This window comes from Panthera leo, chromosome A1 (assembly GCF_018350215.1).
Source record: "Panthera leo isolate Ple1 chromosome A1, P.leo_Ple1_pat1.1, whole genome shotgun sequence".
NCBI classification, from domain to species: Eukaryota; Metazoa; Chordata; class Mammalia; order Carnivora; family Felidae; genus Panthera; species Panthera leo.
In genome coordinates this window covers 197,629,915-197,755,282 of record NC_056679.1, presented here as the reverse complement: position 1 = coordinate 197,755,282, position 125,368 = coordinate 197,629,915, and the positions used below count along the sequence as shown (strand labels likewise).

The window sequence follows — 125,368 nt, the reverse complement described above, 5'->3', positions numbered from 1 at the left end:
ATATGGAGTGCTGAATATGGCCTGGTGACATTTAATAAATAAATTCTCATTATTATGATCCCCTTCCTAGTCTCAGGTCCTTTTTATTGTACTCTATTCTTGCTCCAGAAGAGCAGGTAGAGCATCACCTTTCTTGTTGAGTGAGTCTAAACTGATCATTAGTTCAACTCAAAGCACTGATGGGAACCCCATGTCAGCTGGCACAGATGAAGAACCAAAGCAAAAATCAGATTTCTCCCTGACCAAAACTGGTTTTGATCAAAGAAAATGGTCATTTCACAACATGGGATGTAAAATTACTACTTTTATGTAATTTCAAAATTGGGATGAATTTTTATGACAAAATTAAAAGCTCTACTATACATCTTTTAATGTGTTAAAGATATGATTTAGAATCACCTATGTAGAATCACCAGGGATAAATCTGATATGCCACACCGTTTTTGTTTTTTTTTTATGTACCTGAGTATTTACCCAATTAAGTGTCTAAGATTTAAAGAATTTTAGATTCAAACCAGTATTAAATGGAGTAAATGGAGCATCATGTCCAAGTGCACTGGCTTCAGAGTCGGAGAGAATTCTGTTAGTTCCCACCTTTGTTGCTATGTGACTAAGACACATCACTTCAATTTTTTGGACCTGTTTACTCATTTATACGATGAGGACAATTATTATACCTACCTCATTGAATGACTATGTTCTTAAGGGCCATAGTTTTTGCAAAGGGCTACACACAGGCCTTTATACATAGTAAGAATTCCAGGGCGTTTAGCTAGTAGTATTATAAAATGTCATATGTCTTCACTTATTCATCAGGGAATGAAGAATATGATCTAACCTTTTCATTTTGATTCAGTGTGAAAATTATTAATAGTCTTTAGAGAATTCTCATACATGGTAATAAAAACTTTCAGCTAATGGGCAGGCAATGCAAATGACACTCTAAATTCTCTTTGAGGATGTGCCTTGTAAGAAAAAGAGAAGAATAAATTAGCATAGAAGTGAAGAATGCGTACTTTGAGGTCACAGACTAGGGTTCTAGTAATATGCTCATCAATTACTAGCTATGAGTTTGGAAAACGTACTTAACGTTTCTCTGTTTGGGTTTCCTTTTTTTAAAGGAAATGTTAATAGCATGTTCCTGAAAAGACTGCAAGAGTTAAAAGGTAAACCACATTAAGGGATCTCAGAGGATTTCTGGCAATTAGTCAGGAGTTCCAAAAATCTCACCTATGGCTATTGTGCCTTCCGAGGATGTATGTAGGCTGACATGACACAAAAGGGATGACAGAAGAGTGTGAGAGGAATAGGTGAACCTGTCTTGTGAAACAAATAGGATTTTTCTGAGCAAATAGTGAGAGACAGTGGAGTACATGACATAGGCATCAAAATACATTACCCTTGGACTGAGAGCCAAAAGACGGATTAAGGACTGACTGTACTATGAACTTTGGGCCACTCACTTCAGCTTTATGAGTCAGAAGTCCTCACCAGCTTGCACAAATGGGAATAGAAGTAACCACACTTCACTGAGTTGAAGGGAGGGTCCTGTTAGGACATATGTGATAGGAAATGCAGTGTGGTGAGATGGGCACTGGCACTCACGTCAAAGAGTGCTGGCCTCAAATCCACTTCAGCCTCTGATCATAAACCAGGCACTTGTTATCTCAGAATGACTACCATATTTTTTAAATGGTAGTAATAGCCAGGCCCAGGTATAATACTTGGGGGCTCAGGGCAAGAATTAAGATGGAAGTCCATGTACTATATGTCTACAATTTACTTAGCTCAGATATTTAAAATTTACAGCTAACATACATTTAAATAAAATTCTATCCTCCTACCTTGGCAAATATAATTTCACTGCAATGTGAAAGTCTAGGCTGAAATTTAAAATTCTCAGCTCCTCGCTGGAATGTAGCGGCATGAGAGAAGGGCATTGGTCTCTCTCTTAGCCTATAATAGGTCTCCTCTTCTCCCACCTCAGTTTTGAAGAGCCTTCTGCACAAGGCCCTGCACACCAAAGCCTGCATGTTCAATCTTTACCTGAACTCTGGCAGTTACCCCTAGGTCACATCCTGGGGTGAAGGCTGTGCATACTAGGGAGGATGGACCTAAAGAAGAAATTTACATGGGCCCTATAAGCAGGATCAAGTCTGTTTGTAAAGAAAGTTTAGGAGTTCAGGGATCCAAGGTATAGTCTAGAAGGGGATTACAAGCGTTTGCAGGGCTCTTAGCCTTGTGAGGAGAGGCATGGCTGCAGAAGATCCAGAGGGAAGCCCCCTAAAACTTGGAGGTCCAGGGCAAAGGAGCCCTTCTTGCATATATTGAAAGATGGAACCAGTAATACTTACTTCTCAAAGTGATTACAATCAGCTATTACCTCATACCTATCAGAATGGCTAAAATCAACAACACAAGAAACAGCAGATACTGGCGAGGATGTGGAGAAAGGGGAAACCTCTTGCACTGTTGGTAGGAGTGAACTAACCTACGATCCAGCAATTGCACTCCTAGGTATTTAGCCCAAAGATTACAAAAATACTAATTCAAAGAGATACATACGCCCTGATGTTTATAGAAGCATTATCTATAATAGCTAAATTATGGAAACAGCCCAAGTGTCCATTGACTGATGAGTGGATAAAAAAGATGTGGGTGTGTATATAAATCATTATATATATATATTATATATATATATATATATTTATATATATATATATAATTTGTCCATTAAAAAGAATGAAATATGCCATTTGCAATGACATAGTTGGAGCTAGAGAGTATTATGCTAAGTGAAATAAGCCAGAGAAAGACAAATACCATATGATTTCACTCATACGTGGAATTTAAGAAACAAAACAAACAAGTAAAGGGAAGAAGAAGAGAGAGAGGCAAACCAAGAAACAGACTGTTAACTGTAGAGAACAAATTTATGGTAGCCAGAGGGAAGGTAGGTGGGGGGTGGGTTAAATAGGTGACAGGGATTAAAGAGGGCACTTGTGATGAGCACAGGGTGTTGTATGGAAGCGGGTTGAATAACTATATTGCACACCTGATACTGTGCTATATTGCAACTAATACTACGCTATATGTTAGCTAACTGGAATTTAAATAAAAACTTTAAGGATTAACAGAGAGCACATGGAAGGGAAGGGAAGTACCCAGAACATGTAACGATGTTAACAATGTTAAATTATATGTTATTGTGGCTGCTGTTATTATTGTTACCATCATCATCATCATCATCTTTATTATTAGAATATGCTTGGAAAACCACCGGGAGCTATAGGAACACGGGCAGTATTTTGGTAATCCTGACTCCTTTTGCTCCTATAAAACACTGAAAGTCTTTGTCATCAATTATTATATCAAGAACATAACATTTGTCACGCCGTGAGTTTAAATAAGCTTTTCTGGGCTTAAATATTTTAAAATCCATACTAGCAGCCTAAGCAGCCTAAACTTTCTTTTCCTAAATGAAGCCTTCTCACAGCTCAGCAAATATTTCTAGCATGCTTTTACCATCTCGAATTGCTGAGACAATTTAGTAATCAAGATGAATTCTCTTGATTGAATACAATGCAAGTATAGGAGGCCTGGCTAGCCCTACTAGACCATCTGTCTTCATTCCATCCCACTGTCCTTGGTCACTTCAGCCCCACGAGCACAGCACTTGCCTCTTCTTTTCCTTTGTCCTTGCCTTTACACCGGATATCCCTTTCTCCCACGTTCTCTCCCTTGCCCCAGGCAACCGCAGTCCCATGACTATCTTCTGCCCAGAGGATTCTGAGATGGTCACCTAACAGATGGATGGATATATTTTTCTCCTGAAAGACATTGGGACAACACATTTTTAGGACTATTGGGAAATCACAGAGTCATAGAATCTCAGCTCCTGAAAAAGACAAGTCTTATCGTTCAACTTTCTGTTCAGAGAGGAATGTTATTCCATATCCCTGAGAGATTGTCATTCAACTCTTGCTTCTGACTGGATGGCCCTGAAGATGAGAAAGTCAGACCATTAAAAGGCAGCCTTTCCCACTGACACCTTGAATGTTCAGAAAATTGTTTGCTCACAATCTCTCAGCCAGCACTTGTTGAGGCATCAGGTGCTGGGCACTGGGTTAGGGGCCCAGGATGCAATGATAAGTAAGATCATTCTTGTCCTCAATGCACCCTTTATGTGAGCCAAAATGCTAAATAATACAGTGGTTAGGTTGGTGAGCTCTGAAGTCAGTTTTCCCAGATTTAAATTCCGCCGGTAATACTAACAAAATTTCAGCTAAAAGATGTTGAGACTCTAAGGTAAGTTCTGAGGTTCTAATGTAAAACATGATGACTATAGTTGAAAACAGTGTATTGTATAATTGAAATTTGCTAAGAGAGTAGAACTTAAATGTTCTCTCTCTCACACACACACACACCAAAGATAAATATATGATGGATGTGTTAATTAACTAGATGGGGAAAATCCTTTCACAATGTACAGGTACATCAAATCATCACAATGTACACTTTAAATATCTTACAATTTTATTTTGTTTATTATTATTATTTTTTTATTCTGGAGAGAGAGACAGAGAGAGCAAGTGGGGGAGAGAGGTAGAGGAAGAGACAGAATCCCAAGCAGGCTCCATGCTCCATGAGGAGCCTGACATGGGGCTTGATCCCAAGACCCTGGGTTCATGACCTGAGCCAAAATCAAGAGTTGAATGCTCAACTGACTGAATCACCCAGGTGTCCCTCAATATCTTACAATTTTAAAATAAAATCTTTTTTAAAAGTCCTGGCAAATATTTTACAATTTTGTTTTCTAGTTAATTAGTTTATAAATAATTGTATTTGTATAATACAATTGTGGTTAAACTGAGCAGGATTCTTGCAGAAACTAAGTTTGACAAGGAACTGCACACATGGCCTTGGGAGAAAGTTAAGGAGTCTTAATAAAGTTTAGTCAAGCAAAGAATCTTTGTCACAATGTAGAAAGAATTATCTGTTCTAAAATAGTCCACCTTTATTATTCAAAGCACAAGTGCTTAAGAGAACTTGGTGTTCCTGGGAAATCAGAGAACTTACCATACTTTTAGAATAACACGCCCTTCCTTAAGAGGTAAGCCTCCTGTCTTTATTTTAGTAACACTATGAACTAAGCCCCATTTCACCTGGTCATAACACAATGTTCAATATGGAATTCTTGATTTTTCATGATCTCTGGGTCCCTACCTTGTTATGCAATCCAAGTAGTATAATTGAAATCACATGATAGACTTGAGTCTCCATGTATAATCCTGATTATTTCTTTAACATGCTTTGTGTTAAATATGATAGTAGGTGCCATGACCAGGGATGTAGGAATGGATATGGCAATAAAAAAGGATAACCACAACAGATGAACACAGGGAAAGGGAAGGAAAAATAAAAACAGAGGGAGGCAAACCATAAGAGACTCTTAAATACAGAAAACAAATTGAGGGTTGCTAAAGGGGAGGTGGGGGGGGGATTGGCTAAATGGGTGATGGGATGAAGGACACTTATTAGGAGGAGCACTGGGTGTTATCTGTAAGTAATGAATCACTGGGTTCTACTCCCGAAACCAATACTACACAGTATGTTAACTAACTTGAATTTAAATAAATAAATTTTCAAAAAAGGATAAAGAGATTGTTCTACTGAGACAGAAAAATTGCCATTATTGTTCTATTCTAATCCATCAGTTCTCAACTGAAGAGGTGAATCAGACTCTGTCATGCAATTTAAGTGTGTGTGTGTGTGTGTGTGTGTGTGTGTGTGTGTGTGTGAGATATGTCTGAGTCACACTCTGGATCCACTGAATCAGAATTTTTGGGAGGAAGGGGAGACAGACATGTACATTTCAAAAAAAAAATTTTTTTTTTCCCAGAATTACTCACTCTAAGTTCATCTTTTTCACATTTGTTTCTTCTTGCTAGTTAATAAGTAGAACACACTTCTATGGAACTGAATAATAATTTATCAATCAAACAAATCAGTGGCAAATCATGCTATCATGCCATAGCTGTACAGCCTCTTAGAAATGAAATATTTTGGCCTGCAAAGTGTTCTTGGTCTTTGGTGACCTGGTGACTTTGCCCTTGGTGTCACATGTAAATAGATCATTTGCAAAGTGACTTCATAATGGGCTCTCAGGTTCTCAGAAGGGGGTAGAACTCTCAGTTCATCAAGAGAATTGAGCCTTTGAGGATTTGCTAGGAAGTTCTTGACAGAGGGAACGCCACTAGATGAATCACGTTGTTCCTTTTGGGAGAAGATGAAAACTTTCTTTGTGGCTATTTTGGCTACCGGTTATTTCTCATGTAAGAATTTGTCAAAGAACTTTGGGGAGGGAGTAAACATCTGATCTTCCAAGGAAAGTAACAAGCCAATAATAACTGTTTTCTAGATGTATGGATTTTTGAAACTTGAAATTTCTCTCAGAGATGAATTTATTACCTCAGCTAGAATGAATATCAGTGGTGAATCCATTTTTCAATATTCCAAAAACTCTGCCATAGACAGGCTCAAACTTGAGATAGCTTAAAGAATGATTTATGAGAGGTGTAATCACTATTGGACAAATAATTTGGTCTGTTGAGTTGATAGTCAATTTCATTTCTCTTCTCTTCGTAATGCTTTCCCACTATACTCCCACACACTGGCATTGAGTGTGTCTGTGTGTGTGTGCGTGCATGTGTGTGCGTGCGTGTGCATATTCAAATACCTTCTACACAAAGCAGTATCAGTTTCTAACATGGCTTACTATTAGAGCACAGCCTGATGTTATCAAATCTCAAGAGAGGGCTTAGCTCTTCAAATTAACTCCAGCAAAATTGGAAAGGAAACCCATGCGGCGAAATTAAATCTGCCAGCGGAGATTTGATCTGGTGAAGTAGAAGGGTAGGCAAGGAGGACACTCAGCTGAAAGAAGTCAAGGCTGTTAAGTAGAATATAAAGTATGAAGGTTATAGGAACCATTTGGGTAAGCAGTTGTTGACACAGAGATCCCAAACACAGCAAGAGCCTTCCTTATAAGCACATTGAGTTTAAAAAGAAGATATTTAAGACAGGCAATAGTCAAAAAAGAATGCAGGTATCTAAGATTACTGTCAGCAGGTAGCCAGTCTATCAAGAACTAGGCTTTCTCTAAAATGGGTCTACACAATGTCTGAGCAGCCCAACTGTGGATGATATGCTGAGTCCCAGAGGATGAATCTCTCCTGACTAAAGCCAACATTAAACCTAGGAATGGGTTATGGTTGAATTCTCAGGTGGGACAGTAAGTGTGCTTGCGGAGTGCTTTGGGAACCAGGCACGGCTAGGCAAATCTTACTTGAAGGAGCCACATATTTTTCTATGACTTTCATGGTTATTAATTTAGATGGGATTCCTTAACGGGTTAATTAACTGTTCACATCTAAATACTATGTTTTTTACTTGATCCTTTTTCCTAAACATTTTTGTTTCAGATATTTTTGGTAACGGGCCACACAAGGTAAGTTTTCTACTTCCTACGTGAGAATGATTTTTACAGTCTTAGGCTTCTAGTATTTCTATTAGGTTGAACCATATTAAACCACATGAAATTGCTAATATTTGATCATTTCTGATATATGTGATGGCAATGCATATAGTTCAATCTACCCAACTCTGTCAAAAGAGATCCTAGGGTAAACCAGGACTCATCCCTGTCTTTACTGCACCTCTATGTCCTTATATACCACCAGTAAATTAAAGCTCCTAATTTCTGGGGTTTTTTCCTCCTTCTAAATTCATTGCTGTTGCTTGCATTTAAGTTTTCCTCACTTCTTGCCTATATTATTACAGTGGCCACCTAATTGTCTTTCTGTACTGAGTCTGATCCAGGAGTTGGCAAAAGATGGCCACTTTATTTTTAGAAAAAGAGTTTTACTGGAATGCAGCCATGCTCATTAGTTTATGCATTGGCTCTGGCTGCTTTTAGGCTACGTGAGTTGAGTAGTTGCAACAGAGACCATATGGCTTAAAAATTATAAAATACTTGCTACCTAGCTCTTCATAGGAAAAGTTTGTCAATCCCTATACTAATCTTTCCCACACTGTTAAATATGGGCCTTCTAAAATACAAACCTGATTGAGACATCTCTCTCCTTAGAACGGTGACTTCTAGTACTGATGGGAGATAAACCTTTTTGCATGACTTAGAATACCTTCTTTAATGCAGCATTTCTCCCTGAAAGGAGAATTCCCTTTTCTCACCTTAGGTTCTAGGTGACTTAAATTATTTTGGGCTTCAAGCTATTCCAATTTTGTCTTTGTGTATATAATTCTAATTAAATTATCCTTCTTTTCATACTCATATTCAATTTTAGAAATCATTTTCATCTCTTAAGAGTACACCAAAGAAAAACTTTTTTTGGTAAAGCCTCCCCAAACAAATCATGTAGCCTTACTCATTAAAAAAGGAGATGACAGACATAAACAGTATTTCTCAAAAAGTGACTTGAGTACCCTCTAATAATATTAGTGATCATTTTAGCTAATTTAATATTTTGGTTGTAATCATTATAACTGTTCTTTGATGTGTGTTAGAAAAAAATATAATTACAACTTCAAATCCAAGATATCCTGAATATTAACGTTTAGGACATTTCTAGGGTGAGTAGTCAAGTTTAAAAAGGAAACCCATTCAGTAAAAAATACTTTTAAAGAAAAAATGGCACAGGAATTTGGAAGGAATCGTGACCCAAGGGACTGAAGTTGGCAAACATTGCTGTAGGCAATGAGAGCCACTGAAGTTTTGTAAATATGGTAGCACCCTGATCTACGGATATCTAAATATTATGTGATCTGAGTCAATGGAGTAGGAAATTGTGGCAGCCCATTCCTTTATCTGCTCATTACATGGTGCTTATGAACTTTCCAGGCCCCCCTGTAGACAATTTACTCTGTCACTCAACTTTCTCTGGATCTAGCTTATTCCAACTCTGGGACTATGAAGGTAGAAAAATAAAATGGGGAGATATTGAAGAAATCTTGTCTCACTATTCCAGCCTCCTAATCCCCAGAGGACTGGTCTATAGTGAATACCAGAGTAGGACCATGCAGGGTATTCCAATCTAAGAACCACAGTTAAAGGGGGTTTTGATGAACTAACATGATTCCAGAAGCGCTTCAACAGTGGTTGTAGTCATTTTTTGTCACTTCCCAGAATGTTCTCTCTCCCTTCTACCAGATACATATTACACAGCCAAAGGTCAGGGCTATATGGCCTCAGCTGCCTTTTAAGTGGAAACCCCAAAGGCTCCAGCTGCTGAATTTAAAATAAGGAAGTTCTGATGTTTAAAGTGTGAAAGAAGACATATTTTATCATTATCTCCTGTCTGCACAAAATAAAACTCCCAAGCACTTATATTAGAAGCCATTAAGAGATCATTACAGGATAGAGTTTGACCTGTGGAGTTTTGTTTTAGGACATTCCATGCGGTTACTATCAAAAGAAGACCATACAACAAAAATCTATATGCTCCATAAGAGTCAGCCGACTATGCGCTTCTAATAATGTTACGTATTCTAATTCCTGCGTGTACTGCTTCGCTAACATGTAAGTGAAAACACCAAACCCAAAACAGAAACCTGTTTTGAGAACTTAACATGTAGCTGACCGGTAATATATGGAAATTTTGAATCACTATACTTTACACCTGAAACTAACTCTGTATGTTAACTACACTGGAATTAAAATTAAAAGAAAAAAAAAAAAAAAAGCAACCCTTCTACACATTTTGGAATGTGTGTGCGAAACCCTCAAGATGTGATTCTGGAAACTAAAAGTGTCCTTGGAGTTTCACTCCAGCTGGCTGAACCTCAGGGGGATGGGGGTAACAGGTACTGAGCAACTGAGATTCTGAGTCCTACCTCCAACTCCAGCAGAGAAGTCCCCCTCTCCCTGTTCTGAACATTAGGTTTCAGAGTGAGGTTATATGTGAAAAAAGTTTCTGTTCCTAAAATGTTTGAAAATCAAAGCTGTGAGAAAAATCACCCTTTTCAAGATAAGACTATGGCAATAAGTCTCAGTACTCAGTCAGAAGACCTTGGGTTGAGTCCTGCCCCTGCAGGGCTGTGATCCTGGGAAGTCTTGTAACCCCTCCATAACTCAAGTTCTCAGCTACAAATCTGAGATAATATTTCCTGCTTTAATTGCTAAATACGCTGTGACAACACTGACGCTTCTTTCCTGATACTTTCAAACATACGAAGCTCTCTGCTGCTTCAGGACCTTTGGGCAAAAACCATCCTCTCCTGCAAGAAGAGTGCATGCTTTTCACAGGACTGGTTGTGTCTCATTGTTTCGGCTTCAGTCTAAATATTTCTCCATTACAGATGCCTCCCCTGGCCATCCTGTCTAAAGTAGATTTACTTCTGGTATTTTTCATGTTAGTATGCTTCTGTTTCCTTCATAATTCTTACCAGATATTTTATTTTTATGTTTCTGTTCCTTTGGTTTTGGCCTATCAACAAACATAAGCTCCATGAAGTCAGAGGGCAATACGACCTAGGACAGGTAACTTAACCTAAGCAATTACCCGAGAAGTTGACCGTGAGACCTGAAAAAGCTAAGGCCTAAAAGGAGCTTAGCATAATGCTTGTCATACATCACCAGTGTCCTTGTTGTGTTGCTTCCAACTAGATGACTTACCAACCTGGTTTGCCTGAGACTGAGGGTTTTCCTGGGGGGTGAGACTTTGGGTGCCAAAAGAGAACGGTCTCAGACAAATCAAAATAACCAGTCACCTCACCATCAGCAGGCTTTCCTATCTAGCCCCTTAGTTCTCCATCCATATTTACCAACTTTTTCTTTCCCTCAGAAATATAACCTGTACGATCGTCATCCTCAACTAGTGCAACAGTACCTCCCAGACAACCTCAAAACTGCATCAAATAGACTTCCTCTGTAGTGGTCGCGATAAGCTCATGGCACATGCTGAGATCCCTTAGAAGAAAAAGAAATTGTACAGACTACCCCTTCTCCCAAATTTATTAGTAGCTCTCCACTTCCATCCTTCCTTCAAACTTACCGTTTACCCTCTTCCCTAGGATCCCAAGGTTTCGGGGAAGTGAAAAATAACTTCTTTATTGCTAAGAATTTATTTTTAGGATTTTAATTTAAAAACAGAGTGAATCATAAATTCATAAATGCACTGTTTTAAAGTGTACAATGCAGTGGTCGTTAGCATATTTGCACCACTATCTAATTTCAGAATAAATTTCATCGAAAGTCTGTCTCCCTTCCACCATCCCGCCAGTACCTGGCAATCACTGGTCTACTTTCGTCTTGTTGGGTTTGCTTATTCTGAACAATTAGTATGAATGCGATCATACAATACGTGGCTTTTTGTTTCTGGCTTCTGTCATTCAGCATAAGGTTATCAAAGTGCATCCATGTTGTAGAATATACCACTTCTTCGTGTCTTTTTATGGTGAAGTAATAGTCTATTGTATGGCTATACCACACCGCTTTTATTTGTCCGTTAATGGGCATTGGGTTGTTTACATTTTGGGCTATTGTGAATAATGTTGCTCTGAACATTCATGTACAGGGTTTTGTGTGGACATATGTTTTCATTTCTCTTAGACGTATATCTAGGAGCGGAATTTCTGGGTCATATACTAACTCTGTTTAACAGTTTGATGGACTGCCTGTTTTTCAAAGCAGCTGCGACAGTTTACAATCCCACAAGCCATGCATGAGGCCTCAATTTCTCCACATTCTCACCAACCCTTGTTATTCTTCATCTTTTTTATGATAACCATCCTAATGGGTGTGAAGTGGTGTCTTGTGGCTGTGATTTGCATTTCTCTAGTGACAAATGATGTTTAATATCATCTCATGGACTAATTAACCATTTGTTCAATGCCTATTCAAATCCTTTCCTCACCTCTCAATAATATTATTCACCTTTTTACGGTTGAGTTGTAAGAGTTCTTCATATATTCTGGATACACGTTCCTTATCAGATATTTATTTGCAGTATTTTCTCCCATTCTGTGGGTTGTCTTTTCACTTTATTAATGATGTCCTCTGAAGCACAAAATATTTTCATTTGATGATGTTTAATTTATTGTTGCTATGCTTTCATTGTCATATCTAAGAAACCAGTGCTTTAACCCAAGGTCCCAGAGATTTACTCCTCTGTTTTCTTGTAAGAGGCTTATACTTATTTTTTATATACTTATGTCTTTGACCCATTTTGAGTTAATTTTTGTACATGGTATGAGGTAGGATATCTAACTTCATTGTTTCATACGTAGATATCCAATTGTCCCAGCACTATTCGTTGAAGACTGTTCTTTCCCCACTGAATTGTCTTAGCACCCTTGTTGAAATCAATTGATCACAAATATAAGGGTTTATTTCTGGACTCTAAATTCTATTCCAGGTTTGTATACCTATCCATATATTGATACGATACTGTCTTGACTACTGAAGTTTGCCATCAGCTTTGAAACTAGGAAGGATATATTCTTCAACTTTGTTCTATTACTAATCGTCTTGGCTATTCTGGGCCCTATCCTTAGAAAGTTATAAAGGTGTTCTCAAAGAATAATGTACGGATCAGTTTAGCGTAATAGTTTTAAGAGTAACATGAGGGGCGCCTGGGTGGCTCAGTTGGTTGGGCGGCTGACTTCAGCTCAGGTCATGATCTCGCGGTCCGTGAGTTCGAGCCCCGCGTCGGGCTCTGTGCTGACAGCTCAGAGCCTGGAGCCTGTTTCAGATTCTGTGTCTCCCTCTCTCTGACCCTCCCCTGTTCATGCTCTGTCTCTGTCTCAAAAACAAATAAATGTTAAAAAAAAATTAAAAAAAAAAAAGAGTAACATGCTAGGGAAAAATTAGATATTCTAATAATTGATGATCGGCTTCAATAATCTGTAGTACATCTGTAGTCAATATTTCTTAGGAAACAAGTCACGGAAGCAGTTGTGTCATTGTTTATAGGAGTTCTACAAATATCAATGCTCCAATGCCCTTTGACTTTGCTGGAAAGAAATTTAGTATTTTCTAAGGTTTTCATTTTCTAAGTAGTTCTTAGACAAGTACAAAGACATTAGTAGCCCTGGAAGGAAATATATTTTTCTCAGAAAAAATCTGCTCCTTTTCCTATTGTGGTACCACCACTTAAATACCCTTGTCCATATTCATCTTCCTGGTGTTTGGTACGCCTATGTCCTACTGTTAATCTTCTTTTTGTCTCAGGCCAGTGGGAAATCCATTCAGCTTGCCCTCCCTGGTCATTTCAGAGAGTTCACATGTAAGAATTATCTGAGTCCCCAGCTGTCACATTTATCTCCTTTAGCCTGAAGTTTCTTACTTCTCAGATTTTCATTCCAAATGTGGGGCCAGGACACATTCATGATAAGCTGAGGGCACCGAGCACAACTTTATGTTACCTGCATGTGTGCCTCCCTCTCTCCTTCGGGTTCTAGTTCAGGTTCTGCCAGTACGTTGTTTCTGCATCCTGGGGAAGTCAGAAGGTTGATCTGCTTAAGCACACTGAAGACTTTTGGCTCAACATTTTGTTTAAAGGCTCATCCTTTTTAAGCCATGTATGAGAAAAAGAAAGTTTACTAGATATTACGTATTTGGTTTTCTAAAAATAAGCATGACATAACGTTGAGCTAAAAAAAGGAAAATCTAAGGATATAAAATGATACATACTTTTGAAGGATATAAAATGATCAGACTTTTGAAAAATATATTTATTACGTATACAGGAAAATATAAAATATATGAAAGAATACATGATGGGGATCTTTTGAATACTTATAAATAAACCTAATGTAACTTTTGTGCCTATTATATGCCAGGCACTGTGCATGCTGCTACATAGTAATTATCTCATTCAATATTCAAAACGATCCTATGAAGGAGGTATTGGTGTTAACTACCATTTTGTAGATGATAAAACTGAGGTTGAGGGTAATTTAGGGATGCGTCAAGAAGTCATAGCTCACTAGGGGAGAAACCAAGAGACAAGTATACCAATCTGACATCCAGAACCTTCAAGCTAAACTTCGCATTATCTTTAAAAAAAATTTTTTTAATGTTTATTTATTTTTGAGAGACACAGAGAGAGACAGACAGACAGAACATGAACAGGGGAGGAGCAGAGAGATAGGGAGACACAGAATCAGGAGCAGGCTCCAGGCTGTCAGCACAGAGCCTGATGCAGGGCTCGGACTCCTGCAAGATCATGACCTGAGCCGAAGTCAGACGCTTAACCGACTGAGCCATCCAGGTGCCCCTAAACTTCTCATTATCTTATCTCATGATTAGAATCTCTATTTGGGTAGAGTTTTAGGATTTTTCAGAACAATTTCTCATATTTATCCATTTGTCTCATGAATATTTAATAGGCATCTAGTAAGTTCAAGATACTGTGCTAGGTGCAGAAATAGAATATAAAGCCTGCCACAGCTTAGAAAGTACCTTCCCAAACAGGGCACCTATGAGACCCACACCAAAACTGTGTGGTAGGAAGGGATGCGATTGATTATTCCCTTTTTTGGCATATAAAAAGAAAAGACTCCAAAGTTAATTGTTGCCTAATGTGAATTAGTAAGTATTTGCAAAAGATTAATGTTTTGATTATTTCCCAGTAGCTCCTCTGTGGCTATTAATTTTTTTTAAAAAATGGTCCGCTTTTTCATGAAAAATACAATAGCAAAAGTCTACTGACTATAATTTAGCACAAAATGTCGTCATTGGCTTGCTGTCGTTTCTTACTGTATTTCTGCTGAAGACGACAAATATCTTCTGTTTTCCACATTGCTGTATTAATCTTGCTCTTGACCACTATGTCCTTTGCCCCCAACAATAAAAATCCTTTCTGCTTGCAGTTCATAGAGAACGTTCACAGTGAGCCTCAAAGAGTTTTCTCAGTAGGTACCCATAATCGTGGCAGATTATGGTAATTCTGGTTCAGAAAAGTGAAAAAAGTTCCTCAGGGTACCTCAGGGAATCATTTTTGTCCCTCCCTATACTTCTTAATATACAGGTTCACTCATTTGCTAAAAGCTCTAATAATTTTTCCCCATGATTTCAAAGTAGAGGAGTCACCAGGGTGAAGGAAGAGTGAGGGTAGAGCATACCTTTATAGCTGTGTGCTGTTTAAATCAGGGGTTTACAAATCAAGGCCTCCCTTCCCTTAAAATCCTTACTAAAATACAGCTAGATTAGAAGAGAAGGTTATATTGAATACAAATAGTCTCTAAATGTTTATATCAATTTCTCTTAGAGCTTTGAAACACACTTTGAAAATTCAATACAGTGGAAAATGCAGAACGACTAAAAAATCTCAGAATAAGACCTGATTTTCCTTCATTCGTCAGGACTGAACCCATTTGAATTAAACATCGTCTTTCTTTCAAAAAGTGGAATTCATTACATCACTTTATTTTTAAAAAATCAATAAATCTTATGCTATGGAAAGCCCCTCTTTAACTCAAGATATATTTAATGAGATGTGCCAGAATTGTGTTTGTTTCTAGAAATACAGAGCTGAGTTGAAAGTGACCCCTGACTTTGAGCCACTCACAGTCTGTTATGCTAATTGGACAATTCATTCATTTATTCAATAAATATTCTTTAAGTACTTATGAGAGTGAGAGATTTGGTTAAATTCTGGGACCTCAGTGGTAATTAAAACAGGTCCATGTCTCCGTGCAGTTTACAGTCCAGCAAGGGAGCAAGAAAATGAATGATTATTTAAAAATATGACAATGTGGGGGTGGAGCCAAGATGGGGGAACAGCATGAAAGTTTTTTGTGTGTCTCGCGCCCACGAAATACAGCCAGAGCAACACTAAACCATCCTTCACACCTAGAAAACTAATTGGAGGATTAACACAACAATCTGCACAACCAAAACCACAGAATTCAGCAGGTACGCGGCACAGAGAGGTGAACTTGGGGAGCGAGAAGCTGCGGGAAGGGAGCCGCTTTTGCGGGCAGAGAGAGGACAGAGACGGGGGGTGGGGGGGAGAATATGAGAAAAGCACCCCTCCCCAAAAGAAGCTGGGGAGAAAGTGGAAAATTGGAAACAGCCCCAGGGACTAAACTAAAAAGGGAGAAAGGAGAAAGGAGAGGGTTAAACTCCATTGAGACTGTAAACAAGGGGAGCGCAAAGGCTGCCACTCTGCAGCTACATACCTGGCAGTGCTCTGGTGGGAAAGGTGAACCCCCAGGAACAGAGTGGGGTCCAGGAGGTTCTTGGACCACACGGGAAAAAGCGGTTCCACTGCTGGAAGGACATTTGGTAGAGACTGTTGAAGCCACCTGGTCCCAGCAGACCCCAGAGAAGGGCCACATTCACTGGTGCTGGTACAGGGTCATTAAGGGTGAAGCCTGGTGCCAGATGTGTGTTGTGATTTTTCCATAATCCCTGAAATGCTGCTGCTACACTATCTCGTGAACTTTTTCTGGGCTGGGCAGGCACCTGGCCGCAGTCTCGGGGCACCGGCAGCAGCAGGGTCCAGCAAGCGTTCCTGGGTGCAGCCGACATTCAGCCATTGCTCATTTGGCCATCGCTCGGTGAGACCCGCTTGCAGAGGGGCAGAATGGGTCAAAGCCGCAGTCCTTCGGAAGTAAGGGGCCAGGGAAAACACCCGCATCTGAGACAAAACTCAGGAGACAGGTACTGCCTGGGGCTTGGTCATGGACAGTGAAAAAGCGGGGAGTGGATGAAAGCTGAAGACAGAGGATGGGTGCGTGATTGCTGATGGGAAGAACAGAGTTCCGATAGCAGAGGCAGGCCATTTTCACTGCTCCCGCGCACGCGCATACACACCTAGGAGCATCACAACGTTCCACCCCAGTAGGCTAGCAGCGCCATCTAGTGGTGAAAGGAGCCATTACACTAAGCCCTGCCGAACTGGGCCAACCTTGCCCTTCAAGAACAAGTATCACTGTCTGCTTAGTTTATGGACTATAAAGTGCTTCATAGTCTGACATCTAGGGGAAAACGAAGTAATTTCAGTCCTATTTCAATCTGTTAGCAGGTCCATCTATTCAATTTTCTTTCTTTCTTTCTTTTTTTCACTTCTTTTCCCTGAATACAGAAAGAGAAAAAATTCATTTTTTTTCAATTTTTATTAAAAATATTTTTAATTGTTTTGCTATATTTTTTACTTTTATGTAAATTTTTTCAAATTCTATTTTACTTCCATCATTTGTAGTCTACTTCAGTGTATTCACTTTTCCAAATTTTCAAACGATTTGTTTTTTGTTTCATTTCTTTTTCTTGAATAGAGAAAGAGAAAATATTCATTTTTATTTTTAATTTTTATTAAAAATATTTTTCTTAAAATTTTTTCCACTATACTCTTTATTTTTGTGTAATTTTTTTCAAATTCTATTTTACTCCCATCATTTCATTTTAGTTTACTTCAGTGTATTCATTTTTTCAAATTCTCAAATGATTTCCTTCCCCCCCCCCAACTTTTTTCTCTAATCTATCAAACCACTTTCAACACCCAGACCAAAACACCTAGTATCATTTATTCGATTTGTGTGTGTGTGTGTTTAATTTTTTAATTTTAATAGTTTTTTAATTTTACTTTTTCTACCTCGTTAATTCCTTTTATCCCATCAAAATGACGAAACAAAGGAATTCACCCCAGAAGAAAGAGCACGAAGAAACGACAGCCAGGGATTTAACCAACACGGATACAAGCAAGATGTCTGAACCAGAATTTAGAATCACAATAATAATAATACTAGCTGGTGTCAAAAATAGATTAGAATCCCTTTCTGTGGAGATAAAAGAAGTAAAAACTAGTCAGGATGAAATAAAAAATGCTATAACTGAGTTGCAATCATGGATGGATGCCACAGCAGCAAGGACGGATGAGGCAGAACAGAGAATCAGTGATATAGAGGACAAACTTATGAAGAATAATGAAGCAGAAAAAAAGAGGGAAATCAAGGTAAAACAGCACAATTTAAGAATTAGAGAAATCAGTGACTTGTTAAAAAGGAACAACATCAGAATCATAGAGGTCCCAGAAGAGGAAGAGAGACAAATAGGGGTAGAAGGGTTATGTGAGCAAATCATAGCAGAAAACTTTCCTAACATGAGGAAAGACACAGACATCAAAATCCAGGAAGCACAGAGGACCCCCATTAGATTCAACAAAAACCAATCATCAACAAGGCATATCATAGTCAAATTCACAAAATAGTCAGGCAAGGAGAGAATCATGAAAGCAGCAAGGGAAGAAAAGTCCCTAAGCTACAAGGGAAGACAGATCAGGTTTGCAGCAGACCTATCCCCAGAAACTTGGCAGGCCAGAAAGGAGTGGCAGGATATATTCAATGTGTTGAATCAGAAAAATATGCAGCCAAGAATTCTTTATCCCCCAAGGCTGTCATTCAAAATAGAAGGAGAGAGAAAAAGTTTCCCAGACAAAAAAAAATTAAAGGCGTTTGTGACCACTAAAACCAGCCCTGCAATAAATTTTAAGGGGGACTCTCTGAGGGGAGAAAAGATGAAAAAAAATTTATATACATTTATATACATATATATGTATGTAAATAAATAAATACCAAAACCAACAAACATTAGAAAGGACCAGAGAACACCACCAGAAACTCCAACTCTACAAGCATGATAATGGCAATAAATTCATACCTTTTAGTTCTCACTCTAAATGTCAATGGACTCAATGCTCCAATCAAGAGACAGAGGGTAACAGAATGGATAAGAAAACAAGATCCATCTATATGCTGTTTACAAGAGACCCACTTTAGACCTAATGACACTTTCAGATTGAAAATAAGGGGATGGAGAACCATCTATCATGTTAATGGTCAACAAAAGAACGCCAGAGTAGCCATACTTATATCAGACAATCTAGACTTTAAAATAAAGACTGTATCAAGAGATGCAGAGGGCATTATATCATAATCAAGGGATCTATCCACAAGAAGACCTAACAATTATAAACATTTATGCGCCAAATGTGAAAGCACCCAAATATATATATCAGTTAATCACAAACATAAAGAAACTCATTGATAGTAATACCATAATAGTAGGAGACTTCAACACCCCACTCACAGCAATGGACAGATCATCTAATCAAAAAATCAACAAGGAAACAATGGCTTTGAATGACACACTGAACCAGATGGACTTAACAGATATATTCAGAAAATTTCATCCTAAAGCAGCAGAATATACATTCTTCTCCAGTGCACATGGGACATTCTCCAGAATAGACCATATACTGGGACACAAATCAGCCCTAAGTAAGTACAAAAAAATCAAGATCATACTGTGCATATTTTCAGACCACAACGCTATGAAACTCAAAATCAACCACAAGAAAAAATTTGGAAAGGTAACAAATACTTGGAGACTGAAGAACATCCTACTAAAGAACGAATGGGCTAACCAAGAAGTTAAAGAGGAAATTAAAAAGTATATGGAAGCCAATGAAAATGATAACACCACAACCCAAAACCTCTGGGACGCAGCAAGGCAGTCATAAGAGGAAAGTATATAGCAATCCAGGCCTTCCTAAAGAAGAAAGAAAGGACTCAGATACACAACCTAACCTTACGCCTTACGGAGCTGGAAAAAAAAAACAGCAAATAAAACCCAAAACCAGCAGAAAAGACAGAAACTAATAAAGATTAGAGCATAAATTAATGCTATCAAAACAAAAAACAAAAAAACAAAACAAAACAAAACCCAAAACAGAACAGATCAATGAAACCAGAAGCTGGTTCTTTGAAAGAATTAACAAAATTGATAAACCACTAGCCAGTTGGATCAAAAAGAAAAAGGAAACAACCCAAATAAATAAAATCAAGAATGAAAGAGGAGAGATCACAACCAACACAGCAGAAATAAAAACAATAATAGAATATTATGAGCAATTATATGCCAATAAAATGGGCAATCTGGAAGAAATGGACAAATTCCTAGAAACATATACACTACCAAAACTGAAACAGGAAGAAATAGAAAATTTGAACCGACCCATAACCAGTAAGGAAATTGAATAGGTAATCAAAAATCTGCCAAAAAACAAGAGTCCAAAGCCAGATGGCTTTCCAGGAGAATTCTACCAAACATTTAAGGAAGAGTTAACACCTATTCTCTTGAAGCTGTTCCAAAAAATAGAAATGAAAGGAAAACTTCCAGACTCTTTCTATGAAGCCAGCATTACCTTGATTCCAAAACCAGACAGAAACCCCACTAAAAAGGAGAACTCCAGACCAATTTCCCTGATAAACATGGATGCAAAAATCCTCAACAAGATATTAGCCAACCAGCTCCAACAATACATTAAAAAAATTATTCACCACGACCAAGTGGGATTTATACCTGGGATGCAGGGCTGGTTCATTATCCACAAAACAATTAACGTGATTTATCACATCAATAAAAGAAAGGACAAGAACCATAAGATCCCCTCAATAGGTGCAGAGAAAGCATTGACAAAATACAGCATCCTTTCTTGATAAAAACCCTCAAGAAAGTAGGGATAGAAGGAGCATATCTTGAGATCATACAAGCCATATATGAATCACCCAACGCTAATATCATCCTCAACGGGGAAAAACTGAGAGCTTTCCCCCTAAGGTCAGGAACAACACAGGATATCCACTCTCACCACTGTTATTCAACATAGTATTGGAAGTCTTAGCCTCAGCCATCAGACAACACAAAAAATAAAATGCATCCAAATCGGCCATCCAAATCGGAGGTGAAACTTTCACTCTTCGCAGATGACATAATACTCTATATGGAAAACCCAGAAGATTCCACCAAAAAACTGCTAGAATTGATTCATGAATTCAGCAAAGTTGCAGGATATAAAATCAACACACAGAAATCAGTTGCATTCCTATACACCAACAATGAAGCGACAGAAAGAGAAATCATGGAATCAATCCCATTTACAGTTGCACCAAAACCCATAAAATACCTAGGAATAAATCTAACCAAAGAGGTGAAAAATCTATACACTGAAAACTATAGAAAGCTTATGAAAGAAATTGAAGAAGACACAAAAAGATGGAAAAAGATTCCATGCTCCTGGATAGGAAGAACAAATATTGTTAAAATGTCGACACTACCCAAAGCAATCTACATATTCAACGCAACCCCTATCAAAATAACACCAGCATTCTTCACAGAGCTAGAACAGATAATCCTAAAATTTGTATGGAACCAGAAAAGACCCTGAGTAGCCAAAGTGATCTTGAAAAAGAAAACCAAAGCTGGAGGCATCATGATCCTGGACTTCAAGCTATACTACAAAGCTGTAATCATCAAGACAGTATGATGCTGGCACAAGAACAGACACTCAGATCAATGGAACACAATAGAGAACCCAGAAATGGACCCACAAATGTATGGCCAACTAATCTTTGACAAAGCAGGAAAGAACATCCAAAGGAATAAAGACAGTCTCTTCAGCAAGTGGTGCTGGGAAAACTGGACAGTGACATGCAGAAGAATGAACCTGGACCACTTTCTTATATGATACACAAAGATAAACTCAAAATGGATGGAAGACCTCAATGTAAGACAGGAAGCCATCAAAATCCTCGAGGAGAAAGCAGGCAAAAACCTCTTTGATCTTGGCTGCAGCAACTTCTTACTCAACACGTCTCTGGAAGCAAGGGAAACAACAGCAAAAATGAACTACTGGGACCTCATCAAAATAAAAAGCTTCTGCACAGCAAAGGAAACAATCAGCAAAACTAAAAGGCAACTGACAGAATGGGAGAAGATATTTGCAAATGACATATCAGATAAAGGGTTAGTATCCAAAAATCTATGAAGAACTTATCAAACTCAACACCCAAAAAACAAACAATCCAGTGAAGAAATGGGCAAAAGACATGAATAGACACTTCTCTGAAGAAGACATCCAGATGGCCAATCGACACATGAAAAAATGCTCAACTTCACTCATCATCAGGGAAATACAAATCATAACCACAATGAGATACCACCTTACACCTGTCAGAATGGCTAACATTAACAACTCAGGCAACAACAGATGTTGGCGAGGATGCGGAGAAAGAGGATCTCTTTTGCACTGTTGGTGCCAATGCAAGCTGGTGCAGCCACTCTGGAAAACAGTATGGAGGTTTCTCAAAAACTAAAAATAGAACTACCCTACGACCCAGCAATTGCACTACTAGGCATCTATCCATGGGATACAGGTGTGCTCTTTTGAAGGGACACATGCACCCCCATGTTTATAGCAGCACTATCCACAATAACCAAAGTATAGAAAGAGCCCAAATGTCCATCGATGGATGAATGGATAAAGAAGATGTGGTATATGTATACAATGGAGTATTACTTGGCAATCAAAAAGAATGAAATCTTGCCATTTGCAACTATGTGGATGGAACTGGAGGGTATGATGCTAAGTGAAATTAGTCAGAGAAAGACCAAAATCATATGACTTCACTCATATGAGGACTTTAAGAGACAAAACAGATGAACATAAAGGGAAGGGAAACAAAAATAATACAAAAACAGGGAGGGGGATAAAACATAAGAGACTCATAAATATGGAGAACAAACAGCATTACTAGAGGGGTGTGGGAGGGGGGGATGGGCTAAATGAATAAGGGGTACTAAGGAATCTACTCCTGAAATCATTGTTGCACTATATGCTAACTAATTTGGATGTAAATTTTGAAAAATAAAAAATAAAAAATAAAATTAAAAAAAGAAAAAAAAAATATGACAATGTGAGGAAAAGTACAAGCCCGTGACTTCTAGGAGCCAACCTGGGCATTCCTGCAGGTTATTTAGACTCCTACTCACCACTGGGCCTCGATGTTATTTAACATCAACAATTTCACAGAATGTTAACACCTGGCACAGCCACTCTGTAACCATGATGAATCAAGACAAAGGCAGTACCACTCCATGATCACATCTGAACACAGGCAAAACGTGAACATTATGCAAACTACAGAATACCAGACGTCCTCTACCTGGACTAGTATAAGTGACTGCTGCCTCTCTACCAAGTACAACTTTAGCCTTTGTCTATTCTTCCCTCTTTCAAAATAAGACTTTTAAAGACACCAAAGTGCAGAATGACTCCACTCCTGAGGGCATCCAATTTAGAGGAAAGCCAGTTTTCCTTAAAATTTCCCCAAATTAATTTAAAATCCTAAATCCTATAATAAATCCTTTCTAATATCCTTTTATCGAGCTTCTCTGTGGCTTCCCATGTGGATTTTCATTCTTGACAACAAATCTTATTATTTTTTTTATTGAGAATTGTTTTAATATGAAATTTATTGGAAAATTGGTTTCCATACAACACCCAGTGCTCATCCCAACAGGTGCCCTCCTCAATGCCCATCACCCACTTTCCCCTCCCTCCCATCCCCCATCAACCCTCAGTTTGTTCTCAGTTTTTAAGAGTCTCTTATGGTTTGCCTCCTTCCCCCTCTGTAACTTTTTTCCCCCTTCCCCTCCCCCATGGTCTTCTGTTAAGTTTCTCAGGATCCACATATGAGTGAAAACATATGGTATCTATCTTTCTCTGCCTGACTTATTTCACTTAGCATAATACCCTCCAGTTCCATCCACATTGCTACAAATGGCCAGATTTCATTTTTTCTCATTGCCAAGTAGTATTCCATTGTATATGTAAACCACATCTTCTGTATCCATTTGTCAGTTGATGGACATTTAGGCTCTTTCCATAATTTGGCTATTGTTGAAAGTGATGCTATAAACATTGGGGTACAAGGGCCCCTATGCATCAGCACTCCTGTATCCCTTGGGTAAATTCCTAGCTGTGTGATTGCTGGGTCATAGGGTAGGTCTATTAATTTTTTGAGGAACCTCCACACTGTTTTCCAGAGTGGCTGCACCAGTTTGCATTCCCACCAAGAGTGCAAGAGGGTTCCCGTTTCTCCACATCCTCGCCAGCATCTATAGTCTCCTGATTTGTTCATTTTAGCCACTCTGACTGGCACAAGGTGATATCTCAGTGTGGTTTTGATTTGTATTTCCCTGATGAGGAGTGACGTTGAGCATCTTTTCATGTGGGAAACAAATCTTAAACCCAACTTGTTCAACTCAAGTGTTCCTGGTGGTCTTTGGCCTGAGGGCATTGATAAATGCAAAACTTGAAAGTAGCAAAATATTACTCCTTATTGCTCAAAACATTCTCTTCTCACTTGTCCTTCAAGGCATGGGGAGGAGCATGAAGAATATGAAAATAGGTGATATTTGAACTCTTAAGGATAGGGAATATTTTATTCATTTATTTTTGTTCACTCCTTGACTCATATGATACCTTGTTCCAAAAATAATTTAAGGTGGCTGATAATTGTTCAGTGGATTCAGAGGTAGAGAGTGGAAGACATCTTTCTGAGAATAGTCATATGAAGACAACACTGACCAAAGAGACACCAAAACACAATGGAGTACTCTAAGGTGAGATGACGGTACCCCAAATGACACTGCTGTTTAACAGAATACTCCTGACCCCACAGCTCAGGCTCTCCCTACCTTTTCCTCAACCCAGAATGACATGTGAATCACCAGCTGCCAGGCTCTACTTGACTCCCTACCACCATAAGCATCTTCTTACCTTTTCTGGAGACTCTTCATTTCCACCCCCATTGTCAATCACTATCCCTTACTGATGGCAAGCTCAGTCTGATCTCAGGATCTAAAAACAAAACAAAACAAAACACCTCATTTCCCCCCCCCCCCCCCCCCCCTTGGTCTTAAGGAATTTAAGAAACTCTAGTTCATTTGTCAGGTAAATCCAAGTCAAGTCTCTCTTGGTCAAACCTAATGATTTTTAAGTAGAACAGTACTATTCTCAAAACAGGCATTTAAAATATATGTGTGGGCAACTTTTGTTTGTCACAAAGACTGGAGTGGTACTACTAGCATTTACTGGGCTAAGACTTTGTAATGCACTAGAGAGTCCCGCATGGTGAAGAACTGACCCATCCGAAATGCCACTAGTGCTCCTATTGAGAAACATCTCACCCATAGATGGAAAGCATCATATCCGGCCTTGCCTCTCTCCACACCCACACCAGTAATCGGTAATCAATGACCATACACTCTGCTGAGCTTGATGTGGCCTCAAAATCTTTCTCAACATAACAATCCGGGCATGCCTTGCCAATCAAATTTGGCATGGAAGCCAAAGCCTATGTTCCTTGTTAAGACTAAGGGAACTTCATGGCTCTTGACATGAAATCTTTACCTGGTACCTTAGTCCTATCCCATTTCCTATGCCTGTAGCCACGCCTTGGTCATCTGACTGCTCTCCCAGTCCTTCTAAGACAAGGATTCTGTCAGAGAGGTAAGCTCTGTGGTTGGGACCTTGTGCCATCCCACGTCCCTCTGACTAGATGGCCAGCCTGCTAGCATTACCTCTCTTAAAAAAAAAAAAAAAAAAAAAAAAAAAAAAAAAAAGGCTTGCTCCTAGTGCAGTGAGTGAGCTACACCCTCTAGTGGGGAAACCACATGTAATATATCCACCTTTGGAAGAATAACACCCAAAAGAAAATCCAACTCAAAGTGACTGATGTAAAAAAAAAAAAAAAAAGAAAAAGAAAAAAAACAGGTGTGCGTTGAGGGGAATTTCTATGGCTCCCGCACCTGAAAAGTCCAGAGGAACCTCTGAATCAGGCATTGCTAGATCAGAGTCTCAGAAAAAGTTGCCAGAAACATTAAAAAAAAAGTTGCCAGAAATTTTTCTCTCCATTTTTTTTTGACCCATCTGTGCTTTCCTTGATGTTGTCTTCATTCTCAGATAAACACTGACCACCACCCCAACCTCAACTCAAGGCAGTTCTAGAGTTACAGTTTCAGTAGCAGAGTTTCCCTTCCCTAAAACTTCTAATAAAAGACTTAAGTCTTGTTTGACTCGTTGAAATAAGATTCGTGACTCAGTCTACAAGCTGTGGCTACAAGTAAGCTTAATTCTTATTGGAATGGACCGAATTATAAGGCATGGCAGGAGCTAGGGGTGACGCAGCCCCACTATATGGACGAGAAGATGATAAAGAATTGTGCCCCAAAGTTGGGAATATTGAGGTACTATCGCCAGGATAAATGAATGAGACTCAAGCAAAAACAACGGATGCGTTGACACTATCCTTTCTGGATGCCATCTTTCTCTCCCGAGTCTGAGGTCCTCAGTCCTGTCCAAAACTCAGTGCACTTTTTTTTTTTTTTCGCCTTTACTACAATTAACTATTTAGCATTTTTGTATCACAGTAACACTTTACCATCTTGGTAGAAAGAAAGGAAATGTCACCTAGAGATCTAAGCCTTCTGGAAAACATGCTTTCATACTCATACAAAATGATTTGACTTCCCATTCCACAAACCATGGGAGGTCTGGTAAGAGGACCCTAGGACCTTTATGTTCTTCCTACTTGCTCTGTATCCTAATTTTGCAGAATTCTCCATCAGTCCCTCATTTTGCCTTCTGATACTGACGTCTCACCCCCTACCACTTTGGTGCAAGTTAGACCCTCCCCACCTTCCTTCATTCCACAAGCACTTTCAAGGCGATTTGGGGTAACAAATGTTTTGTGAAAGTTTAAGATAGTAAAGGAGGACAATGGCTAGCAATCAGAAAATTTATCAGGATTCTTTTGGTTAAGAGTGATAAAACTCCAGCTGCAACTTAGCTTAGGCTAAATAAGAAATGTGTGGGCTCATGCAATTAGGAGGATTCAGGGTGGGTCTTTTTAAAAATATTTTCTTTATTTTGAGAGACAGAGTGAGCAGGGTAGGGGCAAAGGGAGAGAGGGAAAGAATCTTTTTTATTATTATTTATTTTATTTTATTTTTTATTTTTGAGAGAGAGAGAAGCAGAGAGAGGGAGACACAGAATCTAAAGCAGGCTCTGGGCTCTAAGCTCTCATTACAGAGCCCGACACGGGGCTTGAACCCATGAGCCATGAGATCATGACCTGAGCTGAAGTCAGTCACTTAACAGACTGAGACACCCAGGAGCCCCGAGACAGAGAGACAGAGAGATAGAGAGAGACAGAGACAGAGAGAGAGAGAACCTTAAGCAAGCTCCATGCCCAGCACAGAGCCCGACATGGGGCTGAATCCCACAAACTATGAGGTCATGACCTGAACTAAAATCAAGATCTGATGCTTAAATGACTGAGCCACCCAGGCGCCCCCACCCCTCCCCAGGGTAGTCTTAATTCATGGATAGCCACAGACTTAAACAATACCAAGAATCCATCCATGCCCTCTGCTAGCCTTTAATTACACGCTGGTTTCATCATCTCCCACAGACTCTATCTACGTGAGGAGATAATGGCTGCTACCTCCCCTGTCATGTGTCCTTACAGTCAAAAGGAAAAGGGTTGGGGGTGGGAAGCAAGGAATGCTGGGACCCAGTCCTATCAATATGCAATTACAATCCCCAGATATGAGAAATCAATTTTTTTTATGTGATTAAGTGTCTGATAATCCCCAAAAGATGAAATGTGAACATAAAAATGAAGATAAAATTATATCTATATTACTATTTTGTGTTAAAAGTCTATAAATAATTGGCATTTAAACTATTTGTCATATTTTAAGAAAATCTAGCATATTAAAGAATGTGATGGATGAACCTTATTCCAATTTGAAGTTTTTAATTGAGTATTGATTTGAACTTAGAATTTTAAGTTGAAAGAATAAGAATTTATTAAGACTGCAAATATTATTAGCATTCTGAGAAGTTGTCATTTGTCATATTTACGATGTTTATATAAATTTGTTTATTAATTTATATATTAACATATACTATATATAAATATATAACTATATATATTTACGTTTTTGTAAGTTGTTATTTGCCATATTTATATGTTTAATTGGATAGAATTATAACATTTATTTGGAAAGGTTTTGTTTGCCAAGCAATTGAAGCACTTAAAAGGAAGACTTGAGTATATTAGATTTATCCATGCATTCATGAATTCCTTCATTCAACAAAACTTACCGTGTGCCCACCCTCCATGTGTTTATTTTTTATTTTTAATTTTTTACGTTTATTGATTTATTTTTGAGAGAGAGAGGAAAAAAGAGAAAGAGAAAGGAAGGGAAAGAGAGAATCCTAAGCAGGCTCCACGCGGTCAGTTGAGCTGAAATCAAGAGCCAGCTGCTTAACCGACTGAGCCACCCAGGCACCCCCTGATGTGTTTATTTTTGAGAAACGGATTCACCTCTATGCTTATTTGTCTGTCTTCCCTTACCATACGGAAGGGTGAAACACACCCACTTGTCATCACAATTGTTTCCTTGCTCCTCGTCCAATGCCTGGCCCCAGAGCAAGCACTCAGGAAATACATACTGAATGAATGAATGAACTATGTCAGGACCAAAATGCAATCAGCTTTTCAAAACTACAACTGTTCTCTCCCTGTTACCTTTTGAATCGAAGGACCATTGACTTCTGTCCCAGTATTGGGTTCACCTAGATGGGCCCAGCTCGCTGGCATTTTCCATTTCTTTCCTTGTAATCCTGAGTGACATTCACCTGCTGCCTATAGGGAGGTAACTTGTTCATTCAGCTAAGATGAGGGGGAGAATCACAGGACAGGCAAGGGGAAACAGTGAGTCCTGTGTGCAGCTGGGACATACTATCTGTGAAGGGAAACGAGAATGAAATGGTAGACTACAACCAACGTGTACTGGGCCTTGGATGTCTGATTAACAAGTCACATATGCATACTCAAATTCAATCACAAAGAAGCCATTGACATAATCCACAGGATACTTTAGGAAGATCAATCAGATTGCCACTTGGAGAAAAAATTATGACTGTACAATTTAGTAATTAGGGATATGGGTTTTGAAGTCAGCTCAAATTTCACAATGATTCTTTGCAATTTACTAGCTGTGTGACCTTTAGCAAAATACTCAACTTCTCTGAACCGGAGTTGTGTTACTTATAAAATGGAGTAAGTGATACGTAGGCCCCAGAATTCATTGGATTAAATGTGATGAGGTACTTAAATGATTGGTAGAGTGACATTATGATTAAAAGAATCCAAAACCTAAACCAAAACAAACACAATAAAAGTAAGACTTTGCAGGGGAGAGGCTAGAGCCAGGATGATCAGAGACACAATTAAGAAGTAGTGACACAGAAGCCCATAGGGGGTGCAAATGAGGTGTCTGCAGTCATTTCCAGTGTAGCTGCAAAATGCTTAGACTCACTCAGTGCCTGCTGTGCTGCTGGGCATCGTGGCATTCTCCTGAACTGTTCTTTGTACATGATGTCTCCCAGCCTGCCTAGGAGCAGAGACTGTTTCCTGGTCCTCTCTGCAGCCCTGATGTCTTATTCCCAGGTCCCATGCAGTCTTTAGTAAATGTTGGCTGATCGTAAATAGTTTTTGACGTTTCACTTTTCTGAAGAGGAATTTCTTTACTCTCATATCTAGAGATCAGGCTAAAAGATCTGCACTAGATGTAGTGACAGGGAAAACACAATACGAGTCATTGTAAGAAGAAGGCTTGTTGAGTTTCCCAAGTTTTGACCTTAATCTTTACACTTTCCTGTGACGTAACTCTGATCTGGTGCAGTTTGGCCCAAATTAAAAATAAAAAGCAAAGGCTTTATTGCTTAATGCTTAACTCAGAGCTTATGCTTACAAAAGCTTCCCATGCAGGTTTTTCCTTCTCCCTCTTTTCCTTCCTTCCTTCCTTCTCATTCTTTCTTTCGTGGTTTGTTTTGTTTTGTTCTGATTTGGTTTGGTTTTGCCTAATCTACCACCTTGTGTTTGGTTTTGAAATTGCAATTCTCTATGCACATACCTATATGAAACATCCTTTCATAGGCTTTCCTTATTAACTTGGGAAAGCGTAGAATGCTTTGAAAGTGAACTTCAGAAATATTACATGCTAAGGTTCAGCACTTGCAACTTCAACTATACCTGAGAAGGAAAAGAGGCCTCTAGACAATCAAATAATACCAGGTAAGTTTTGTGGAGTTTTTGCTGCATGCCAGGTACTGTTCTAAGTGGATTACAAATGTTACCTCACAAAAACACAAACGAGGGCAAAGATACGCAGAAACGGAACCCTCGTGCACTGCTGGTGAGAATGTAAAATGGTGCGGCCACTCTGGAAAAACTAAAAATAAAACTGCCATATGATCTAGAAGAGATACTTGCTTACTTACGTTTACTGAAGCATTATTCACAATAGCCGGGAGGGAGAAACAACCCAAATGCCCATCAATGGATGAATGGACAAACAAAATGCGGTATATACATACTATGGAACGTTATTCAACCTTAAAAAAGAAATTCTGATACATACCACATCATGGATGAACCTTGAAGACATTATGCTAAGTGAAAGTAACCAGACACAAAAGGACAAATATTACATGATTCCACTTATATTAGGTATCTAGAGACAAGAAGTGGAATGGTGGGCTGGTGGGGGGGGGGGGGGCAGCGCAGGAAGTTGTTTAGTGGGTATAGAGCTTCAATTTGGGAAGATGAGAGAAGTTCTGGAGGTGGATGATAGTAAGAGTTGCACAAAAATGTGAATATATTCTTTTTTTCTTAAGTTTATTTTTATTTATTTATTTATTTATTTATTTATTTATTTATTTTAATGTTTATTTTTGAGACTGAGAGAGACAGAGCACGAATGGGGGAGGGGCAGAGAGAGAGGGAGACACAGAATCGGAAGCAGGCTCCAGGCTCTGAGCCATCAGCCCAGAGCCCTACGCGGGGCTCGAACTCATGGACCGTGAGATCGTGACCTGAGCTGAAGTCGGACGCTTAACCGACTGAGCCACCCAGGCGCCCCAAAGTTTATTTATTTTTGAGAGTGAGGGAGCAATTGGGGTAGGGGTAGAGAGACAGGGGAGAGAGAGAATCCCAAGCAGGCTCTGCACCATCAGTGCAGAGCCCAAGGTAGGGCTTGAGCTCATGAAACTGTGAGATCATGACCTGAGCCGAAGCCAAAAGTCGGACACTTAACCAACTGAGCCAACAGGCACTGCAAAAACGTAAATATTCTTAATGCCACTGGACTCTACACTTAAAAGTGGTTAAAATGGTAAATTTTATGTTGCATGTATTTTTACACAATTAAAAAAACAAAAACATGTAGGGGCAGCTGGGTGGCCCAGTCAGTTAAGCATCTGACTCTTGATATCAGCTCAGGTCTTGATCTTGTGGTCGTGAGATCAAGCCCCACGTCAGTTCCATGCTCAGTGTGGAGCCTGCTTGGGATTCTCTCTCTCTTCCTCTCTCTCTGCCCCTCCCCTGCTCATGCATGTGTGCATTCTCTCTCTCTTTCTCTCAAACTAAATAAATAAACATTAAAAAAAACATGTAAAGAATCATTCATGTGTAGACTCAAAAACCTGTACTGCTGGGTCTACCAGCCTTCCTTTCTGATACTTGTGCTAATAAAATCTACATATGTTCCCCTCCCCAAATTAAAAATAAACAAATGAGGTGGTGTGGTAAATTAAAGATGGCCACAAATTCTTTTCCACTCCTTCAATTAAGAGGTAGAGTCTCGGGGCGCCTGGGTGGCTGTCGGTTAAGCGTCCGACTTCAGCTTAGGTCACGATCTCGCGGTCCCTGAGTTCGAGCCCCGCGTCGGGCTCTGGGCTGATGGCTCAGAGCCTGGAGCCTGCTTCCGATTCTGTGTCTCCCTCTCTCTCTGTGCCTCCCCCGTTCATGCTCTGTCTCTCTCTGTCTCAAAAATAAATAAACGTTAAAAAAATAAAAATAAAAAAAAAAGAAGAGGTAGAGTCTTATTTTTCTTCCCTTGAATTTAGGCTGGCTTAGTGTCTTCTTGACCAATAGACTGTGACAGAAGTCTGGGATCCAAGGCTAGATCTGGGATCTAGCTGCTTAGAACAGCTCACCCTCTGCATTTTCTGTCTCTGAGAGCTCCCTATCAGGGCTCAATGGCTTTGTTGTGAGAAACCCAAACTAGAAAAAGAGACCATGTGCAGGCCCTCTGATGCAGAGCTCTAGGCAAGTCCCTACATGGCTTCTGGCCTGAATTGCCAATAACGTGACATTCATTTGAGCCTGAAGCTAACTGCAATTTCAGTTAACGTCTGACTGCAAGAGTGTAAGACGCCCCAAGCTAGAACTGTCCAACCAAGCCCAGTCAATCCACAGAATCATGACAGATCATAACAAGTTGTGTTAAACCACTAAATTCTGCAGTGGTTTGTTATGAAGGTACTATAACGATGTCCATTTCTACTGGAGAAACCTGAAGCTGAGAGCTGAAACACTGGCTCAGAGTCTCTGTGCCAGTAAGCAGAGGAACTCACACTTGAACGAGATCTTTCTAAACTTCTAAAATTGTAAAGCCTGCATTCTGACCAGCACTGAATACACAGCTTCTCAGTTGAAACAGTTGTAAAAAATGATATGCTTCTCAAAAAATCCTGTTTAAATTCGTAGCTGAGCTCTACCACATTACTCAACTCCAAGGGTAATGTGGATGACACCGATGTGCACGGTACCCTCCTGCTGTTGTGTGTTACACAGGCTCCATAGCCATAAGAAGTGGCCCTGAACAAACCCTGTTCCCTCTCCCCAACCAGGGCTTGTCCTCTTAAGTGTTAAACCTTCTAACAAATGCTAGGCCCTTGTCTAAGTGCCTAAGAAGTTTCAAGGGAGAAGAGAGGTTGGTGCTAGAACCTACGAGACTATGAGAAGTAGAGGCATTTGGAAATTTAATTAAAAAAGAAAAACCTTTCAGTGGTTTAGGGCCATTGAGTGTAGGGCAGATTTCCCTGTAGAGGTCAGAGCACCTCTGAAAATGCCACTGTAGGAGAGCAGGGCACACTAGCTCAGGACCCTAATAAAAACCCGTATCACTAAGGAACAGAAAAATCTTGGAGCTGAAGGGATGCATATGTTCTACCTTCACATGTTAAAACTTAAACTAGTTTTAAAAAAAAAATTTTTTTTTTTTAAATGTTTTTTCATTTTTGGAAGACAGAGAGAGACAGAGCATGAGCGGGGAAGGGGCAGAGAGGGAGGGAGACACAGAATCAGAAGCAGGCTCCGGGCTCTGAGCTGTCAGCACACAGCCTGACGCGGGGCTCGAACTCACGAACTGCGAGATCATGACCTGAGCGGAAGTCGGTCGCTCAACCGACTGAGCCACCCAGGCGCCCCACTAAACTAGTTTTGATGTCTAATTATACACAGCAGGCACTCATAGCACCCAGAAAACATCTCTATTCAGCATTTATGTAGTCATGCTTTTGTCTCCTTTCTAAATTTGAAGTAGGAAACAATCTTATTTGTATTTCTAGTCCCACCATGGTACTTTTTGCCACAGGAAGAATGCTAACCAAAAGAAGGAGTATATTCAAATAGTCATCCCATTTGCACTGAAGTAAACCTTATTGGATCCCTTGTATCTATGCCGGGCTCAGTGCTAGGCACTTCCATATAGGATTCCTATGTTTTTCTAGACAATCCAGAACACCGAAAAGGCCACGGTTTGTGTTAGTGTTTCAGTTCAAATACGAAAGAAACTGACGGAAGCAACTACTTTCACTTACAGGAAGAATGCAATACGAAAGCCGGGATTAAGATGAACAGTGTACAAATAGAACGAGGTTTTGTTTTTTTCTTCCCAGAGCCCTAAATCAGGACACACGGTTTTAACACATGGAATGGCACCCAGCAAGAACTGTGTCTGCCAAGACAAGCTGAAACCTGTGATGCCAAACCGTAGTAGGGAAAGAGAAGACACCAGGTTTGGTATTAAGAAAAGACTAGCAAGGAGCAGGGAGCCCCCCACTCCCACCCATCCCAAGTTTGTTTACCTTGTCCATCTTCAGTGCTTTCTGCAGCAGAATCGTCTAGTCTGCCCCGTGTCTGGTCAAACTGCATCTCCTACGGTTTCAACGCACACTAGCTTTCCTGAAAGGTTATTTGTATCTATTGTAATGTAGGTATTTTAGTTCATTTTAGTCACATGCATGCAGAGGCAAGAACGTGGGATCCGGAAGGTAAAAAGTTGTGCACTTTTTAAAGTGGACTGCACACAGTCCACTTGTGTGATATTAACCTCTCTGAGGGTAATTTTCAGCCATTAAACAAAGACACTGATTCCTGTCCGTATGTGAGAGCGCTAGGCAGTTCTTAATGAGACACTCATACGCGACCCTTTCAGAAACTGTAAAATACTGTTCATTATGTGCAGAAACAATGTCCCCAAGGTAAAGAAAAGCTAATTTAAAAGTAACATCGTTAACTTTCCCCCACAACTCCTCCCACCCTCCCCCGCCGGCAAAAAAAAAAAAAAAAAAAAAAAATTTTAGCTGGACGAATTCTGGAAAATTCTCTATTGGAATGCACTCGTTTTGCAAATGGCAACACGAGGTCCAAAGGCTTATCAGAGACCGCCAGGCACGGGCAGAGCGACGTGCAAACCACAGGGTCCTGACGGCCTCCCCCGCGCCCCCCGGCGTCAGACTCTAGGCGCTTCCGGCGCGGCGACGCCGTCCCGGTAAAGATGGACTGACGCCAGCGCCCTCACAAACGGCCACGCGTAACATGGCTGCCGAGACTAGACGCCTGCGTCCCACACCCAACATGGACAAGGGGAGCGAGCCCAGCCCCGGAAGGCAACCCCCCGGAAATGCCTGAGCGGCGGCGGAAGCGGAAGCGCCGCGGCGGTGGGGGCCGCGGGAAGTGTCTGTAGCGTTTCTCCCTCCCTCTCAACCACAATAACAGACGGAGGGCCGGCGTAGGTGAGGCGGCTGTCGAGAGGGCCCGGGGACCGGCGGCGGGCCGCAGAGCCGGGGGTGTGGGCGGCGGGACGGAGGCGGCCGGATAGGGCTCCCGGGCTCCCGACCGCCCGGTCTCTCGGTCTCGGGCCCCTTTCAGGCCTAGAGCGTCCCGGAGAGCAGGGATTGGATTTGTGGTGCTTGGCCTTGTAGGCCCTGTTTGCGGGGCTTGCTTACCTTGTCCACACCTGGCCCAAGATTCTAGCCTACAAAATTCTCTCTGGGTCTCGATTTCCTCAGGATAGGGGCGGACTGGGGGGTTGGCCTGGAGGACAACTTATGGGACCCCCATCCCACCCCGGGTGTCACGAATTCTACGATTTTTACGTTGTCAGTGTTTCAACCGGTAAATTAAGGAAGCCCTGTAGTCAGCGTACTGAGGGGGTGTCCCTGAGCAAGACGCAGTGAATACGTCTTTGAGAGGCAGCCAGCCCTAGGATCAGGAGCCTCAAATTCTGGTCTTACCCCGTCCACCGACTCAACTGTGTGACCTTGCCCAGGCCCATTACTCTCTCCGTAGCACCGTTTGCTTATCTGTCAAGTGAAGGTGTTGGTTGCCTCTGATGCTTCTCTTAGCTCTGAAAATCAGATTCTCAACTCCCTTTAAAGGAGTCTTTCCTTAGAGACAGACCTGAAAAGCTTGTCTTCCCTGTCTCCTGTATAGCCTGGAGTTGACTGATAAGAGACGTCTACCGTGTTTCTTTCCAGACACCAGACTGGCCGAGGGCACCTGGGCGCTTAGGAAGGCTCTTGTGCAGTGGGAAGCTCTGTCCTGATGGCTTGGGTCTATGCATCTATACCCACAGTGTGAAAACACCCCTGTGCGAAAAACGGGAGACCTCGTTTATTCTCTTAAAGCTGCTATTAACTTGCTGGCACTTTGGACAAATTCCTTCTGACTCTCCTTCTGACTTGAGAGTTCTCATCTGGCAAATGAGAGCGTAGGGTTAGGTTACTGGTTTGTAATCCTCTTTCCCATACTCTGAGCATAACTGAAGAGTAAAATAATGGCTCTTGTAAGGCCATGACTTTCTGGGAGAGGAAAGAAATGGGGTATGGAAAGCTACACATTGTGTAGTCTTATAGATTCTAATAGGATCTGCGTCTGCGCTTCTAATTTTTAACTTTAACTTCTGACAGTTTCTGGTTTAGGTGATCCCTAAGGCTCATTCCCTGCTTTTAGAATTTGTAGTGCTGTGATTCTTATGTTCTCTTAGGGCAAAGAATAACTTTTTCGTGTGTGTTTGTTTCAATGAATGTGTGCCTGGAGGTACACACTTTAGTGGAAAAGATACTAAGCCATAGCATAGGAAAAAAAGAAAAAAAAAACTCGGTTTCAGTAAGGTGAAGTGACATAGTAAAAATAAAATTGGTCTTGCACTGGAGTTCAAGACCTGTATCCTTGCTTAAGCACTGGTATTTTCTGACTTTGTGTCTTTGGACAAGCCAGCTTACATCTCTGGGCCTCACTTTTCTTTATCTGGAAGATGAAGGGTTGCACTGGATGATTCCTAGACCCTTTTGACACTATAATTCCATTTGTGTTTGTTTTCGGACCAGCTTGGTGGGTGTGGTGTGGCATTTCTTTAGGTAAGAGAGACTATCCTAGGTAGTAGACACAGAATGTTTATGATGTTAGGAATGGGGTCCTATTAAGTGATGCGCAAGATTGTTTTGATACGAGCAAGCTGAAGCCAATAAAGAAAGGCATTAGAACCTGAAGGGCAGGAAAGCTCCTGACCAGATGGGATGGTTGAGGACATTGGGAAGTTTTAAATGGGAGAAAGGTATTTTTAGTGAGGGCAGTGAAGACTAAGACTGCATTCTAAGGCTACGTTTCACGGGAAGAACAACTCTGTCACCATCTAGCACTTAGTAGGTAGTAAGTGAATGAGGAGATAGATGGATGAATGGATAGCAGCAATCAAGAATAGAAGGAGTTTCAGGGCGCCTGGGTGGCTCAGTTGGTTAAGCGTCTGATTCTTGGTTTCAGCTCAAGTTATGATCTCAGAGTTTTCTGAGTTCGAGCTCTGCATCTGGCTCTGCACTAACAGTGCAGCACCTGCTTGGGATTCTCCCTCTCTCTCTCTCTGCCCCTCCCCTGCTTGCGCTCTCTCTGTCTCTCAAAATAAATCAATTGACTAAAAAAACTTTTTTTTTTTAAAAAAGGAGTTTCTCCATAGAATTCTTATTTAGATACAGAATGAAGAATTGGTTCAGTATTAGGAAAATTTTATAGAAGAAGAGATCTCTTAAGTTTTCTGTTTAGTTGTAAGGCAAGTTGGTTTATCTTTGCCCTGTCCAGTGTGTTAATAAGAGATAAAACACATACCCGGGAGGGCCTCGTGTGGTCTGAGGAAAGGAGTAATTAGTAAAGTCAGGGATGGAGGAGGATGTTGGCGAGATGGTACAGGTATAGGAAGATTTTTAGTTGTGACATTTAGGGAGTGAAGGAGTGGATTGATACAGGACTTTTATAGATACCAGCAACTGTCAGAATTGTGAATAGTGTTAAAATCTCTCCAGAGGTTCTAATCCTTAAGAGAGGATTAAAAGGAAAAGAACTTGATTTTGCAAGCAAGCAAATGTTGGTGCTTCCCCATAAGAGGTGGAGATAGCCTTGAGGGTCAAGGATTAAAAGAGAGGGGTAAATTTGGGAGCAAAGAGAATGAACTGAATTAGTAGAGGGTAGTGTAGTTCTGTTTGGGAAGAAAGGAGTTTTGAACCTACCGGCTGGAAGAAGAGCAGACCTAAGAGAAATTGTATTACAGCAAGACCCCTGGCTTAAAGAATACACACAGACAACTCGGGTTTACTACTTGGAATGTACTTGCACCGCCAGGATGAAAAAGATGCTTCTGGTAGCTAAGGTCTGCTGAACAGCCAGCCACAGAATATAGCATCCCCAGGACTGCTGAGAGGGCTGTTGAGTGGGAGCCTACGTTAGAAGGACCACAAACCCTGATTTGTGGAGGAGGGTTCGGTCAGCAGCATTTCTGTCAGAGCGTCCAGAAGCCCATCTCAGAGCAGTGGCCAGGCTCTGGAGTGCAGAGAAACAGCCGAGGTACGGAGCCTGACTTGATGTAGGTGTAGTGTCGGCTGGGAAGTCCGAATCCCAGCCTGAATCCTGACACTTCATACATATTCTGGGGCCACTGACTTCTCTTGCCTGGTTCTGTTTGTCCATCTGAAAATTGAGGGAGCTGGTCTTAGGTAGGGACCTCTGGGTGAGCTTTGATGTGTCTGTGAAGTCCCCGAGATTGCATATGAAATTCATCATGCACCAGTCTGGGTATGTTTTATTTTCCTCCTGGGGAGAAGATGTGCAGCTTTCACCATAGTCCCAGAAGGGTTTGTGACCCACAAAAAGTTAAGAGCTGCATGACCAGGTGATCTCTGAGGGCCCCTTCAGCTTTGACATTCTGGGATTTTGTACTTCTGTCAGAATGACATTTTAAAGTCTGAGCCTCCAGAACTTGCTAACCCTAGAAATAACACCTGGTGCTGCAAAATATATTCTTCACATATGGTTACTCACCTGTTACTTATACTTCCCTCTCCCTTACCCTCTGTGACTCTTCTGCTAGGCCCGCATCATTGCTTCATCTTTACCTACTGTTGGTAATAGGATTTTCCCTCCTTTCCTCTTTTCCGTTTAACCTGCTTCTGCTTTGCACCTTTCCTACCTCGTTGAGTTTCTCAAATGGCAAATGACGATATGTTGGCTATAGGGGTAGGAGGAAACCCAAGACGTGGAAGTCTAATTTTCTATTCTCACTTGCTTTTATCCCTCATCCCACTAAAAGAAAAGCAATTAAGAAGAGAGAGTGCACCTACAAGAGAGACAGCATCATCACTTGGATTTTGCTGGTCTTGCATGGTGTTTTCTTCTCATACGGGGATACCAGGCCTCTGTTTCTCTCAGCATAGCCTGGCTAGGGATTTCACTGAAATGGAAGATGAAGCCAACCTTCGTTTAAATAATTTTGTTGTCCTCTGTAGAGTTGGAGTGGTGATAGTACTCAAAATAAATGAGTCCTTTAATGAGGAATCTTTTTATCTCCTGGATATTTCTAGGGGCACCTACTTGGAGGAGGAGAGGACTGATGGCTTTCCTCTGGCTGTGGGTCCTGACTGTTAAGCCCCTGGATGTAGGATGGAGATCTTATCTTTTACCCTAGTGTTCATCTTCACGGGTCCCCCACCAGAGGCTTAAGGCAGGGGAGTCACTACTCCACCTGCTGTCAAGTAGGTAGCTGCATGACTAAGTCTTCAACTCTAGGCACGATATGGAAAATGATGTACATAATTTCACCTAAAATGTTGTTAGTGCTGCTAATTTAGGCCCTTCAGTAGCTAGTGTTAACGCATACTGTAAGTTAAATAGGTTTTTGTGGGCTTGCTGGGCACCTGATCTCTGCATAATGTATGAAATCATACCTGTGAGTAAGTATTTTTTTCTGAGTTCTAAACAAGTGAACTTCTATAAACTCAAAGTTAAGGTGCAGTCTGTTTCGTTTAAAACTTCAAGTGCAGGTTGTGCACTGAGGCTACTAAACCTGATTCCCACAAAATCACAGCTTGCAAAATGATAGGGAACAGCAAAAGGTGGAATCATAAGAAGAGGGTATAAATTGTTAGTGGTGTGGATTTGGTAGAGAGAAAAAAAAAAGGGGGAGGAAGGCTACGAAAGATTTGTACTTAAAGGATGAAAATCAAGAACAGGTATTCATGAAAGGTTAGAGTTGTCCAGATCCTTAAAAGTGAAGCATGTGCTAAAATATAATAGCTGGGAAATTCATCCATGGTTGGGTTGGTTGAAACTGGTTAATAGTCTCCTTGAGGCATTTGTAGGTGCAGATAGCTGTTTCTTTTGTGTTTAATCCTATGGATTAAAATTGGACTGCATTTTTGTCAGGGTTAGAAGCTCGTTGCTAAGATCATTGAGTGCTGCCATAGCAAACAGAGTGCTCATAGGACCATGAAATGGTTCTTAGCAGCCTTGAAGCTACTGGATGCCTCTGGAATAATGGAAAGAATGATGGATGTTCATACATCAGATATTTGAGGATTTATTATGAGCAAAGACTTGTCTTCACCTAGAAGTAGGAGATTTGAGGTTCTTTTCCTGGCAGAACCGTGGCCAAGAAAATACCACACAAGTTTTTATAGGAGAAGCATATGCTGAGTGTCACAGGGAGCTCAAAAGAGGAGGTGAGTAGTTTTCACAAAGGACTTAACCTTTAAGCTAGATTTTGAAAGCAGGTTAGTGGTGTTTTAGGCAAAAAATGGGGAGGGAAGGACCGCTAGTCAGAGTTAATAGCTAATTGGGAATGAAAGATGAATGTTTGGGGGCCCTGAGGACATTGGTGTGGCTGGAGTGAGTGTCCTGAGGAACAAGGGCTAAGGATTGAAAGATAAGACTGGGAAGGTGCTGTGAGACTAGATGGGAAATATTTTATCCTATGCAAACTAGGATTCCTTGCAGGCTGATATGGGTGTTTTTGTTTTTGTTGTTTAAGAGGTATAATATACAAAACAAATTAAATTTTTTTTTTAATTTTTTTTTTCAACGTTTTTTATTTATTTTTGGGACAGAGAGAGACAGAGCATGAACGGGGGAGGGGCAGAGAGAGAGGGAGACACAGAATCGGAAACAGGCTCCAGGCTCCGAGCCATCAGCCCAGAGCCTGACGCGGGGCTCGAACTCACAGACCGCGAGATCGCGACCTGGCTGAAGTCAGACGCTTAACCGACTGCGCCACCCAGGCGCCCCAAAACAAATTAAATTTTCAAATAATGGAGAAGAATATGGAAAGTAAAAGTCTCTTCCTCCTTTCCTAACCCTCTGTTCTCCCCAAGGGTAACCACTGTTATTATTTTGTTGTGGGACCTTCCAGAAATGTCCCATGCAAACACAAGCATATTTGTCCTTTTTCTCTATGCAAACAAGGTCATACTTTCTGCATAACCTACATCTTGCTTTTTCCACTTAATATGCAATCAGAAGAATGTTTTAAAAAGCTCATTCTGCTTTCAACGTGGAGTATGATACGTTAAGCATTTATTCAGCAAATTACTTACTGTGGGCGTGCTGTGTGGTAGGCTTTGCTCCAGGCTCCAAGGAGATCATTGAGGAAGCCATTGCAGTCGGCCAGGTGAGGATTGATAGAGCCCTGAAGGCCCGCAGGTGTGGTTGCAAGAGCAGTATTTGAGACTGATTTCAAGGTTTCTCATTTGAGCATCTGGTAAACTAGAGTAGGGAAAGCAGGGGTGTGTGTGTGTGTGTGTGACTGAACATGTTTTGGGTTGGGGGGTGGTTGTAGTTGGTGGAGAGAGTTCAGGTTGGGCATAATATTTTTGAAGGATGTTCAAGATCCTGACATGAAGGTTTCTCATAAGCAGAGGAAGTAAAGGTTAGAGCTCAGGAGGGATAGCAACTAGAATACTTTTGTTTGTTTGTTTGTTTTAAGTATATTTGTAGTAGAGGAAGCCCCAAGAATGGATACAGTTGCCCCTGGGAGAAGAAGATTCTAGGGTGAATTGGCAAAGGAGACTGAGGAGTGGTCATGCAGGAATAAAGATGATCAAGAGAGTATTACTTTGGGGAGAAGTAGTCACATGATGAGAAGTTTTTGTAGACACAGTGGTCAGCACTGGCCCGTACTACAGATGGGTCAGGTGAGGGGAGCACGGAAGAGAGCCTGTGGGATTTCATGACGAGAAGATCAAAATAACCTTAGAGCAGTTTCAGCGCTGTCGTGAGATGGAAAGGTTCATTTTGCCGGAGAGGGGGCAGTGAATAGGAAAAGTTGGGCAGTGATAGAAACAGACGAGTGTATTTATAACTTTTTTTTGTGGGCAGTTCTCAGTACAAACTTTTCTGTCTCCAGAGGTCTGTTAGCCAAAATGGGACGGTCAACATACAAATAAGCTTTTGAGAAAGCAAAGGAGATGTCATGAATTGAGAGCATGGTAGCTCATGCTCCTACTCTTTGCGGAATCCTTTAGGTCTGTACTGCCAGTTGCCTGTTGATACTCATCCACACAATTGTAAAGACATGTTGTTCTGGTTTCCTAGGCCATGGCTGAAGAGGCAACAAATTAGGGATTAGAGGTAGGTGTGTGTGTGTGTGTGTGTGTGTGTGTGTGTGTGTATGTGTGTGTATAATGCAAGGGGAGCAAGCACGCTGCTAACTGCCAGAAATTCCAGGTCACCTTTCTGTGAGGGAAGAGACCAGAACACACACAGGCACAAGAAATCTTGAGGATTCGCTTAGCCTTGTAGTTTGCTCCCATTTACTGGTAGAGCAAAGGGTCCCCAAGAACCCCACAGACTTGCATAGTCCCTGAGGAGAGGCATCACGGAATCCTATTGATAAGCTCAGGTCATCAGGAAAAGGTTAAGCTTTTAATGAGTCTACTTTGTAGGAAAATAGAAGCATGCAGTCCACTTTAGCAAGTTTTAATAGTAAAGGATTACAATTAGGGAAAAGGAGAAGGTGGTGCACAAAACGGAGCAGTTACTAGAGATCCACTGATTTGGAACTGCACTTCTGTGCATCACTGTGGCATGACGAAGGTTAGGCTGTGATCTAGAGTTCTCTGAGTTCGAGTCCAGGACGTTTTTGAGAATTTTACCAATGATAATTGATAATGCTATTTAAAGGACACTATTTTCACATGGTTCCCTCTTATCCTGGTCAGCAAAATAAAACAAACCTCTGGGTGCTTGCTCATCTGACTTTAATTTGTCCTCCCGCCCCCCACCCCATCCTCTCCTTTTCCTCCCTCCTCCCCTCTCTTCCTTTACTAAAGTTTATTTTATTTTTGTTTTATGAATTTTTATTTATTTTGAAAGAGAGGGAGAGAGAGCACGTGTGTAAGCTCACGTGGGGCAGGGGCAGAGAGAGAGAGGAAGACAGAAGATCGAAAGCAGGCTCCACACCATCAGTGCAGAGCCCAACGTGGGGCTTGAACCCACGAACTGAGATCATGACCTGAGCCGAAGTCTGATGCTTAACCGACTGATCCACCCAGGCACACCCCAAAGCTTATTTTAAAAACAAGTGAAACATACATTTGACACAAAAGTGAATTAACCTTTGCTCCTTAATGTTTACAGGAGAGGAAAAGGGTGGTTTTGTTCTCTCTCTGAAATTGCACATAAACAGTGTTTAGATTTTGAGCAGAAGGTCTGTAATTTTTATCAGATTTATGAAGGGTTCTGGGACCTACTTGTGGAGTTTAATCCCCTGACTTTATAGGGGGGAAAATGAAGAATTTAAAAGGTGACTCAAGTTCATAGAAGTAGTTTGGCAGATCCAGGACTAGAGCCCAACAGTCCTCTTGTACCTTCTGTGTGAGGGATGGTCCTAGGGTTGGGAGCTCTGTAATTGGAAGGAGTTTTGTTAACCTAGTTTAATGATCTTAGCTTAAAGTGGAAGAAATTGATGCTTGGGGAGACTGAGTGAATTAGCTAAGAAGGAACAGAGTACACAATAGAATGTAGAATCCTGATTCCTTGAATTATTTTTGCTCGTTCTAAATAATGCATTTTTATATTCTCTGCTGCTCTTCAGAAAAAGATGTTCTGTGGGTTTTGTGTAATGTTTTTATTAATTTGAATGTGGTCTGTGGGTACCCTTCTTTCTCTTTTCAAGTAAGCATGGTTTTACAAAAGTCTGTTTTATAGGGATAATTTCTGAGTTTGGGTTTGGTGTGCTTTATTTAGTCTATTCTCTGCTTGCTTTCAGGTGCTTTGCAGTCAAGTAACCAAGAGGGAAGATTTGCTCTTTGATACTGGAGGTAACATAGCAATGGGTCCACGAAAGAAAAGTGTTAAAACATGTCTCATGAATAATGAAATCCCTGAGGAAACCATACCCGATGAAACAAAGGATTATATGAATCAACTTTCACATGAAGTGCTTTGTCATATTTTTAGGTAAGATTTTGTTTGGTTGATTTTTACCCACCTAGAATGTATAAGTAGGAGCAAATTCTGGAGCTGCACTCTCTATGTAGTCACTAGCTACATATGGCATTTAAATTTAAATGAAATCAAATTAAAACTCCCAATTCCTCAGTTACATTGGCCCTATGTGTCTCGTAGCTACTGTGTAGGACAGCGTAGACATTAACGATAGAGATAACTTTTGTTGCGATAAGTTCTGTTGGACATCCATTCTCTAGACTGTGTTAACATTCCAGACTTCTTGGAATTCTTATTGACTGATTTGTTGACTTTTGTTATTACAGTACCATGTGTGTACAACATAAGGCAGTGTTTCTGACTTTTTTGACTACAAACCACAGTGAGAAACATTTTCTTCATTATGCACATATATGTAAGTGATTGAAATAAAAGTTTCATGAAATAATACCCATCGTTACTATATGCAGTGCACACATTAAAGTTGTTTTGTGGTAAAGTTTTTTTCAAAAACAGATTTTTTGAGTATGTTATTTTCCAGACTGCATTTTAACAACAAAGAAGTGAAAACAAAAACCTGTCATTCCAGTTTCCCCTGATTGCTTCTGTCAGTCACTGTTCATTCAGATAAACAACCCTAAGACACCTTGTCTCTGGAGTTGGAGACCTGAGTGTGAATCATGAGTCTTTGATTTACTTGCCTCGGACCAGCGATCAATAAAGATGTTACTGTAAGCATTCAGTGAGCTGATGCTTTTAAAGCACTCAGCACACTGCATAGCATAAGCGCTTAGTGAGCATTAGCGATTATGTTGTGTTCTGCCTTTTTTCATATTGCGACGGGGTCTTCCTAATTAGCATCTTAGTCATTGACTATGACATGATAATTAACTTCTCCCTTGTGGTCTGACATCTGGGTTGCTTCCAGTTTTTTTCCTTAAAAATTGCAAGGGAGTTTTCCAAGCATTTGGCTTTTCCATTGTTTTATTTACCTTCAGGAAGTTTCCATACATGGAGTTCTTAGAAATGTTTTGAATTTTTAAAAATTACTGAATATTTGCCGATTAAGAAGTTTGGTTTTGTTTTCTTTTTTTAATTTTTTAATGTTTATTTATTTTTGAGAGAGACAGAGTGGAAGCAGGGGAGGGGAGGAGCAGAGAGAGAGGGAGACACAGAATGAAAGCAGGCTCCAGGCTCTGAGCTGTCAGCACAGAGCCCGACGCAGGGCTCAAACCCACGAACTGTGAGATCATGACTTGAGCTGAAGTCGGCTGCTCAACCGACTGAGCCACCCAGGCACCCTGAGAAGTTTTAAAATAATGATAGCAGAACTACTGTAGGGAACCACAGGTACCTTATTTTTCTTTTCTGACATGAATTTGTATTATTCTTTATCTTCCACAGATTGTTGTTGTGTGACACTGTAGTTTTGTCAGTTCACTTCTGTTTGGGAATAGGTAACCCAGAATAACAGAATTTTTATAATGTAACAAAAGGATGCTAAAGTTCATTTGGCAGAAAGATGTCTGAAGTTTTTTCAGAAAAAGAGCCTAACCCTGCCATATGTACATATATAATCTAAAATATACAATAATTGAAGATTTGGTACTAGAGAAATAAATCACAGATAGTTGGGTGATATATATATGTATATACATTATATATATAGGTATATATATGGATTCAAATATATATTCAGATCTAGTTTATGATAAACTTGGTATTCATATCAGTGAGGAAGAGCTGAGTCGATTCTTCAGTGATGATGTCATAACCCAAAAACCATTGGAGAAAGTAATGAAAGTATGTTCTTCTCTCCCTTATCTGACAACAAATTCTAAAGGCATCAGTGAGTTAAATAATAACATTGTTAAAATCCTGGAAGAAAACATAGGTAAGATTGTTTCTAGGAATATGTGTTAGATATTTGTTGAATAATGGCAGGACATATAAAAGAATTGGACCATATTTTAAGTTGAGAATGAATCAGATACCATTTCGCAGTTGGAAAAGACTATTCAAATGGAAGAAATGGAATCAAGTGTCACATCTCTTCTAATACATTTTTTTTCCTGAGGGCAAATATGATGTAATCTTCATGTGATCACTGATCTATTTGTATTTAAAGGGATTGTAATATTTACCTAGGCATATACTTTGGATAACAATCAGTGATTTGAGGCAAAAATTCTTTAGTGTGTAACTTGATTCAGAAAACAAATTGAGTATTTTTCATTGTTTATAAAACGTGGAGTCCTATTGTTTCTGAAAATTATCCTACTTATATCTGAGTTTTGGAGGCTGTAAGTTAGCTGTAATGTTTGTGTGTGTGTGTGCGCGCGCGCGCGCGTGTGTGTAAGTGTGTAAAATAAGGTTTGATTTTATTCTCTTTAAAGAGTTTAAAATGGAAGCGGGAAAGTCCAGAGGTGGAAAAAAAAATGGAGCAGAGAAATACTCAGCAGACACACTTAGACTTTTTTTTTTAGAATTAGCTTAATATTTAGGAATTAGAGTCAAACCCAACTGTGTTGACATCCCTGCTCTTCCTTCCTCTTTCCTAGCTGTTGACTTTATGCAGGTTAACTTTTGTGAGTTTGTTTTCCCACTTGTAAAATAGCACCTCCTGTACCAGTGGGAGTTCTAGCAGGAAACGGTACATATACTCAGCCTCAGAATTTGAAGCTCATTTAATGAAGGGACGATTGAGAGAGGTTCATAAGTGATGAAGAGTTCAACTAGGCGACTAGCGATAGCAGAAAGCCTTTGCCTATCATGTACTTTGGCCAAAATCAACTGCTAGCCAGAGTGATAGGGAACCCAGCCTAGCAGAGAAAGAAAGAAGAAGGTTGGGGGAGGGCAAATGAAGAACAAGCTACTTTGTAAAGTCGTGAAACAGTGACTACGGTACAGTGTCTGTGACATAATGTGAGCTCAATAAAGGGTAGTTTTTACCTTTTTAAAAATTTTCAATAATTTTTACTTACTGATTTTGAGAGAGAAGGGGGGAAGGGGCAGAGAGAGAATCCCGAGCAGAACCTGCTTGGGGCTCCATTACATGAACCCATTACATGACCTGAGCCGAAACCAAGAGAAGCTAAACTGACTGAGCCTCTGTTTCTACCTTTTTTTTTTATTAATTAATTAATTAATTTAGAGAGAGAGCAAGCAGGGTAGGGGCAGAGAGAGAGAGAGAGAGAATTCTAAGCAGGTTCCCCACGGCCAGCATGGAGCCCGATATGGGGCTCAAACCCACGAACCATGAGATCATGACCTGCACTAAAATCAAGAATCGCACACTTAACAAGCTGAGCCATCCAGGCGCCACTTTACTTAAAAAAAAAAAAAAAAAAAAAAAAATCATCATCATCATCTAGGTGTGCATGGAGAGGTGTTTAGGAAGAGAGAAAGATGAAATTTTTTGATCTTTCAAAATGCATATTGCTATTACTGAAAACAACAAAAGTAGAGGTTAGTTGAAAAGTTTCAGGAAGGAAGAGATAGCAGGGGAAGTTGGAAAAGAGGAAATTGTAGTTGAGGTGTTCTCATTTAATGCTTATGCAATACTTTTATCAGAGTGTGATCTAAAAGGTAAAAAGATATAGGAAAAAAATGGTATACTTAAACTTAGTATACATATTGTTGATGGAGAAAATCGTAGAGTTTCTGGGTGGTGTTGAGGGAGCATAGAGGAATTTTTTTAGCCACTACAGGAAATGGATTCTGTAAAAGCTATAAACTTACATTGGCCAGGTTCATATTGATTAGTTCTCTCTGATCTTGTTAATGTTCCCTTATCGTGAGGCCTGGAGATGCACTGAAATCTTTTTTCTTCTTCTTCTTTTTTTTTTTTTCCTTGAGATTTTCTTGGTTTGTGAAGACTTAAAAGGAGAAAGGCAAGTTTTAGCAAACACCCTTTGGAGGGATCTCAGTACTTTATTTGGATGCTTGAGTATTTGCGGACTCCTCTGTTTTTAGTGAAAAGCTTTAAGTGCATGTTAATCTTAAAACCCTGTAAATATTCCTAAAGTCTTATTTGAGGGGTTGGAGAAGGAAAAAAAGTAACCTGTTGGTGAGAGGAAGTACTTATCCACTTGATAAATATGAGTTTCTTTCTCTCACAAAGGTACCTCCCTCTGCAGGATATCATGTGTATGGAATGTCTTTCCAGGAAGCTAAAAGAAGCAGTGACCCTATATCTGAGAGTGGTGAGGGTTGTGGATCTCTGTGCAGGGCGGTGGTGGGAATACATGCCAAGTGGTAAGTGGATTTAGCCTGTAAGGTACCTTGGAGTCCTACTAGAAACTAATAATATTCCCATCAAACATTACTTGTCTTAAGATAGGTAATCTAACTCACCTCGTAGGTAGGGAGGCAGAATCTTATCTAAATTACTGAGGTTGGTTTGGGTTGATAAAATGTGTTTTGCTTGAGGCTTTACCGTTTTAGTTCTTTAGGGAGCTATATCAACCTGTTCCACAAGTATATGATTGGAGAATACTTATTTAGCTGTTAATTCAATACATGTCTATTATATTAGACAAAATGTCTGTTGTTCTACGATGCAGGTTTTCATAGTTTTTCTATACCCCTTAATGGCATCCTCTGGTGAAACAAATATTAATCAGTTTTTGTAAAGCTGCTCCAGCAGGCCACAGAAATTTGCACTTCTGGAGCTTTCATTTCTTTAGCCCTTGAGACTATGCTAGGTCTTAGAGATTCTCAAGGCGTAATTCGCCTTACAGGTGAAGATTTCAGAGTTAGTGGCCTGACCACAAAACAGACCTCAGGTAGAGACCAGATAAGAAAGTTGATGACTTTAGTTAAGTAGAGCACATCTGAAAGGGAAGAATTAAAATTAAGGGCCAGTCAAGGCTTCTTTTCAGTTAACACCAATCCATTTATTAGTGCCTTTTCGTTACTGCTACGTAGCAATTTTAAATGTCTTGTTGAACCACATTTTATTAGCATTATCCCAATTCTGATATTTTGAAGATGTGATGAGGGTGGGGTGGGGGAGCCTTGACAGAAGTAGAATAGGGCAGACTATCTCTGCAATACGGGGATATTATACACTTTGGGGGGCTGTATCCTTTCAAAAAGATCATCAGTCAACTGGTAGCTCTTATCCTTTGGCCAGAGCTAGTGATCAGCATATACCTTTTTGTGAAGAACATTGCAAAGACCCAAGGCTAGAACTTAGCTCAGTAGGAGGGAGGCAAAACACAGTTGTCCTCAAATACTTCAAAGAAACCATTCTGAGGGAAAAGAGCTCATTGTTTTCCAAAGAGTGATCAGTTATAGCAGGAAAGACAAAAAATAAGGGCAGTGTGAAAATGACTGTCATTCCTTATGTTAGATTTGCTTTAACAGAGGTTAGGTCAGCAGGAATTCTGGCGATGGGATTAATGTACTGTATCAAGCGAGATAGCAGAGTCCCATGTGATGCAGTCTTCGCATTAACATCTCTGTCCCTTATCAAATTAGAAGAGAATCTTTGCTGATTTCTTTCAGACTGTGATAAATAACTGTGAGCCCAAAGCTTCCCATTCCTGCAGTGACTGTAAAAGAGGATTGAAGCAGACAGTCTGTAGCCTAGAATAAGATCTCTTTAACTTTGCTTACTAATGCCACCCTGGCATTAGTTTAAACCTAGAATTTAAGCCCCAATTTTCTATGTAGTAACGATAACCATGGTTTTTATGGTTTACATATGCGAGTTCTTTGGATTGTCACATGATCTCTGTAAAGGTAGAACGTTACCGATGTTTTAACGAGAGACAATGTGTAGTAAGTATGTGACAAAAGAGGATGGGCATTGGCAGTGGTCACACCTGGTTTTGAATTCTGGCTCTCCCACTTGGTAGCTTTTCAATTCTTTCAAGTTCATTTTTTACATTCATAAGTGGGGCATTTACCTTTTTGGGGGGTTGTGAGAGTAGATGAGAGAATATAGAATGGTTAGCACATTGATTGGTTCAGTTAGTGAAGGTTGCTTTGCAAGAGCTGTTATTGTAATCAGACCAAGTGATCCTTGAGGTCTCTTCTTAACTCTTCAGTTTTGTGATTCGAAAGTTAACACAATCATCTGCACCAGCCCTGTGCAAATAGAACAACTCATGTAAGACTTAGTGATTTGGGGCTTCATTTATGTTCTTGAGAATTAATAATTTTAGCTGTTATTAGTGAGCAGACAAGTGACTCTCTGACAACCTCCATTATAGACAAAACATCCCAGATAATGAAGTATCAACTGTCTCCCTACTTATCATACCAAATCCCCTGCAGTGGTGGAAGTAATCTGCCTTACTGTTCCCATCTGGTGGATGGAACACAGCCTCCCAGATAAATAGCTTTCTGTGAGCTCAGCATCCTTTCAGTTTGGTTCACTTAGATACTCTTAGCTAACTTGCATTTGTCTTTTTCAGAAACGAGATTTTCATTTTTCAGAATGTCATTTCAATTTCAATTCATTTTCAGTTTTCAGAATGTCATTTTTCCAAAATGTCCAGGGAGTGATAAACACAGGATAGAGTAATTATTAGGAAATGGATAGACCAAGAGAACCTGGTTTGTTGGGATTTAGGTTAGAACTGGGAGCTTCCTCACATCTTACTCATTTTTTAGTTGTGTGGTCTGCAGAGCCCTAGAGGTTCTCTGGACCAGAGAGTACCTTTGGGTTGGGGGGGTGGGGGGGGCGGTGCTGATCAGGTAGGTGGTCCTTCCTCAGCCACCAGTCCAGTAATAGGTGCAAGTTATCCAGGTTAAAAGTGTGTTGTTCCTAGTCGAAGATTTCTGTGCCTTAAACACCACCAAGGCAGTGATAAAAAGCCTTAGCTCTGTAAGATATTAACTCAGGATAAGTGGGGTTTCTGACACATGTCTTCTGTTGCTTAAGGAATATGTTTTCTGTTTAACCATTTGTTCAGCTGTAGTGTCAGTCTTACAAAATTTTTAAAATGACACCTTTTGTTAACTTTTGATAAAAATTAGAAGTGACTAGTAAATGTTCATGAACAGAAAGGTGAACTTGCCTCTAAATATTTCTGAATTTCTCAGGCTTCACAGATTCCAGTTTTCTCACACTATTGAAGAAGATGCCAGACGTCGAACAGCTATATGGCCTTCACCCTAGATACCTTGAGAGGCGAAGGGTACGGGGGCATGAGGCTTTTAGCATTCCAGGAGTTCTGGAAGCTTTGCAGGCATGCCCAAACTTAGTGGTGAGTGTACCTGGTGACATCAACTGATTGATGAAATAATATATCAGAAAATGAAAGAACATGTTCCCTCACATCCAGATTTCATCCATAACAAAATTCAAGTCCCATTGCATACTTAGTATATTATGATACAGAAATAGGCGCTTTTCATGCTAAATTAATAGCCTTTCTTATGCTTGCTTGGCATTATTTTCTAGGGTGTGGAAACTTCTCATTTGGAGTTGGTAGAATCTATATGGACATATATGCCGCATGTTCATATTTTGGGGAAGTTTCGTAATCGTAATGGAGCGTTTCCAATTCCTCCTGAAAATAAACTGAAAATTCCTATAGGAGCCAAAATTCAAACTTTACATTTAGTTGGTGAGTACATGTCTCTTGAGTCACCTGTGACTCCTTGAAATGTCCTATAATTGAATAGTCACTGAAAGGGACAAATGAGAATTGTAGAAATGGCTCTGTTGATCGATGATGGCCAGAGAAATGCTTGTACACAAATTTATATTTCCCATTAAAGAGCCCTAGGTGGGTCTGGGGAGTGAGAGAAATACTGCCTCACAACCAGTCTGTTCCCTTTTTGAAGATGGTTTCAGCAGTTTTGAAAGTTGGTAGGTTTTGTTTTTTGTCTTGTTTTATTCAATGAGCCAGAATCCTGCCCTTGTTCCCTGCCCTTTCGGTCCTAGTTCAACCCTTCAGAGATTTCTCCAATACAGCTTCCTGTGATGATGGAAATGTCTTATGTTTGTACTATCCCATGTGCCCACTATGGCTAGTGAAACAGAAAAATTGAATTTTTATCTTAGGTTCATTTGTCAAATAGCTACATGCAGCTACAGGCTCCTTTTTTATACACCTCAGCTCTAGAACAAATTCTATGTTCAACCCAGAGCCAATGGAAAATTCTGCCACTTCTCTTTTTCCCTGAGAAATGGGAAATAGGGTGCTTTTTTTCCAAAGGCACCTTATTTGCAGTGATTATAGTGTGCATCCTCCATCCACATAGTTGATGAAATTATATCACAATAATTTCAACGTAATAATATGGGCAAATGTTTCCCCAAATTTGTTACCTTTGGCTTACATTATGGAAAGGATTTTGGGAGGACTCCTGTTACCTTAGACTTTTAATGTTTATTATTAAATGTTTTTTTAAAAATACACCTATTGAGTATCTGTTCTGCTCTAAGCATTATTCTGAGTATTGGTCATGGTTTAAGAACTAGAAATTGCTGAAACTGGGTGAGGTGGTGCAGGGAGTGCAGCAGGGATGGTAAGAAGTAGGTCTTTTTTTTTTTTAACGTTTACTTATTTTAGAGAGAGAGTGTGTGTGTGCGTGCACAAGCAGGGGAGAGGCAGAGAGAGGGAGACACAGAACCTGAAGCAGGCTCCAGGCTCTGAGCTGTCAGCCCGGAGCCCAGTGTGGGGGCTCGAACTCATGAACTGTGTGATCATGACCTGACCCAAAGTCAGAGGCTTAACCAACTGAGCCACCCAGGCATCCCCACACCCCTCCCCCGTTTTTTAAAAAATTACTATGATTATTATTTTTTTTAACAGAAGTAGGTCTTAAATAGGACTTAGGTGCACAATTATGGCATAAGAAGAAAGCTCTCTAGCAGCCTTTTATTTACAAGATCAAGGAGTGCTTCTGATTAGGCACTTGGATATCTAGTTTGGGATTGGATTTTTAGATACAAAGATTCTGTGATATCTGCAGTTTATAACATAGGCTCTGTAAAGTCAGAAACTGTTTTTATATCTTTATATTTTCCATAATTCCTGTCATTGTTCATTGCAGATATAAGTGGTTGGTAAATTTTGTTGAAATGCATGAATTCATTTGATTAATTCAGCAGTTTAACACTGTGATGGTGATACAAATGTGTACAGTAAATTAATGCACATTCAGGGGAGGACCCGTAACTGTCCTTTGTTTATAGAATGGATCTGGGGCAAAACGTGGATTGGGCACAGGATATCGCAGTGTTGCCTAGATCTGTCTCACCTTGCTACTTTGAGATTCCTAATTAGAAATGCCACCATCTTGGTAGGTGCTAAACATACCTTTGTAAATTCTGCATCTTGAGTCTCGGTCTGTACTTCGTTTCCTCTGCCTTTCTTCCTTTGGTCTCATCCCCTATTTTACTTCCTGTCTGCTGCCATACAGTGTATATGCGTAGTTCCAGGCTAAAGGTAACTGCTTTTTGGGGAGGGCTGGATGGCAGGACTAATCCTGTTACTGGAGCATCCTGTGGAATTTAGCCTTCGCAGAAACTACCGTTCACGTACTCTTGATTCTGCCTTCTCTAGCAGGGCTTCTAGCAACTTGAGTGCAAAGTCGTATTAAACTGGTTTTGCCAGCTACTGCTTGTTAAATGGTCTCTCACCGTGTCCTCGGATTTCTCTCAAAGACTTGTGTCACTTCCTTAGCTTTTCACGAGCCTACAGGGTTTAGTTGTTGGGCAGTTTCCTTGATCCACTTCCTTCCATTTAGAACTTACAAGTTACCTGTCTTTCTTCTTTCATGTGTCTTGGCTTTTCCTGCCCCTTTACCTCCCTTTCTTTCAGCCAGGGTCCTTTGCAGGTATGATTCCTAGTGTTAAGCCACTTACAGATCAGAAGGATAAAGTACCTTTATCAGTTTGAAATAGTAAAGTAAATGACTGATGGGTTTCTCACTTTCCCAGAGTCATACTGACTGGCTCCTGCCACACAGTTCCAAGTCCTTAAGGTTCATTCATTGGTAGAAACAACTTTAATGTCTGTCTCTGGATATCATCCAGAAACCACAATATTTGAAACCAGCTAGCCTGCCTGTGTCCTGAGACATTTAGTTTTCTCACTGGCGGGATGGTGGGCATTGACATCAAAGAATACTGGTGTGTATTCCTTCCACATAATTTTGTTTTCAGTAACTTACTTGCATTTTATTTTTCTTGGGTATGTGAGTCCCAGAAGAGTTACAGACTTATGAGAAAGATTCATGTGTATAAAATGTGAAAATACTTTTAAAATCTCATCTTCCCATTTGCCTTTTCTAAAGAAATAACAAAGTAGAACAAAGTAGTACACTTACGGTTTGCTTAAATTGTTCTTTACGAGCCTGTTTTAAATAAGCCAAACTTGATAGAATTTAATTAGGTAGTTTGTTTTGTTAAAAATATCCATGAAGGATAAATTGTCAACTTGAAAAGCAGAACCTTACATTTTTACACAGGCAGAATACAAACAGAATACAGTTTTTTAGTGATTTTTTTTTTTTTTTTTTTTTTTTGGTATATGTTTTTAGGGGTGAATGTTCCTGAAATTCCTTGTATCCCGATGCTAAGGCACCTTTATATGAAATGGGTAAGACTCACCAAACCACAGCCGTTCAAAGACTTTCTTTGCATCAGTTTACGAACTTTCGTCATGAGGAACTGTGCAGGTAATGGTACATGGTTGTGGTGGAATTAATTGTGCATATGCTATTCCGGAAATACCCTAAAGGAAACCCATAGCCACATTTGTAAATGGAATTATACTATGCTATTACTGTTTATGTTTTATAATTTACTTACCTCGTGAAAATAAATGTACTTTTTGTTTTAAAGTCCGTAGATGTGATTTGTGTTTTACCTTAGCAAAAAAAAAAAAAAAAAAAAAAAAAGCAGCACAGTGTCTCTACATATTTTTATAGGCTCTTTTTACTTTCGGTAGGATTGTTTTAATAGATCTCCGTCTGATTTCTTTGTTTCTTGTCTCCTAACTATCCTGCTTGTAAATAGTACTGTGACTTAATCTCCTGTAAAGCAAAAAGCACTGCTTTTCTGTTCAGAAACCTTCAGTGATTCTGTTGCCCTAGATTATCAAGTGGGAAGTATTTGCTTTAAAGTGCTAACCAGGGCCTCTCTTGTTATCTTTATTTTTGACTCTTTTCCAAGATGTACCTTCTTTTATTTTCAGACCTGCCTGTTCCCTGTCCCCTATGCAACCATACCAGCCTTCACCTCAGTGTCTTCCTTTACACTGTGTTATGTTTCCTTGTCCTGAGGGAGACACTTCCTTCCACCTGCGTACGTCCTTCGAGTTCTGCCTTTTCTCATACACCTGCCTTTTCTTCTTATTTTTTCTTTTTCATATAGTATAACAGATCCTGTTTTTGTAGTTGATATGTTACACCTTTTTATCCTTATAATTAGTCATGTTGGTTTCATCTCCATGTCATTTACAAGCTCTTTGATAGATTGGACTGTATCTTGTGATCTTCCATAACATCTAATACAATACTGGTCACCTAGAGAGGTATTTATGATCAGCTATTTACTTGAGTGAAGGATCAAATTTTCAACTTGGCTTTCTCTCCTTAGTTATTTTGAGTTCAAAACTATTGAGACTTCAGGGGATTTACAAAAAATACTAAGTGTCTCTCCAGTGTTACTGAGAAATCCTTATGCTGAATAAATATATGGTTAACAGGCTAATACGTACTTTCATTTTTAATAAGTATAAGTTACAGAGGGTCAACTACTTGGCTGTCAGTTTCACACATAGAATTCATAAGTTAATTCATTTCAGCTGCTGGTTTGAAAATTTATTTTTAAGGCAATTTACATCATTCCACTGAAGTTTTTTTCCCCCCACCAGGACCCACAAACTCCTTGAAGTATGTCCCTTTAGTAACAGGCTTAGCCTCTGCCCGAAACTTGGAACATTTGGAAATGGTTCGAGTTCCTTTCCTTGGAGGTCTTATCCAACACGTAGTTGAAGACAGTTGGAGATCAGGTACTCATTTTACTTTAGTTACTGAATACTTTTTAAATCCATTTAAAAAATTATTACGCTTTTATAGCTTCTCTTGTGAGTCATTTTAAAAGAAAATGCTTGTTAGTAATTGCCCTTTCTGTCTGGTGTGTAATGGAGAATAACCATGAGCATGGGATAGCAGTCTTTTTTTTTTTTTTTTATTCTGTGTTCAACCGTCTCAAGATAAATAGTACAGTGGTAAGGCATGTTTTCTGGCTTGTTAATACTTATTAGTTAATCATACATCTGCTGTATTTGGAATTTTTCTGAGAGATACAGGGATTTCAAGTGTCCATTGGTGATAAGAGATGATTTTTGACTTATATACCTTAGGTCTACAAAAGGACTCAGTCATTAGTAATAATAGTGTCTGACATTTGTCTATTACTTGATGGTATATAAAATGCTTTCATTCATGTTGGGGCTTCTGGGTGGTTCAGTCAGTTGGGTGTCCGACTCTTGATTTCAGCTCAGGTCATGATCTCATGGTTTGTGGGATTGAGCCCCATGTTGGGCTCCGTGCTGGCAGTGCAGAGCCTGCTTGGGATTCTCATTCTCCCTCTCTCTGTCCCTCCCTCCCTCTCTGTCTCAAAATAAATAAATAAACTTTAAAAAAAAATAAATAAAAGGGTTTCATGTGTATCACTTGGATATTGGATCTGTTCATCAGATGATGGCTTTGAAAAGAAAAATATATTTTACTCTCTAGGTCCTTTCATGGTTTTTGAAATAATGATATGTGACGGAATGTGCTCCACGTTAAACATCTCACTGCACTAAAAATAGTAAGAAATTCAGCTAGTTAGGTAATAGTTGAGAACTAAAAATCTAACTTTGTATATTCGAAATACAAGTGGAAAATTATTAAGTACCATTGGTAACAATTGACATTCTTAATACTGTTAAAATATGAGTAAGCACTACATTTTTAGGCATTTTGTCAGTCTAGTCTGACGTAAGTAGACTTCATTACATCGTGTAAAGGGGATGGAGCAGGCCCCCTCGAGATTAACAGCATTATTTTTACTGCATGCCTGTAGCTAGCAGGAAAAAGTCAGGGGTAAGGAGACCACAGTGAAACCATTTATCAGAAGACCTAGAGGGAGATGCCAAAAGTTAAGAGTTTGTATCCACATCCTGAGAGAGAAACAGACTTTTCTCTGCTAATGGGGGTTTAAGAATGATTCTACCTTATATTTTACTTAAGGAGTCAGCATACCTCACGCAAAAGTTAATTCCAGATGACTCCTAGATCCAAATGTGAAAAACAAAAAGTTTGTAAAAGAAAACGTAGGAGAATATCTTTTTGACCTTAGGTAGACAAAGATTTATTATTAAACAGGATACCAAAAAGCACTTAACCATGAAGAAAAAATTGATAAACTGTACTATATTAAAATTAAGATTTTTTCCATTCATCAGAGGCACGATTAAGAGAGTGAAAAGCCAGGCTACCAAGTGGGAGAATCTATTGGCGATACAGATACCAGATAGAGGACTTGTATCTAGAATATATGAAGTACTCTTAAGATGAATGAGAAAAAGGCAGAAAATGGGGATACAACTTGAATAGAAAAAACTTCACAAAAGGGGATAACCAAATGGGCAATAAACGTGAAAAAATAATAAACGTCATTAATCTATTAGGGAAATGCAAAAAATAAAATTACAGTGTGATACACAAACACTAAAATGACTATGCCTAAGCATGACTGACGTGAAAAAGACAATAGTGTTCCATACACTGCTGGTGAGTATAAACTGATATAATCACTGGAAATACCGTTTGATAATATCTACTAAAGTTGATTATATGCATATCAACAGTCGCATTCCTGGTGTCAAATACAACAGAAGTGCATACATACGATTATCAGGAGACATACCCAAAATTGTTCACAGTAGCACTGTTCATAATAGCCTCCAAACGAGAACCACCCAGATGCCTATCAGCAACAGCATGGATGATTAAAATGTGACATCTTCGTGCAAAAGAATATTACACAGCAATGTGAATGAATAAACTACCGCTGTATGCAACAATCTAGATGAATCTCATAAGCAAAATGTTCAATAAAAGAAACCAAATACAGAAGTACATAGTGTATGGTTTTAATTCATAAAAGTTGAAAGTCAATCTTGAGAAAATTCATTGAGCTGTATACATTAATAATTTGTGTGCTTTTTTTTGCTCTATATTTGCAAGTTTCAAAAACATGGGAAAAAAAACCCAGTTGACATTAAGGAAGTGCTTGCTGGTCTTGTTCTGTATGTTCTATTGGAGGTTCAAACCTTGGCTAGAAAATGTCAGGATCCCTTCTTTAATGGTTTCCTTATGAACTTCTGGTTTTCTGAAAATCCTTTCTCAAACGCCTCAGTAATTTGGAGTAATTTTTTGATGCTGTCAGAGTGTCTTTTCAGAAGGACAGTATCTATCCATTTTCATCTCTTTCTGGGAAATGACTAGTAGCCATAATTCATATTGAGATATTAATATGAATGGAAAGACAAGCTTAGATTTACTTTTAACCAAAGAGTTATCATCTGAAGTGTGTAAAAGTGTGTATAAATACTTTACTAAAAGTGCTGTGGTCAAACAAAATACTGTTTTTGTTCATTTTCTCCCTTAACTAGGTGGTTTTAGAAATTTGCACACTATTGTTTTGGGAGCTTGCAAAAATGCTCTTGAAGTAGATCTTGGTTACCTCATCATCACTGCTGCTCGTAGGTATGTTTCCTCTTCACATTGCCTTTTGTCTTAGAATTACGTTTTTTCCGGTTTTCCAAAAATTGGGAGAGTGTATGTATGAAGTTTGATTATGCCTTGTCTCGATTTAAAATACAAAGGAGTTGTTTACATTAGCATCAGGGTGTCACTTATTGGTAATCTTGTGTTATATATAACTGCTGACCAGTCGAGCTGCACTCCAGATCCAGCAAACTCTGAAAGGGTGTGGTCTCACCTCAGAAGAGCAGTCAACATTCTGGAAGTGCCTGAGAGTCCAACAGAAGTCAGCATTGATGCACTGGTTTCTGCAGCTCTCTTGGGAACCATGTATTTCAACCTATATGATTTTGGAATGATTTCAGTTAGTTGGTGACAGTATTTGCTATTTAGAAATCAGTATTTTAAATCAGCTTTTTAAGAGTCCCGAACTTGTAACACTTTTATATTTTTAACATATCTTTCTTTGCATCAGTTTATGCCACATTTAACTGTTTCCTACAGATCAAAAGTCTACCTCTACTTTTGTTTTATTTAAATTGAGGTAACCACTTTTTAAATTTATTCAAAAACAAAACTCTTGCTATCAATAGTATATTAAGAATATAAATAAAAATGGTTTCTAACTTTAAGTAGGTTTTGTTATCCAATATAGAACTATAATCTTTGTTAAAATGGTACTTTAACAGCTAGCATAAAAAAGATGTGAAAGAAATAACACCAGATGCAGATTCTGACTTTTAACTTAACCAGGGTTAAGAAAGCACCTTGAGGAGCATCTGGGTGGCTCAGTCAGTTAAGTGTCTGACTTATTGTTAAGTGTCTGATTTATTGTTCATGGGTTTGAGCCCCACGTCGAGCTCTGTGCTGACAGCTCAGAGCCTGGAGCCTGCTTCGGATTCTGTGTCTCCCGCTCTCTCTGCCCCTCCCCCACTGGTGCTCTGTCTGAAAAATAAACATTAAAGAGAATTTTTTTTTTAAAGAAAAAGAAAGCACCTTGAAAGGATATAAGATTCTTACTGTAAAATTCATTGTTAACTAATGTAACTTCAGTGTACCGCCTAAGATGTGCCCACACTTTGCAAAATGCTCCTTTGAAGGAAACATCTCAGCGTGCCTGGGTGGCTTAGTCGGTTATGCATCTCACTTTTGATTTCGGCTCAGGTCACGATCTCGTGGTTCATGACATCAAGCCCCACTAACAGTGTGGAGCCTTCTTGGGATTCTCTCTCTCTCTCTCTCTCTCTCAAAATAAATTTTAAAAACTTAAAAAACAAAACATCCCTAATGTTTTTTAGTAGAGGAGGGGGAAGTTGTTTGCCTTTGGCACTCCAATAAGATGAACTTCTTTCAGAAGTTCATATGTTAGGAAGACCCTTTGATTCTGATGGTTTTTGTTTTACTCTGATATTTATCTCTTTGTTCATAGGTTACATGAAGTTCGGATCCAGCCTTCCCTAACCAAAGATGGCGTCTTTTCTGCCCTAAAGATGGCAGAGTTGGAGTTCCCCCAGTTTGAAACACTTCATCTGGGATATGTAGATGAGTTTTTGCTGCAGAGTAAGACTTAATCAACTGTTTTTATTCTCTGGAATTGCTGTAGAGAACTTACTTGACAAACTGAAACCTGAATTGAGATATGCCGTATTTTCTTGAATATTAGCTTAAAATCTTAGGTGCTCTCTCTTCTTGAAAAAGAAACTTGTAATTTCAACTTGAAGTGTCAGTGATTTTTTTTTCCCATATTGCTTCTGATTTAGCATATTATGGAAAATATATGATTAACAGTATACAAAAAAAAAAAAAAGTCCTTACCTACATTTGATATTGTCTCCATTTTACTGCCCAAGTTTCTTTCCCATTCTGCTTCATTTTTTTCACAGAACATCATCCTTGGTTCCATTTGTTGAATTTGATCTGCCACACTTCTTGAAGCTTTTGATGGTCCTCTCAGATGAGGTTCCATTCCCTGTCCATGCTCTTCATTTCCATAATAAGCCCGCTGGGGGTTCTGGATTTCCCAGATAGTGTGAGCACGTAATGGTCAGTATTCATTTGATGATGCTCGCTGTTGGAAGGCTTGTTCACAGCATTTTCTGGAATGTATTTACAACTGGGAACTCATTCAGTTGGGTTTGAATGCATGTCAATTCATTATTCAAGCTTTTCTCCCCATGACATTAATCAGACATGCAAGATCATTTCTACCACCAGCATGTTTTGATTTTTGCAAGAATTAGTTTCTTCCCCATGTAATTTATAACAAGTCTTTTTACTCACTATCATACTAGATGGCATTTTTTCTCAGGCTCTAATTTGCATTGTAGAAGAACATAAGAAGGCTCAGTTCCTCTAGTCAGGACAATCTAGGTCAAACAGATGTCACAGTAATGTTTTGTTCACTTTTTCCTTGTGGCGGTGCTCATTACATATGAAGGATTGAGAAAGCAAATCCTTATCTTCTTGCCAATTTAACGTGGGAATCCTTTTTAATGTGTATAACTTTGAAAAAGATTGGCTTTTCACCAACACAGCTTTAAAATGCTAAATTCATATAAAGTGAATGTATTTGATCTCAGACTTTTCTAGTTTTGATTGAGGTTGGTTCCATTCTGTGTGTTGTTTCTACAATATCTTATGTGTGACCCAACACAATTTTTAACTTGGTAATTGGTGTTCTTTCTATAATTGTATTTATTCCTCTTTTCCAAAGCTCAAAACTTGACAAATTTTCTATCTTCAAGATGGCCAAATTTAGGTCCACTGAAAGACAGTCTTGAAGAGCTGTCTTTATTATTTTTTTTTTTAAGTTTATTTTTATTTATTTTGAGGGAAAGAGAGCAAGCAGGGGAGGGGCAGAGGGAAAGGGAGAGAGAATCCCAAGCCGACTCCGCGCTGTCAGCGCAGAGCCTGATGCAGGGCTCAAACTCACAAACTGTGAGAGTTTAACCAACTGAGCCACCCAGGTGCGCCCAAGAGTTGTCTTTATAACCAGCTATTTCCCTGTAGGTATCTCTTTCCCCTTAACACACCTTCAGTAGAAAAACACTTTACCTTTTGACTACTACTGTGCTTTGCAGTATAACTTGTTTCATAGTCCCTTTGATAGAAGTCTCGTCTTGACCTTTCGTAAGCAATTCTTGTCTTCATATTTGCTGCAGTTCACCCATTTCTCCATATACATACTTGCCTCCGTTCCTCCAGAGACAGCCTAGGATTCTTTGTCTCACGGTGATGACAGGTGCCTCTAACAGACTGTCTGGGAAGGAATGTATACTTCATCCCTTAAACTCACTCTTCCAGTGATTTAGATTTTGAAGCATCTTTCCAGAAGGTGGAGGTGGCATCACCTCTAGTAAAACTTGTATCATTGTTTTGTTGCAAAGACTTGGCAAAACTTAAATGGAAACAGCACCTTTGTGCCCCATACATGTATGGCAGAAATGATAGTGCCAGGTTGGGGATATGGATATGCTGAAAAGCAGATGCTATGTGTTAAGAATATAAGAAAAGTCACCTAAAACTCTTTAAAAACCAGAGCAGTATAGTCTTTGGTGCTGGGGCTTTGGAGAGCGGGGGAGAGACCTGCCTCATAATTGATGGGACCTTGGGCAGATGACTTCTTAAGTTCATGTTTTCCCATTTGTTACAGCGGAGGTAAGACCACTTCCCACTTTTCCCTCAGATGGTTTGGAGGAGTCAGTAATAAAACCAGTTTTATCGTTACAGTCTCTGACATTTAGAAAGCATTTAGTGAATGGTAGCTTTTACTTTTAGCTGACCTGTGGGCTAAAGAAAAAGGAAACAAAAATGAGTTCTAGGTGATATCATCAGGGTGTTTGAGGGAGTATGATAATCCGGAGACCCTAAGAGCCAGAAGAAGGAGGTGGCCTCCAAGGAGTGAACATCAGGTGGGTTTATCATGTTAGGTTGCAGCATTTATGCAGACAGGGAACAGAGCCAGTTCAAGATTTACCCAGTCATTAGAGAGAAGACAAGTTTCAAGTCCAAAGGACAAGAAAACAGCCTGCTGTTTTTATAAGCAGGCTGAAGAAAATTGCTCACTCAAACTGTAAAGGATGGCTTAAGGTAAACTCTGCAAGAAATGCCAGAAAATACCAAAAACAGGGACTATAGGAGAGCGACCGTGACCTGTGTGGAGAGCAAAATTGGTAGAGCTTGGAGTAAATAGTTGTAAATGTGTTCTGGGCTAAAGGTGTCGGTCCCTGCCATATGCGGGGCAGCTTCATCAGAGCAACAGTTTCATTTGTGTTTTGTGTCAGATGGCAGTAAGGACTGTGAGAGACATTGATGAGAGTGCCTGCATCCCAGCACTACGCTGGACACAGAAATTATAGCTGTAAACTAGTCACACTCCCTTTTTCCTTCAAATTGCTTATAGTCAAGTGGACCATCTTAGAGAGTAGGGGCAGGCAGCTAGGGGAAATGAGGACAAAAGGCGAATAATGAGGTAGGCTTTCCAGTGCCGTCTAGTCTAGTAGGAGGATCCTCTTTTACTAATCCCTACCTCCCCGACCCTCAGTCTGTGCCTATGACAGGAGGCACTAAAGCCCAGTGGGAGAGGGAGTGGGTGTATTTGAGTTAGAAGTCCACTTTCTGGGGATGGGCACCTCTTTACTAAGCAATACCACAGGGGCTAAGAATGAGTCTGATTTCCCAGTTTACTTTTTTCTTCGTGGCCATACCCAACTCCAAAAACACGATCCTGTTAACTGTGAAAGAGAATTACGTATTAAAGATCTTATTTTTCTTTTCAAAAGGTAAAACTAAAACTTCCCTTTAAGTGTGAACTAATACAATATGTTGTTTTACTTTTAAGAATTTTTGCTTTTTTTCCTTTCCTAAACAATTGAAAATAATATGTTTCTACTAGCTATCCCTTGGCTTTTAATATAAATTTTTATTTTGCAATATAAATGGTATTTGCACAGACTACCTAACCTAAAATTGTACTCAAACCTGAACACATGATGGATAGATGACCCAGAACGGTCATGGAGAGTGATATACTAGATGTTAAAATAAAGAATTGGCAACGTTCCATGACATTTAAGAATTTCTCTCTCTGTCTCTCTCTTTTTTTTTTTTTTTAATTTCTCTTTCTAGGTAGAATGGCGAATGCAGATCTGGTAAAGTATGGTTTGGCCGATGTGGTAGAAAATCCTGGTATCATCACCGATATAGGGATGAAGGCAGTCAATGAAGTTTTTTCCTGTATCAAATACCTGGCAATTTATAATTGCCCCCATCTACATAACCCATACAATTGGATCTCAGGTACTGTAGGCTTAACTAAGGCTATGTCTGACTGGTATCGAAAGTAATATGTTTTTCTTTTTTTCTCTGTGTGGTTACGAATTGCATTCCTATTGTAAAAATGTAGATATTTTGTATGGATCGTTCATACAAGTTCTGGGAACCTTTGATAATGAACTTGGAATTCTGTCAGTGCTTCTTCGAACTCTGAAATTCTCTGCCTAGAAATTGGCACTGTCTAGGTTATGGATTCAACTTCCCTGAATTTTATATATATTTCATTCAGTCAGGGACATAAAATTAATGTTAGCAGTTTTGCCTGGGATATTTGTTTTCTCTGAATTACCTTCAAATGGCACATCATCTAAAAGGACAAAGTGGGTATGTATTTAAAAAAAAAAAACAACAAAACTTTAATTAGGTGACATGTTTAACATTAACTTGTATTGAACTGTTCAGTTGCCTTAAAATCCTTGGCTATTTCAGCTTTCCTCTCCCCACCTGATCCCTTATGTGTACAAGTGTGACTTTTGTGATTGATATGTTTCCTTATTTGGGGGGGTTCATTTTCCTCCCTGAGTTTCTTTAAGGCCCTTCTTGAATACCTAAATTCGCAAACCTTTAAGTGAATTCAGAGCTAGAGAACTTTCGTTGTGACATCATCTTTCACCAAACCAGGCCCCCTCACTGCCACCCGCAGAACAGCTCCTCTACTGTCTGCGCTGCCTCACAGGGGTACTGCAGCCCCTTGCAGGGCCGTCTCCAGCCTATCTTCTTCGGGCTCTGGGGCATCTGCTGAGATGACTCATTAGAATGGCCATGTCTCCCCTGCTGGAAGTGAAATCCTGTCCCTGGCCCAGCTGCACCAAAAAGTTATTGGGAAATACAAACTAGGTTGTAGCAAGCATAGATCACTTTTAAAAAATAACATTTATTGGATTTTTGGTTTGTTTGTTTTCTTAAATACAGAAGAGTATAAAGAAGAAAACAAAAAATGGCCTATAATCCCATCACTCAGAACTCCTGTTAACACTTAAAAACTAAAAGTAATACATGCACTTGATAAACAATACCAAACAGTACAGAAAGGTACAAAATGAAAAGTCTCCTCTTCTCAAAGGTAACCACCATCAACGGTTTCTTATATATTCTTCTGGACAGATTATTTTGTGCATATTGCAGCCTATACATGTATTGCATTTCAAAATGATTTATATATACAAAAGGACCTTACTATGTGTATCCTCTCCTGTAGCTTGTTTTTCACACTCGGAATATCTGGGAGAGCTTTCCATAGCAATACTCAATTCTCCTTCATTCTTTTAAAAGAGCTGCATAATGTTGTATTAAATGAATGCACCAACATCTCTTTAACTAGTGTCCTATTGTTGAAGAGGCCTGTAGGTTGTTGAATGGATCACATTTTAAATCAAGGCTGACTTGGTTTCCAGTTAATGGTTCCCAAGCCATGTAGTTCTCACAGTGAAATTAGGTAAGGAAACATCATAGGTTAGTCAACAAGTTTTTGAGATCATGAGAGAAGAGCAAAGTTCTTTAAAGAAAAAGGATTGGAAAGTATTTGTGACCTATAGCAAAATTCATCTGTAGTGGAGAAAATGGAGAAAATGTTAAATTCTCTGGCCATGCCATTTCTCCAACAGACCACTCAAGATGGACTCGATTGGTTGATATCAATTTAGTGCGGTGCCATGCTTTGAAGCTGGACTCCTTTGGCCAGTTTATTGAATTGTTGCCCAGCCTGGAGTTTATTTCGCTAGACCAGATGTTTCGTGAGCCACCCAAAGTAAGTCACATTTGTGGGATTTTTTATTTGTTTTAATACTCAAGGAAAAACACAAAACCTAAGTGATTTCCTTTCTAATATGCCTTTACATTATAATTAGACTTTTTACTGCTAGCTTCAGTGAAGGCATAAAGGTTATAATGTTACATGGTCCCTTGTTCTGGTAAGGGGTCTCCAGAGAAGGGGAAGGAAAATGTAAGTGGAAAGCTGTCTCTGTCAGTTCTACAAACAAGGTAAGGTAAAAGCAACGGTGGAAATTTGAGCCAAGCCAAATTTACTACTCAGTTAGTTGGGAGAATAAATCTCTGCTTAGGAACCTCAAATATATGGGGTGCCTGGGTGGCTCAAGTAGGTTAGGTGCCTGACTCTTGATTTTGGCCCCAGGTCAAGATCTCGTGGTTTGTGAGATCGAGCCTCCCCCTGACCCCCAGTTGTGTCAGGCTCTGTGCTGATAGTGTGGAACCTGCTTGAGATTCTCTCTCTTTTTTTGTCTCTTTGCCTCTCCCCTGCTTGTACTCATGCTCTCTCTCAAAATAAATAAACATTAAAAAAAAAAAAAAAAAGGAACCTCAGATATAAATAAGGATTAGGGATTTATTTTGGAAATGTTTTACTTTGCTGTTCTCTTTCCTGTGCATATCCTGAAAAATCTGAGATTGTCTAATTGTTCAGAATGTTATTTTTAAACTACTTCACAAATAACACTTTTCATTCACCCTGTAATAAAAACTTGATGTTTCAACTAATTATCTTCTCTCTCCTCAGTTTTTTTTTCCTCTTCTCAGTTCTTAATTTTTTTTTTTAATGTTTATTTATTTGAGAGAGACAGAGTGCAAACTGGGGAGGAGCAGAGAGAGAGGGAGACCCAGAATCCGAAGCAGGCTCCAGGCTCTGAGCTGTCAGCACAGAGCCTGACACGGGGCTCGAACCCACAAACCGTGAGATCATGACCTAAGCTGAAGTCTGACGCTTAACCAACTGAGCCACCCAGGAGCCCCTCTCCTCAGTTCTTAATGGTCACATTCCCACTGTTGGAAGCAGTACAATATAGTGGGGGGAGGCTCAGGATTTGAGGTTAGAATGTGGGGTTTCAGGTCGCAGCTATAGCACAGACCTCTTTCCACTGTGCATTTCATCACCTATAAATCCAGACTGATAACACTTTGTCTTGCTTGCCTTTAATAAGGTCCTTTATGCATATGTGAAAGTCGTGCTATGTAGATATTCTTACATAAAGATGAAGGAATGTTAAAAATGAAGTGTTCTGTACTAACTTCAATGAACACGCATGTGGTTTCGTCTTGCCTTAGGGCTGTGCTCGAGTTGGTCTAAGTGCAGGCACAGGAATCGGGGTTTCCTCGGCCCTTGTTAGCAACCAGAACTCCAACAATGACAATGACAATAATGCCCAGAATAATGCCAACATCCACGATAACAATCACCATCATCCAGATGACTCCGATGAGGAGAACGACTTCCGGCCAGACCTGCAGCCAGGAGAGCAGCAGTTTGCAGCCGACGGTAACCCAGATCTTTTGTGAGCTCCAAACAGAAATGATTTTTACTTTGGATTATATTTCTCTGACTGACCCTGTTCTGTTCCCTTCTTCCCCCGTTTCAGTTTGTCACTTTACACATTGTGGGGACCTGGTTGACGAGGCAGATGGGGTGGGTGGTGGATGAAATGTGCCTGTCTGCTTATTCGTTTTAAAGCCATGATGCCTCTCGTCCGTAAAATCTGTAAGGGTACATACAGAATGGGAAGGACACATCAATGCTGTGGAATTTGGGTACAGTGAGCCTTAGAGGCCTGGCTTAACTGAAATTTAACTTTCAGGATTTGGGCAAAAGAGCATCCCATTCTATCTCCCTGACCAATAGATAGGTAAATTGAATTTCATTGTGGAGACTACTTTTGGATGTTCATAGATTTGACAAAAATGAATACCAGTCATGTGCTAGATATTGTGTTGGGCACCTCTCACTTGCCTTTCATCATTAAGTCTCAACAGCCACCCAACAAATTAGGTACCTGAGCTAATAAAGACCTGTTGGATTCACTTACGTAATTATCCATGCAGCTCTTCAGTATTGACTAAACACCTGCTGTGTCCAGCCCCTGTGTTCTTAGGCTTCATCTGCCCCTCTGTTGGTGAGTGAGGATGGAGGGAAGTTGTGTTCTTACCACGTTTTCCAGTTTCCCGGTTGACCCTCAAGAACTGGAAAAAGAATCTCTCCACGCCATCTTGTTAGCGTTGTCCTTTTGCTCATTTTCTTGGACACAGTAATTAATGAGAAATAGGGTGCCCTGAGGTTCTGTAAGTGCTTTCATCATGAAAGCACACTATGTGTTGAGCACGCTTCCCTTTGGGTTTGCTCCAAGAATATGGGTCCCGACTGAAGAGTCATCTGTAGGCATTGTCTTCACTTTCTCACCGCACATGTTTTCTGCAGAACTCTCCATTTTGGCTCTCGGTAAAGTCACCAGTGGCTCTGTTAAGAAAGATGATGGTCATTTCTCCACTTGCATCTTATTTAACATCTCAGCAGCATTTGTCATTCTTGTCCACTGCTACCTTCCTGAGATAACTCTTGGCGTCTCTGAAACCATCTTCCTGGTTTTCCTAGTGTCTCACTGGACGTGTCTGCTCAGTTTCCTTTGCCTGCAGCACCTTCTCTATTCTACTTTGACTCTTCATCTGTCTGTCTGTCTCTCTCTACACATTTTCTCTAGATGAGCTCACTCACCGCCAGCTTCGGTACCAACTATATGCTAACGAATTCCTAACCTTTATTTCTAGCTTCAATCTTCTTCTTGAGGTAATTTACAGTTATGTACAACTTTATCCTTTTTATCTCTACATGCGTACTTTTAGGAATTTTAAACTTAGGGCTAAATCTCTCCCCTGATATCCTCCCCCCAAAATACAAAAACTTATCATTAAGCGCAGAGTCAGCAGGTGCTAGGACTGAAGGAGGGAGAGTGAGGTCAGGTATTGTCTCTTTGCCTTTTTGCCCCTAAGTACCATCACATAGCACCATGAGGACCTGGACTTCAGAGGACACAGACCATCCATGAGAAACTGTTACAGCAACCACAGTGCAGACCTACCCAAATCCTAGGGACCTCATTGTGGTTGGAGTGGATGCACTGGACAGATGATAGTCTCCAGGAAGTTACATGGCCATAGGCTTCTCAGTACAGAATGGAGAATGCCTTCCATTATGAAATCACATATTGGTGCAGCAGAGATCAAAACGTGTGCAAGAACCCTGTATTTGGTTCATGAGAGAGCAGTGGAACTTTACTAACATCTGAAGCTAAGATTTCAGGAGATGAGACACTTGCATACAGACCGCATTTTGAGGTATAGTGTTGTCAGGTACTCTATCTTCAAATGCCATGAAAGGCTAAGAAGCAAAAGGAATGAATACAGAAATGCCGAGATTGAAGAATCAAACAGTTTCAACCAGAGGAAGGCCAGGAACACCAAAGATGATGGCAGCACTTGTAGAGAAATGCCGATGGTCATATACATGGGTTCCACACATCTCTCTGAGTTGGCAAAATATTTATTTGTATTTGTTACTATATTATTTACCAGTTTGATTCTTTTAAGTGAGAAATAAGGAGCTGGGATGTGACTTATGATCAAAAACAAAAGTGGAAAGATTTCAAATAAAAAAGAAGTGAAGAAAAAAATAATTTAAATAGCAGTACAGGGAGTGGGACTTAGCATTTGTTGAAATGACTGACATTGATGCTTCTACTCTACATGCGAACTTAACAGTAGCTTAAAAATTACTTGAGTTTTGAAAGTGGTATTGACATGTTGATTTAACTCAATTTACAATTTGAAAAGTCTTCATGCATGGGCCACTACTTGGTTTTTGGAACAACCCCAGAATGAAGCAGAGGCCCCCACTCTTTATTGTCTTGTGATATTTAAACTTCATCAGCTTGCATGGAGTAGCAGAGTTTAAAAGAAGGGCATTGTAGAATTTTAAAAGCCATTTAATTTGCATAAGTTAAGTGTCTTTGTTTATAAACTCCTATAACCCTGTTTTTCAGTGAACATTATCATTAAGGTGATGTAGGGCTTCAGAAAATGATTTTATTGCTTGTAGAGTACTGTATTGATTTATCAGAACATTATAATTTGATAAGAATATTCTTATATTTGCGCTTCCAAAATTCTTAAGATTTAGAATGCTTTATTATGGGCTAGTTATGTTAATTGAAAATGTAAGTTCATTACCTGCATTTTACAACACTCTAAAACAGGAGTAGGTGTCCATATTTTAGTAATTTGCCTAACATAAAATTACCATGTGTCAAAATCATGCTTCTGTAATTGCTAACACATGTTGCCAAATTGCTTTAATATAATTACCTTTGAAGTAATTATAACCACAAAGCATAGTTTTGCCTATATATCATTTTACCAAATTTCTATCTTGATTTAACACATAAATCCCAGGTACTTACCTACTTTTAAAAATTGTGTACCCTGCTCCCTTCCTTCACCACTGCCCTCTGCCCTCCATTAACCTAAATTAATCTAAGTGAAACTGTTCTGCAGCCTTTGTTTTTGGCAGTGGTTCTCAAACCTTAGTGCATCAGGATTACCTGGAAGACTTGTCAGAACACAGGTTGCTGGGCTTAGCCTTCAGAGGGTCCAAGCTAGTAGGGCTGGGTGGGGCCAGATAACTTTCATTTCTAACAAGTTCCCGAGTGATGCTAATGCTGCTGGTCTGGAGCCGCCATTTAAGAACCATTAATTTTCGGAAAATCCTTATATTTGAAGCCCGAGAGTGAGCTACAATGTTTAAAAAAAAAAAAAAAAAAATCACAGTAAATGCATTTTATTTTATATTTTGGGCAGATAACTATTAACCATTAAATATTTCTGATACTAGAAATGGTTACATATAAAATCATTTTGTTAAAAGGCAGTGAGTTCTCCTTTATTTTTACAACATTTAATAAAGGTTATAAATTTCTAATCAGGTTTTATATAAAAGAGACCAGTTATATATCTGTAAAAACAGCTCAGATCCGTTAAGGTTTATGACTATGTTTTGTAACAGGATTTTTTACAACCGAAATAACATTTTAGCTGAACAAAACGTTTGGTAAACATTGATATTTGATTAAAAGATTGCTTACATAATTTCTGTAAGTTAAAATCATTCTGAAAAAAATGTACTGCCCTGATGATAAAATATCATGACACAAAAGCATCTAAACCAAGAATCATGTCCTCTCTTTTCTTTATCACCACCTCCTTGCTCTCTATGACAAGGACTTGTTACTGTCTTCTAAACATCTCCCATTTGTTCTCCATTCTCCTTGCCCATTGTACCACCACTGTGCCACATCAGGCTTTAATACCTCTCAGACTGGTCTCCCTGCTTTCTCTCTTGATCAGCTAAAATTAAGTCTTGGAGCAGCAAGGGCAGTCTTGTTAGAACATACACCAGACAGGGTGCCTCGGTGGCTCATTCGGTTAAGTGTACGACTTTGACTTGGGCTCAGGTCATGATCTCACGGTTTGTGAGTTGAGTCCCGCGTCGGGCTCTGCTGACAGCTCGGAGCCCAGAGCCTGCTTTGGATTCTGTGTCCTTCTCTCTCTTCCCCTCCCCCACTTGTGCTCTGTCTCTCTCTATCAAAAATAAATAAATGTAAAAAAAAAAAACCATATACCAGGCGACATGGCTCCCTTTCTTCAGACTTTCTAGTAGCTTCCTATTGCCTTAGGAAAAAAATCCAGTTTCTTGATTTGGGCCATAAAACCCTACGTGATCTGGCCTGTCCTCACCTCGTGCTGCTCCCTACCTCACCCACCACACTTGTTGTGAGCCAGGCTCGCACCTCCTGTTACACTGACTGCTGCCTCTCAGGATGGCCCTCCCTCCATCTTTGCATGGCTGGTTCCTTCTTGGTATTAGGTCTTAGTTTAAATGTTAATCTCAGAGATATCTTTCCCTACCACCTTTTTATTAATTAAGTTATACTTGGCATGCTAGCTTCAGGTGTACCACATGATGATACTTACAAATAATGTTGTGAAATGATCACCACAATAAGTCTAGTAGACATCTGCCACCATACATCATTACAGCCTTTTTTCTTGTGACGAGAAATGCTAGGATCTACTCTGTCAGTGACTTTGACATATGCAGTACAGTATTAGCTGTAGCCACCATGCTGTACGTCGGTCACATCCTCATGACTTGCCGTCAGGAGTTTGTACCTACTGACCAACTTTCCACCTTAAGTAGCCACCAATTTATTCTCTTTTGTTACATTAAATATTACTATCAGATCTCTTTATTATTGTTTATTAATAGTTCTTCCTTTCCCCAATTGGAGTAACCTCCATGAGAATAGAGATCTTGAATACAATCACTGTTTCTTCGCACCTGGGAACAGTAGCATGTTGTGGTAGGTGCTTAATAAATACTCGAATGAATGAAGGTCATGAAAGTAATTAAGTATAAAGTAACTTTTGGATATGATATTAAACACCTAAAAAGCTGTTGCTCAGCAGCTTTGGAAAACCTTATCACATGGACATAGGAATGTACTTCTGCTCTGATGGTTCACCTCTGTCTGGGAGACATAATTGTAAGCTTTTCAGCGAGGCTTTCTAAGCTTTTCACAATTTGGGGTCCAGGCTACCTGTTTAGCCTTGTTTGCTCTTACACCCTCATCTCAACACAAACACTTTTTCTTTTTTATCACTGGGATACTTACTCTCCAGGAAAATGTAACCTGCATCCTGGTGTATAGGAAGTATCACTTCATATCAGTGAAAACTTCCCTGCCCTGCCCACCAGGAAAACCAGTTGTTCCTTTTTTTGTCATTATTCCCCTTGCAGTTGGACTTTTTTAGCACTTAGCAAGTCTCTTCTGACCTTATTCTGCATTTCTGACATCTCTGTTAGAATGTGTGCATTCTCTTTGAGAGCAGGGACTATAAATTCTCCATTTACTCACTGTCCGTATATTGTAGGTTCAGGAAACACCTCAGTTCAAATCCTAGCAGATTACTAACCTTTTCCTTAACTGCATACAGGAGACTAATAATAGTGCCCTTACAAGATTGCTTTAAGAAATAAGTAAGGTTAGAGTATGGACACGTTGATTACCAACTGCTGTTCATAATTGCTCATAAGAATTAAATGAAGAAAATTGATTGGCCTTTTATCATGACAGGTTTGTATGCAAGGTCAGCCCACCTTTGGGCACTAAATGAAATGTAGAATATTGAGGGCTAGAGCTGGGCAGGAATTGGAGATGGGGGACCGAACATAGGGGGGGAATGTGTTTTAGTGTATATTAGAGACCAAAGCAAATCCCACTGTCCCCATAAAATCTCAGATTTCACTGTTGTATATTCCAGAGACATCTAGCTGAATGGTGTCTTCTGTCATAATCCTATTTTGCCTTGTTTGTTAACTGTATGAGTTTGTCTTGTCTACCTGAGTAGATTGTTTAGTTCTTTCAGGAACAGGATCTTGTTTTCTCTTTGTTGGTTTGTTCATTTCACCCAGATGGTTGGCTGGTTGATTGATTTGCCAGCCATAGTCATTGAGCACCCCTAGGTACTGAGGATACAGTGACGAACAGGGTGGACACAGTCTCTGCTGCCCTCTGTGTCGTGGCCAAGCTGTAATGTGAAGGATGGTACTGCTGTTATCCTGACTCAATCTGAGATCAGGCATACAGGCTTAGGCTGTAAGAGGGCACTAGATGGACGGCCTTGAATACTGACTTGAGGGATTTGAATTTAACCTTGTAAAAAGCTGGCAAAGCCAGGAATTCTTTTATTTAGGGTCCTCTTGGGAAAAGTGACCATTTTATCTTAAGAGGATAAACTGATTGAGGTTATCGGTCTGAAACTGCGCTCGTCTTAGGGGAAAATGTAAATAAAATCACACGTTCTCATTCACTGATAGGCATTAGTAACTGCCACGAATTCTTTGATGCCAAACATCTGAGTGGTACTAAAATTTCAAAGTGCACTTAGTTTATTTGTTGGTAATCCTTGTCATGTGTTAGCCAAAAATGATACCGCAGCCTCCAGAGAATAGGAGAGGACACGTACAGTTTGAGCGTGCTTGCCCAATACGTCGTGGTTTCAGCTGGCAGGTACTATCATCACTTATAAAATGATCATAAGGCTTCCGGTAGCTGGCACACAGCTGCCTCATAGAGCCATTCCTGTCAACCTCTTCAGGAATGAACGTGGTGCTTTTCTTCTGCCGGCTGTGTGCCGTTCTCCCTGCTCTCGTCCTCCAGTGATGGACTTGCTCCCCCACGTGCTCCTTTCCCATCGTGATTTCCTGTCCCATGGAATAACTGAGTGCTCCTTGTTCACGTCGGTCTCATGAAGCCCAGTTACAGGCTGTCCTTCCCGAGTGGGCCTAATAATCACAGGGCCGTTCGTTTCTCTGGGGTGCCCCAGACTTGCCTGCTGTGGTGGTTTTTGTAGACCTCTCCCGTTTCACTTTGTGTTTATTTTTGTTAAAGCATTGAATGAGATGGAAGACATGGTGCCAGAAGACGGAGAGGTGGTGGCTGCGAGCGGACGGGAGACGGCAGCTCGCAGTCAGGCGGTCATCCCTGTGGATGTTGACGAGGAGCAAGCAGGTAATCCTGTGACTCCCACATTCATGGTTATGAAAACGCAGGCCTGACTCTAATGAAAGTAAAGCACTCAGCGTGATTTGCTTTTCAATATTGTAGCTAGCGATGTGTTGTATGCTATTTATTATTGAGGCCTGCCTGTGTTAGAGTGGTGGTCTTGCTGCACATTTATGTGTCTTACTAAGGTCTGGTTAGTTATTTTGTGTAACTGTGGTAACAACTCCTCTTTCTATGTTGGTGTTCACACATGCGTGTTTATGTAGAAAGACAGCCCTCAAATTGTGATGGAGAAAATAAATGACCTGATTAAGTATTTTGCTTGTCCTCTCTCTCCCTTCCTTTTGGTGGGGAGGAGCAGGAGTGGAGAGGTTGACCCAGTTTAGTTAACAGAGCAAGATCTAGTCTCCATTTGCCGTTGGGTGACTTATGGCAGGCCATAGAGTCATAAGGCCCCGGAAGATGACCTTATATAACCCTGCATTTTACAGGTGGAGAAACCAATAGTGTTTCAGAATGAATTTGCATAATTTAAGACCACTCCCCCGGTCATCAGGGGACAGAACTGAAATTACAGCTCAAATTTTCGCACTCCTGGTCTGTTGGAATGCCACCTTGTCTTTGAATTGAAAATATTTTAACTGTCCTTGTTTTAAGTGTCTTACAGATGCAGTCACTTATTCAACAAATATTAACTGAGTATTACTCTGGGCCAGGCATTGTACAGTGTGACAGGAACAAGACAGGCAAGGTTCCTTGGAGCTTACATTTTATCGGTGGAGTGAACTTAAGTCATTTTTCAGAGAGAATTGGGTCATAAGAACTAAACGTTTTTAAGGTATACTACCAAACAAAGAAAACATTTTTTACATAAATGCAGATACTCAAATAACCCAACCGTAACATGCATCGAGCCTTTCAAGAACATACCTGATGTCTCCAGTGAGATAGTGTGATGCTCAGTTAAAGAAGGCAGAGACTTCTCACCAGTCCTGTAGGTGTCTGAGGTTCGGCCTCATTTCCTTTGTCTTCATTCATACATTTGCAAAATTGGGAGAATAGCCTATTTTTTCAATAGGATTATTTTTAGGATGACTTATGTGACTTTTTCAAATAGTGAAGGTCCTGAAGGGGGCTGCTGTATGATCTTCTGTCTTGATCTGCCTTTAGAATTGCATACTGTTGGTTGGCGTATTAATTATACTCAAGGTTTTCATAATGCTTTAAATTTTAAAGTGCTTCCCAGTATCTTACCCAAGCGTATATTCCGTTAATGTGAGTGGTAAGAGAGGCTACTTAGAGCCATAGCATCTCCATGAGTCCAGATCCCTGGAAACAGTACTTAAAGTGACAGCCTTTCTTCTTGGCAAAAAGTAACTGTTCGGCCTGTGCTTTTTTGTTTTAGGACCCAGTGGTCTTCAGCGTGTCGTAAAACCAACCCCAATTACTGTTCATGATTCAGAGAGTGATGATGAGGAAGACAGTCTAGAACTTCAAGAAGTCTGGATTCCTAAGAATGGTGCTCGGCGTTACTCTGAGCGTGAAGAAAAATCTGGAGAGTCCGTGCAGTCCAGGGAATTGTCAGGTGAGAGATGTTGTCTTGCCGGGACCTGTTAGTGGGAGTCATCATGAGAATTGACAGACACACTTGACCTTTGTATAATGTGTCCTTACCACAACTTGTGGTGCAGTTAACGTATCCTTACGGAATGTGACAGGAGGCGAGAAGGGCAGTAGCCCAAGGGGGAGGGGAATCTGGGTGGTGCTCTCGAGGGCAGGTGTAGCACAACAAAAATATTCTGGAATCAAGGCTCAGGGAAGAAAAGACGTGAGGATTACTTCCACAGTAGAGGCTTTGTGGCACCAGGGTACCAGGGATTAGTGAGAGGCCTGGGCCTCACATGGGGGATGACCCCCGAGGCATCCAGAGCAGTGAGGAGACAACCACTCCCCAGTTGACAGTCTGTCCAGGTGTGCTTAGTGAATGTTGGTGGCTAGCTTGGTGCTTGAGGGAGTCCTGAAGTGTGTTCTTACAATCCCTGCCTCCCTTTGTATCTTAGTCAACAGCCTTCTACCCTTTTTCCTCACCAAGAAACTATAATTGTCTTAACCTTCAGTTCACTCTTCTTCCTTGTCTCTCCTTCCCTTCTGTTTCTCAGAACCACATGCTTACCACTATGAGAAAGGATGAGGTTTTTACAAATTGTCCACTAATTTCCCTTGGGTACCCTACACCTTAATGTGTTTGAGTGCTCAGTATACATTTAACACGGAACCGGGAATATATACACACTTCTGTGTGGAAAGCTCGGTTCTTTAGACTTGGAATCGTTTACTAACCAATGACTGATTACTCAATTCTCATTTTGTTCCTTTACAGAAATTCGGGTATCTTCACACTGTGGTTGAAAGGGGCTTTTACAGAAACTCAAATTTAGGAAAAGGAATGTAACCAGCTGACTAATGTTTCCTAGAAAGTTCAGTTTCTGAATTTAGGAACTAGATCTGTCAGCCAGACAAAATCTTATTGAAGTATTCTTTTATGTACTCCTTGAGCCTTACTGTGCCCCAGGTACTATGTTAAGTGCAGTGAGGGATGCAGAGATGAAGACGTCATGACCCCTCTCTCTCTAGGGAACCTCTAGTCTGGTCGAAGAGTTGGGTCAGAAATCTAAACAGTAACATCACAGGGCATATACTACAGGGGCTTTGGGTGGGGGTGCAGAAGAGATTGGACAGAGGTGAAGGCTGAAGAATTGGTGAGAACAAAGGCCCTGAGGTAGCAAGGCAGGGTAGGTTGAGAGACAGGTTTGGGCTATAGCGTGTAGAGTGTATACAGGGGGGATGAAACCAGAAGGGTAGTTTGGCATTAGATCATGATGGGCCTTGGAGGCTGAACTGAGGAGAATAAACCAGGTAGGCAGTAGAGACCACAGGGAGTTTTTTGAGCAGCTGAGTGATGTCACCATTATGCTCTAGGAAAACTAGTGTACGTTGTTTCCTGTTCCAGATTTACTCTTGCCTTTTGTCCAGAATTTGTACTGAAATCTTTTCTTTTCCTCGGGCCGTTCTTCTTTTTCTGTAAGCAGTAAGTGGAAAAGGCAAGACTCCACTTCGAAAGAGGTACAGCTCCCATCAGATGGGCCAGTCGAAGCAGTGTCCCCTCGAGGAAAGCAGCTGTGAGAAAGGCTGTCAGGTCACCAGTGAGCAGATCAAAGCCGATATGAAAGCAGCTAGGGATATTCCTGAAAAGAAAAAAAACAAGGATGTGTATCCCAGCTGCAGCAGCGCCACCGCCAGCACAGCGGGAGCCTCCAGCTCACACAGCACTGCTTCTCAAAGCCCCGACTTTGTAAGGACGGTGAACAGCGGCGGCTCTTCCGAGCCTAGCCCTTCCGAAGTGGATGTGTCCAGGCAGTGTGTCTGCTCCCCCGGTGGGTCAGAGGACTCTGAGGCCATGGAGGAGGGAGATGCAGAGAGTTCTGTCTGCCCCAGATGCTGCTGTCACAGGCCCCAGGAACCCCAAAGGAGAACTAGCAGGTGTTCTGATGAGGAACGTCCTTCAACCAGCCGAGCCTGTGTTGTGAATGGCCCGGATGGTACGAGATCCGCCTTTTCCTTTAGGACTCTGCCACAAGGGGGGTCTTCAGGCCCAGCACATGATGAGAGGACTAATGGGAGTGGCTCTGGGGCTACAGGTGAGGACAGGAGGGGGAGCTCCCAGCCTGAGAGCTGTGACGTGCAGTCTAATGAAGACTACCCTCGGAGGCCCCTAACAAGGGCGAGGAGCAGACTCTCCCATGTACCGCTGGTATCTGAGTCAGGTATGACAATGCTGCCAGGATTAGCGACTGCAGGTTAGGCCTTGACAAGGGCATGAGCTCATTCTATACGTTTTCTTGCCTAAAGCCGCTTTGGCGGATTGAATTGTGTGTTGGGGGATCTGTGATCAATCATGCAGAGTTTGATCTAATTTTCAGTGGTGGGGGGTGGGGGCGGGGGCGGAGGGAGGTGTGTAAAAGAGCTTGTAAAACATCCACCCCAGGAAAACTCAAATAGTCAAGCCGCTAAGAGAGATATAATTGTGTGTATATTGACCCTAAATACAGTACCGATGCTGATGTCTAAGTCCCGTGTAACTCTGCTCCCATCCCACACTGAGGGGAGTCGTAACCCTCAGTGAAGCTTTAAACCTTAGCCAAAGGGTGAGGACCTCAAGTTGCCGAGGCTGGGGAACGTAACATAGGGGTTTGCCCCTCTGTCTGCCTCTGCAGTACTTAGTAAGTTTTTCCTGAAATCTAGTTTTGCTTCCAGGTAGGTTTGCCGAGAGATGAGCAGGTAAGTGGGTAATGTAGCTGAGAATTCTTTTTGGTGAAAATACACTGAAAACATATATATATGTGTGTATGTGTGTAATTTCATTAATATTTATGATGTATATGTCAAGGCATTGGGTTGGGTGGGGTAAGCACATTTCTCAACCATAGTTTTTATTTCTGACCTTATTTTTAAGTAATCTCTCCTGCTTTTATTAAGTCATGAATAGCTATCAATGAATAATAATATATTTTAATTTTTTCCAGGTCTCCCTCACTTTTAAAATCTTAAAATCTGCTCCAGAATGTAGTTAGGGTGTTTTTGTTTACCAAATAGAACTGAGCTTATCAAATCATGTGGAGCTAAACTAAAAAAAAAAAAAAAAAAAAAAAAAGCTTTCATAAGATAAATATGAGATCTTCCTTCACTATGTGCTAATCATCATAGTAGCATAAACTCATCATTAAATATAAGTTCTACTTCAACATTTCACTACGGTTTACAGACACTAGTTCTGGCGTACGACGAAAATACTTCCCCAAGCTGGAATTTTAAGTGTTTTATTATATCAGTTTTTTTTTTTTTTTTTTTAATGCATAACGTAAAATTCACCATTTTAACCATTTTGAAGTATACATTTCTTTGGCGTTAAATACATTCACATTGTTTTGCAACCATCACCACCATGTATCTGAACGTTTTCATCCTCCCAAGTGGAAACTGTGTGCCCATTAAACGGAAACTCCCCATGACGATGCCTTTTGTTGCATGGTTTTTCATGGTTGTAAAGTCACATCTACAAGTTTCCCCTTTCTGATTTATTTTTCTGCTGTGGAAGACCTTCCTTGAATATGCCTCCAGTCATTGTTTACATCTGATTTGTTTTTCATTTGTTTATTTTAGCTCTTTATTTTAACCTGCAGGCAGTGAGCTTTATTTTTTTATTCCAAATTGTCATTAAGTTATTTTTATTTCAGTACTATTCATTGACCTCCATTCTCATTCTTTTGAGATGCTTTTTTATCATGTACTTTACATATACTTAGGTTTATCTCTGGCCATTCTGTTCTGTTCCCGTGTTCTGTCCTCTTTCATTCTTCTTCAAAATTTCTTTGGCTAGTCATGCATGTCTCATTCATTTTTATGGTTGTATTTTATAATGATTTTGTCAGGCTCCACAAGCAAATCTTGGTTTTTGTTTAGAATTCCATTACATCGATCTACTGAAAAGATAATTGTCATTTTTACAGCATGGAGTCTTCCCACTTAGGGACTGTTCTGTCTCCCATTTTGTCTTTTGTCCCTCAGTAAACTTTTCAGTTGCTGCTGTTTTGAGGGGTTTTGTTTTGTTTTTATTTTTAATGTAAATCATGTATGTTCTGTTACCCTCTTTACCATTTCCTTCGGACTTGTTTCAGGACTGGAACTTGTCTTAGCTGAAATAATTCTCTAGAAATAAAAAAAAAAAAATCTCATTTTTACTTTTTTAGGTAAATTACATCTGTTTTCTTGTGTGATTTTTTTTCAATTTGAGAAAGCTTCTAATGTGTGTGTAGCTGATCGTACAGTAGATATATGGTTTCCTCATATTTTTTAAACAGTACAAATGTCCATTTACGTTCAGTAACAGCTTTTCTGGAGAAATGTCAAAGTGCTAATTTTAGTATTATCTGGATCTCATTTGGAAAGAACAAGTTATTTGAGTGGCTTTCAACTTGCTGTTTTTGATCCAGCATGTTTTTGATATCTGTTGGCCATTCTGCTCTTCAGAGTTTTAAGGAGAAAAATACAGACTAATAAAAGAACAAACTTGATCGAGTGTTATGGATTTTTTAATATCACTTTATCAAAGAAAATGTTTGAGCTTTTACTTTGGTTTTCTTATGTAGTGTTAAAACTCTGTTAGAAGCTAACGTAGTTATGTCATGAATTCTTATTTTCGGAATAAATGACTGTAAGTTGCTCTTTGTATCCTCACTGTATACTTTATAAAATAAATATCACAAAAATAACTAATTGGATTGTCAAAGAATAGCATTTAAGGTTAATATGGTATGGTTCTCATAAATACTAACCTCTTTTCCTGACATCCCAAGACTGAATTGGTTTGTTTTCTGTATTTCCATAGCATCTTCTACGCCAATGTTAACTATACTGTGTCATAATTCTGTGTTTTACTGTCTGTCTTTCCAATAGACTGAGCTCCATGAGGGCAGGGAGAGTGTCTTCTTGTTTGCAATTTTATTCCCAATTTCTGGCATTGTGTGTTACATGGTTTGGGGCTCAGTGAATAATTGTCAACTTAATAAGTGGTAGGAACCAACATATGAGGTATGTTGATGCTGGTGGATGTATGAAATCACTATGAATCGTTCCTAAACAAAGAGGGAAGCATGAGAAGAAGAAAAAAAAAAAAATGACAAATTCTTTTTTTCTTTTACCATTGGAAGGAAGCCTTTGTTTTTGATGCTTATCTACATATAAAGTGTGACTCAGTTTTATAACTTTTCTTAGAAAATATGAACTGCCAATTTGGGCACTCTGGAGAGCAGGAAATTTAACCTTGAACCCCATGTTCTGATCAATTAAAGGGGAGAGGAAAGAGAGCAATCCAGGAAGGTGAAAAGTTTGAAAATCAGATCATGAAAAGAGAATGCTAAGAGAAGATTCTACTTTCAAAATTGTCCTGAAGGAATGGAAACAGACTTTTTTTTGTTTTTTGTTTTCATTTTTGGGGTACTGGGAGACAAACCAGTTCCTATTATTGGTTATGAATTTTGTCTGCTATGTGACACGTGCTGCGTGACACGTCACATAGCAGACAAAATCTTGTCAATAAAGATGATGAGATTTTACGTGACGTTCCTTCAAGAATACTGTGGAAGAAGGCCTTTGGTGGATTAGATCAGTAGTCCTCATCTTTTTTCTGAAACCCCAGGGTTTTGTTTGGGTTCAGGGTCTTTAGCGGAAGATTGATGGGTAGAACTCTGAGGCTCCCTTTTAGGTTTCACCAAGAGCAGCTGCTTCCAGTGGGTTTGCATAGTAAGATTTCCCAAAGATTTCAGATGGTGGAGGAAAGGTTCTGGTGTGTAAAAAGAAAAGCACTTAGATTAGATCTCTAGAGTAGTCTCTAACCCAAGCCTCTGGGAATTTGCAGTATTTGCACGTTGTTTCCCTGTCTTTCTTGCTAACCGTTGACGTTTAAGGTTACAGAAGTACCAAGTAGGATGAAAGCAGTGTGGTGAGATTTAATTCATGAAGATCAACCTAATTGCATGCAGTAAATGCTCTGCTACAGAATGCTTATCAAAAATGAGGACGGTGATTTTTTTTTTTTAGTGTCTTGTCTTAGAATGTATATGTGCTTGTTAAAGTTTTAGAGATGAATTTAGACCTTGCATTTAGATAAAATCAAGATAAAATCAAGATAACACTTGCTTTTGTAATTAAACTATCATGTGTTACAACAACACTAGTAAATGAGTCAGGGCCTTACTAAGAAGGATCTGGTAGATAAATGAGACCACAAGTTTTGTAGCATAGTGACGAGCACTAGATGGCCTGGCATTGCCTCCTGCTTCCACCCTTCCACGGTGGCAGGCTCTTCTGGTGTCCCATGTCTCTATTTCCTCGTGTGTAAAACAGGGAGAATAATCTCTCTCAGAGGGCTGTTTTAAGGATTAAATTAGTTAATACAAGTAAAACGCTTAGAAAAGTGCCTGACACACAGTAAGTGCTCAGTAAATATTTGCCATTATTGTTATTCCATTTACGTATCCGTCATGCATTTCGGTGAACGTTGATTCAATAAATGTTCATTTTAGATCACTGCTAGTGGCTGACATTGACTCAAAGGTGAAATAAAGCGGTCTTGTTGCCTTCAAGGAGCTTTCAGTTTAAGTTGAGAAATAAGTGTACAGGGAATTACAGAACCATTTATAAGGTTTGGGGACCCAGGTGATTTGTTAGAGCAGGTGGTATTTAAGCTAGACCTTTCAGGAATGGATCGAATTTCAGAAAGTGAGGTCAGGAAAAGGTGTTCTGGGCAGAAGGAGCTAGAATGACTTTTGGCTTCAGATGCATTGGCAATGGCAGATGACCAGGACATGGAGTGGGATAAAATTAAGAACAGGTGTCAGCCCGTGAAACATATTTACTGTTAGTAATTTACTAAATTAGTAATTTAAAGTGTTTAGCAGGAAAGTGGGGAGTTTAATTCACCCACAGTATTTTAGGATGAGTTGAGTGACTAAAGATGGGAATGTTAACTAGATTGCCGAGGCATGAAAAGGGATATCCTATTTGATGTCAGGAAGTCTGAGATCCTGGAGGGTGATGTTGTTTTGGAATAGTCAGTTGGAAATAGCAGTTATGTTCTATTGGGATATAATCCGATTATATTCTATTGGGAACCAAGTCCTAGATTTGAGAGTCACATTGACAGAGTTCATACATATGCAGTTGAGCACATTCTCTTGGAGGAAAGAAAGCTAAAAGCTAAAGTTTGGATTTTCCTCTTGCCTTTTCTAGAGGTTGCCAAAACAAAGCCACGGCATGCCATGAAGCGGAAACGGACAGCAGATAAGTCCACCAGTACCAGCGACCCTGTGATTGAGGATGACCATGTGCAGGTGAAGAAAAAAACCCTCGCTTAACTTTCAGTCTAGCCAAGGTCCTGAATAATGACTCCAGATTCCATCTTTATACGTATAATTTTTTTTGCCCTAAAAGAGAAGAAATTGGTAACAGCTGCTTCGTAGCTTGTGCCAGTGAAAACATTTAAGCTTTAAAAAAACATCTGCAGAAAGATACATCATTTAAAGTTTCTCTCTTTGTAGGTCCTCGTATTAAAATCCAAAAATCTTGTTGGAGTCACCATGACCAACTGTGGAATCACAGATCTAGTGCTAAAAGACTGTCCCAAGATGATGTTCATCCACGGTATGTCTTAAGGCCTGGGTCATACGAGAGCGTCAAGAATGAGTTTAAAGAATTAAGGACTCATAAATACTACAAGAACATTTCTTTATTTTTTCCAAGGAATCATTACATCGGGTTCTCATTCTGTCCTTGTTGTCATTCTCAGTTACTCCATAGTATTTGTGAGGGACCGTGTGCAGAGGCTTCTTCTTATAAAATAGCCTCTCCTCTGCTTTCCTCCAAATGGTAATTGTTACTTGATCTAGCAGAGTAGATTAACAACATGTATGGGCTTCGGGGTCCGGTAGATCTCAGCTTGAGTCCTGTCCCTACCATTTGCCAAGCTGTAGGACGTTGGACAGCTTTTGTGTTCATGTTCTGTGGGCACTGGTGACTGGGCCTGAGGTGCTTAATGGCTCTAGATTTGATCGACGTGGTCGATCATCACCTCAGTTTCTGGCATAATATCTTTAGTCCAGGCCCCACTTTTCTTCTCAGTCCGCGTGTTTCCAGTCCATCTTTACTTACGTACATATTCACCTCTGAACGAATAACAGGGTGTTAACTTGTGTGAGCTTTTATAATTTCAGATATATAGTATGTCCATTTTTCCATTTTCACTCAAAATTATAGTTTTGATATCTGTCCGTGTAGAATTATGAAGCTATGACATGTTTGTTGCCTTGGACGAGTTCTATATTCTCTGTGTTCATCTTTTTCAGTCTGTAAAGTGTGCATAATTACGCTTACCCTGTAAACACATAATTGTGAGGATTAAGTGCAATGATGTGTGTGCACATGTGTGTGTCTGTGTGTATATGTACACGTACACATAGTAGAGGGTCTGACCTCTAAAAGCTTACCAGATGTTAATTTGTATTCTATTAGTATTGCAGTATTACAGGCTTCCTTTTTTTTTTTTTTTTTTTTGCATTTTTATGTTACTGGTAGTAAACAAAGCTAGGTAATCCTTACCAGTTTGTCATAAACGAGGAGAATCCCAGAAAGAAGAGATAAAACTAAGAAATAAACACTACCTCTCTCCTGGATTCTAGAAAACTCTAGACCCTATGTTCACCCTTAAGAGTGGTACTTTACTCCATTCCAGCCGATGAAGTTTTAGACTGTCTACTGAACAGCCATCTCCTCTTGGACTTTCCTCGTAAAACACAGTAGGGGCACATCAAAAGCTCAGGGGTCATAACAGCAGGGCAGCCCCGGCAGTGCTCCCCGCTCTGAGGTCTGAGAATCTTCCTCTCAGCCTTTGGACTCTGCTGCTTTTTGACCTCTCATTCGTTTCTCTGTTCAGCTCTTGGAGAATCTGGCTGGCGCCTGACTCTGATGGTTCATTCACCCCATATCTTCTCTAAAGGTGCACGTTGAAACCTGTATCCCATCTCGTCCGCTCTCTTTTCCTCCTTTCCTGTCCCCAGCCCTGCTTGCCCTTCTTCCTGCCAGGTCACAGAAGGAGAAAATAAGCCAGAAAGGCAGAGACTTGGCTCAGCCCTCTGACCTCAAGCTGGTTACAGGGAGGTGGGGACATTTGGGTCAAGGACATCATGAGGTGTCTTATTAAAGAAATCAAGTGTATCAGTTTGATTACGGTTTTATCTCTTGCATCTGATTGTCTCTTGAATTGGACTAAGTTGAAATCCATAGTAAAAATTGGATTAGAATGAACTTTAAGGTTAAAAATAGAGGAAAGGGATATTTTTCTGAAGTTGAGCATACTGTTGCAGTTAAATGCATTTATTGTATAAGTTATTTTTGTTTTAATCCTACACTTTATATGTTAAACGGGGAGAATATTTAATCGTGTTTTCAGGCCAGCATTTTTTTAAATATATTTTTTTAATGTTTATTTTTGAGAGAGAGGAGAGAGACAGCATGAGTGGGGGAGGAACAGAGAGAGGGAGACACAGAATCCTAAGCAGGCTCCAGGCTTTCAGCTGTCAGCACAGAGCCTGGTGTGGGGCTTGAACTCACAGACTGTGAGATCGTGACCTGAGCCAAAGTCGGACGTTGAACCTACTGAGCCACCCAGACATCCCTCAGGCCAGCATTTTTGATAGAACTCTCTGCAGTGATGGAAATGTTCTGTGTCTGTACTGTTTGATATGGTAACCACTGGCCACATGTGACTATTGAACATTCAAACTGTGGCTAATGCCTGATGAACTAAATTGTTAATCTTACTGCATTTTAGTTAATAGAAATTTAAAAAGCTACAGGTGGCTAGTGGCTACCACATCGAACTATACAGCTTCAGACCAAAGTATCCAAATAGTTTTGGGTCTTTTAAGGTTTTCTGTTTATACTTATGATAGGAATTGAAATCAACTCGGCTCATTTCCTGTGGGTGAATGTAAAATAATATATGCAAATTATTCTAGGTTTATTTGAACATTACCCATAAAATTTAACCGTTACCATCATTCATTCTTTTCAGTAAATCTTTTCTAAACAATTTGTATGGTTAAGCAAAGTCATTCTCTGGAATGTGGACTCCTCAAAGTAAAATCTTAGGAAAAAGTTCCTTCAGTGGGAGGGGGTGACCACCTTCTTTTGAACAGGGCAGAATCACGTTTTCAAATCACTTTGATAACTGTTAGTTGTACTTTATGACAGTACTTGACCTGTGTTAAAGATGTTCATGTCTGCGGCATCTTTTGCTAATATAAGTCGGCCCGGTCCTCCAAAGATCATTCTCAAGTGGGCGGTACACTGACTGCTGTATTACTTTGTACGACCTATTCACGGAGCTTATCGTTTCCATTTTGTAGCTACCAGGTGCAGGGTACTGAAACATTTAAAAGTAGAAAATGCACCAATCGTAAATCGATTTGACTACGCACAGTGCAAGAAACTGAATATGGATCAAGTACTAGACCAGATCCTACGGATGCCTCCTGAGAGAAACCGCATCATATACCTCCGCCCGATGCAGCAGGTAACGAGCTCTGCTCTTTTCTGAGGGATGTTGCAGTGATTTTTTTTTTTTTTTTTAAGTCTCCCACCTTTTTGGACTTGGGATTTAGTCATTGGCTCAACCCGTGGTCATGATTCTTTAGATTCTACACAGTTCTTTTAGCCATACTAGACCACCTTGCCAGTCTTCCTCATTAACGTTTCTCTGTTAGATTTTTGTGGGTTCTTACCAAATGACAGGATGAGGGCAGTCGTTGAAGTTTTTATACTTATTAAAAGTTGTCCGTTTAGAACACAGACTCTGGTTTCAGACCGCCTGATTCACAGTCTCATTCACTGACAGGGAGCGGATTACTTAGCTGCTTTGCCTTAGTTTTTTCAGCTATACAATTAGACTAAAAACCTACACTTACTGTGATAGTTAAATTAATGTACGTAGTGTTAGAACAGTTGCATATAGTAAGCAATCCTTTGATAGCTCCTATCCTCCTTATTTTTTCTTTTTATTGTATCTCTATGAGAAGATGGATGTTAGTTGAACCTATTATGTTAACATTTCACAGTACAGGTAAATCAGACTGTCCTGCTGTATGTCTTACATTATACAGTGATGTATGTCAATTACTTCTCAGTAACACTGAGGGAGATAAAAAGTGCAAACACACGTAAGACTCTGCTTGGTGTGATGCCAAAATAAAGTTTAAAGGAAATAGTATATAATTGTTGTAGTCACTGTTTGAGCCTGGCCCCAAAAGACTCATTTCAACAAACACATCCTTTGTTTATAATTTTTGGGGGCTGAAAAATCCACAGGGCATCATCCTTCTCTCGAGAAGTTTGCCTTTCTGGTAGGAGGTAGACACGTATGCCACTAAGATGGTAAGATGGGATTGCAGAAGAGAGATGGGGAAGAGGGCGCTCCATGAGAAGAAAGCAAGTGAGTAAAGGCCACAAGGGGGGCAAGGAAATGTGTTCTGCCATTAGGATTGGCAGTGGGCCAGTTTGGATAGAGTATAGAGCACTACACATTCGCAGCTCTGACACAGCCAGTACCTACACCTGTGAAAGACATACTCCGAAGTGGATTCCTGGGGTCACTTACCTGCATCTGGATTCCTTGCTTTAGTGGGCATTTATATTAATATGACCATGAGATGGAAATCAGGGCGATTGCCAGGTAGAAAAATTTTGCTGAGCCCCACTCCCCACATGGCCAGCTGTGCTCAGGACTGAATGTGACTATTTGACTTTCAGATCTGCCCAAGATATTAAAACTGAGGTCCCGAAGAAAGATTGTTCATGCTCTAAGGAGCTAGATTTCTAAGGCATTCACTTCCTTTGTCCAAAGCCCTCTCTGTGATGTCTTCCCCAGGTGGACACACTAACATTGGAACAGAAGCTCTTTAGTGGTCCCTACCCCTATCACATCTGTATTATCCACGAGTTCAGTAACCCTCCCAATGTCCGGAACAAAGTGCGTATCCGCAGCTGGATGGATACCATAGCAAACATCAATCAGTAAGTAATCTGTGGTCCCTGGAGGCCTTTTCAGTCATTGCCTATGGGAGGGGTTCCCAGAAACACAACCTAGTTGTTCTTTATTGTAAATGATACTTGTCTGGGCTTTTCAGGCACCGAAACATATGAAATATAACATGTAAAAAAACCTGAGGGAAATGGGGACTTAAAGTGAAAAGCATGCATGCGTATTTGTAACTTTATTTCTGAACTTAGAGAAAAATTGCAGGAACAGACTGTACGTACACATTTGACTTCATTCCTTTAGCCTTAGGGCATGGAAAAGAGATAAAATTAAAGATCTTAAAACTGTGACATTTTGTATCATCAGAAAATTAGACTTTTTATGCCTTTGTTATATAAATGTTTTATTAAGCACCTTACACAAACGACATTTGATTAGAGTGGCTTTCTCTCTTTCCCCGATAGGATTTTGAAGGTAGTGAAGAAAGTAACTTTGAACTGACTAGATATGTTATCCTCTTCTAGTCTTCTGCTTCTGTTAGTTATTTAATACTTTGTTTGAGATGCTCCCTAGAATCTAGGCCTGATACAATTTTGACAGTCCTTTCTAGAACCCCACACCCCAACATTATTTCCGGTTTTGTAATTTTTAATTTTTTTTTTTTTTGTTGCCTCCAGAGAGCTCATTAAGTACGAATTCTTCCCTGAAGCTACGCGAAGTGAGGATGATTTAAAGAAATACCCCAAGTACCCGTGGGGGAGAGAAATCTATACTTTAGAAGGTGAGCATTTACAGATGGCTGGAAGCTAAATTAACTAGCTGGTTAACTAACTAGATGGAGAGACAGGTCTTAAGGAAGAGAGGAGTGGGAGCCTTACAGTTTGTCAAGGTGATGGGTGTTTTGACTGTCTGCAGGTAGCAGGGGCCAGATAAATCCTGCTCTCCCTGTGTGAGTCTTTGCCATCCCCCACCTAATCAGAAGCAGTGTGGAAACACAAAAGGTAGAAGAAAATTAAACTTGCTGTATAGTCTGAGAGTTGGAAGTGACTTTAGGGCACCTGTCTCAACTTCTTCATTTTATATAAAGAGAGGGAAAAACGGAGGCTTTTCCTGGAACCAGAGGGTGACCAAAGGTCACATGACCGAATAGCAGCAGAGCTAGAATTAGAATGGACCCTTCCTGGTCCAGCCCTTTTTTGCTCATCGTGAATGAAAGCACATTTTACATTGTGCTTACAGGACACTACCGTGTTTGGCCCCGTCCTTACTGCCCCAGCCTCAGCGCTGTTAACGTGTCGTCTTCTTTCAGGGGTTGTGGATGGAGCTCCGTATTCCATGATCTCTGACTTCCCTTGGTTAAGATCATTGCGGGCAGCAGAACCCAACAGCTTCGCCAGATATGACTTTGAAGACGATGAAGAAAGTAATTATGACCTGCCTTGATTTGTATTCTCCAGTTTGAGTATATCCTGCTGTGTTAGATGCTTCATACTTCGTTTGAGTTAAAAGCAGTGTAGCCTGTAACTGCTTCCCGTATAATTATTTTTATTTGCTTTTTGTTAGCGTTCGCTTCTCCCCCTGCAAACAGCAGCTCTAAATTTGTACAGTCATCAGTTGATTTACTAGGGATATATGAAGGTTGGCGGGCAGGAGTCCTTGAGACACATTTTTCTAGCTAGATATTTTTATTACCTAAATGTTTATAATTTTCTTGCTCTTTATTAAGAGTTTGTCAACTATATTATTTTGAAATTGTTCCATTTATGCTAATTATATGAAAGGATCTTTTGAGTATAGTTCTTCTCTGAGTGTTAGCACTCTTGAGTACCCATTTGTAGGAAGTTTTTAAAAACCATTTTAGGAGGAGGGGCGCCTGGGTGGCTCAGTCGGTTAAGCGTCCGACTTCGGCTCAGGTCATGAACCCATGGCTTGTGGGTTTGAGCCCTGCATCGGGCTCTGTGCTGACAGCTCAGAGCCTGGAGCCTACTTTGAATTCTGTGTCTCCCTCTCTCTCTGCCCCTCCCCTGCTCGCCCTCTGTGTCTCTCTCTCACATCTTCAATGTGTTTCAAATAAACATTGAAGAAAATATATATATATATGAGATGAAGAAATAGATTTGAAAAACTACACGTACATGTATACATGACTTACCTGTCTGGTGCGTTGTCAGCTTGGGCCTTTAATCATGCATGCTGTCTTGGGCACCAGACATGGCATGTCTGTAATAAGGGGACCCATTTCAAGAGCTGAACGTATTTCCGTCCCATCGCATTACAGGATATAGGCATATCTCATGGACCGGCTTAATCAGGGCCTTTCCAAATGATTCTGGTAATCATACGTGTTTCCCCTTTACTTTCTAATTTCCAAGGCACCATCTATGCTCCTCGAAGGAAAGGGCAGCTGTCTGCAGACATCTGTATGGAAACAATAGGAGAGGAAATCTCGGAGATGCGTCAAATGAAGAAGGGTGTGTTTCAGCGAGTAGTGGCAATTTTTATCCACTATTGTGACGTCAATGGGGAGCCGGTTGAAGATGACTACATTTGACTGGTCCCTCCTACTCTCCAGGTATTCTGGCGGAAAGCCGCTGGGGTCGCTCAGCTGCCGGCGAGTGCCACAGGGATTCAGGGCATGCAGTTTGGAAGCCCTGGCACATTTTGGTATATAGGAAATGTACAAGGAACACTGAAGTTGTATACAAAGATTTGTACATAAAGAAAACATACAAAGACAGTTCCTGAGTACCAACTTTATATCATATGTTTATACAATTTAATTTAAGAATTCATTTTAATGAAGGCAGATAATTGGAAAGAGTTCATTTCGTTCATTTTCGTTCATTTTTCCTGACTTAGTTCATAAAGTGTCACTTTTTGGCTGAGCCCCCAATTTACTATATTCTTGATAATCATTGTCATCCCCTTAAATCTGTGCCTTTTTCTTCTCGAGCAAAGCTGTTTGAGTAAATCTGTTGAAGAGTCTTTTTGTGTCTTGTGTGCTTTTTTTGTGTTATGATTAAAACCAACTAAACCCAATAGTCAGAGGCAACTTTATGTTTGTGTACAAAATGGTGTTTTTTTTCCCCCTTAGTATTATAGTTGCCGTATTTCTTAAAATGAAATAAAAAGATTCATGAGTTTAAAAAAAAAAAACAAACTGAGTTTGAGGGGGGAAATGGAAGTTTCCAAAGCATTTCTAGTTATTTATTTCCACATTCAATTGTGTATATGCTTTATCTTGAATATAAAAATAAAAGTTTATTAAAAACTTTTTTCTGGCCTTGGATCTGAATCCCTCTTTTCAAAGAAGAGTAGCAACTACTGTACAGAAAAGGAACGTGTAGATTTGTGTCTAAGATTTCAGTGTAATCCAGTTTCTCATCTCTTTTTTTCTAAAATTCAGTGGCTGCAAGATGTCCAACTCGAACTCTTACGTGACAGAACAGTGAGAAGAGCAGAATTTCCCCCAAATACCTGGTCACCATGAGATGGCCTTTCTCCTTTCGCAGGGGGAGAAATTACCCTAATTTGGCGGTGATACATGCAATATTATGTGTAGGGCCAGGGGTCAGGAGCACGAAAAGCTTTAAAGCGATACCTACGTTCGAGGGACAGTGTTGCCACTGGCTAGCTGAGTGACCTCAACAAAACGTTTAAACTGAAATTCTGTGGAAAAGTGTTGCCCACCCTCTCCGAGTGGCCATACGTGCTTCGGGTGTGTATGAGGTGTGAGGGCTCTTAGAGACTGCCGAGGCCAACCTTTTCACTTACAGGAGATTAATTGAAGTGCGGAGAGGGAAATTTTCTCACTTAATGGTTGAGACCCGGTTAAGGCACTTCAAGGGTCATTCCCATTGGGCTGCCTCCCTATCTATCATTAATGTCCACAGAAATATGTAGGGACGCCAGAAATTCACACACTAAAATAGTGGGAATGGTAATCAGTGTCTTTCGCCAGAGTTCTTTTTTGAAGACAAAATTCTGTTAACGCTGGGACGAATGTCCAGTACGCCATTGAGTCAGCTTTTTATGACCTTGTATTTAACTCCACTAATCTCCCTTTTAACTAAAAGAGAGTGTTGTACTCTGCAGGTTAGAGGTGTGACCAGCAAAAAGCAGGAAACAAATTACAAAACAATCTAGATATTTCAAACTACTACAAAACCCCCAACACTTAGACTCCCAGCTACCCTGTTTTTTCAGGTGTAACCATAATCACCAAATCACGGAAACAATGCTTAGATGAGCCGCTAGAGGCCGCTGCTTTCTAACTTAGTGGTTTCTTACCGGCTCCTCTCCTCGCCCGCTGTTAGAGCAAGTGCAGCGGGAAGCGCTAAAATCCTTCTCAAGATACCCAGATTGGAACAAATAAAAAAAGCAGCAGTCTTGGGAGAAGACGACGATAGTGACATTTGGTCAGTGTCTATGGAATGAATGGCTGGGTAGCGATTGCCCTAGAGCAGGGGTCGGCACACTTTTCGCACAGGGCCAGATAGTAATTACCTGAGGCCCCACATGGCAGTTACCCTGGTGTTGGAGCATGAAAGCAGCCACAGAGCCTGTGTCAACCAGTGGGCATGGCTGTGCTACAGTGAAACTTTATTTGTGGACACGGATTTGAATTTCCCACAATTTTCACGTGTCACGAGATACCTTCTGTCTGCCGACCACTTTACAGAGTAAAAGCCATTCTTAGTTTACAGACCGGAGCATCTGGCCCCCGGGCCACCCACCTGCCATAGACAACTGAGCTGCCCCGCCATCCATTCAATTGCTTGTCACCAGCTTGTGGTGCAGTGTCTTGGCACAGCTTTAAAAGGCTTTAAGAAACGTTTCTTGGACGGATGACTGCATTAATGTTGGTGTCCGAGACCATCGTGTCTCTCCTCCAGTGCGGCCGGATGCAGGCCCTAACGGTCTCTGTAAATCACAGCTGGCACACAGCTCTTACGGGGACTTCACCGGGGGATCCAAGGATGTGGATGCAAATTCTAACCCCCTCAAATGACCGCCAAGTGACCTGGAGATGGTCACAGCCTCTACCCTGGAGCCTCGGATAAACGCGCCCACCCCCAGGAAACCTGTGAAGGTGCAGCGAGAGCTTCCAGAAACCGCAAAGTGTGAGGCAAGTGGACATAATATCGCTTCCACTGTAATTCCCTTTATTATGAAAGGGGTTCTTTTTTTAGTGATCTTCACCTTCTGTTCCTTCGACCATATTCCAGGGTGATAGGAAACAGAACTGGTGAGGCCATTAAGGCAATACTGGTCCTATGAAAGCATTTTTAAGAGCATTTACCAAGGGCTTTCCGTGCGTCCTCATTCTGACTTTCAGTGTGGCTGATCATTATGTCCCCTGCTTTACTGTTGGGGAAATTAGGGTTTAGTGGGTTTAGTGCCTTGCTCAAAGGCACGCGTCTAGGAAGTGGTGAAAGCAGGATGCTGTCAGTCTGCCTCCAAAGTCTGTGCAACTTGGGCAGAGTGTCTCAGTCCCTGGAAGGGAGGCTTGGCTAAAGCCCAGGCAGGGGCTGGCTTCCTCCCGCAGGCAAGCTGCCCCTTAAACTTGAACCCATTCCGGCTGACCTTCATATGGTTAGCACAGTCCCAGGAAAACAGAGGCTGCTGATTTTGATGCGGGCCTCAGATGCCCCACTCAGACACGGGATGCGGCCAGACGGTGACGGAATCAACACCGCAGGCCGTGTGGCATCCGTATGGCACGCACACAGCAACTAAAAAGAACCAAGAATCACATGTGTTGATGTGAAACACTTCCGGTGTCCCGAAAGAAAAGCCGAGTTGCAGATCATGATACACAAGCATTATTTATGTATAACAACAAAACAAGACCATAGATTTTTATCTGTACATTTATACATATGTGGATACACAGGACACGTCCGTGAGTTACATAAGCCAGATAGAAGAGCGGTTACTTCTTGGGAGGGGAGGGGGATTGAGCTGGAGTCCAGGGGCATTTTGCTGTATCTGTAGTTAGAACTCCTTATAATGGGAATGGACTGCATAAATACATTATGTGTGTAACCCATCATTTATGTTGTCTAAAAATATATAATTTGTATATTTAGAAACACACGTGAAGAAGGGGAGGAAGAAAGCACTCTTTTAGAATGGAGTGGTCCAAAGTGTTTCAGCCCTGACTCCTGTGTCCTTGGGCAATCACCTTCCCTGACAGTCGGTTTCCTTTTCTATAAAATGCTGTCAGTAATCCCTCCCCGCTCGTTGCTGTGAGAGGCCCAGGGACCTCGCTGGGAAAATGCCGAGAAACTTGTAAAGTGCCTGCAGTGGTGAGCTCCGGGGACAGAGGAGCCTGTCCAGATAGCGTTCCAGGCTCCAACTATAGATTTGGCAACGTCAAGCTGCCTTCCGCCGGAGCCACGCCTGGAGGGTCTGAGATACAAAAGCCAAATGCTTTCTTTGGCTCACTTACCTCGTTCTCAGGGCCCGCTGCTGGCTTTTCCGTAGCCCGGGTGGCAGGGGAGTTACCGCAAAGAGGGGGAGAGATCAGCGCAGGAGGGCCTTTCCTCCCCGACCAGCGGTCTGCCAGATCCCTCCCAGGTTTAAAGACAGAAATTGAGGCTCAGAGAGTGAAAGGGAACCAAAGAAGACACCAGAGCGAGTGCCAGGCAGGGCGGCACACAGGAACAGTAAGTCCCGATGCCTCTCCAGGCCCCAGGCTGAGGCTCAAAGGAACTTCCCATCAACAGGAAGGCAGGGGCCACCCTTGCTTGCTCACTCCTCTTCCAGCATCCGGCCGGCAGGGGACAGTGGAGTGAGTTCACCCCGGTAAGGGACGAGGGGCCTGTGGTTGGGACTGTGGGCTGACCATCACGCAGCCCGGGGGGCGCTCCCCAGACGCACACTTTCGGCCCGGGCTATTCACCAGACCTCGGCTGAGGTCGCTCTGCTGCAAAGCCAGAGAATTTTGGGTACTTCTTGAAGGGATTTTGTGAGGATTGAGATAATCCCCATAAAGCACTTAACACAGAGCCTAGCAGAAAGGAGCTCAGTAAATGTTAGCTTCTCTTATTGCTACATTATTATTATTATTTTCTGGGGTGAGCTAAAAAAAGAGGGGAAGGGAAAGGAGAAACTGAATCACATATAATAGCCATTAAAAGTATCGTCAGTTTCATGGGGCGCCTAGGTGGCTCCGTCGGTTAAGTGTCCCATTCTTGGTTTCGGCTCAGGTCACGGTCTCATGGTTTCATGAGTTCAAGCCCCGTGTTGGGCTCTGCGTTGGCAGCATGGAGCCTGCTTGAGATTCTCTCCCTCTCTCTCTGCCCCTCGCCCACTCTCTCTCTCTCTCTCTCAAAATAGATAAACTTAATAAAAAAATTTTTTTTAATATCATCAGTTTCACTTCTCTCTATGGTTCCAAAAGGTATCGAATGCCACTCGTGATTAGCGACATCCACTCGTAAAGTTTGGAAGTTGCCCTCTGGGGACTTCTCTCACAGTCCTTCCCAGCTGCAAGAGTCCCTGGTAGGGTGGGCCCACCCACCCTCCAGTGCTCAGTCAGGTCCTTTCAAACAAGGAAAGCACTTGGCTTAAGTTAGAACTTAAAACTTTGCTTTGTTTTCATTTCTCTATCTCTATGCCTGCTTTCTATTTATGGCAAGTCATACTGGTTTTCTAGTCTGGGACTGATACGTTTCTTCTGAAATGAGTTTATCTAAGTGAACACTTGAATTGACTTAAAGGAAAATATTAAGCAAATCGCAGTACAGGCAGGACACATATTTGGGGAGAATCCTAACAGTGGCCCTTGGATGACCCGTGTTGGAACGCTCCCAACAATCCTAGCAGCTCTGAGAGTTTCGCCATTTTGTGGATGAGACCAGTGAGGCAAGAGCTGGTTAAAGCCCAAAGCAGCACGCTGTCCCAAACCCAGGCCTTGAAATCCATCCCTGATTTGTTTAAATTTAAGCCAGATACTCGGCCTCAGTTTTCTAGACTGAATAGAAAAGAGATTGCAGAGTGCGGCTAGAAAAGGTAAATGCATTCATGAGTCCTTTCCCCCCAAACCTAGCTGTTACAAGGAAGAACATTGACCAAAGTAGAGTAATAAACAGAAAATCAGCACTGATCTCTCCCCAGAAAGAGGCACAACACAGCACCAAGAAGACGTTACTTTTGTTCTTACTCCAAGATGACATGAAAGGCAATTTAGTTGTAGCCCCTCCCGGAGGCCTTCCCTCACCCACCCTATGCCCACCCCTCATTTCCCAGGCCGACAGCAACTGGCTCCCGGACAGAGCAAATGAGCAGTAAGTGGAAATGTTGATAAGATGGGAAGGGGAGATCTCAGAAAGAATGGGTTTTTCTACAAATACTACTTGGGGGCCAGTTGAAGAAGTTGGTTTTGATCTCTTTTGCTTTCCAGCTGCTGACCATGAGCTGGAAGCGGAGCCCCGGGGCTTCTACCTGGACAGTCCTGTGAGCTGGAGAGTCAAGTTGAGAAGCGCAGGTAAAGCCCCTTTATCTCAGGCACGGGGTAGTCTGGTTACAATGGCCGTCCCCACCGTAACTGTCCAGACCAAACTGGCAGATGTGGCCATGGGTGTATGCCCTTCTCCCCAGAAGCATCTCTTGACACTTCAAGTTTCCTGGAAGAAGGTGGTCTTCTCAGAGAAGACAGCAGGGTACGTCTCCTCCTGCCTTGGACAGGCTCTACGTCTCCTTCTCAGTCTTCCATAAACATGCTTTATTACCTGGATTCCCAGAAGCCAGACATTTAAATAACGCCAGGCTAGCAGCTGTCCAGACAGAGCACATCTGTCCCTGTCCTGTAAACCTCCAATGTGGCTGTTGGGTGCATTGCCCACATCATCCCAGCCTTGGTCCAAAGACATAGCAAAGTTGGCTTATGAGGCCTCCTCTGCAAAGGACATTATCTTTTTGACAATGGCAAGGGCTTCTATTTCCTCAACCACTGTCTTTTTTTTTTAACTGGTCTGGGGTGCTAATGACCTCTACAGACTGAGACACCTGTCATGGGCTGACCCACAGAAGCATATCCAGAAGGTCCAAAAGATAATGGCCTGATGATATAAGTTTTCATTTTCCCGCATATGATATAATCTGAAGATCTCTGTCGAATCCCTGTCGAAACCATTTAATATGGTAGACCTAACGGCAAGAAATAATATTTTACACAAGCAGACAAGCTTGTGAAGCTCCTGGGAAAAGAAGCATTTCATAGGGAAGAAATCCTACCGTATTTATGCGTGTGCGTATGCATATATGTATTAAATAGTAGATACTATCAACTTCGGGGGCATTAAACAAAGCTTACCAGCTGCCTCAAAGCACTAAGCCTATCCCTCCTCATGATGATCTCTTAGTCTTTCCCTAAGAAGTTCTTTGTGCTTTGAGATCAGAGACCTCATCCAGAGAGCATCCGAAGCCCTCTGGACCCCCGAATTCACTCAGCTCTGCCTTTTCATTGAAAAAGTACAGAAAGAATATGCAACTGCAAGGAGGTCTGTTAGTCCTCTCTGGGAGGGTCCCGTAAGTGGGGTGACCAGCCAGCCTACTTTACCTGGAACTGAGGGATCTCCTGGGATATGGGACTTGTAGTGCAAAAGCCATCCTTCCCACCATATCTGGGCCCAAAGAAAAGAGGAATATCAGGTATGTTCTGCTTTCGTGGATAAAATAGGTGATAAGGAGGCAATTGTGGGATCACTTAGGAAGGAAAGTAGGGTCAAGAGACCAAGCACAAGGGCAAGGAGAACTGGTGAGGCTAGAAACTTCGGGCACATCTTTATCTTGTAAACTCCCTCCTGCCACCCCCATCCCCACAGCTGCCACCCCCACCCGCATTGCCTCTTCCTGGGTTGGTTCCCTAAGGACCGGCAGGGGATCCTTTCAATAGAATTGTTATCAGCAGTCAAAAGAAAGGCAACTGGAAAAAGTTTGCCCTCCAGAGTCTCAATCTGGGGGGATAATTCACCCCAAGATAAAATGATTTGCTGGTAGCTTTGACATCAGGGTCATCATCTCTTTAGGAGCTTGGAGGAAGTGAGACACTGAAAAAGATGTAGAAAAATGTAGTCCCAGCAGCCTCCCAGGCAGGGGGGTCAGTGAGTTTTCCCAAGAAAGTAAGCTGGTCTGTGATTATGTCTTGGCCCAAAGTGCCCAGCCAGAGACCAAGCACTGCCTCAGCACAGGGTCTTGAGCGCCCCTAACAGGTGTCTTATTGGAACAACTTTGTTTCCTTGCAAAATCTGAGTTGTAAGACCATCCTCAATCGGCATTCTTGGTAAAGGTGCAGTGCTTTTCCCCATTGTCATGGAAGGAAAGAGAATCAAGATTCATTCCACGTGACCTCAAAGCCAGTATGCCAATGAGAAAATGTCATCTTGAAGCACACATATAAATTAGACCAGCTGTAAAGATGCCTTTGGGTAATGGATCCAAAATCAACACCTGAGCAGTTTCCAAATCTCTCCCCAAGAAAAAAGTAAAGAGAAATGTGCATGTCTCCCCACCAGAAAACACTGATGTTTCAATTGTCAGCACTTGAAACAGTGCTTCCAGACAGGCATCTTGGCCTTGATACCAACTTGGCTTCATTACAAAAGCCTTGATTAATTCACCCACCAAAGCATGTCCAGAAGATGGTCACAGTGGAGAAGAAATTGGGAGCTGCTTAGCTTAGAGAGAAGACTTGAAAGGGTGGGTGGATGGCAGATCAGTATCTTCCAATATCCAAGGGCTCTCGAGGCGAACAGGGAGCTAAGCTGCATGGGCCCAGATGGAAGATAGAGCAGAGACAAGATTGCGTTCCAACAAAGGGGAAAACTTCCTTATAATTAAAACTTCCCTGTAATAGAAGGAACTGCATTAGGAGGTAGTGAGCTCCCATCCCTGAAGGTGTGCAAGCAGAGTTCTGACCAACGTCCAGGGATACTATGGAAGGTGCTACTCCTGTGTTGGATTGGAGGCCAGATCTGATGATGCCTGCTGGAAGAGGCTACTCTTGTGTTGGACTGGAGGCTGGATCTGAGGATGCCTGAAGTCCCTTCTCAGCTCTGAGATTCTCCATACTCTGGCTTTGGGGCCTGTCCAACACTGTGCTCCATGTACCTTCCCTGGGCCCTCAGCCCTACTGCTTCGTGCCTCACTGGTGGTGATGAGGGTCAGGAGAGATGCCAGGGTGTCCTGTTCATGCAGACACGAATGGGAATGAATGGCTTAGTCATGAGCCACGTTCTCAATCAGAAGCATGATTCCAAGGATTCTGGGTCATTGTGTATGGGCAATTTCTCAAGTTCCTGGTGGTGTCCACTGTGCAGAACTGTGTACCTAGGGAGGAAGGAAGGAAAGCATGAGAATTCAACAGGCATCCTTCAAAGGCACCAAAGAGAGTACTCTCACCACTGTGACTCCCTTTCTACTGCACGGTTCTGAGAGCATGGTGAGGTAGGGCTGGGCATGGGGGTACTTCAGTAGGCGGGAAGTCCAAAGAACTTCATCCAAAAGTGAGGAACTGGAGGCCTGGAGGAAATGACAGGCCCAGGATTACCTAAAGAGTGAGTGGCAGGTCTTGGACTGGAACCCAGTTTTCTTTCCTCCCAACAAAGCCTAAGTCTCTTGTTACTCATCAAAATGGACTCTGTGTGAATACGCCAAGTTTCCTCCACCAGGGAGGGTTCAAAGCGCTGAGATTTGTAAACCACTCAGTCTGAAAGACACTATACCCGTTATTTGTTTCTTTGATTCCTTTTGGTGACCTTTGGAAGAGTCAATCAGCTGGATGAATCAAACAGCAGGTTGACTGTAAGCATCACGGCAAAATTTACACTGCCGTATCTCACAATTGCACGCATCTGTTAATTGCCTTTAAATCAATCTCAATTGCAAGTGGGTCATATCATCAGTAACCCAGATCCCAGCCTCTGGCAGTTATTCTTATGAAATTTCCGGAGAGTTTCGGAGCACTACCACCACTTGCTTCCCTAAGGCCAACGTTAAGCCTATTCAGCGGGACAAATAAACACACCGGTCAGTCATTTGGCATATGCTAATGATCAACGTGGTAGTGGCTTCTGATGAATTGCATTAATTCTGAGTTTGCTTTGAATCGTAATAAATTGTGGCTGACCTGCACGGATGGACTGGTACCGTACTAAACCCTCTCCGTGCATTACCTTTTTCAATCTTTACAACAGAAGATAGTATTGCACTCGTTTTTCGGTTGAGCAAATGACACAGAGATCCAGTGACTTGCCCAAGAGAATAAAGGTAACATGTGAAGAGAAAGTCAATCAAATTTCTGTCTGTCTGATGCCAACCCCCACGTTCTCACACAGCCCGTGGACCAGGTATGAATTCAGAATAGTGGGTCCCCACCGGGACAATTTGGAGCCATTTTTCGTTGTCATGGCTGGGGCACCTAGTAGGTAGAGACCGAGGTGCTGCTACACGTTGTGCAACCCATAGCACAGTGTCCCGCAGCCGTTACCTGGCCCCAAATGTCAACAGTGCCAAGACTGAGAAACCGTGATCTAGAAGAAAAAAAGTCTTCTTAGCTGGCTAAAAAGCACATGTTAGCGGAGGGACACAGACAAGGTGAAAGCATGAGTCCGAGATCTCACAGAATTGTCCACTGTGGCTGCTGCTGGTCTTGAAAGCGAGTGGAGGGGATGCGGCTTGAAAACCACAAGCACCTGCTAGAGGAGTGTGGAGAAGAACAAAGTGGAAAAGACTACAGAAAGGAAGATCGTGCAGTCTTAATGAGGGTGAGCAGGGAAGGTCCCGGAGAGAGGTATGTGACTAGAGACTTCAGGGAAGTTAGTGTTCCGGCTACTGAGTCATTAATGCTCAGCCTAGAAACCACTCCTCTATGCTTGGCTTCGGAAGAATGCTGCAAACTGAGAATCAGTTTCCTACGCTGGCTCCAATCAGGCTTCTCCAGCAGGGGGCGCTGCAGGAGGATGGGGGCTGGAAACAAGGAAAAGGGCCGCCGCCCCTCCTGTGGCCTCCATCCCTGTTCTCAGTCTTTCCAACTCCTGCATAACCGGCTTTGCGGCAGCGCCCGCAGAGACATGAGCCCCAGCGGGCTGGCGTCTCCTCCTTGGAGGTCGGTCTACATCTCTGTTCTGTGAGGTCCCTCCTCTGCGTTCCTATGTTTTGTGTGTTTGTTTGTTGGTTGCCTTGTTCTCTCAGCCCTAGAAGTTGCTTCGGACAGAGCTCACATCAGTGAGGAAGATGTGCACCAAGCACCATTTTCTATAATCACACGCATTGTTCCATTTGTATCCTTCGCTCTTCACAGCCCCGAGCGGTACCCGCTGTCCTCAAGCCTATTTTATGGATGAGACAACTGAGACTCAGAGAAGGTAAGCAATTGATACGAGGCCCCCAGGGTCCGCGAGGCCCACACTCTTCACCTCAAAACACACTCCTGAACCCCTGCCCTATTTGCGGCCAATGGGTCGCTTTCACAGGCGATCCATGGCACCTCCTCCTACACCAAGTTCACATGAAGAAAGTGTCCTGGTTGAAAAGCCAAACTGATACATCTGACCGTGTTAGCAAACGTGCTTTCAGGGAACACAGGCACACGTCTGCGGCAGCCTTTCACACACCTCTCCTCAGTGTCTGTGTCTCGCGTGCTAATGAGCAAGTTGTTCAGGAATGACCAGAAAAGGTGTGGGACTGGAGTGGATACTCTGAGCGGAGATTCCCTTTATCCGGAGCATAGCTGGAAGCCAGCAGCTTGTATCGGACATGGGAGAAGGCAGAAGGGCACGCTCTCCAGTTACAACACACGGTGGGGGGGGGTATCGTTTACCATGCTATGGTGGCTGGTACACACAGGATGGAGGAACTGGTCTGAGATCTCGGTGGCAGGACTCTAGGAGAGACACTGGGTCTCCAATGGAGTCTGGCCTGCAGAGGTTGGGTGTGCATTCCTGGGCTTAGGTATGGATCTTCACCTCGGTGTTTTTCACTTTCCTAGTAAATAGCAGGTATTTAAGCAGATCTGGGTTCACCTGAATGGCCACCTTATAAACTCACACCGCTTTGTGAATTCAGGTCATTTACATCAGGTCCACCCAGATGTCACGGTGACGGGGCCAACTTTATACAGTGTTTCTGAGGAGGATGCATGAGCTCCCAGCAGTCTATAAGCACCTTCAGGGGGATTGACGCATCCTCGACTTGAGGAATACCGGGGAAAAGGAAACACACGATATTGCAGACAAACAGAACAGCGTTCAAACCCTGACTCTACCATCTACTGGTTCTGTGACCCGGTCACTTAGATCAATTCCATCTACTCCACAGCTTCTTTGTGGTAATAACATCAACATCTATAACGGGCTTAGCAAAGGGCTCTACCCACAGAAGATCCACTGTTAAAGAAACCGAGGCTCAGACAGTGTGACTTTCCCAGGGTCAGAGAAGTAGTTACATACGGAATGGTTAAGAATGCAGACTCTTAATGCCTGGCTAAATCCTGGCTCTGACACTCACTAACTCTGTGAATTACTGCAAATGTTCTGGGTTGTTGCGTGAGATGAGATAACGCACACAAAATGCTTATTAGAACGGTGACAGTCAAGTAATAAGCACTTTATAAATGTCTATTAGTACTGGTGCTACCTGATGTTGGACGTAGAACTTGAACCCAGTACTGGATTGCCAATTCGGTGCAGAAATCCATCCTTTAGTAATTGATCAGACATTTGTTCACTTCGCAACTGATCACGGGGCTGAAAGAAACCTTCATGAAGACTTTATATCAGCTTCCTAGTGCTTTTGTACAAATTACCACCAACCATTACCACGCATCTGTCAGAGTGGCAAATGTCTGTCAGTTCTGTTTGCTGTAAGATCTTACTCGCCATTTTTGCAGCTGTGCTGATGGAAAGCAAACCCCAGAGGTGTGGGTGTACCTGGGCAGTTTCAAGTCCAGATGAAAAAACTCACTGCCGTTTCCCAAGCAACAGCAAGGCAGGAGGCAGCTCCCTTCAAGCTGGGTTGCTTCCCCCCTTAGCATTAATTTACTCAAACATGATGGGAGCCACATTAGGTTTGGTAATTACCTGAGTCTACAATTCATTCACTGAGCAATTAGCCTCGCACTTAGAGCAGCCTGGATGCAATAATTAGCCGCATAATAATAGCCCCCTCTGCCCGCCCAGCCTGGCAGTATAAGGAAATGATTAGGCTTTATTACACATTACCCCAGCCCTCCCCCACAAGGCAGTGCTCAGATGGGGTGCCTGCAAGATGTTTTAATTATTAAAATATAAGGTACATGGGTTTCAAGATATTCAACTTTAAAGCACAGTTTCCCAAAGGCTGGAGCCCCATCACCTGGGAACAAAGACCTCATATTTGGTGTTTTCTTAATGTTGGGAGCAATGAGACCTTCAAATCGTAGGCATTTATTCATTCATCTACTTATTTGTTTTTTTTATTTATTTTGAGAGAGAGAGAGACAGAAGCAGGACTCACCCGAAGCAGGGCTTGAGCTCACCTGAAGCGGAACGCGAACTCATGAACCATGATTTCGTGACCTGAGCCGAAGTCAGATGCTCAATCGACTGAGCCGCCCAGGCACCCCCGCCACTTACTGATTTAAGGACATACGCTGAACGTCCACCACAGCCCAGGAACTGTACCATGCCCTGGAGACACGAGGGCGGTGAGGACATCTGCACAGTCCCTGTCCTCCCGGAGCTCACAGTGAGGTGCAGGAGCCCCACAGGTGGCTGCAAAGTCACAGCCACAAGGAGGTGTTGCAGTGGGAGGTATTTGGGCTTGCTATGAGAGCATGTCACGGGGTGACAGGCGAGGTTGTACGTCAGGGTAGTGTGGCCCAGGAAACAGTGGAGACGAGGACTGAAGGGTGGGTAGGGGTTAAGCGGGCAAGGGGAGGGGGAGGCCGGCAGGGGAGCGGGGAGGCCCACTGCCAGGGGAGCAGGTGGGCGTCACAAGAGTAGAACAGGCTGAGCGTCAGTCCAAGACGAGCACGAAGACTCGGGGAGGCTCCGCAGCCCGTGGACGTCTGTGCTCAGCCCACAGCAGCGGGAAGCTGGCCGCGGCTGTAAGCAGAGCAGGTGCAGGAGGACTTGATGTTTGCAAGAACAGTCTAGCTGTGGTGTATAGAATGGACTAGAATGAGTTTGGAGTGGGAACCCAGAGGTAAATTAGGAGGTATGTTAGCTTCCTAGTGCTTTTGTACAAATCGCCACAAACTCATTGACTTAAAAGAACACAAATTAATTATCTTACGGTTCTGGCGGTCAGAAGCCCGAAATGGGTCTCGCTGGGCTAACATCAAAGTATGGGGTGAGCTGCGTTCTTTCTAGAGGCTCTAGAGGAGGATCCCATCCCTGGCCTTGGCAAAGGCTGCCTATGGGAGCAGTGGGCCCACCAGACAATCCAGGATAATCTCCCCATCTCAAGATGCAGAACTCAATCACATCTACAGAGTGCCTTCTGCCACGCAAGGTAATATATTCCCAGGATTTGGGGGTGAAGAGGTAGTCCTCCTTGGACAGCCATTATTTTATATGCCACAGATGATTTTCAAGGTGTCCAGGGGTGTTGGTGGCTCAGAGCTGCAGGATGGGGCCAGCGGGGGTATTGAGAAGTCAGATTCGGTATGTATCTTGAAGGCAGAGCTGACAGGATCCACTGATGCATGGGACGTGGGGGCGACAGGGACATTCGAGGCACAGCACGGGTGAGGCAAAAGGTGTGGAGGCAGGACAGAGTGGTATGCTTTGTTTGAGGAATGGAGGATGTTCTAAGAATATATCCCACGGGGTGAGGTGGGGGTGCTGGGAAACGAGGCTTAAGAGGAAGTTGAGGTAGCATTATTGGGGGTCTTAAAAGCTGGGCTAAGGAGGTTGGGCTGAATCCTTAGGTGACGGAGACTGAAATGAACATGGGCTTCACCGTGGGAAATGGGACGGATGATCAGCCACAGAGATCAGTGTGGAAGCCCTTTCCTCTGGGAAAGACGAGGTCATGGGCAAGGACAGTAGCAGTGAAAGGAGAGAGAGGATCTTGCAGGGAGCGATGGGAAGGACGTCACCATGGATTGCACGTGAGGACCCACTGAGAAGAGTCCCTAGCGAGCCTGAGTTTAGACTGGGCAACGAAGCAGGCGCCGATGCCGCTAATGAGGACGCCCCAACCACCCCGAGCCTTCTCTTCTCCAGTAGAGACCCCTCCGGTTCCTCAACACTCGTCACAGATCAGGGTTTCTACTCTCTCCGGCTCCTTGGTTGCCCCACTCTGGACTAGCTTATCTTTGTCACTTGAAAACAGATATCAGGGGGGACTAAGGGACCTTGGCCTCAGGCCCTCCGTCCCCTTGGTTATCAGTGGAGTCAGGATCAAAATCCACATTTATGGCCCAGGTGTCCATGTTTATACCGGCATTTATAACTGTTCCCAAAGGGGGAGTGTTTCCTTTGTGTCCCCCTCGTGGCCCCCCACCCCATACCGTCAGGGGCTCACAACCTCCTAAATGCACTTCCTCACCCTAGGACCAGCTGTGGCAGCAGCCCCTGTCTCCCACAATCTGGGGGATGATCCCCATCCCTGCAGCGGGCTCTCCCTGGTCGGAGCGGAGGCCAACGCTAGAGCGCTCCCCTCCCATCTCCAGGGAAGATGTGACTGGGGACGGCAAGACGCTGTCAGGCTCTTACTGCCTGAGCTGACAACGGGTACTGCCTGGGGGAGGCAGTTGTGGCCCACAGAAGCAGAGGAAGGTGGTCCGCGAAGCGAAAAGAATGAAGTCGATGTGCACGGCAGGCAGGCCGGAGACGATGGCCTTGGAGAGACGGAAAGAGGAGTGCTAATCCCTGCAAGCATCCCATTCCTTGTTTGAGCCCCAGCGAAGGCTGGTCAACTTCCTGCTCTGGAGACCTGTGACGTGTCCCTGTATCTTTCCGATAGATCTCTCTTCATTTGTCTTCAGGAGGCGTGAGTGGATTTACAGCCTGTGGTAGACCCTCAGAATCCCATATTTTAAAGCACATGCTTCTTTCTTTCTGACAGAGCACATCTGTTAGTAGAGGCAAAAACGCTAGATGCATTGCAGTGAAGGGCGTGGCCTGTGATCTTCTCCTGGTTGATAGGACCTGATGGTCTGTTAGGGGAGTCTCCTGAAAAATGTTGCTCTCCTGAATGAAAGACAAGTACAAGGAGAGTCTGCCTTATCTTCTAGCATTTGGTTATGGTCATGGTTTGGGGAGGAGGATGCAATGTTTGGAGCTGTTGTAGCTATTTTGTGACTGTGAGGAAATCATCCTAAAATGAAAGCTATCGGGTTGAGAATGGTAGAGTAGAAAGATAAAAAGCATCTGGGTCCTGTATGCTGTTGTCGAATCAATGGATTAACCAACCCCGAAACTACCCAACTCTGGACTTTCTAGCTTGTAAAGGATAAATGACCTCCTCGCTTAAGTTGATTTTAGTCAGGCATTCTAGAATGTCCTTGCAGGCCAAAGTGTTCTAAATGATGTAATGTCCATGCTGCCTGTCTTCCATGTCTATAGTCACTTCCCATATTCTGCCACATTCAAACCCTACCCACCCTTAAAGACCCAGTTCAATATCCAAAACCTTCCTTCCGGAAGCTTTCTACACCATCCATCAGCATTTATTGTCTGTAGGAATACAAATTATCTGATGGTGTCTGATTGGACATATGTCTGGCCTCCTGACACTCGTGAAAGGGAGGGTCTATATCTTATTATAAGAAGCAACAGTCTTTCAGCCCTCTGTACCAGACCCTGCACTAAGTGCGTTTAAAATATTGTTGTATTTAATGCTTACAATGACTACGATGTCAGCGCTATTATTTTATATATCTCCACTCCACGGATGAAGAAACTGAAACTCAGGGAGCTTAAGAATGGCCACAGGTCACTCAGCCAACAATGCACAAAGCCAGGATTCAAATCCACACGTGTTAGAATCCTGAGCCCTTTTTAATATTTGCTATATACCTCACAACACCTCACGGAGCGGGCAGAACATCATGAAATCTATAGAAATGGGATGGAATGAATGGGCTATAAAGGAGACCGTCCTCCCCAATGTTGCCTGGCATTTGTATTGATTACAAAGCATGCTGGCAACTATTCTGTCCCTGATCCTCACGGTGGCCCCGTGTGATGCACCACATTTGTGATGCTGCTTTCCTTTTTTTTTTTTTTTTTTAACATTTATTTATTTTTGAGACAGAGAGAGACACAGCATGAGCAGGGGAGGGTCAGAGAGAGAGGGAGACACAGAATCTGAAACAGGCTCCAGGCTCTGAGCCATCAACCCAGAGCCCGACGCAGGGCTTGAACTCACAGACCGCGAGATCATGACCTGAGCCGAAGTCGGACACCCAACCGACTGAGCCACCCAGGTGCCCCTCCATTTTTTTTTTTTTAATGTTCAGTGCCATAGCTTCTGGGAGAGGGGGGAATCCCCTCCCCATTTGGACACAGACCTGCTGTGGGTAGTTCTGGTTCTCAGTCTATGGGAAGGACACTGAGAAAGCCCCTTGGCATGAAAATCACCACATGGGCTGGGGTCGTTCCCATGGAAACACCCCGGGCAGAGGAGGTGGGAATCTGAAGACGAAAACGGGTATTTTCCAGCTGGCGGAGGACAGAAGGTGTTATGGACTAAATGTGTCCCAACCCCAACATGATAGTATTTGGAGGTGGAGATAATTAGGTTTAGATGAGGTCGCAAGAGTGGGGCCACCATGATGGGGTTAGTGCCCTCATAAGAGGGGGACAGGGACCAGAGCACTTCCTCTCCTTCCCTCTCCCCCCCTCACTCCCTCCCCCGACCCTCTCTCTGCCATGGGAGGACTTGTAAGAAAATAGCTGCCTGCAAGACAGGAAGAGGATTCTCGCTGGGAAATGAAACTGCTGGCACCTTGATCTAGAACTTTCCACCCCCCAAAACCATGAGGAAAGAGTGTTGGGTAAGCCACCCAATCTGTGGTATTTTGTTACAGCAGCCTGAGCAGACTAGTGCAGGAGATCTCACGGAGCCAAGGAAAGAATGCGCATAGAGGGACAAAGAAACAGGACCGGTTGAAGAGATATGACCTTTTGCCTTTAAGTCATTAATTCAGAAAAACCTGAGGCCTCAGGAGAAAATGAACTACCAGAGGGGCGCGAACTACCATGTGATTCTGTGAATCTTTTACTAACAACGCTTCATTTATCCCTGGCCTCCGGGGACCTTAACTGTCCAGACACCTGACTGAGCAGCTTTTATTTGTTTGTTTGTTCTTTTTAAGGGCTTCTGAATCCTCAGCATAGTTATCACAAATGTGTGGACTTTTCTTAGTCTTCCTTGGTTTTTCACTCAGAGAATATTTCAACTTAGTGTGTATGTAACTCTAGAAAGCTTCTTCCATACAGGGCAGAGCAGAGCTTGGGGGACTGGGGTGGGATTCGCTATGTTAGCGGCGGCAGACCGATTGCATGACAAAACAACAGTGGATGTGTGCAACGAGAAAAGAAACACAAGAAAGTCGACAGACGTCAACACAGCACAACCCACAGGGGCCATTCAGTGCAGAGGAAAACGTTTCAATCGTCTCTCTAGGCCATTAGTGTAGTAGGCTAATGTAATAAAGGAAAGTCAAAATCACAACTTTGAATAAAGTGGCTCAAAATTGATACTGGGGGAATCCAAATAAAGTCTGTGGTTCAGTTGAGAGTATTGGGAAGATGCTAATTTCCCGGCTCTGATGAACGCTCTAGGGTTATATAAAACGCTAGCATTAGGGGAAGCTGCGTGAGAGGTATATGGGAGTGCTCTGGACTATTCTATGGATCTGTGTTTCCAAATAAAATGTTAATAAAGTATCACCAAAAAACCCTCTCATCCTGATTTAGTGACCATCATTTGTTTAGGAAAGATGAAGGAGTTCACCACTTGCAGCCACGGGGATGCAGGATGAATGTGGACCTGGGATGACAGAACCTCCCAGGACCGTGATTTCATGGGCTGAACCCAGCTCTGTCGGGTGTTCCTCTCCCGCCGGCCTTGGGAAGGCTGTACTCCCAGAAGAAGCTCAAACCAAAATTTAAAAATGAAAGGATATAAAATGAAATAAAACTCCCAAACCATATATTATCTTTGGCCTTCAGATCCATAGCAATCAAGGTCCAGGAGGAACTCCGGGCTCAGTGGAAGACAGAAGAAATAAGCAGAGACCAAGGCCATCTTGGAGGAGGAAGTGAACAGAGAGACACAGAGACGGACTCACAACACACACAGTGACAGACTTACAGAGCACGTTAGACAGGAACTGGTCTATGGCAGGAGAGCAGGAGGAAGCTGGAGACAGAGCAACAGCCACTTTTAGTGGAAACAGAAAACGGCCACAGATGAGGGAGAGCCAAGCAGAAGTCGCAGAGGAAGAAAAGAAAACACAGAAGTTAGTGGACTGGTTGGTGATCTTAGCCTCAAGGAGAATTCTAGTAGCCTCGAAGTGCCCTTAGGGGAGGATAAAGAGGGGAGCATAATTATTGCACAAGCTGGTTATGTCCCACTGTTTGTCTAAAAGGCACTTTTACAGCTGGCACCTCATGTGGGTCTCACGACAGCCTGGGAGGGTCACTATGCAAGTTAGTTCCTCAGTTTACCAAAGCAAGGACACGGGCACAGAGAGCTAAGTTACCCAGGTAAGGTACCCAACTAGTTAACAGCTAAGACAGACTGAAAGCCAAGTGTTCTGAGTTACCTTTCATGGTGCCGTGGCTAAGGGATGTGCAGAAATGCTCCTCCTCGCCTTCCTCCTCCTCCTCATTGGCTGCCATTTATTGAGTACCTACATGGGCCGGGTCTCATCCTGCACCTTTTACGTGAATGACCCCGTGTGATATTCCCCACAACCTTGGGAGGCAGACAGTACAACCCCTATTTTCTGACGAGGAGCCTGACACTTAGATGCACTGTGACCAAGACAATCTGGCTCGTAGGGTGGCAAATGTGACTGACCCCAAGGCCCCCTGACTCATTAGCACTTGCTTCCAAAATCCTGGGTTGCCTGGGTCCCCACCCCTCAGTCAGATTCTGGGCCAGGGAAGCAATGAGGTTCTTTTTGCAATTGAACTCTGGGTCCCATTCCAAGAAGGAAGAGCCATCCATGGCTCCCTCCTGGTTCCCAGAGACATCCCAAAGCCGGGTACTGGGAAACCCCATGCAAATATCTAATCCCTGTCAGGGCTCTAGGCTCTAAGAGGCTCTCTCGACTCCATCCACATCTTTCCTTAGCAAACATCACATTCCACTTCTAATGAGACAGGAGGCCAAGCAGAAACCAGGGTCCTGCGATTAGGACTTTTAAGGGCAATCTGATTAAAATAATTCACCATAAGTTTAAAAAAAGCACAGAACATACCCTCTTGGGCTCTCTTGTCTCTTCTTTAGCTCATCTCCTGTGATTGTCTATGATGAAGAATCTTTGACAATATGGTTGCATATATATGGCCACTGCCTCCATACAGGTGTCTCTGACCATCTCAATACGGTAATCCCTTTCCTTCTTGTGAAAAAACATCGCACTTCCTGCTTCTGTAATTTATTTGACAATATAATCTGCCCTCTGACAGCCCTTGATGTAGCTTATTATTAAGTGCAACCTGTATGTGCATTTAAGTGGAATGTTTCTAGATAAATTGCAAGCCTTTTGGGGAGAGAAACCACACCTCATTTCTCTAGCACCGTCCAGCATTTTACTGACCATTATTAACCAGGCACTGCTGGTTGAGAGGCAAACGTCCAGAATTCTAATTTCAGTTCCACTAATTAGTGGCATCTCAACCTTAGACCTCCCTAGGCCTCAATTCCCTCATCTGTAACATAGAAATAAGCAAAGCACCTCGCTGAGCAAATTACGATGAGTGGTAACTGAAGGGGCGCATGCCCCTTGTGCGCTCCTTGCGCCAGGCATGGCGCGCCTTAAACATTAGCCGGCGCTACTCGAGGCAAACTTTAAATGAATGACGTGATTAAATGGTAACTCAGACCCCCAACTTTTTCTTCCTTCAACTGGTTCTCTCTAGCCCTTCGTTAGTGCAATCACGTGCCTTGGTATCCTGCACTGACAAAGCTCCCTAAACGTTTACCGGCGGAATATATGGAATATTCTGTGAAATTCTTCAATGTCAATAAGGCAGATGCTGCCATGAAAATTGAAGAAACTCAGAAACGTTCATTGGGCCATCAACAATCAGCTGAAGACTTAGGTGTCTGGGTAGCTGTTGGCCAGATGTGCTTTCCCGGAAATCAAACCATCAGAACCCAGTGGCTCACATACTGGAAGCCATGGTGCATTTTAAGCAAGAGTTGACACTCCTCCTTCACTCTGGGTCTTCCAGCCACAATGCTGTGCTTCCAAATATTGGTGTAGGGCTGGGATTACACAAAAGGACAAGAGAACCATAAACTATTGCAAATAACTAATATTTGAGGTGTGTGTGTACATATATTGTGTATATATACATCTATATATCCTCAATAATTAAATCTTAACTACTCTTACACATTTATTCATAACTTTTCCCTTTTTTAAGTGCAAGTGACAACATTGCTTTTCTTGGATATAACCCTTAATGAGTCCAGTGAGTGAACTTTCGAGAGTGCAACGTGTAGGTAAGTTTATAGACGTATCTGAACATATTGAGCCAATTCTGGCCAAACACAAACAAACAAACCAACCAAAAAAAACCAAACCCCAAACCCCAAGCCAAAACCTTTCCTTGTGAAAAATCTCAGAATAGAATAGAATTCTTACAAGCACTTTTAATGTGAGATAAAAATTTAGATTTTCAGAAATTTTGGAATTTGTTTTTTGAAGACCTTCTCGACTGCCCCTGTCCACGTCAACCTTGCCGAATTAACAGTACGGTCTTCCTGTGACCTCTTGCTGTTTGCCATTTTCACTAGATGGAGGGATCACATAAAACCACGTCCACTTGAATCCGTGTTTTTATGTACAGAGATTGTTCCTTACATTTGTATTGCAGACCATGGTCTTACAAAGCCCTTTGACATCCATCGTTTTATTTTTTATTCACCCCAGACCCATGAGGTTGTGTGAAGATGTGAAGGAAGAAGAAGTCACACACCCCCTTCCTCTGCCCAGACAGGGTGGGAGACTTTATTATTTTTTTTAATTTTTTTAAAAAATATTTTTATTTATTTTTGAGAGACAGAGAGAGGCAGAGTGTGAGCAGGGGAGGGGCAGAGAGAGAGAAAGACACAGAATCTGAAGAGGCTCTGGGCTCTGAGCTGGCAGCATAGAGCCCGACGCGGGGCTCACGAACCGTGAGATCATGACCTGAGCGGAAGTCGGATGCTTAACCGACTGAGTCACCCAGGTGCCCCCAGGGTGGGAGACTTTAGATGATCACACTAGACTATGCTAATTGGTCAGTCTTACCTTTCTTAAGTCCAAGCATGTTGGGTCCAGACAGGGCATTAGCCTGGCAGCCTGGGACAGACCCAGGAAGGAACACAATGTGAGCTGCTATTTGGATGGTGATGTGACGGGGTAGGGATTGGTTGGTGGTTAGCCAGCTGCCTGGCCGTAGGTGTTAGGACACTCAAAGCCAAGAAGACAAGGCTTGGTGGCAGGCAAAGAGGCCTGGCAGGGAGCTGGGACCCTGGAATAATGACTCAGGGTGCTTTACAACACCTGGATAGCTCCCACAACCTGCTGTGACGTTCTAAGAACCCTGGCCTTTTCTGATTAGCTCCACTCCTGTTACCCTTAGAGGAACTCAGTTACTTAAAAGGCTCTTCTCCACAAATATTGAGTTAATACCTTAAAATCATTGCCATAGACTCATAAGGGAAGACTGCATCTGGCTCAACATAGTGACCCCCAGGGCTGACTTCCCCGGGCAGGGAGGTCATATTGTCCTCGTCCTCAGACTGACAGTTCTAGGTCTCCTGGACAACAGGTGCAGAGGAAGTCACCCAGCTCTTTCTAAAGCAAGGCTGACTGCCACAATCAGAGGCAGATCGTTAGCTTTCGCTGGTGTGGCAACTCCTTCTCTACAAAACGCACTTCCAGTTACTCGGCCCTATGTATCAGGGGCAATGCTGAAGCTTTTTAAGAGTCACTTTCATGGGGGCGCCTGGATGGCTCAGTCGGTTAAGCGTCCGACTTCGGCTCAGGTCATGATCTGGCGGTTCGTGAGTTCACACCCCACATCTGGCTCTGTGCTGACAGCTCAGAGCCTGGAGCCTGCTTGGGATTCTGCGTCCCCTCACTCTCTCTCTGCCCCTTCCCCACTCATGCTCTGTCTCTTTCTGTCTCAAAAATAAATAGTCACTAAAAATTTTTTTTTAAAAAGTCATTTTCATGACTCTTGCAGAGACAGTATCAGGAAGCACAACTCTACACGCTGTCCAACAAGAGTCTATTTGAATCTACTGCCTTAAAGAGAATCTGAGCCATGGCTGATTTACAGCTAAAGTTGGTTGGAAATGACAGAGACTCTTCTCATGAACGAACTTTGAAATGTTACCTATTTTTATAGTTACGAACTCACTCTAACGCTGTACCGCTATGAGCCTCACAACCTGCTTTAAACCCCGCTTTGAGTGTGCACTTTGTTCAAATGCGCTTTGGCCTCTGGCCAAAACTAAATAAAATACGGCTCCAATCTGACCGCACCAGCTCTGTTGTCAAAAATGTCCTGGCTCATCTCACACTTCCTCACGGCAGGGTATTACCACTGGTCCCTCGCGGCAGACTGAAGTCTGGCACATTCTGAAGCCATCTCTGTCCTGGATGGAACCGTTAGGAGGGTGTTGGCTGCTGCTGCTGAATTTCACTCTCTGCAGCACCAACAATGAGGTCCTGCGGGCGGGGGGGGGGGGCGGGGGGTTGTGTTCGTTTGGTCAGGGCTTTTTCCATTAGGCTTGGTCATCGGCAGTTGGCTGGTTACATACGCAGTCCTAAGATCAAATGGCTGGAATCCAATTATCCCAGCTTCCTGTCTGCAGAGTCCCGCCAGGGAAGAACACAGTCCTGTTTGCCTGTCTTGTCAGGCTCCCAGGATTCAAAGTATATCATTTGGAGAAAATCAACAAACAACAGACCGTCAGATGTTTTAAGGGAGAATGAATGTGGCGTGGAAAGAGGAAGGGCCGGTCCAGGATGCAAAAATGTACCTGATCCTTATTCTGCCTCCTCCCGGCTCAGTGTCCATCCTTTTGCTTCTCTGAGCTTCAGTCTCATTTGTTAGAGGGGGATCGTAACACCAACCACTGGGTTGTTGGGAGCTTCTGGTAAGATGATGTATGTAAGAGAGCTTTGAAAATTCTAACGGTGAAGGTGATGGTAGTAACGAGGTGAGCCGACATTTATCGAGGGTCTACTGTGAGAAGGGCACCGTGCCAGGTCTCTAATAGACGCTGTCTCATTTAGTACCTGCAAACATCTCTTGGAGAGTTGGTGATGACAGTAATGATTTCAATAGCAATGGCTAACATTTCTGAAGTGTTTATCATGGACCAGCCTCCAGTCTCAGCTTAGTATTCGTATTAACACGTGTAATCCTTGCCTCGTGTGCAGTAAGTACTATTATCCTTTCCTGACGTGAGGAAAACTAGAGACAGAAGCTGACTAATTTGCTCAAGATCATGCTCCAGTAAGAGGCCACAAGGAATCAAACACAGGCATCCTTATTCTAGAACAGGAGTCGTCAACGTTTTCTATGCAGGGCTAGATGTAAGTATTTTAGGTCATTTTAGTATTACAGGGCTGACTTCCTTGGGCAGGGATGTCACATCCTCCTCAAACAGCCTCTGTTGCTTATCCCTCTTCTTTTCTTTTTCCTTTTTTTTTTTCCTGTCTACTTAGTTTTTTGTTGTTGATTTTTGCTTGTTTTTATACCCTTTGCAAATGTAAACCCCATTCTTAGCTCAAGCGTCGTGCAGAAATAAGCCGATGGCTGGATTTGGCCCACGGTACTCTTTGCTGACCCTTGCTTTAGAAATAATTTTACTTTTACAAGTGCAAAAACTAAAGCTCACGTCTTTAAGTTACTGAAGTTAGGAAGCTAATCTAGTTTGTCTGCCCCCAGAAACTGCCAACAGCTTTCATGTGTGCTATTAAAATGTAAGGTACTATCACTGAGTTAGGGATGCTGTACTTATCCCAATTTCCAAACAGAACAGGCTTTTGGGGGTGCCTGGGTGGCTCAGTCAGTCACATGTCCCGACTTTGCCTCAGGTCATGATCTCGTGGTTCGAGAGTTTGAACCCCGCATTAGGCTCTGTGCTGACAGCTCAGAGCCTGGAGCCTGCTTTGGATTCTCTCTCTCTCTCTCTCTCTCTCTCTTTCTCTCTGCCCCTCCCCTACTCACATGCTGTCTCTATCTCTCAAAAATAAATAAACAAAAAAAATATTAAAAAATATTTTTTAAAAAAGAGAACAGGCTTTTTTTCCCTCTTGGAACAGATTTGGGGACATGCCAGCAGTCAGAGATGTAGCAGACCCAGAGCCTAGTACAGTGCCTGACATACAAATTGCCACTGAGTGAAATCATTCTGATTTCCAACTGGATTCAGCGACTCACCAAGATCTCAGCCATTTTCTCAGACTCTTCCAGACCTTGCACTGGAGTCTGTAAGTGAAGGCAGTGACATATTCCTTTATCTAGCTCTTGGGGAATCTGTAACAATTTATGAGATAGTTGCCACAGAACTATTTGGGGGAAAGAAAGATGTTACAAGAAGAAATACGATGTTTACAACAAATTGCTGTATAGACAGCAATGGCACTAGAGGTTGTATGTGAAATAAATACCTCACTGACTGGAGGCAGGACAGGGGAAAAAACTGTGACTTCATCAATATCATCGTATCCACCAATATAACCTCCCATTAAACAGGGATCTTCGTTTTAACCTTGGGTTTCTCCCTCAGAGAATAAATGAGTTTCTTGGGAACGTATCTAAAAATCTGTGCATACGTCCAGATTTTTAGGGGAAAGGCCATAGATTTTACTTGGCTCTCAAAGAGTTTTATTATGCCTTCAATGTTAGAACTACCATAAATTTTTGCAGTGTGGCTTACACGTGACGAGGGAAAGGGAAAGATGAAGCGTCGTGGTATATAGTGATCAGTAGTAGGTTTTCCAGAGTCCCTTGTCAGTATGATGCTTCATTAAGTTCTCAAGATACCCACTTAGGGTCCTACCCTAAGCAACTCGCCAGTACCCCACTGGCACTGGTGTCTGGGTCTGCACATCCATCCAGAAGATTAATCACCAGTCCAGGCTGACTGCAGTGACCAGCACTCAGGAAAGCCAGCAGGATAGAGCAGGCCCAGTAGGACAAGAGTCTCTTCCATTTTCTATTCAGCCCCACAGTGGGGCCCACAGAGACTGCCATGACAAGCCCTGAGGCTTTTTCCCCCATTAGTAGCGCCTAGCAGAATGCTTTGTATTGTTTACAAATACAATAATTGTACAAATTGTATTATACAAATACAATAATCCTAAAGATTATTGCTGGTGGTGGTTTTACACCGAGATGGCTGTTTTGTTTGTGGGACTGACAGCATCCTTCCTGGGAGACTGTGGTTGTAGCCCCAGGGAATTAGGTACTGTGGACCAAGACCAGCCTAACCCCCTTAGGCTTCACAGACAAGGCTTCCCCATGAACTAGGCCTTGGCTTTGACTGATAAGTGGTGGGAGAAAAGCACAGTGGGTTGCAGCAGAGCAGTGAACAGCCACATCTGGGCCTGACTGTCGGAGAAGGCCGTGGGCCTTGGACCACTTGTACTCGTTCTGCCCAAGGTGGGCACTGTGTTGTGGGCACAGATGACATATTGGTGAGCAACTGTGAACCACTTTGAGTTTTTCAGAAATGTTGCTGAATAGGGCACATTTTCAGCAGATGGAAAATTGGGGAGGATGTTGCTTTATTGTTTTATGTTTGTTAGTTATCGTGTATATATGTGTTATTTAAAAACTACATTGACCTAGACAGATGCAAAGGGAAAAGAATCAGAATATAGTGTAGTTACCTAGTACGAGATAATGGGGAGTGAGCTCTGAGAAGTGGCAGCAACACTAAAGAGAAAAGACTAGATAATAATTAAGATAATAATTAATAATAATGATGATGATACTTAGCATTTGTTGCCCCGTCCTATACATTTTAGCGTACAGTTTCTTCATTAAGCTCACTGGACTTAACACTTTTCCCCTGGCTTTATAGTTTTGGGGACCATTACCTTTTCCCACCTAGTAACATGGAAGCCATCAAAGGCCAATGAACAAAATTGATTTATTTCTCTCCCCTCTAGAAGCACGAAAACCTTTTGTCAAGTGAATGAAAAATATGTGGCATCTGTCAAATAGGCTGGGACACTTGTTTCATGAGAAACTTGAGGTTCAGAGGGGTAAGTGGCTTGCCAGAAGTCACTCAGCTGGTGGCAGAATTCCAGGTGAAATCAGAATCCATGTTTTTGTTCCATCGCACAGGCGACCGCAAGTGAAACCATCAGCGGCAATAGGAAGGTTTGAATAGCAAATAAATGCCAGGAAATTAGAAAATAAATAGAGACTGCTCTCCACTGAGAAAGCTACTATTAGATGAGACAGAATTCTGGAATGACTTTGGCCTTTTACTTTTATAAGCTCAATGTTTCCGGAAGGCTCTGTGTTGAGGAGAGGAGATGCAGTAATGAGGTTGACCCTGATAAGATTCCCCTTTCCTGGTTCCTTCCATTGACTCATATCCCCTGGACCAACTGCCCACTCACTGGCTGGCTGGCAAAAGAGGTCCCACCAGAAATGGTGTCTTGGCTCAACCAGCCAGGGGTTTTCACTTGAAATGATAAAGCCCTGTGGCTCAACTTCCCTTTCACAAAAGCCTTGGTAATGGATGATTCACAGTCTCGTCCGTGGCAAGTTCCTGAGGATGATAAAGAGATATTGCTATAGGCTTTGGAGGAAGAACGTGGGGTGAAGAGGGGGATGGTCTGTGTTCTGGCCGAGAATTTCATCATTAAGCAATGGCATACGGGCCCCCAGCTGGACCCTGTTGACAAGAAGACCATATCCTAAAGATTACCATGCTAATTCAGGGGACCAAGGCTGGAATGAAATGACATAACCCCCTAATGTCATTGAATACTGAGAAAGACTCAATTGAAATGAAATTATCTGGTCTCAACCAAGTTTTTTTAAAAAACACAGTAATGTCTGACCTTTCATCCAAGGCTCCAGACCAATTTAAACAACCATCCATCCAGGCTACAGGTTACCCACACACGTTACAAAATATCTTCTAATTTCAGAGGGAGTATCTCTTTAAATCTGATGGCCTTGCTTCTGTCCCTTTCCTTCTACACAGGCAGGAAAACAGAGTAATGATTCTCAAGATAGGCAAATCTGGGTTTGTATCCTGGCTCTGCTCATTATTACTTGTCCGACCTTGGTTCCAGAACTTAGTGTCTTTAAGCCTCATTTTACTTATCCATAAAATGGGGATTATCATATAAAGTAACCATGAAAGTATTAATAAAAACTGCCAGTTATCTGCTTGGTGCTGTTTTAATTGCTACCATATACACAGTCTGATTTAAATTACACAACCTCATAAGTTAGGTAACATTAACACCTCTATTTTACTCATGAGGCTGAAACTCAGAGAAGTTAATTAGCTTGCCCAAACAAGCTGGCAAGTTGGGACGTCAAGATTCAATCCGGTATTCAGTCCATACTTTCTCTTTTTTCTTTTTGTTTTGAGGGGCAGGGAGAGGCAGGAGAGAGGGAGAGACAGAGCCCCAAGCAGGTTCCGCACTGTGAACGCAACGCTCGACCCCACAGACTGTGAGATCATGACCTGAGTGAAATCAAGAGTCGGACGCTTGACCGACGGAGCCACCCAGGTGCACCAGTCAATACTCTTTTGGAAGGTTAAATAAGATATGCAAAGGGACAAGGAAATACTTCCATATGCCAGGTGCTCAACAAAGTCGAGTCCCCTTACCTCTTGGCAGGTAAAGTGTGACTATTGCTTAGGAAACTCCTGAATTGGGTAAGCTAGAGACACTTAGGTATTCTGTGGTAAGACAACCGAAAGACAACTCCACTTCCGGTCTCTGCTCATCACGTTACATCTTCTCTGTCCCTGCAACCAATTCCCCACACCATCCACATCTTCTCCTGCACGGTGGCCACAACCTGCCCGCCCCCTTTCCAGATTAGACGACCGACAGAGACACAACCACCTCCTGCCACACTCCCCACTACCCCACGCCCGGTTTCTCAACACCTTTTCCTTAGGACTCTCCATGTGGTTTCGGAATTTCAAATTCCACGGAATCCAGAGTAATAACAGTAACAGCTACACCTCAGGGAGCGCTTCCTATAAGCCAATGACCATGCTTCACTATTTACGAGCTCGCAGCAACACTCTGGGCGATGCATCATCATTATCCCCGTGAGAGGAAGCAACGGAGGCTCAGAGAGGCAGGAACTTGGCCAAAGTCCCACACAGTTGGCAACTGGTAGAGACTGAATGTAAACCCATGTCCATCTACTGGACAAAGCCAATGCTTCTCAATTTATAGATGGCAAAACTTAAGCCAGAAAGGGGCAGGGACGTGTGCAGAGCCATACAGCCAGTTAGTGACAAAGCGGAGACAACAGGCCCCATTTTCTGACATCTCTTGAGCATGCTGTATCACGCCTTAGCCTGAGCAATCTCCCCGTGCCCATTCCACATCCAAGGTCTGGTCCACCCATCATGCACTCTGTCCTCTGGGCTGTCTCAGTAAATGGTGAAACGGTGGTGCCCAGGGTTCTCTGGTATGTCAAATAATTCAAGCAACTTCAGTCTGATTCCCCACACATTCCACAAAGACAAAGCTTTAAGCTTAATTTCTTTTTCAATAGACAGACCTGAACCAAAAAAAAACCAAAAACAACAAAAAAAAAACCTTGCCATACATCAGGGAAATAATGGTATTTTAAAACTCTAATCCTTTTGCTACTTGCAAGAAATACGACAAACATCTTGATTTTGCTCAAAACTGTCACAGAAAAATTTTCCTCTTATCAGGAGGCTGCAGCTTTTGCAGTGGGTGGAGCATTAAATGGTAGAGCAGCAGAGGGATTTGGACGGCACTGCCTATGCTGCAAACAATGAAAAGCTCCAAATTCTTCCAAATGAGTAAATTCAATGAATTGATTGGACAGCTCCAGTGCATAAAAACCTGTGTTGGGTGCGAGGAAAAACAAAACACGATCGGTAAGAATTGGCCACTGTCTTAAGGGAGCTCAGGAATCTGGTAGGGAAGCTTGGAATGTATATAATTAATGAACCCCACAGGAAAAACACAGACGAACAAATAAAATGCTCTGGGGTTGGAACAGGTCAAAACCTCATGCTGTTCTAGAGGCTGGGAAAGATTTCAGGTAGAAGGTGTTATCTGAGAAGTACCACGTAAGGGAGGTTGGGAGGGGATGCCCAATGGACAGAACAGCGGGACCAACAGCCTGACGGTGAAATGCAAAGCAAGAGTAAAGGGAGGGGCACCTGGGTGGCTCAGTCGGTTGAATGTCCAACTCCTGATTGTGGCTCAGGTCATGATCCCAAGGTTGGGGGATCGAGCCCTGTGCTGGGCTCTGCGCTCAGTGTGGAGCCTGCTTGGGATTCTCTCCCTCTCTCCCTCCCTCTCTCTCTCTCTCTCTCTGCCCCTCTCCACTGCTCATGCTCTCTAACAAAAAAAAAGTAAGGGGAACGCAGAACATACTGTTTGCTTTGTAGGAATACAGAGGAATAACTGGAGGTAAAACTGAACAGTAGGTTTGGAAAAACTATGCAGAGCCCAGAATTTGGTAGGCGATGGAGAATCCTTGAGGGGATCTGATCAGGGAAAGAACATGCTCCCGGTTGTGTTTCAGAGCCAAACGCTCCGGTCCAGATGAAGATAACATCAGTTGTAGAAGGAGGGTGTAGGATGATGTCAGGAAGGATGGAGAGAAGGAAATGTATGAGAAAAAAAAATCTGATTATATAACCAGATCAATTTCCTCTTATTTCTGATACAATGAATAGTTTTCATAGGAAACCACTTTCTGGCTGGCCAAGAATGGACTTTACTTCTAATTAGATGGTATTTGGAATTAGTTTACTTAAAATCAATGAGGAACCACTGTATAAATGCATCTTTATTTGTTTGGACAGCCTACACTCCATGGAGAAAGAAGGGAGGCAAAAGGGGAAAGATGTACAAGAGGAAGATTCATCTATTTCAAGAACGGTTCTTGCTGCAAAAGAGAAAAGGCCTCAGGGGGGTCAGGCTCCCTCAACAAGTGACTTGGGGGAGAAAGGCTAGCCTTGGCAGGGGTTGGGACCCATTTCTGGCTCCAGGCAATCTCTGCGTCCTTTGGGAAATTTTCTGGTTAATTTGTCAGCTCATGTGGGATGGGAAAATGATACTTACCTTTCAGGGTTTAAATTTTTTTTTTTTTAACATTTATTTATTATTGAGAGACAGAGAGACAGAGAGCATGAGCGGGGGGGGGGGGGGGCAGAGAGAGGGGGAGACACAGAATCCGAAGCAGGCTCCAGGCTCTGAGCTGTCAGCACAGAACCTGATATGGGGCTTGAACTCAAGGACCGTGAGATCATGACCTGAGCCGAAGTTGGTCGCCCAGCCGATTGAGCCCCCCAGGCGCCCCACCCTTCAGGGTTTAATATAAAATGCTTCCCACCGAGCCAGTACAGAGTAAGTAGCTGATGAATGGTATCTAACACTACTGAATTGCTATCAGCTTTTACTGACTTCTCTTACCCCATCTTCTGCCACGTTCCTCACGTTCACTACGCACCAGCCACACATGCTAAGCTCCCTTCTGTCTCAGTCTTTGTATTGCATTTCCCTTTGGCTGACATGATATTCCCCCAAATCAACACATGACAGACGCCTCTTTGGCATTCTTGTCCCAGGTCACAGGGCTGACCTCCTTGAAGCTTTCCTGGACTACTCCAGATAACATACCCACCCCTGCCCCATCTCGATTTTTTATGTTCTTTATAGCACTGGTGAGTATCTAAACTTGTCTAATGCACCCACATGTGTCTCCTTGGTTATTTTCTGGCTTTCGACAAAAAAGCAGACATTGTCAGTATTATTTATTAATAGGCATCTGGCAACAGACCCCTGGGACATAGTAGGTTTTTGAGAAATTTCTGTTTCTCTAAAGAGTGTAGCGTAGTTGGCAGATAAAATACAGTAAGTACTAAATCCATGTCAGTTCCTCCTCCTTGTGTAGGGCCAGAGAATGGCTGGCTCCAAAGTGAAGAAAGAAAATTTGGAAGGAAAGCAAGGAAGGAGACAGTCATCCAAGGCTAAGTCAGTCGGGTTTCTGAGGTCTCGTTCTTTGCCTGGACACAGGGGATGCTTCACAGGGGGTGGAGTCTCAGATTTTCCTTTTAGGATACAAATTTCAGGAAATGGGGCATTTCCTGTATGGAGAAAGAGGTTTTGAAAGTAGGTAGACAGGTGTGATTCCGAGGAAAATTGTCTGGAGAAATAGTTCACGGGAGTCTTACGAATGCTTTACAAAAACTTAGGCTGGGGGGAAACCAAGTATCATCACGGATTTTAGAACAAAAAGCCTGACCCAGCTGCTTAGGGTTTTAGGCTGCAAAGAAGGCTCCTGCCAGGGATATCATTCTATTATAGAATAGATATAATACTGTATATTATAATCATTCTATAATAATGATTATGTTACAATATTAATGGGTAGAGATGAGGGATTGAAATCTACCTACTATGTTCCCCATTCTACTTTGACCTATGTGCAGTGGGGTTCCCAGTAAACTTGTGTATGACAAAAGGATTCTGATTTGAAACCCTAATTCTTGTCCACCCTCTGCATTTTATATGTAAGATGATGGAGGCCCCAAGGATTAAACAGAAGAGTTGAGATGAGTACCCTGCCCCTGAATGCTTATGGCAGTCTTTCCATTGCCCATACTCAGAAGAGATTGAGCCCGGATTTCATAGACACCTGCTCTAGGCCTGACATCCTAGTAGCTCCAGGGAAAGGGAGCTAGACTCCAGACTCTTGGATGATTTGTGACATCAAGGATGGTTTCAGTAAGGAAGCACATGCTTAATAACCTCAATCCACGACCTCTGGATATACAGGTGTCACGCTGCCTTCAATGGCTTCTATAGTGTATGCCCGGAGGGTGGCTGGGTTGGATTTTTCCCGATTGTCTGCTCTTGGGATGATCATGTCAGAGGAATCTGTCCTAGTGCATAAGGCCTTGACAAAGGTGCAGTAAGGTAGAAGCACATTATCTAAGGGTCCTGGGCTCCTGGTTTTACCTTCAGAGAACCCGATATTAGAGATGGAAAATTCTCCAGCTTCAAACACCCAAAGCTTCTAAGAGACGGGCTGGGCTACCAAAGTGACAGAGAAGCTCCACAGAAGTGAGTCATGGGATTGACTTCGGCATTTTATTATAGATTCAAAATTCAGTTATTAGTTTTGAGACTTAAGATTTCCCTCAATGTATAATTTATCTAGACATGTACAGAATGCATAAGTATAAACATATATGTAATTTATCAATATTTATTAATAAATAGAATTTATCTATTACAAAAACAAGTCTATGTAGGTTCCTGTTTTTCCAAGAATGCATTCCTGGGAACAGCATCAAAGAGTAGATCCCCATAAAGTCGATGATGCTTTCCATAGAAACAGATTAGAGGGAGCCCAGTACCTTCAAAGCTTTTGTTCAAATAAATCATAGGTATAACTAATAATTTCATAAAACCAAAGATACAACCATCATTAAAATTTATAATTCTTTGAAATTATAAAATTAAGTTCCATGTTCTATATAACAGGCCCACATATACGTTACATGTTGATTACACAGACCACTCAGTGCATTATAAACTATAAGAGTGGCCCCACTTGTAATTCTTTCTTCAAAATGTAAACAAAATTTAGGTGGTTACTAAATAGCATTAAACCATAATTCACAATAATTTACATAGACTATCAGATTAGAAATAAAATCTCAGTTATCTGGTTCAGTAGCTCAGTATATACTTTATATAACAGTCTTTTCAGCTGCTCATTCATAATCAGTCCATGTTTGAGGTTTTTATTTTCACAGAATTTATATATATATATATGTGTATAAATAGCATTTACAGGATGGGGATAATTTCGATGACCCAGGTCGTTTTTTTCTCCAAATGAATGCTTTCAAGGCAAAAAGGCATTTGAATTTAACTTCATGTGACTTTGAGGTTCCATGAAAGTGAGGCTCATTTTTACCAAAATTAGTCTGTGGTCACCATCCCTCTCCACTGACTCCTCCACTTCGAGAACAACAATACTCCTTCAAATGAGAAGTGCTTGTAATGTACACAGTTGCAGTGTGGGTGTGTGCGGTAACCAAAGGAGGAGGGATAGACGCGGAAGGAAGAACCCCCGAAAGGTATTCCCTCGGTATTGTGTTTCACCATGGGAAGCTCCTTCTCTAGATTGGTTCACATTTTGATGAAGAAATTCTTAGTCCTTGAGAGCCCAGGAGCATCCAAAATAATCCAAAGGAATCGTGAACATACAAAATGGCATTTGATGACGTATGAAATGTTTCCACAAAAACGATCTTACTTATCTCCACATTAACGTTGCGAAGCAGGCGAGAGAGTTTCTTTCAGAGGCCAGCGAGGTTGAGGCGAGTCAGCAACAATTCAGTGCCCATGGCGCTTCTAGGCTACACCCATCCACACATCCGTGTTCACAGAGGCGACGGGCAGTACGCGCAGCAGTCAGAGCAGAGACTTGGGCTATATCATCGTGGCTTCGGGACCTTGGGACTCAGAACCTTGCTGCTCCCTCCTTTGTATTGTAAGAAACCAGCATCCTCAAGAGGGTGGTTGCCCCCCAAGTCCTGAATGTAGTCGGCAGAGAACAGGGACTTACAAAAGGAAAGGGGGTTGGTCCGGCCAGAGTCAAGGTGCCAGTCATGACTTTACATAAACTGTCTTCCTACTGGATGGGATGAGATCTCCAGTTCAATCTGATCTCCACTGATCAGCGGGAGTTGTGGTCTACAGACGGAACATTTCAGCATTGGTGCGATATTTCTCAACAGCATTCAGGAATTCTATCTAAAGGACACTGCTCTTTAGATGTGTTTTCCCTTTCCCTAAGGCAAGACTTTCTCCCCGATATAAGCCTTCACCGGACAGAGAAATATTTTTTTTTGGCATCTGGGTGGTTTGGGGGCAATCTTCTCTTCCTTATTCTCTTCATTATTCCTTATTCCAGTCTCTTTGTCTTCCTTATTCCAGGCTCTTTCTTGTCTGGTTCAATTCCAGAACTAAAGTCAACATCAATGGAAATGATAACTGACACGTCTTAAGCAGCAG

The 125,368-nt window shown here is 41.8% G+C and overlaps 2 protein-coding genes and 1 long non-coding RNA gene across 11 annotated transcripts; 2 read left to right on the top strand and 1 right to left on the bottom strand.

The window, feature by feature from the left end:
- The first annotated feature begins 6,216 nt into the window (after positions 1 to 6,216).
- Positions 6,217 to 15,589, top strand: LOC122201738 (ovomucoid-like). Its single transcript, XM_042907692.1, has 4 exons — positions 6,217 to 6,335; positions 7,485 to 7,510; positions 9,468 to 9,598; positions 15,291 to 15,589. Exons 1-4 carry the CDS (start codon positions 6,290 to 6,292, stop codon positions 15,364 to 15,366), a joined length of 279 nt encoding a protein of 92 aa, XP_042763626.1. The 5' UTR covers positions 6,217 to 6,289; the 3' UTR covers positions 15,367 to 15,589.
- A 19,009-nt stretch (positions 15,590 to 34,598) lies between these two features.
- FBXO38 (F-box protein 38) lies at positions 34,599 to 90,873 on the top strand. Of its 9 annotated transcripts, none has more exons than XM_042949834.1 (22): positions 34,599 to 34,805; positions 43,598 to 43,788; positions 47,900 to 48,033; positions 50,833 to 50,996; positions 51,194 to 51,359; positions 54,286 to 54,423; positions 55,623 to 55,760; positions 58,416 to 58,509; positions 59,936 to 60,066; positions 63,634 to 63,804; positions 65,445 to 65,587; positions 66,898 to 67,108; positions 74,127 to 74,246; positions 75,646 to 75,825; positions 77,330 to 78,064; positions 83,088 to 83,188; positions 83,396 to 83,498; positions 86,261 to 86,427; positions 87,778 to 87,923; positions 88,566 to 88,669; positions 89,198 to 89,311; positions 90,261 to 90,873. In XM_042949834.1, the coding sequence occupies exons 2-22, from the start codon at positions 43,661 to 43,663 to the stop codon at positions 90,437 to 90,439; spliced, it is 3,567 nt and encodes a 1,188-aa protein (XP_042805768.1). In that variant the 5' UTR covers positions 34,599 to 34,805; positions 43,598 to 43,660; the 3' UTR covers positions 90,440 to 90,873. The 9 variants fall into 9 exon arrangements, with proteins under 9 accessions (XP_042805768.1, XP_042805786.1, XP_042805815.1 ...); XM_042949852.1 differs by lacking the exon at positions 34,599 to 34,805 and adding an exon at positions 37,914 to 39,089; XM_042949881.1 differs by lacking the exon at positions 34,599 to 34,805 and adding an exon at positions 39,121 to 40,055 and having other exon boundaries at positions 77,330 to 77,839.
- LOC122226544 lies at positions 67,102 to 68,910 on the bottom strand. Its single transcript, XR_006205661.1, has 3 exons — positions 68,700 to 68,910; positions 67,773 to 68,080; positions 67,102 to 67,325 (listed from the first exon to the last, which is right to left on the bottom strand). It is a non-coding gene; the product is annotated as an uncharacterized LOC122226544 (long non-coding RNA).
- Positions 90,874 to 125,368: the final 34,495 nt, after the last annotated feature.

Coding starts and splice junctions, on each gene's coding strand:
- LOC122201738 (XM_042907692.1), top strand. CDS start 6,290: ATGAAAACTTTCTTTGTGGCTATTTTGGCTACCGGTTATTTCTCAT. Junction 7,511..9,467: donor TTGGTAACGGGCCACACAAG/GTAAGTTTTCTA, acceptor GTTTTGTTTTAG/GACATTCCATGCGGTTACTA. Junction 9,599..15,290: donor GTGTACTGCTTCGCTAACAT/GTAAGTGAAAAC, acceptor AATTTCTCTTAG/AGCTTTGAAACACACTTTGA.
- FBXO38 (XM_042949825.1), top strand. CDS start 40,023: ATGCTGAGTGTCACAGGGAGCTCAAAAGAGGAG. Junction 58,510..59,935: donor ATCATCACTGCTGCTCGTAG/GTATGTTTCCTC, acceptor CTTTGTTCATAG/GTTACATGAAGTTCGGATCC. Junction 74,247..75,645: donor TGTTGACGAGGAGCAAGCAG/GTAATCCTGTGA, acceptor TTTTTGTTTTAG/GACCCAGTGGTCTTCAGCGT.